Here is a 144,179-nt window from a genome sequence, read left to right as displayed (position 1 = left end):
CTTTTTAAAGGCTTTTCACATGAAGGAAACAATTGTGTCAGTGTTGTTCACCATCACTGAATAGCAATAAGGGAAGTTTCCCTCATACTCACAGAGACCAACTTACATTGGCTTACCGTATTTTTCGCACCATAGGACGCACTTTTTCCCTCCTAAAAAGCAAGGGAAAATGTGTGTGCGTCCTATGGAGCGAATGCAGGCTTTCGCTGAAGCCTGGAGAGTGAGAGGGGTCGGTGCGCACCGACCCCTCTCGCTCTCCAGGCTTCAGGAAGCTATCCGCTAGCCATGGGAGACCCAGCTCTCCCACGGCTAGCGGAGCGCTGCATTAATCCCGAAGCTTGGGGCGCGCGGAGCTCAGCGCGCCCCAAGCTTCTGGGTGCCGGCAAGGTCTCGCTAGCCCTGGGAGAGCCCCGCGACGTCGCGCGGCTCTCCCAGGGCTAGCGAAGCGCCGCGCTAATCCCGAAGCTTGGGGCGCGCGGAGCTCAGCGCGCCCCAAGCTTCTGGGTCCCGGCAAGGTCTCGCTAGCCCTGGGAGAGCCCCGCGACGTCGCGGGGCTCTCCCAGGGCTAGCGAAGCGCCGCGCTAGTCCCGAAGCTTGGGGCGCGCGGAGCTCAGCGCGCCCCAAGCTTCTGGGTGCCGGCAAGGTCTCGCTAGCCCTGGGAGAGCCCCGCGACGTCGCGGGGCTCTCCCAGGGCTAGCGAAGCGCCGCGCTAATCCCGAAGCTTGGGGCGCGCGGAGCTCAGCGCGCCCCAAGCTTCTGGGTGCCGGCAAGGTCTCGCTAGCCCTGGGAGAGCCCCGCGATGTTGCGTGGCTCTCCCAGGGCTAGCGAAGCGCCGCGCTAATCCCGAAGCTTGGGGCTTCGGGATTAGCGCTCCGCTAGCCGTGTCTAGGCTGCGGATAGCAGCCTGCTTCCCGGAGCGCCGGGCGCCCTGAAAGCAGAGCTCCAGGCGCTTCGGGAACACATCCGCAGCGTGGGGAGCCTTGCAGGAATTCCCCACAGGGCTCCCCACGCTGCGGATAGCAGCCTGCTGCCTGGCGGGTGGGGCGCCCTGAAGCAGAGCACCCCTCGCGCCAGGCATACATCCGCAGAGTGGGGAGCCTTGCAGGAGTTCCCCACAAGGCTCCCCACGCTGCGGATAGCAGCCTGCTGCCTGGCGGGTGGGGTGCCCTGAAGCAGAGCTCCCCGCCCGCCGGACAGACATCGGCCAGCCCCACAAGCTTGGGGGACAGCAGGGAGGCGCAGCGCCACTATCCCGCTGTTCCTCGACCTGGTTCGGTTTCCCTGACCTGCTTTTGGGGGGGAAATAAAGGGGAATTTTTTTTCCTTTATTTCCCCCCAAAAAAACTAGGTGCGTCCTATGGTCCGGTGCGTCCAATCGTGCGAAAAATACGGTATTTAGCCATTTTATTCCAGTCCTTCTCCTCCATCACAATATGCAGATCTTCCTCCCAGGCGCTTTTCGATCCTAATAGTGGACCAGTCTGTATCTCCAGTAATATTTTTTAGAACACAGAGACAACTCCCATATCCTCACTACCCCTACCATAACCACAATTTGCCCAAAAATTGTCAATGGACTGCATGGGATTTGGCATTTTGGTCAATAAGGAACATAAGGTTACAGAACTCTGGACAACCTAATCATTATACAAGATGCAGATTTCCTCTTTTTCATATCTCCAGGTACAAATTCATTTAATATGAACATCCCCTTTATTTTTTATTCGTGTACTTGTTTTATCTATCTTCTTCTGTTCGAATGAAATAGAATTGTTTAAGAAGGGAACTAGGTAGTCTGAGTTTCCTGAAAATGATTCAGTTTAAAGGTACAGCATAATTCATGTATAGTATGTGTTGTGGAGCCTGTTCCTCCTAATGTGTTTAAGAAGAGTTGTCACTACATTAATGCACCCCCTTCCTCTCAAGCTCTCACCTCCTGGAATTGACAAGATAAAAGTCTTGTGATGGCTTTTCTATACCAAAAGGAAACATGGGAATAGAAACTAATTTTCCTCTAAAGATAAAGTTGAATAAGACAACTTTTGAGTACTTATAACATATCATAAAAAAAATCCTGACTAGTGCCAATTGTTATATTTTGATGGCAGATGCCAGTGCATTTTATGTTATCGGCCCCCAAACTGAACAGAGTAGGTTATACATTGAAAAAGAAACTGATATGACATTTTAAAAGCCAGCACAGTGTGTAGTTGGTTAAGGATTTAATCCTATGGTCCTTGGGAGGGTAGCTCAGGGCCAGAGGCTCTGATTTCAGAGAGAGATCCGATGTCGGAGCCTGCCACTCTTGCCACCTCCTCCGTTGTCACTGCCCAGCAGTGACACTGCCCAGTTCTGTTGGTAGAGCCAAATAAGGGTCATGTTGCAATGTGGTTTCGATGCAAACCAAGGACAGTCCCCAGGAACATCCTTAAACCTTGGGGGGTGGGGATTAGACATGTTTCTGAAACAGGATGAATTTTAAAGAAATGAATGAATGAAGTTAAGGGAGGAGTGCAAGTGTGTTCCTTTGCCTTCACTTCCATCCTGCTGGCTCCAGCTTTTTCCTTACACACACCTAAGGACTGCAGACTAAGTGAATTAAGCCCTCATTATGTCTTCTACTCATCTTTTCTCATAAACACACAGAAGTCTATACACCCAAGTATGAACAATGTGCAGCCCTGTTCACCGCATCTTATTTTAATCATTTGTTTTAGGCTGGCTTTCATGTGGGGTCCAGATCTTCCATGTGTGTGATTAGCCATCACAGCAAAACACACACAAAATGTTAATTACTGAATACTGCTATTCTGTTTCAAAACTGAATAGCTTCTAAACATAAACTTTCACTCACTTTTGAATGGAGTAGATCTCATATTCTGCAGCAAACAAGCTTTCTGCCTGCCTTCTGAGCGGTTAACCTAGAAGCATATCAGCATTGTAAGAGAGATGCAAGAAGAAATCCACTGGTGAAGCCCAAGTTTTCCATAAGAGTTTATGAGAACAAAAAAGCACCTCCTTGTCCCAATTATAGAGAAAAAGAAAATTATAACAAGCCAAAGGTGAGGTTTGTAATTGAACACAGAAATATATGCTTTAATTTTAAATTCTCAATGTTATTGCACCTAAAGTCAAAGGTTTAACACATAAAACCAAAACAAAAGCATTTAATGTGCTGCTGTGAAAGTTTTAAAACGAACAGTACTCGATGTTTCTCCCCCTATAAAGGTATTTCTCGATTTTATGTCTACATTTTAGCATTTTAATGTCCCATTGATTTTGATCTATGCAGCATGCAAAAGCAAAGTAGTATATCTTACAAATTCTCTTGCATCAAACTTTAAAATGCTTTACATACTAAAATGAGGGCAAATGAAGACAAGTACTATTTTGACGTGTGCTATCTCAAAGTTTTATATCTCTGCCAAAACAGTATGCATTCTTTCTGTACAAAGCTGCAGCTGAATCATGCACTTAAATGCTTTACTTTCGACAGTAATTCCCATAGGTATGATTGCATATAGTCATCGGCAATTTCAGTTTTAGGAACATCAATCCTGTATTACTCCCCTGAGGTCTGGATGATTGCTGCCTAGTTTCATGACGTAGTAGGAAAACAAGGGAAGTCTGCACAGTCAAAGGTTACCTCTAAATATAAGGAACAGCCAACACTGAGGTCAAAAAGTTTCCCCAAAATTCCAGAGAAGTACTCAGGGTCAAGTCTGCTCCCATGAAAACAAAAGCATGGCACCTTAAAAAGTAAGCTTGCGGTAGCACAAGTGGAAGGCAGCTTGTACAACCCCTTTTCTCTTTTGCTCCTCTCTGCACCCCTGAAAAATGTTTTTTAGGGACTGGGAGGCCTCCTGAACTATAGGGCCTGCATCATATTGGGCTGCTATGGGAGAGGGGAATCTCCCAAACGTGGGCAGAGAGATCTTGTGTCAGTTAGCTGTACACATACAAGAAACACATCACTAGCTTCATTTAGTGCACCTTCCTCTTTCACAAACAACTGAGCGACCCTGATGGTCAGCAGAAGTTACTGGATGTTCATACTGTCCTTCACAACATAGTATTTATAAATAAAAATAGCAGAGCAGAAGCGATACTCCTCAACATACTTCCTGAAATCCTAAAAAATGGGATGAAGTAAGTCCTAGTGAACATCAAATTACCAAGTAGACTTGTTTACCTTTAAGGGTAGATCCTCCCAAGGCAAATATGTGCATAACAATTACACTATTGATATTGTTAATATAGATTTTGGGCTTCTAGGAAATTATGGCATCAGAGAACAGCAATGATGAGAAAGCCAGGCTGCAAGGGTTGGTCATTCCCTCCACCCAATCTAAAGCCCTTCCCAAGGCAAAAACTGGGTTGAAATGCTTAAGGCTGTTCCTTAATGATAATTCTCTGAAGACAAGCCAAGTTTTGTAGTCAACTTGAGATGTTCATGATAATCTTACAGTGCACTTCTACAGACATGTCTACCTAGAAGTCAGTCTCATTAAGCTCAATGGGACTTACTTCGATGAAGGCTGGCATGACTGCAGTCTTAGCTGCAAAGACTGTTCCAAATGTTGGCAGGGCACAGGGCAACAACTTTTCATTTTAAAAATTAGTTTGCCTACTGTCTGAACAGGCTGCATGTGAACCACAAAGTAAGCACTCAATTTACAATGCAAAAATGGTAATATGAAGCCAGATAAAAGTATGCCAAGAGAGTTTAAACCTGTAATCAGCCATTACATTTAAGACAAGAGTCAAATAGGAATATGAGTTTGATTTTCTGCTCTTGACTAGTCATACAATTGTAAATATATCTTTTCCAACCACAACTGCAGACTGGGTAAAATGACAGATGTTCTTATGACTCTTAGGACTGCACTGGACCAGTGCTAAAAAGAGAGCTTGAGGACCAAGCTGGAAGTCAGAAACAGAGGACTGGTATTAGTCAAGCATGTTTATGCAACTTCACAAATTGTTTATTCAGTCGGAACAAATTATCAGTATGCCATTAAATTATGTAAATATGCAACTCAGTTGTAACAAAAATCTAAGATTGCATCCTACACCTACAAAGTAACATTTATAGGAAAAAGTCAGTAGCAAAAGAGCATATACAATAAAAACTGCATGTGAAACATTTATGTTTTTTCTAGCCAAAGGAAACAAAACCAAGACATTGTCATAGAAGTCTTCATTGCAAAAAAAAAACCCTGAAATGCATAATAAATTTATCAGAACAAAGCAATTCTTATACAAAATACATTTCCTATTTAGTTTCCCTTTATAAAAAGGCACTTTTGTTTATAGCTAAAATTGATTAATACTCTTGTTAAGCCTCTCTTTATAACCAATGTATTTCAAGTTTTCCATAAAAACCCTTTGATATAAACATTATTAGTGCATATTTTTGTATTAATCAGTTAACTATTGCCTTTTCTATTTTAAAATAAGGTTCTTTAGTGCTGGAAAAAACACTGAGTTTACACATACTACTTAAGTGTCAGACATATGACATCAGTGTGCCATAGCACAATAAAAAAAAATTCAACTCATTTTCCTTGCATGAACACGGACTTTTTAGAAGTGGGCTTGCAATCTTTTATTTTCCTCACGTAATCTCTCAATTTCAGCTACTAAGCCGTCGTTTACAGAATATCTTTCAAGTAAGGCATGCATTTCATTCTAGAGGGGAAAAGAACAGAACATTGCATTACTAGAGAAACAGATTTCCAAACCCGACTATGCATTTTTATATAGAATACTAATGTTGGAATCAAGGTGGTCAGAAGATATTGGCCCCAGTTCACATGCCATAGCAAGCCACAGGCTGAAATAAACTCTGGTTTACTGTGATTGAGCAGTATGCTCATATACGCTACTCAAATGCACCCACCTTGTTCCTCCCCCCCCCCCTTGCAAAACCACACAGAGTGGCTGGCTTAGCATTACATGTGAACAAGTGCTCATGGGTTCTCTCTCTCCAAACTACAAGAAGGAACATTCTCTGGTTTGTGTCTCACATTGGCAAAGGGTGGGTGCAACTGAGCAGTGTACATGGTAAACAATCATTTTTCACACTATGGCTTATTGTGACATCCAAACTGGGCCACTGTAATTTTTCCACAGAAAGATATCCACCCATCCATCCCCTTTGAAAATTTGAAGACAATCACCGAGAATGTAGGAAGTCTGTCTCAAGCACTACTTTCTCAGCAAAGCAATCTAGTTTCCCTTCCACCCCAAATATGTGATATTACACTCATCAGACAGTACTATTCTGTGCCCAGCTTTTAAGAAAGAACAGATTGCGAGTTAGTTTGCAGTGTCACTTAGCAAAAATTATAGTATTCCAAACCTAGCAAACCGAGGTTCTCAATAATCTCATTGCTCTTTCTAGGATCTTAAAATGAACAAGCAATCCAGAGTAGGGTTTTCAGCTGAAATGCTTTTAAAACACCTGCACATTTCTGTATATATTTTATACATACCAGCTGCACATGAAATTGTTTGATCATCTCCACTTGCAAATTCACAATGTCACGATGGCAGGCTTCCCTGAAGGAACAAATACCATGCACCTTCAATTCCTGTTCGCAAGTTTACCCATTTCTCTTTGGTTCTTAAATTAAAGGTGATTTTCAGGACAAGACTAAACATCTAAATTCAACGATAATGCATATCTTTATTGGAGCCCACAAGAACTAAGATGACATTAGGGAAAGCATAGCACCTTCGCAGCAATTAATTTCCAGTACAGTGGTACCACGGGTTAAGAACTTAATTCGTTCTGGAGGTCCTTTCTTAACCTGAAACTGTTCTTAACCTGAGGTATCGCTTTAGCTAGTGGGGCCTCCTGCTGCCGCTGCACCTCCACTGCGCCATTTCTGTTCTCATCCTGAAGTAAAGTTCTTAACCAAAGGTACTACTTCCGGGTTAGCGGAGCCTGTAACCTGAAGCGTCTGTAACCGAAGGTACCACTGTACTGGGTTCTTAATGAGTCATAGGGTCACAGAATTATAGAGTTCAAAGTGACCCCAAGGGTCATCTAATCATCTAAGGTTAAGGGCACAATTGAAATATCTGATATTTTATTATTTTTGATGCAGCAGCTATGGTTTGCTGCAGCAGAGAGGGCCATACTGGACTCAGTGCCACAGCCTGCCAGTAGCTAGACTGGCTTAATAGCCAGTAGATTCTTGAGTAGCTCAGCTCCACTCCCACCCTGCCTCGAAACACCCCATTTCAGAGATATGCACCAGCTGCCAGTAGTAACTTCCATCCACCCACAAATTACAAGGGAGCACACGGAACCTCCATGGTTAGGCAGAGGGGCACCATCAACTTAAATGCCTTCCAGCATAACAGATCAAGGGTTTTGGATTACCACTCAGTAATGCCATAGACTCTTTTTTCTGTAAAAAGGTAAAGGACCCCTGACAATTACGTCCAGTCACAAACGACGCTGGGGTTACGGCGCTCATCTTGCTTTACAGGCCAAGGGAGCCGGCGTTTGTATGCAGATAGTTTTTCTGGGTCATGTGGCCAGCATGACTAAGCCGCTTCTGGTGCAACGGAACACCAAAACCAGAGCAGCACACAGAAATGCCGTTTACCTTTCTGCCGGAGAGGTAACTATCTATCTACTTGCACTTTTTAGCGTGTTTTTGAACTGCTAGGTTGGCAGGAGCTGGGACCGAGAGTCGTGGGGATTCAAACCGCTGACCTTCTGATCGGCAAGCCCAAGAGGCTCAGTGGTTTAGACCACAGCGCCACCTGCATCCCTTTCTGTTTGCTATAGACTATGGTAAATGGAAGAGAGACAAACTTTGGAAGTCAAGGACAAAGTACTAGAACCCCCTCCTCCCTCTGCTTTTTTTTACAAGTCACTCCTTCTAGCCAAGAGGCAATGGCCAGTTTCACAACACCAGGTGCAAGCAGAATGCTCTGCTATAAGCAAAGGCTAAACAAGGCTAGTAATAAGAACAAAAAAGGAGAAATCTGATGACAACCCAAGTAGTATTAGTCAACCAATACTGAAAATGTACTATTTCAGATTCCAGGAAATGAAACACACTGAGTGTTTTTTGCCATAAAATTTATTTTATTATAAATTGGGAAAATGTAATTGCTCCAGATGCACATTGGAACAGATTCCAACAAACATTCTTCATTTACAATAAAAGCTTCATGATATGTGCCTACAGATGCACCTGTAAACTGTTGCTCTGGGGCAGATTGTATTTACTCAAGATGAAGAGAATCTAAACCATTTTCTGGCTGTTTAAAATGTGCAAGAGCAGCACACTCCAGGGGCTTTGTGAATTAACTTACCAACTTCTTGAATTAATTCATACAGAAGTTTGATTATGTCCTGATTGAGTTGTACTACAATAACACACTGAAATGTGGTGGGGTTTTTTGCTCATAAACAAGTAACAAGGCTAAGAAAAGATACAGTGATGTCATAGAACGTCACAATGACAAGAGAAGCACTTAAGACACAATCCAGAGCTAACCCCACTGCTTTCTTAAAACCACTCAAAGACAATTAGCTTTCCTGGGGCAGAAAGAATGCTGAAGTGTATATTTGGTAGGTATATTAAACTGATCTATTTCTGATTTGATGCTGAAATGCCAGCCAATTTTATAGCACCCTGCTAACCTTTTCTTTTTTAAGTCTGAGTTGCAGAGGCCCACGAGACCCAACAGACTATGAAGAATGAAGCCAGTAATTTGGAGCATTCATATTCACCACAGGGTTGTTGTCAAAACAGCATATTTGAGGCAGGCTTGCAATGCAGCCCAGAGTTAATACTGCAGGTCAGAGGAAGGGAGAGGCTGGTTCAGAGTCTGCCAAAATTCTCCCATACCTCTCAGGTTGCAGCAAAGGTCACCTTATCCTCTCAAATCTCATCCCTGGCCAAATCTAGTACTTGACTGCATGAAGCTCATGCTCTACTGACTTGCATGGGAACTGGACACACATTTAAATATTCATAAATAAAGACGATGTTCCTTAAGACAGACCCAAGCTAGAGCTGAGATTAGTGTCTTTGATGTATCTTCTGTTTCTTCACACACACACCCTCAGCCACAAGTAACCCACACACTCCAGAGATACACTGCAACATCTTGTTGTCGGGCTCCGCTAAAGTTATTATTTTGCTCAGGCTTTATAAACTGATAACTATAGTCAAAGTGTCGATACAACTCAACTTACCTGAAGTTATCCAGAGTTTCTTGTATCATATTCTGAATGAAATGAATTTGAACGGATGATAAAGGTGCATTCAATCTGCTGCTCCCAAGAGTGTCTGCTATTTTTTCCGATAGCGAATTGGCAACTCCAGCAGTAACCGAAGAAGTTATCTTTGAAGCTATGCAAAGTAAAGTATGAGCATTTCATTTTAACTTGGGGCAAGAAAAGGGGACCCAAAAAGATACAGACAACTACTATATAAACAGGCAAGACAGGCGCACCACAGCACACAAGTTAAATTATTTCTAATCACCACCTATATTTATGAAATGAAAATGTAAATTCTTGACTGTTCATAAGTGCTGGGATTTAAGAATTTAAAAGCAGGCGCATGACTGGAAATGTGATTGAAGTGCTGGAGTGATTGAAGACCATTCCCGGGAAAATTACGCAAACTAATTGGCAGAGTACACCATGCGCACAAAGACAGAAACATTAGATTATGCTACATTTTTATTCAGTAGTACATCATAAATTTTATATATAAAAAAATATTTAGAGACTGTTGCACTCCCATTACATTCACCCAGGATGCCATTAGCCAGTTGATTATGTTCCATAACAGAAAGGTGAGATTTAGACCTACTTGCTGAGGTAGGACCGTTCACTGGCGATTCATAGGTCAGTTGTGCCTGAAGGTTCTTAATAAGCCTCTCTCGGGGATCAGGACTCCTGATTATGTTGGCCAACGGGGAGGTATTCATATTTGTAAACTCAGAGCTGGAGGAACTCAACTTTGTACAGAAGGGGAAAAATAAATGTGAAAGCCAACACAGCCCCACAAATATAAACATTTCTTGCCTGATAAGTAGTACACTCAGTCATGTGCTGGGCCCTTTGGGACAATCAAAATCAGCACTATCTAGCAACAACAAAAGATGGGAGAAAGCTTATTATCTCAATCCACCCCAAGCTGCAGCTTCTAGGAGTCACAGGGGAGAGCTAAGTGCAGAGTGGAGACCAAAGGTAGATAAACTACCCCAGAAGAAGCATGACGTGTCCCCTGCCAGAAGCACTATCCCTCTCCTAACACCCCAAAACTGAAAGGGGTGGATTTGCATGCATTACGGTGCTCCTAATCTCATGACTATGATTAGGAAGCAAACAGCCCAGGCCTAGAAGGCACCACTATCCAACATGTGCATGTTTCTACGCAGCAAAAAGCAGAAACAGCAAACAAAAATGCAAGGCGGACAGCTCAAGTCACAGGCAATTAGAATTACAGCATTACCTGCTTGAAATGTTCTCTGGACTCTTGTCTTCCATGATTAGTTTTCTGAGCCTCAACATCTGGATTCTCATCATCCTCTTTGATAGGAGAGCCAACAAATATATTAAGTGGACTAGAATGCATTACTTGTGGGCCAGATCCTACTGGATTTTTTCTTACAGGCAATGCAGTGCTGAACTGGGAGAGAAAATCCAGACTGGAAAGGTAAGGTTGAAAATCCATACCTAGAATGAAAAGCAAAGTCACACACTTGTGTATTTTTTATTATTTTATTCATTTCATTTCCATACCACTTTATATTTTAAAGGATTATAGATTTGTACTGTTTGAACCAAGAAGGTTTCCTGAACACAGGTTTAGCATGCACAGTGTAGCAAATATTACACCCCACGCCCCAGTTTGTTTTTACTTACCTTCATTTATTGCTACTTATTCTCATTTCCTGTAGCATTAAACCAATTTAGTGTCAGGCTGGACCCTCAAGAGATACTAAAAATGTACTAGAGTAAGTGCTTACCATCACTCTTTCCGGGAACATCTTCACTTGTTTTACAAACTGCAACATCTATAGGACAAAGCAATAAATACTGACTGTAAAAAGGGAGGGAAATCCTATACAGGTAGAATCTGAGTAACAGCTCTACCTGATCTTTTGTTCAAACAGTACTGCTTAAGTTTTTAATACAGTAGGCATGGTTCGGGGATTATGACTGACCACTATCTAAAGAGGCACCTTCTTAATTTGGCTATAATATTTTATTTTATTTTATTTTATTTTAATAGCATATGCTCTATATAGGATGGGCATGACTGCAAGCATTAAGGGTCTTAACTGCGGGATGTAATAGGATGGAGTCCTTTCCAGCACATGTGTCGATACACTCTTTTTCCAATGTCAACTTACCATCTCGAAGTGGAGAGAACAAGTCACCTAAACTATTTCTCCCCAAATCATCAGCTGGATTAGAAGTATTCCCATGATCAATTTCTTTGGAAGGAATTACATCCAAACTGCAGCTGCGTGGGAATCCTAGAAGAGGAACACATCCATTTTCCTGAATAAGAGAGTCATTTTAAATGACAAATTAAGCTTTCTTCACAAAATCTATTAGACACCAGCACTTTCTAGTTCCATAAGCAACATAAATGTTTATGCATAGAAGAGTCCTACAGGAAGAACAAGGCAAGTTCAATATAGTTCAGCCGGGGTATTTAAGCACCCTAAAAGAAGCTTTAAAAAGGCAGAAGGCTGTCAATAAATTAAGTGGAAACAAGTCCCATAGGAACCAATAGAATTTGGTTCTGAGGGAAGATGTCAAGGATTTGGAAGGAAGTAAAAGCTACTGCCATTATCAATAAGCCTCTGACAACAGGTCTAGCAAACACACTAAGGTACAACAAAACCTGTTGTCTTATCACATTAACTGTGTGGACAATAAAATTACTCAGCAGCACCCTATCCTCCAAAACTGCGATAAGAGGATTCCGCCTTAAGCTTTAATGCTAGCATTACCTAGCAATAAAGATAGCTTTACTTCAATTTGGCACCCAAAGTGCTTGACAGAACTCCCACTCACATTTCCACAAGGAGGTGAACAGGTATGAACTCCATTCATCAAGACAGATTAAGCTGTCAGCTTGAGCTTAGTGAGAAAGCATCACGCTTAATTGAATGTTTTATATGTACCGAAAAGGATCACAACATACAGATATTTTTTAATGTTTTTATAAAATAGTTAAGATCTAGAATCACGTTCTTCATCTTTATTTCAGTCACTTGTGCAGTGGTCTGGAAAAAAAATTAAGTCAACTGCTAGCAACGATGAATGAACACTTGGCTTGAGCTTTCCAAGTCTGTATTCTGGGTGCCCTTTGGGATGAACTCTGCCAAGAGAAGGCTAGGAAGAGTATAACCCTGGTCCTCTTGGCCCCCTCAGTGGCTTTCAGTGTTATCAACAATGGCGTCCTTCTGAATAAGCTGTCTGGTTCAGTGTTGGAGATACTGTCTCACAGTGGTTCTACTGATACCTGGATAGCTGATTCCAAAAAGGGGTGCTAGAGGGGGCAGGATATTGCTGTACCCATTGCCAATTATGCTATGGGCTCCACGGGGATATTTTATCCCCATGCTATTTAACATCTACAGTAAATGACTCAAATAGATAATCCAGAGGTGAGGACTGAGGCATCACCAACAGGTGTACAACATGCAGTTTTCTCTTTCCTTTTCAACTAATCCAGGTGAGGCAGTGGGTGTGCTGAGCCAATACCTGGGTATGGGAATGGAGCCAGGTTGCTTAGATGATCTTCTCCAACCATATATGCCTGCCTGGACCCTAAGAGACCCTTCTCTGAATGCACCCCACCAAATGAGAGGAAGTGGGTGGCTACTGTAAGTATCTTAAATAAAGGAGAGTAATAGTATGACTGGCGCCCCAGTTGCGGAATATTCTCTACATAGGTGGTGGTAATAAATAATAATAATAATAATAATAATAATAATAATAATAATAATAGTATTATTTATACCCCGCCCATCTGGCTGAGTTTCCCCAGCCACTCTAGGCGGCTACCAACAGAACATTAAACACAGAATAAAACTTCAAACATTAACAACTTCCATAAACAGGGCTGCCTTCAGATGTCTTCTAAAAGTCAGATAGTTGTTTATTTCCTTGACATCTGGTGGGAAGGCACTCCACAGGGCGGGTGCCACTACCAACAAGGCCCTCTGCCTAGTTCCCTGTAACTTCACTTCTCGCACTGAGGGAACCGCCAGAAGGCCCTCGGCGCTGGACCTCAGGTCACAGTGTTGAGCTTCTTTTTGGCACCAGGTGAAGACCTTATTTTCTCAGTACTTTGGTCTGCAACATTTTGGGCCTGGGGGCACTTTTTAGAGATCTAGAACACTATTGTGGATACTTCAAAATGCCTTTTTCACAGAAGAAAAATTGGCAGTGTTTAAAATCTCCCCACTCCAACCCCAAAACAAACAAAACAAACCAAAAGAGCAGGTGCCATGATCCAAACAACCCTACCCCCCAAAAAAAAATTAAACATTTGGAGGAGCAGGAGGCCTTTGCAGGCACCAAACAGGGTGGCTGAATGTACCAACATATACCACACTGGGGAGCTCAGCTTTAGACTTTTGGTGCTCCTGTTTTCTCTGTTGCTGGATTTATTCCAATATTATTATAACCTGGTTTTAATTTTCTCTACATTGCATTTTTATATTTTAAGAATTTGTTTTTTCAAAATGTATACCACCCAATAAATACTATAAGTCAAGAAATAAAATAAAGGATCAATTAAGCAATTATTAAAATGGCAACAATTGGTATTTTCGTATTTCCCTCCTTCATGGTTCTCACAAGTGCTGGCATTTTTTTACCAGATTTATCCTGAATGGCATCAGCTCCTTTAACTTCAGCTGTTGGCAAGGATGGGGACAGGAACGTGGCAGGCATGTTAGGAGTAACGTTTTTGATCATGCCAGCATTCTGAATCCCTCCAGTATTGCTTGTTGTTTTGACATCAGATCTTTTGCAGGCCTGCTTAGTTAAGGATGACTTAAGGCTAGACTGAAACAGAAATAAGTTAGTCAGAAGTGCTTTACTCTGCAGGGAAAAAGGACAGTCAAGTACTAAGTTACAACTTTCTTCTAATGCTGCTTCCCAAAAATAGCAGACACCATTTATAATACAGTCATACCTCTACTTACGTATCCCACTGGATACGTAAACTTTGGGTTGCGAACGCTGCAAACCCAGAAGTGTATATGTCCGGGTTTCACCATGAGCGCATGCGCATAAGCAGCACCTCCGGATATGGACTTTTCAGGTTGCGGACGGACCCCCGGAACAAATTAAGTTCATAGCTGGAGGGTCCACCGTATTGGGAGCCAGGGGGAATAGAGCACTCAAATAGATGTGTGTTAAGTACACAGAGCCATCAAGCTTTGAAAAAAGGGTCAGTTGTATACAATTCTAACTACAATTACAATGGAAAAGTGATACAGGGCTTAGCACAAACATGCCATCTTGTGTGCTTTGGCATATATTGATCATAATTTGCCACATTTTATTTCCGTTTTAACCTACACTTATACACTAAAAGCACAAGACATTTACCCTTGAAAAGCTGTTAGAGCACTGTAGTGTTATGCATTTCACAGAGGTTTTGTGAGCACTGACTGATTTCACAGGTGCAGACAGTTTTCTTAGGTCATAATGATATATCTTTCCACGAGAAGATCCAACCACCAAGGAAGTTCCTTCAGGCATGAATTCTACTGCAGTTAGAGGAGATTCTGCTACTAAAGTCTTCAGCTGCCTTTTTTGTGACGAAGAAACATGTTGAACACCCAAGAAGGGGGGGGGGGAGAAAGCACAGCCACAATTTTATTTACAGTTTCCAAAATAATAGTTCTTTTTCATTAACTCTTCACTTAGCTGTTGGCCAGGTTAGACTAAAAGGTAGTGTCTGGCCCAATATTACTCAGTGGGCTTCACTGCCAAGCTAAGACTTAAACCCAAAGCCAACACTATTATACCACACTGTAGTTTTAGTTCTGCTTATCTCCCAAGTATTGTAGTTTTATGTATTGTATTAAGTTAATACAATACATAAAACTACATTCTTCAAGCAGATACACACATTCCCAGCTGCTAATGGATATCCCCTTTCCTCAAAAATGACAAGAATTCAAGTGTGTAGGTAGGAAGGAAACTGCCAGTGTCAAACAGCTCCCTGTGGGCTGTCCCCCTTTCAAGTGTCCTCTTGTTCTTTGGAGGACTCAGGGCTCCCTCTGCTTTCGATGCCCAACTCTGGCAGGCCAAGGAAGGCAGAAGGAATACCCACAATGAGTACATCCAGCCCAATGAAGAATTCTCAAGATATTGAGAGCTTGCTCCCTATTTTGCAAACTTTGGTTGGTCCTACTAAAGGTATTGCTCAACAGTGGGTTTTGGCATTTTCCCTGTGGCTCATATATTGGCTCTGCAGATGCAATAAAGAGACTTTTGCAAACTAAAACCATTAAAATGTCAAAATGTCTCAATTTTAGACACCTCTCATGAAACGTGTGTGTACAAAATAAGAAAGCTTTCAAGTCAAGCAGAAGGACTCCATCAGCTTTAATATTCCTACAAGCAATTCAGTAACTAAGACAACCACACACAAATTGCTTTCCACCATTAAGAAACACACTCCAGATATTACTTTCACAAAACCAAACCTTGTGGCATGTTAAAAGTTCCACACCTAACCATTTTTGTGAAGAAATGCTAAATGTTCCAGTTGCCCCAGTCAATTAAAAGGAGACCAAATCAAGCCTCAGTAGACTGGCTTTATTTTTATTTGTTTGTTGATCAGCAGCGCTTCACAAAATATATAATAGTATGCCATAAATTCCTTTTTATACCACTGAAAAACACACAGAATTCTGTCAATAGATAATATTCTAACAAAGGTATACATACTTTTTACTGGTGGTGTCATAGAGAATGATTCTTTTATCCAGACCTACAGTTACAAATAGCAGCTCACTGATGGGAGAAAAGCAGATTTCATAGGCCGGAGCTTTATGAGCACTTTCAAAGTTATGATATGGGGCTTGACTATTGACATCCCACAGAGTTACAGCCCCACTGTCGGAAACGCTACCCAATAATGCTTTCTTAAAGGTAGAATATTTCAAGTGCCGAATGGGCTGAAAAAGAAAGAAAACACATTTGCATATGTTAAAAGTGATGGCATGCTTTGCCAATGCATATATTTAAACTACAGCACGTGTACATTTTTTAAAAAACCTCTTTGCTAATTAGTTGGCAAGAGGCTGCACCACTGGAATCCTAGTACTAGCCTTACCTTCAAATGCAGCAGTATCATCACTTACTTACAGAACTTTTAGGTCTTTGCCATCCTTAATACCCAGTTACCATAGGTGAAATCTGGCAATAAAGCCTAATCTATTGGGGGAGCAGGGAATTGGAGGGGGAAAACAGCACACCCCTGCTGCTCCTTTTGTGGTACAGTGGCAGTTTCAGCACATTATAACAAAACAGCGAGTGACTGCTTTGCAGCAGGAGCAGTCATAAAAATATATATAAAAATGGGGTGAGCACAAAAGTATTCATGAAAAAATCAGCCCCCAATTCTGATTCAACTCTATGAAGTGCTCATGCAGTGCAGCTCCCCACCACAAAAGAGATTGAATTTGACATGGTATCTAGTAGTGAGAAACAGAAAAAGTAACACCTAGAAACCCTTTAAGTGAGCATCAGCACTGATACATCTTTATTACAAGAACAGCCATTTCAGATGTTTAGTCAGCAAGTCTGCCATCTAGGCCTCACTGGAGTGACATGCAATTAAAATTTAACAACTTTTCCAAGCTCGGCATTTTTGCAGTAACAATAGAAACTTGAATCCTGACAAAGTGCCAAGCTTTTTAAGTCTCAACCATTAAGAGTTTTCAAGAGTGGAGCTGTGATTCAACAAGATACTTTAGACCTGAAATTGATGGAATAATGGGCTTTAAGTTGAGTGCATTCTTTGTTACTGTTAAGACTTTAAATAACTGTCCTAATTTCAACTCCATGACAATCTACTTTCAAAAACAATCATTATGGGTTCCTTAATGTATTAGGCTTTTAGCATGCTCTGAATATACATTTTAAAACAATGCAACACGAAAAAGGCACAGGCATATAGGCAATAATAAGAAAACTTTTATTTGCCTTTCCTCACTCCTCTCCCACAAGCCCCTTTGACGTGGTCTTTGCAGCTAGGAAAATATGTATCTTTGAAGAATCTGCTGCAGCTTCTCTCCATCCCCATGAAAGACTAACAAAGAAACATGTACCAACCAAGCCAGGTGATGACTATCAGGTATTTAAACTTCCAAAATAGATGTGAGAAAAAGAAAATGCCTGTTTAAGAAGTCTGTTTAAACAATATTTAGAACATGCCCTCTCTCTTGGATTAGGGGCAAGAGGAAAGCACCCAGGTTGCAGGAAAAAATTAAGCCACCCACTTGATGTCTCTTCCCAAACCCACTGCTTCCATTTGCCTCTCTCTTCCTTTTGTCCCGCATGACAGTTAAGTAAAATAACTCACTCAGGAAAAGAAATGTATAAATAGGTGGTAGTCAGAAAGAAATGAGATATTTTAATGCTTCTAACATTATCCCATACAAATAAAGGATTGCATTGTTTTCATTAGTGCTATATGGTTTATGTAATAGGCAATATTTAAACCCTGTTTTGATATTCTACCATAAACCTATCCGACTTCACTGTAAATTACATTGCTCCCTATATTTTACATTAATATTCCTCAAGGTTTAAAGAGCAACCCAATCTTTCCTCAGCAGCATGTAGTGTAAAGCTACAAATGGCAAAGTAAATAGCAGGGAATAACAGTCAATGCAACTCAGCTGTAAGATTTTCAGCATCTTATCACTGCAGCTCAGATCCTCCTCCTCCACCACCACCACCACCCTGCTTTCATTGCTTTGGTCTTTAACCCACAGCACGTTGTCCATCAATAACTGTCAGAGAGAGTTTCCCAAATAAGCCACACATAAAGCACAGCTATGACAACTTTATTAGCTCTGCAACGAGGTGGCTTTTTAAAAAAGAGCAAACTGACTATTAAGAAGAAGTTTGCATCAATATAACTGATGGATGATAACAATGAATCAAAAACAGAGCTTTTGAAAACTTGGCTTTTGCTTCCAATGAATACAGTGCTACCATTTGCAACCCTCAGTATGTGTGACACTTAACTTGTCTAACCTGCTAGAAATTCTAATAAGAAAACCCAAGCACATTCATTAAAAAAAAATTTGTTATAGCTTTTCAACATCAGCACTGAAATGTGGCTATGAACAAGCTGTGCCAGCAATAAAACTATTCAAGGAGACAGCAAGGAGAAATGCAACCAGGCCCATGTTCACATTAATAGTTAGAGTTTTAAAATCTCAGATATTAACACTGCTATAAGCTGTTCTGAACCAATGGGAAAGAACAGGATATAAGTAAATTTATTTACTTATTTATTTTAAAAATCAAGAATAGGAGTACAGTGGTGCCCCGCAAGACGAATGCCTCACAAGACGAAAAACCCGCTAGACGAAAGGGTTTTCCGTTTTTGAGTTGCTTCGCAAGACGAATTTCCCAATGGCTTGCTTCGCAAGACAAAAACGTCTTGCGAGCCTTGCGATTTTTTTCGCTCCCCCCCCCCCTTTTCTAAGCCGCTAAGCCGCTAATAGCCTTTTAGCCGCTAAGCCGCTAAGCCTTTAATAGCCGCTAAGCCACTAAACCGCTAATAGCGCTAATCCGCTAATAGGGTTGCTTCACAAGACGAAAAAACCGCTAGACGAAGAGACTCACGGAACGGATTAATTTCGTCTTGCGAGGCACCACTGTAAAGGTTTCACCCTTAAAGTCCTATTTCCTTGCAAGGACTTGCAAGTCTATCCCGACTCCGATAACCCATTTTGCCATGACACATAAGTTCAATCAGATGTGCAGAAGATGATCAAGAGGTTGTGCCACATAAAAAGACCCAGTTCCACAGCAAGCTACTGTGTAGCATGGACAAAGGTGCTATGTCAGGGATAGAGGAACTGCTTGTACAGTATACTGCAGAACTGGAAGGTTGGGGGGTGGGGTTGTGCAGCTCAAGTTCAATACACAAGTTTAGCATGGGCTTCCTGAAATGCCAACAGCCAAATGCTATGCATTGTTACTCGGGGGGGGGGGGTTCACTGTATTCAACGTGACTTACTACCAGGTAAGGGTGCATAGGATTGCAGCCCAAGTATGGAAGTTATTGGGGGTGCAGAACAATTACCTGGTGGAGAGACAATTAATTATAAATCTAATTGCAAATGGTTAGACCCAACCATCACTTGTATGACACACTGCAGCTGAACCATTGGAACCACATTCCACAGACACTTTACCTGACTGCTGCCAAAGCCAAATGGAGTGCTGGATAAATTCGTAGTAAGACTATGCAGGATAATTTCACCACTCATAGACCCCGAAGCAATATAGCAATCATTCCAATTAAATGTTACAGAAGTTATTTCATCTCTGTGATCCTAAAGAAGATAAGAAAATGCAAATATTAGCCAGTTGCAATTGGTTTTCTTGTTTTTACAAAAGGTAGTTATCCTTTTAACCTCTCTTGTTCTGTCAGATTTAAAGTAATAAAAGTATTCAAGCCACACGGCATAATCCAGCTTTGTCTCTCTCACACTTTTAGGGCTTCACAAAGCAGCAGCTGACAATGGACCCAGCTAACTTCCATGTGTTTGGTTATATTCTATTCCAGAAGCCTATCAGTTAAAAAGTTCATATTTAGATTTGTAACTGGCTCAATCTCCAAAGGTTGGTATCAAAAATTAAAAGACCCAGCAGGACTAAGACCCTGACCTGCACATCTAAGGGGGAAAGGCACAACTTTGAACAATGGGAAGATGGGCTAATCCCACAAATGAATCCTCCACATCAAGAATTGAATTGTTTCAATTGATTTTAATCTAGCATTTCTATATTGTTGCCACCTGCCCTGGGACCCTCTGCTGCGGGTCAGGTATGAAATCCAACAGACTGACAACTCTGGCAATGAAAAGCCAGCACATCAGGCAAGCCTAGCCTAATCTAATGTTCCTCCTAACATGCAACTCCTTCACATGGTAGAGTATTCAAACTTGCAATAGCTAAACAGTTTGAGGCCACTATCTGAAGGATCACCTTCTCCCATATGATCAAGCCAAAAATCACCCAGAGATCTAATCTACCATCTGCCTACCCCTGTTCTACAGTGATAGAAGTAGTGTTTTTAATAATAATGTATCCGTAGAAGACATTCATTCATATAGAGTTCATGTATTCAAATGTTTCCCGGATTCAGTATATACAAAATGCTATTCCAATATAGCACAGTTACATCAACTGTTTCTCCAACACATACAATTTTTGTTCAGCTATTTACCTAAGAACTGTCAGTCTTCCAGATAATCCTACATTTGCATACATATAAATGTCAAAGCATTATGTTTTCAGATAAAAGCTAGTTATTTAAGAGGAGCTTTATTGCCATTTGGCAACTATAAAGCTAGAAATCCTAAAATTAGCATTGAAACTAAATTCCATAATTATGGTGGCATAGGTATACAGGGATTATCAACAGATTAAAAGGATTAACTGATTAAAAAAACAGAAAACTGTAGAAAAACACATTCAGGTTTGTTAACCGGTACGAAGCCAGAGTTCCCCATTTCAAACACAACAGAAGACTGGCTTAATACAAGCAAGGAGCTTCGCACTGAAGGCAGCACACAACACGAGGGGCAAGAGAAGTGGAGGGAGTGGAGTGCTCAGCCCCGACACTCATTGCCAACTTCACATAAAAATGGTTTCTGAAGACTCAAATAATCATTCAGAGATACAATGTAATAAAATGACAGCTTGAAAATATTCCTTATATAGCAACACAGTCCACAAAGCCTGCTGCTAGCACAGACACCTATGGTGATAGGAATTAAAAATTTGAGTTGAAATTTGGGCTTTAAAGATCAGAACCCAAAGCTAGAGGGTTTGTTTTGAGGGGGGGGGTATTTTTTCAGAGTCATATTTAATAGACAAATAGATAAAACAGGAAGTGTTTTGTCTTACCTTAAGAGCTCGGTGAAGTTTTCTGAACTTTAAATCCCATATGTTAACAGTGCTATCCGCACCTCCACTTGCAATATACATTGAATTAGAACTCAAACTTATACAGGTTTGTTTTGCCTGGTTAGGGAGGGAATAAAAAGGGGGAAACATAGTATCATTTAGGGGCCCTTGCAGTAAAGTAGGATTTGTTGTTGTTGTTGTTGTTGTTGTTGTTGTTGTTGTTGTTGGTGTTGTTGTTGTTACATGTGTATAGTTCTACTCATGGAATCCCTAACCAAACCCAGAGAAAGGTACAGTATTGAGGAAGCGATTTCACCAATTCATCTTTTCCCCTGCAGTCTCCAAAAAATCAGTCCAGAATGTTGCGAGACCCTCTGGAAGAATGTGGAAGTGGGCATGACAATGGGAATCTAGAAAAACCACTTCCCATTTCCTCCAGCAGAAGCCTCTGCCTCCCATTCAAGAAATGGGCACTCTGTATTCAACCTGAGTTGGCAATCAAGGTCCATTAAAACCAATATTCTTATCTGGCTGTTTAATTTGGCAGGGTTCTAAAGTATGTGAGGAGGCTTTGAATGTCGGGCAGGGTCTCCAATTCAGACATTCTGTGATGGGGATGAAACAGAGGCAGCGAGGCCAGTGAGTACAGACCCACTCTTCCCTCTGTGGGATTCATATTATGTTCAGGATTGAGTGCCTCAATGAAGTTTTGTTGTGCAAGTCAATGAAATATAGAGCACTCTATAGCCCTGTTTCTTGTTGCCCCTTATGTGATTGATACTACTGAAGGGTACAGCAGGGCCATGCCTTCTAGACTCCCTTACTGTGACTCCTTCCTATCACCCAGCCTTGCTGACCTCCATGCGCTGGAGGGAAATGCCTGAAGCTGTGAGCCTGCAATACATGAAAAGGTGCCCTGTGCAATTCAGAACCCTGAATATGTGGCAGAGCAAGTGGCTGGGGGTGACCCAACTCTCCCCATGACTGTTGATCATGTGAATATTAATCAAGAGGTAAAAGGGCAAATACTCTTCATCAAATACAGGTAGAGAAAATGAAATTAGGGGAAAGTGGAAAAGAGGAATTCACCCTGTTTAGCTTGCATGTAATTTGCAAACAGCATGCTCCAAAAGCTAACATACATAAAAAACAGATTCTACAATATTCCTTTTATGATTTTCTTTATCCCCAAGGGTGAGCAAGTATTGGCAAGATGTTGGAACACGGACTTAAGCATCGTGAGAATTAATATGCAGTTACTTGTCTGCTTGCTCATTTAAGAATGTATGCTACTTTGGGGTGGAAGGGCGTGGGGAATTTGGTGCGGCCAGTCAAAGAAGCGGCAGGTTGCTTGCCTGAGGTAGTATATATCGACTCTTAGCCAATACTAAACAGTGTTGAGGCATCACTCACTCACTCCCTCCTTCCTCTGCACATTTCAAACTGTCTTCCAAGTTTTTCACATTGATACAAAGCTCCTTGGATTGAAAGCCCATGTTTGCATATAGGCACCTTTTAAAAACTTTTGTATAAAACTGAGATCATTGTACATGTGACAAAAAAGATCACAACTAACATAACGATCTGAAGAACACTGGTGAGAGTGTTGATTGCTTATTTAAAGCTTAGAGAGAGCATTTTATCAGTCTAAGGCCCTATGTCACCACAAACCAGAGGGCAGGAATGTTCTGTTGTTAATAATGGGCCGAGAACAGAAATTTATGTTCAGCAATGTATCAAAAGATCTCTCTCAAGACTCGCAGCCATGTTCATTAATGCATGTCTGGGTTTCATTAAAGTAGCTGCAATACAGCTAACAAAAGCCAATCAATACAAATACATTTTATGCACACCATATCACCTTATTCAGACACAACACTAAACAGTGATTTAACTTTATGAGAAACAGGTACAATGAGCCTCTTGTAATCCCTCTCTGGTACAGCTGTGTGGAATTTAGTATCTTTCACTTCCATTTTAGATTGACTGCAACTATCCATGATGTCCAAAGCCAGACAAACTGTGGCTAAGCTATAAGGCTGGCTTGTTTCAACTAAGCATAAGTGAGATTAGCCACAATTTGTTTAGGTTCAGCAGACAAGTTAAAAGGAAATTAATATGAAACACAAAAATCCTCCTCTTCGTCATGCTGGAAAAGAGCCTAGGGGGAACTCAAGAGCCAATGTTCACTGCAGCTCCTCCGTATAATGCTAAAGCAGGCATAGGCAAACTCGGCCCTCCAGATGTTTTGGGACTACAATTCCCACCATCCCTGACCACTGGTCCTGTTAGCTAGGGATGATGGGAGTTGTAGTTCCAAAACACCTGGAGGGCTGAGTTTGCCTATGCCTGCGCTAAAGCATGGTTTAGAACAGGAGTGCTGTCTTGTGGTCCTCTGGATTACAACTTCCATCATCTCTCACCATTGGCAATGATGGCTCAGGCTGCTGAGAATTGGGAGTGCAACAACATCTGGAGAGTCACAGATTAGTCACCCCTGCTTTAGAGTTGCATCCAAACAAAGCCAGCCTCTGTGGTACTCACTCAAAGTTGTTAGCAAGCTATATTCTTTTTAGAATGGCAAATAAAATTCTCTCACTTCCAATTTCTTCCCAGTTTCCAGCCCAGCCCCAGTGAATACCTGAAATACTATTTTCCCTTTTTATTAATTTCCAGATTTTGTTCAGACAACATGTAACCCGCTTGCAAGTTAGCAATGTGAACTTATAAAATTGCACTGCAATTTGGTCAATGAACATATACGCTCAGCAGCCTACAAGGGGAGTAAAATGACATGTACCAAAGTCAGTTAGACTTTGGAAATCAGGAAGTCAGATGGAACAAAATGCAAGGCACAGTGAACTCAGTAAACAACAGAGTTGAGCATCCTTTTAACCCCATTAGTTTTAACACTGTACTTGTGGGGTTAGCATTCCAAATTGAAGCATACACAGAGGAATGTCAACTTTACTCAATTTTAAATTTGAGTAGCTCATTATAATACTGTATACAAATTACATGCACAAATGCTCTGGCCGAGGACTGTGTCATGTACGTTTGGTACAACTCCTTGGCTCGCACAAGTGTCAATTAAAGCCACAGAGGCAGTAGGCAATATGGCTTGTTTTTCAACTGGAAGCATTCTCCATTAAGACAATGGGACCTTTTGAAGTATTTTTTTTTCAGGATCACCCTGTGCTCCAGATATATACTTATGTATAACTACGTACATTTTTTTAAAAATCTGTTATTTTGAAAGAGGGAATAGATGAAGTCACTGTAAATCCTATCTGTGTCTATTCTGTCAATCCCATTGTGTTCAATGGGGTTTACTCCAAGGTAAAGGTGCACTTATCTGCTGAACACAATGGGACTTGCTTCCAAGTAAACATGCGAAAAGTCACACTCTATGGCTCCGAAGAAACAAGTCTGTTTTACTTACCCCTTCAGCTAGCTCAAAGAGTGGAACTGGTTTACCTTTACCATTTGAAATCACTATTTTATCACCAGCAGCAGAAGCAGTGACCAGAAAATTATCTGAATCAGGTGTCATGGAACATAGCACAAAGTTTATATAGTAGCTGAAAAGGGGAAAGTATTAATCCAAGCCCCTTAAACAACATATGCTAGCATAAAATTCAAAACAGAAAACTGTTGATTCAAGTGTCTTTGTTAGTTTTTATATACTATGCAGTTTTGTTTAATGAAGAAAAGAAAGCAGATATGGGAAAATATTCCAGTTTTGAGAGGATTTGTCCTTTCAAGAGATTAACTCCATGTTGCATCCATTTAACACAAGTTTATGATTTAAAAAATACTCCTCCAACAGAGAAGTGCAACTTATTCCATGTCCAGTTTGTTCTACTTGCCCACAAATTCTATCCCCATTTCAAAGCAGTATTTGCTGCTAGTATTTTTGTGATAAAAAAAATGTGTTTGCAAAAAGTAGTGATCCAATGCATTCTAAAGTTAGCTGTGTTAATGCTAAGCAGTGGAACTGCCAACCACAGATTGGGCATCTGATATCTCCAGATCTTCAGCCCAAGATATTAACACTCAACTGAGTACACTTTCCACAAAATTACATCAAGACATTAAGCCAGAACCTGAACAGCAGCCTGTTGATGTAGAGAATGTTTATTTCTAACACCTCCCCCTTCACTTACATCCACCCACTTCAAACAAACACTAGACAAGTGCAATAAAACCAAAGCAGATAAATACCCCTAAGTTTCAGTATCACACTGACTGCCACTGTTGAAGTCAGGATGGAATTCCTCCATATAAAACTTGCCAGCTGAAATCTGTACAGGGCTGTGGTATTGTTGTTTTTTGCTTCTCTGTTTATTACAAGCCATCATCTGCTTGAGCTAACAGGTGTGCTTTAGAATACTCCCTTGCCCACAAAGAAGTGATATGGGCTCCTTTACTTACACCTGCCCCATTCTGCAGCAACACAAATTGCATTATAAACAGTTAAACTGCTTAAGATTTTCAGGTATTACCAATCCTTTATTTTAAACAATTGTCGCAAACAATGTGTCAAGGTGGCTTCTCAATGAAAGGTACGGCCTTTAGAAAAGAACAAAAACCTTCTATATTCCTACGATCTTCTGCAGCCCACTACTTCAGGTGTGTACAAGGTAACTTTCATCTCTTAACATTTAGCTGTCACTTTTAAGCAAAACAGAAAACGTCTAAGGAGATTTCCTTACTTAGCGCCATACTACATTAGTACATTGCTTTCCATGCGCTGAAGCTTGTCTAACTCAACACAGGATGACAAGCTGCTGTACCGTTGATCCTGAACAGCCAACAAGATCTACTTAATGGCTCAGACATCCCGAAGTAACTAAAGCCTTCAGCAATTAGAGGAACAGATGAATTCAAAGCAGCTTCTGCTGTGCTGAATGGCACCTACACACTGCAGGGCGGGGGGAGAAGCAAGAAGATCAAAGTCATTGGGTGACAGCTCTGGAAAAGCACAAGACTCCCTGACACAGAACACAGACTTATCAAAAATGGTATGTACTAGTGTCCCTTCTCAATGATACTATTTATTCTGGGAGATTTTCCTTTGTATGACAGTTGTCAACTCAAGGAAAATTCAAGACCTAGAAAAATTAACACTTCAGTTATCATTATTGGTTTTCTTACATGCCTTTCACTATACGGTCCCAGGTCAAGATACAACAGTTTTAAAATACAGTATTGACATAAGTTACACCAAATTACAATCAAGAGGGTATTTTTTACTGAATTCTTTTTCAGTAGAAATTACACTGCTAAATTTACTGCAACATCCAAAACCTACCTTCTTACAAACAGAAACATGTTGTGAATGAATAAGAAAGTGAAGCATTATCCAAGCAAACCATTCTTGTGCTTGCCTGTATATAGCCCCATCTGCACTATCCCCTGACATCATTCTAATGATAAACATGGCAGGTAAGGCTCCATCAAACATCCAAGCAAGCATCTTCTAAGATGCACCCAATCAAATGTGCATGGTCAGAAAGATGCCTATGATACAGAAAAGAATGGAGTAGCTGGTATGAAAACTCACTATCCCTACCTAGGAAGCAGGGGACATTTAGCTACAATGAACTACTGGAATCAGGTATTTTGTATGAACATTACTAAGAGCTGGTTCACACATGCAAGTGAAATCACTTGATTTCTTATCATTTGGGGTAACTTTTAGCTGAACTAAGCTTTTGTTTCTATTAGATGTATATCCTCATCTGGTAAATAGGTTCAGAACGGCTTACAGCATTTTCTAAATGTCAACAGCTCTGTTCCCAAAGGGCTCACAATCTAAAGAAATCTAACGGTTTGGAGGATAAAAGAGGTCAAATAAAATATAAATGACACTGTAGGCATAGCATATATTTTCTAAAAAGCAAACAGAACCATAAATAACCAATCCAATAAACCACCCAGAAAACAGTACTTTTTTGCAGTCTCCTGCCAAATGCCTAATCAATGAAATGATACTGCATTAAGTAAACTGGCTAATGCATAGACTTCAGCCCCAGTTCCTCTGGGGCTCTGCCCAGGAGGGAAATGATTCCTCACTCTGTTCTTGGTTAAAGAAAATAAAAAGAATTCCTTAGGGTTAAGACATGACAGCCAGTGTGGTGTGGTGGTTATAGGGTGTTGGACTATGACCTGGAGACTCAGGTTCAAATCCCCACTCAGCCATGAAGCTCACTGGGTGACCTTAGGCCAGTCACTGCCTCTCAGCCTAACCCACCTCACAGGGTTGTTGTGGGGATTAAACAAGGAAGTGGAGAACAACGTACACCACCTTGAGCTCCGGGGGCGGGGGGGGGGGGGGGGCGGGGAGTGGATAAAAATTCAAAAAAAAAATAAAGGTAATCCAAGCACCAAAGTGTTTCAAGCAATGAGGCAATATAAAAATGTGGTGGCTTGTATACTGTATACTTGTATACTGGTGGCTCATATACATATTGTGATCATGCAACAGTGGGACAGCACTATGGGCACAATGACATGCCCATAAATGAAGCACCACACATGCTCATCTATACTTGGAATGCTATAAAACCACAATAAGAAACTGCATTTGCAAAAATGGAACATCATCCAACTAAAATAAGGGGGGAGCCTCTGGAGATATGCAGCTTCACTTGCACATAAAAAGGTAAAGGACCCCTGACCATTAAGTGCAGTCGCAGACGACTCTGGGTTGCGGTGGGGCCCTCATATTACAGAGCATGGCCATATCTAGCACATCTGGAGAAAAAGCCCTGGCACTGCTTATTTCCTCATCTTATATCCCTCCTGGAAAGAAGAAACAAATATGCATACTGCCTCAAGAACAAAGACTGTGTAAGGACACTGCATGTTGTTGTTTAGTTGTTTAGTCGTTTAGTCGTGTCCGATCTTCGTGACCCCATGGACCAGAGCACGCCAGGCACTTCTGTCTTCCACTGCCTCCCGCAGTTTGGTCAAACTCATGCTGGTAGCTTCGAAGACACTATCCAACCATCTCGTCCTCTGTCGCCCCCTTCTCCTTGTGCCCTCCATCTTTCCCAACATCAGGGTCTTTTCCAGGGAGTCTTCTCTTCTCATGAGGTGGCCAAAGTATTGGAGCCTCAGCTTCACGATCTGTCCTTCCAGTGAGCACTCAGGGCTGATTTCCTTAAGAATGGAGAGGTTTGATCTTCTTGCAGTCCATGGGACTCTCAAGAGTCTCCTCCAGTACCATGATTCAAAAGCATCAGTTCTTCGGCGATCAGCCTTCTTTATGGTCCAGCTCTCACTTCCATACATCGCTACTGGGAAAACCATAGCTTTTACTATACGGACCTTTGTTGGCAAGGTGATGTCTCTACTTTTTAAGATGCTGTCTAGGTTTGTCTTTGCTTTTCTCCCAGGAAGCACTGCATAATCCTCCTTATTAGAGAAGTCAGGGATTGAACCTGGGACCTTCTGTACACAAAGCACATGTTCTACCACAGTCTTTCCCTTGAACAGTAGAGAAACAATGCAGCACTAATGGCAGCTGCTTCTAGGGGTTGAGAATGAGAATATGTACAGATATATAACCGTTCCTCCTCTGTGTCCTGGAGGAGAGGCATGAAGAGGAACACAAGGGGAGGTATTTATAGCCATCTGTATCCAAGAGAAATCACAAGCAGGAAGACAGTTTAAACCAGGGGTCAGCAACCTAAGGCCCATGGGCCAGAAGCGGCCTGCGGAGGTCATTTTACTGGCCCCCGAGCCGCCCCTGCCCACTCTCATGCTGCACAAAACTGGCGCCGCACGCCGCAGGGACTCGCTTCCACGGCGCCAAAAATCGCATCTGTGCACATCACGTCTGCACAGACGCAGAAAAACGCAGGCGGGCATGCAATCCGGCCCACAGAAGGATCTCCGCGGGACCAATCCGTCCCAGGCAAGATAAACCTTGCTGACCCCTGGTTTAAACTAAGCTGTTTTTGAACCAAATTGCCAAGGCAGTCTGTAAGAAGTAAACGAGGTATATTCAAATGGAACATACACCTTTGAAATGCATTCCATATCCATACTCTGATAAATTCAGCTTTTGCTCTTGAGCACATTTGTTCTCACATATGCTTGTTCACTCTCTCCGGAGGCCAGGGGTATTTGGAATTTTAAAGAACAGAGCTGACTTATTATTCATATTCTTTCAGTTGTTACAGCACAGATGCTATTTAACGGATGATAGTTTATGAATGTGGATGCCCAAAATCCATGTAGATGCTGCTACTATAGGTCATTAATTATATCAATTAAATCTCATTAGCACTGCAAATGTATCTGTGGCTTGTTTGTTTGTATTAAAGCACAGCTCACTGGCCCCAGAGACAAAACTAAAAATTGCCACCAAACAATGAGTGCTATAGCTCTAGATGTTGTGCCTCATGAAGTGGCAAAGGATACTGTTGCTGCCCCAGCATACAGAGCTAACTGGGTGTGATGAAGAATGGGGACTGAACTGTTCCACTACAGTTATGGATGAAGCGTCCCATATTTTAACATCATCATCTCCCGATGAAGCAAATCGGATGCTTTCCTGCATGGCTGCACCTAGAAGCAGAAAGAAGAAAATGCAGGTGAGATTGGTCATACCTATTAAAAATTATTCTAAATGACAAAATATTCTTTGTTATAATTGGCAGAAGTGTAAAGCTAGGCATGTTAATACAATAAGTTATGGAAAACATTTGAAGCCCAGACATTTCCTGTTGGGCAGCCTTATGTTCACAGCTAATTGTTTGAAAATGATCAGATCAATTATGAAAATAAACACCTGTTTCGAAGTTCCATGTGAGGCAAAATATAAAGTCAAAAGCAATTAAAATCATATGTTGGGATGCATTCTGAATTCATTCTGAATTATGAACATTCCAGGATTTATTTACTCAAGTATTTATTATTATTTACAGCATTTATACCCACCTTTCAGGCAAACAGACTCTCAGAGCAGCTTACAAAATCAGTTCTAAGGCAGGCCCTGCCCTCAGTCATACAATCTAAAAAGACACAACACATGAGGAAAAAGGAATGGGAGAGAGGAGAGAAGAGAAGAGCAAGCTCTTAAATATTACCATCCTAAAAGCTACAGCCAAGGTCAATGCTAGTTCTGGCTGCCTTATTTATTTCGTTTCTATACTCCTCTTTACCACCAATGACCTTGGATGGTTTACATTAAAAAAACTGCAAAACACAACATTAGAAATTAAGAAGAACTAAAATCCGTACCAGAATGTGTAGGAACGGCAGTTACCAAAAACAAGTGCACCCAAAAGCCTTGATGAAGAGGTATGTCTTCATCTGGCAGTGAACTCTATTCAAAAATGTAGGTGCCCTGCTACATTTATGATAGAAGAGTTCCATAGCTACGGTACCACTATAGAAACAGACCTGTCACAAGCAACAGCCCAATGTAGCACAGCTACTGTAGGATATATACTGAAGGGAATCTTATGTGGATCTTCTTTCCTGTATCAATCTAATTTCCAGACTTAAATCTGTGTTTCAGTAAAAACAAAGAATTGCCAGTTTCCAACAATTATTATTCAGGACAAGCCTGGAAAAAAATATGTTGGCAAATCACATTTGAATTCTGATGCCTGTCCCACTAAATTGTAAGGCAGCAGACAAGTTCAGAAAGAAAATCCACAAATTATCTGCTCCCCATGCACCTTATTATAGAATTTCTACCCGCTTGTATTGATTAAAAAGATTCAAAGGAGCTTACAAATAACTTTTTTAATTGCATCAATACATAGTAAAAACAACCCAACATTTACTAAAACCAGTATATAGTAAGAATAAGAACTTCAGTTGAAAAGCATTAAACTTCTGTTGACATCCACCTTACATCAGGTGATAGTGGGTCCCAAGGCACCAGTTGAAGACCAACAGCCTAGAGTTTATACAGAGGGGTAGGAGCATTTATGAAGTTGCTAAAGAATTGCTACTTACCACCAGTTAACAGATAAAGTGAAATTGGTGTGTGGGTGTGGGTGTACACATTCATTATGAGACTACAAATGCCCCTCCATTCACAAATGTGATTTTTGTGTAACAAAAAAATTGGATGGAGGAACACTTATGCTGCTGATGGGGGACAAACTGCAATGAACCTGCTTCCAACCTGCCTGCCTAGCTAGTTGCTCACTCAGGGTCAGGCATTCAGTGGCGGTAACCTAGTTTATTCATTTGCCATAAGCAGGAGGGGAGAGTGAAGTTGCACTCAGGCCCTGCTTTCAGGTTCCCATAAGCATCTGGACCGCCACTGTGACAACAAGTTGCTGAAGTAGACAGGCCTTGGCCCTGATTCACCAGGGCTTTTTCTTATGCTAAGAAACAATTTGATTGATATCCTATGCCCTTTTAAAATGTGTTGAGGAGGTTATGGGGTTGTTGTTTAAACTATTTTGATTATGTACTTTGTGGTTTTATATTCCGATTTCATCCTGAGACCTGCGGGTACATATAGGGCAGTATACACCGGCTTTGTAAGAGACACTGTGGCAGTTCAAGAGCCGCTTCTGGTTACAGTGATACCTCGGGTTAAGTACTTGATTCGTTCTGGAGGTCTGTTCTTAACCTGAAATTGTTCTTAACCTGATGCACCATTTTAGCTAATGGGGCCTCCTGCTGCCGCCGCGCCGCCAGAACACGATTTCTGTTCTCATCCTGAAGCAAAGTTCTTAACCCGAGGTACAATTTCTGGGTTAGCGGAGTCTGCAACCTGAAGCGTATGTAACCTGAAGCGTATGTAACCCGAGGTACCACTGTAGTTCCAAGGGGAGCAACCTGGGGCAAAGGAGAAGGGGGGCAGGAGGAGGATGAGGGCCGAGACATCCCCACCCGGTGGCTCCCACCTCTCACTGAGGGCGGATAAAGCTGTTCCAGGTGGGGCAACCAGTTCAAAGGACAAAGGGCCCCTACGCCCCTCAGGGCAAAACAAGCGCCCAATCCCAGCCAATCAGGGGCCTCTGTGTCCCAACAGGTGTCAAATCGCCACCGAGGACCAGAGGGAGAACTCCGCCAGCTGTCAGGTAACCCGCCAGGGACCGCCCCCTCCCCCCAAACCCCCACAATAACAGACACCCCCCCCCCGCCTCCCCTTCCTCACCTCCCCGCTTGGCCGGGACGCCCCGCGTTAAGTCTTCTTTCTACCCCATGCGACTCATTTCCCCGGTCGCTGGGCAGAAGAAGAGCCCCAAACTTTCGAAGCAGCAGCCGCCGCTTTCGGTTTCTTTATCTCGTGAGGCAAAAGGGGGCCACTAAAAGCGCAGCTTCCGCGCTCCTTACAACTTAGCGACCCGTCCCAACATCCACCGCGGGGCTGGGCTCGCTACCCCCCCCCGCGCCGGTCAGCGAATTTCCTTTACGGCAGCCGAGGGAGGACAAAAGAGAGAAGGAGCCGCGTTCGCGTTCCCTGGTTGAAGGGGAGAGGAGGGAGGGGAGAGAGGAAGAAGTGGGCGGGGCTTCCATTCAAACCGAACCGTCGGCCAACGAAGTTTGTGAGGTCACGCGGCGGAGTGCTTCTGTTGTCGTCGTTTCGTCCCGCTGGTTTGAAAAGCGGCGTTGGTGTGACCAGGAGGGTGGCTCGGCCTGGGCTGCTCCCTGGAGACTTCGTGCAAAGCAGCTGGGCTGCTTGGTTGTGCTCTTCTGACGCGCTAACAGGAGAATGCCAAAAATTCATGCCAGATGAGGTTCACACTTTATAATCGTTTCATGTCGGTGAAAAGATCCATCATGATGATGAGAGTTAACTGAATTTGTATTGCGCGTCCGGTGCTTTGTTGTCAGGGCCCGGGATGTCCTCAGACTCAGTCAAGAACTGTCTTGAAAGCTTATGGAACAGTCAAAGGTGTCTGTACTTGGCTATGAATGGTGTTTTTTTACTTTATTTTGACAAGGCTTTAAAAAAAAACAAGGCTGGATTATTTATTCCCATAATATGGCATGGTGCAGCATATTAAATTTTCTCAAAAATAATGGTGCCTGAAAGGGGGGGGGTATCAAATGTGATTTATATATGTGCAACAAAAATGATTGAGCATAGTGATGGACGCCAACATTAAAAGATAAGACAAATTCATGAAGGATTGGGTTATTCATAGCTACTAGCCAGTACACTTCTGAGTACCAGTTGCTAGGAATCGCAGGTGACTAGAGGGCTGTTGTTGCATTCAGGTCCTGCTTCTGAACTTCCCACAGCCATCTGGGTGGTCACTGAGAACAGAATGCTGGACTAGGTGGGATCAAGAGCAGGGTTTTTTTCTCCATCCTCCTTTACAATGACTTCTATTTAGGTGTAAGAATTTGCTGCAGAATCCAAAACTACATCTGCTGAAAAACAGATTAACCTTATGTTTTGTAATGTGTGAATGGATGTTGTGCTGATCCTTGTCCTAAGCCATCTGGAACTAGGAATTTTACTGTGCCATCCTTGTAAGTCACATGGAGTTCAACAGATCTTACCCTTAGGTAAGTTAGTATATGGTTGCAGCCTTTGATAGCTTCGTTCCCACATGGTCAAGCCTACAGCACTGAAGTTGAAGGCATCTCTCCCAGCCTATCTTTGGCCAGCCTGCCCCAGAGGAGAAGGATCTCTCTTTTTATTCTCCCTGCTTCTTCCCAGCACACCTTGCTAAAGACACTATTTTCCTGTCACCTCACACCCAATTATCCTGGCAACCTTCCAAATCCCCAATCTCTGTTCACAAGTTGGGGTTGGGGTTGGGGTGGGGAAGGACAGTTCTGTTGCATTGCCAATGATCTTCAGTGGCCCTTTATTGTTTCTTAATCATAGAATTGTAGAGTTGGAAGGGACCCCAAGGGTTATTGAGTCCAATCTACTGCAATGCAGCAATCCTGCCCACAGCTATCCCTGGGTGGGCTCAAAACACCAACCTTCTGGTTGGTTAACAGCCAGATGCACTGACCCATTGGGCCCCAGCTTGGCCATGTCATTTTGCATAGGCTGGCTTAGGAATTCCTCTGCAGCTTGTATTTCTCCCTTCGCCTAGACCAAAGTATGCAAGTGTGCTGTGAGCTGGGTGGGCAGCATATGAATTTAGCTGTGATGATGGAATTCCTCATAAACTAAAAAGAAAAAAAATCTTGGTGGCAGAGGAATTGGGGGAAAGGTATTCAGGAGGCCTGTTTGCCACTTGTCTGGCAGGTCATTTGTGCATCTATATCCAGACATGAATTGACTCACTTTGTGATTTCCAACTGAGCTTGTCAATTATTTTCTGCAGCCCTAATTTATAAGATATTTCTCTAGTTCAATTTGAAAAATTCATCAGACATGAAATTTAACAAATCATGAATTATAATTAATAAAACATGAAAATATATTTTGAAAATCTATTTAGTTTCAGACATACAATTTATTTTATTGAATTGTTGCATAAGAACTTGCTTTTCTCCAACTTCCTTATAGTAGTAATTTTTTCAGTGTATCCTTCTAGAACTTGAAACAAATTCTTAATCTCAGATGTTTGCTATGATGTTTGCTTCAGTTGCTATGGTTACAGCAGTATCAAAATCTCATCCTTACTATTTTTCAGCTGTGTTAAGAGGTGTTGAAAATTCTTACTTTATTAGAAATATCTTAAAAGCATAAACTATTTAAAAATGTGGCAAGTGTCATATTAAATGTTTATTTTAATTGCCATGACAGGTACCATGCGGATTGTTGTGCGAAGACAGTGATTCTAAAACAGATTTTAATTTAATTACTAATATATCCTTTAATCTGGGTTTCAAACTGTGTTACTCATTTTAATTAAGATGCCTACTATGCCTCAAGCAGAACTTCAAAGTGCTTTAAAAATGAGCTTGTGCCTTTTTGCTTATGATACATAAACATCTCTTGGAAAATCCTTCTCAAAAAGGGGAGTGGGTCTTTATTCTGCTGTGCTTTTTATCTTTGAACCAAATATGCAATGCTTTTCTTCTCTTTTGCTGGAGGTATTCTTGAAGAGCACCAGAAAAAGGATGAGGGAATTTCATTCATCTTTTAACTAAAGAGTGAGAGAGAGAATTAAGCCCCTTGCTACTTGTTCTTAGGTATTTGGGTTGATAGTTCACTATCTATTCATCTATTCTGAATCTTCCAATATTCAGCTTCACTGGATGAAGGTTCTAGTATGTATTATGAGAAAAGGAGATGTGGGATTGAGGGAGTCCTTATACATTCTTACCACCCTCCCCAACAGCTGTGCTGAGTGTATATAGGCTGGATATGTCATTTTCTTCCCTATGCAGCCACTGCTGCAGTAACTTCAGTAAGGATGGGAAACTCCAGTCCATGGACTTTATCTGGCCTACTAAACTTCTTAACCCAGCTCCGGGCACTCTCCTAAGCCATGCTCCCCACTAGGTCACACCCCCTCACATGTCTCATTCTGCAGCGAGTTGGCCATGAAGGAACAGATTTCTTCCTACTTCACCAGTTAACTCTGTTACTTCCCTGCACACCAGAAGACAAGGTGAGAAAGGGGGAAAGAGTGTGTGTGTTTAGAGAGAGAGCTGTGAGTGTGTTTTCGCCTTGCCCACTTCAAGCATGCATCTCCTGATCACTTTCACATGAGGGAATTTAGTACTTTGGGGGAAAGTTCCCTACTCCAGCAAGCCTGCATGCCAAGAGAAAGGACTGTGGAGACCATTTACACATTTCTAACTTGCAAAATAAATACTATCAAAAGTGAAAAGCTAAAATACAATCATGATTTTTAAATAATTTTTAATATCTTTGTATTCAGTATTTTTAAACATTAGCAATACAATGGAACCACGGGTATTTGAAAGCAAGTAAAGCATTTAGGACTAGCATGTTGGTTAGTTTAGACTTTAATTGATAGTTGGATGTATTACTGAATTACAAGGGGGAGGGGAGTTGATAGATACACCTGGACCAAACCCCAATAGCCAGAGCACAGCTCGGACATAGCACAATAAAAAGCTTGCATTATATCAGTAGTGCCCGAACATTCATGAATAACAACCAACTGCTGTTCAGCATGGAAGCCTGCAAAATTTGAAAAGCAACAACCTCTACTGAAAGGCAGACATTCACTGGAAAAATGTCTTCAAATCCCAGAAGCTCAAGTAAGAAAATCATTTCTGGTTCAATAATATCACTTCTAAGCAGTTAAGACGAATGTAAAAACCTACATTTAACTTACTAGGTAGCTTTAAGAGAAGAAATACTAACTGTTCCAACTATGGAGAGGATATAAAGCCTGGAAAAATACAGAAGCAAAAAAAAAAATCTTAATTTTCTATTAGAACAACAAAAATGAAACAGAAATCAGTTTGTGGAGTATAAAGTTTAAAATATTTTAAACCAAAAAGTTTACATAGTAAATTAAATCTGAACATAGAAAACTACTACTTAGAAGTCAAAAAGAACAACACCAAATGTATGTTTATTACAACAGCCTCAAATATTTTATCGATTCCAGAGAAGAATAGAGACCAATTCTTTGTCTCATGGAATAGGGAATTTACAACTGGCTTCAGTATGACAGCATATTACTCTATAAACTGTCAACTCTGCATAGGTTGAATGAATAACAAAGTTACTCCCCAATGTTTACTCAAGCGAGCAAAGACACTATCCAGTTGAAAACATTTCCAGCAATTATCACACACCCATTAGCTGGCTCAAATAATTTCCTTAAATTCTTTATTGATGGTAAAGTGATGTCAAATGGGATCTGCAAAAGAGAAAGCACAAACATGGAAAAAACAAAAAATCTTAATAGAATTAAGCAGAAATCCTATATAAACTTCAGTTAGAACAAGTCACAATGAATTTAATTCATTCTGAGGAATGAGAGGAGACAAGTGCATTTTTTCCAGGGGGTACTCAAGGGTACATAGTACCAGCATCTCTTTTTGCTGTTATTAAAAAGTGTGGCACTTACTGTAACAACTTCATGGTGAGTACCATTTTTCAAGAAAAAAAAGCACTGAGAGGGACTAATAGTGTGACCTGAGGCATGCTGAGAAGCCATTAAGGACTTGTGCCTGCTCTATGCTCCGACCATACATGTCCAATGGGGCCCCTATCCTGATTGGGGTCTGAGGCAGTAGTTTCTCTCATATATTGAGCCCTTCTAGTCTCTTTGGATAAGTCGTGCTGTTGCGGGGACTTGCGGTTTTTACTGGAGGCTCTCCTCCATTGTGGAGTCCAAATGGTGCCATTTAGATGAGGCTTTGTGGCCAGTGGGGTGAAAAGGCACAAAGGAGGCTGAAGGAGGCATGAAATCCACCATTGAGAGCATTGTGCCACGTACATGCAAAGTGTGATGCAATACACTGACTCTCAGGTGAGCCGGAGGGATAAAAAATGGCCAAGGGTGGTAGCTGTTCAAGAGGAAGAAAAAGTGAAGCAATCTGAGGCAGCATGTGCCTTAGCAGTAGAGAAAGGGCTTCCCTGCAATCTCCCACCCCAGTGCAGAAAACAAAAGTGATAAAAGCTTGCCACCAAGTCTTTCCCGGCTATCTACTTCCCACCTAGGGAAGGCTCTGAATTTTAGCAGGAAAAGATGAAGAGAGAAAGAAATGAGAAAGGGCTCATGGACCAACAGAGCAGAGGCAGCAAGTAACAAGGGGGGGGGGGGACAAGGTAAGAAGGGACAAGACAATGTAACTATATAAAAAGACCTGAGGAGAGAGCAAAGAATGGGAGCAAATGGTGATCTGGCTGCACCGAACAAAGGCAGAAGCAAACTGAATTTGAATGTGACCATATGTATTCATAAAAACTGATACCAGTGGAAAACATTATGTGGAAGATGTTTGCATTTGGAAAAAAAGTTTTTTAAAAGAAATCCGAACAACATACCTCTGTGAGTGGTGGTGGCTCATGCGGGTCAACAGACAACAAGGCTCTTATTTCAGAGAAACACTGTTTGACCATTTCCTAATTGTAGCAAAGTGGGGGAATATAAATATTATTATATTGTATGCATTTAATCTATTATATTTGGTAGATTCTTATTTTTTATATACTGTAGTTATGTACAAAACACAGTCACCATCATGCAATGCTAATGTTGAAAACCACTGGGTTTATCTGTTGTCCTGTTGAATAGTTGAAAAAAACCTCAAGGACATTTTAAGTATTCAACAGGAGCAGAAGAAAAACCTAGACGGGGAAGCAAACTTTCTTCTTTTCAAGCAGAATAACAGGAACAAACCAGGAGAGGCCTGGCAGGGCCCATCTTTGGCTATAAATGGTGCTCCTCACCATGCTGAGTAAATTCATTTTCAGCTGAAGAGCAAAAGTCTGTGATTATTCTCTGCTTCCCAAACTGAACTGGCAGGCAAACTGCAAACCTCATGCTCCACTGCCATCAATTCATGCCAGGGAGCATGGTATAGTTGCTCTCCCAAACAGTAACCCCACAGAAACAGTTTAAAAGGCCACAGAGGGTTTAATTAGGTAAAGGCCCAATAGTGCTGTTGTGCTCAGGCCCTGCTTGCGGGATTCCTATGGGCATACAATAGGTATTGTAAGACCAGGATGTTGGACTACATGAGTCACTGGCCAGATCCAAATTATGGCAAAATGCAAGTTAGACTGTGAAATCCAAATGTTGCTATGGAATCATCAACTTATATTTAAAGGATTGTACATATAATCTGGCAACTCAGTCCCAAATATTTGCATGGACATAGTTGACTGGAACACAGTCTGAAGAGCCTATGGTTACACTGCTTCAGCGTCAAATCACCAGCCAAAGTCTTAGTGCATCCTATTCAGATACAGTACTAGGATTATTTAGTTATGGGTGAAAATATGTGTGACACTCCATAAAAAATCAAAACGGTCCTTTAAAAGCAGTGCTATCTGCCATTTAGACCACCTACACTATATGATTGGTTGAAATATTTGTTATCCAAGCTACTCAAAAAACAGCTTTTCAATAATGAAAGCAGTGACTTGTTGTCTGTGCTGTCACAATATCCATCAGGTAAAATGCCACCACATGCATCATTAATCATTTATTAAAATAGATATTGAAGAAAAAGTGTCACATGATAAATGTCTCCTACTTTGAAAATAAATGTCTACTTTTTCCTTGGCATTCATCATGCAGCAACTGTACTGGCAACACTTCACTCCACTGATGTTATCGCAAACAGATCACAAATTTCTAGACTTGTCTCTCTTGTGTTTTTTTAAAACAAAACTGAATATGGTTTTGCTAACAAAAAGTCTAAGAATTATGGCTGACAAAAAAAGGAAAAACCATTTCCCATAAGCTCCTGCGGAGGGAAAGGGTCGTGGAGAAGTCTAGTTGCACCAGGAACTGATCTGACAATGGCAGATTGTTTGGCTCTGCCTATGAGTTCCAGTGGGAGGTGCTATCCCAATAATGTCTAGAGGATTAGCATTCTGTAAAGGTAAATTCTGCCTCACTAACCTTTTAAGTGTTCTTTTACCATTTCAACACAACAAGCATGCAGACAGGAGTGATCTGGTAGGCACTGTATGCTTGGCTTTTCAAAGCACCCACAGAGCTACAATTCCCAGCATCCTTAACTACTACAGTACCCAGGATTCGCTGGGGGAAGCCATGTGCTTAAAATATTTGGTGTGGATGTGTCCAAAGTATATCACCAAAGGCTTCTAATGAAATAAGGATCCATCGGATAAGAAAATGAGTAGAAGTTCCAGTAGGAGGCACCATCCCAAAGGATGTGGAATGCCCTCTGGAAGACAGTCAGAATGTCCCCTCCCCACATCACAGTTCTTATCCAGATCAGGGAGCAGACAGATGCTTTTTATAAAGAAAAAATATGGGTAATCCAAAGCATGTGAGGCAGGCATGCCTTTAATGTGACATGTAATTTTACTCTGAATAGGGCAAGCATCTTAGGAGCAACCTCTTTTGAAGTAGTTTTCAGCAACTACGTTGCTTTCTAACAATCATTAGTTTAGCTGCCTTTGTCAGAAAGAATTGTTGTTGTTGTTTAGTCATAATGGTCTCTTAAAACATAGTGCTCGCATCAGGGTTACTCCCAAGTATGGGGGAATTTGGAAACGTAGCATATTGCCTGTATTATATGTTTTAGCAATTCCCCTACAGAAAAGGAAGAAGCAAATGGAAGGTGGTTAAAATGTATGGTAGGAAAGGTTAATTCTGCCTTGTAGTGAATGGAAGTTATTGCAATTGCCATGTGCAGTTACTCTTCATAACTTCACAGCATCACAAAATACAAATAAATGCCACACTCATTGATTGTTGTAGGAGTGCTTCCTGAATTATCAATTTTTATATACCCTGGTTTTTTCATCAAGTGGCACCTTTGCCACAGTTTTCGCTGAACTTGAATGTGTCTCTGTTTCACTTTCTAATTGAGAAGTCTTCACAGTTTGCATTAACATTTCAATTTGTAGCTTAAGATCAGACAGCTTTTCACGTACAGCAATAACACTAAAAAAAAAGAAAAAAATGTTAACACAATACAATTGCACTATCAATACAGTGGTACCTCAGGTTAAGAACTTAATTCGTTCTGGAGGTCCATTCTTAACCTGAAACTGTTCTTAACCTGAGGTACCACTTTAGCTAATGGGGCCTCCCGCTGCCACCGCCACATGATTTCTGTTCTCATCCTGAAGCAAAGTTCTTAACCCGAGGTACTATTTCTGGGTTAGCAGAGTCTGAAACCTGAAGCGTCTGTAACCCGAAGTACCACTGTACTGTATACATACAAAGTAAAATATACTTCCTTGGGTAATAAAAATAAATTCTTTACTAAGATGGTTTTCTTTGCTTCCCTTTATGCATAATTATAGCAGTGTTTTTGTATGGCACTGGTTGACAGAAATGGGGAGGGAGGGAGAGAGAGAGATGGTGACAAACAATCCAGAAGGCATGGACTGGGCCTCTTGCTCACTGAACTTCTCAAAAGGAGAATAAAAGAGGAAGGGGAAGGTTTTGGAGGAGAATAAGTGGAAGGCAATATTTTAACACAAACTACCCAGAGCATGCACAAAAACATGTTCTTTCGCATACAATATAACATGCAGCAAAATTAATACATTAAGTTACCTGTTCAGTGGGATCCACAAATAACCACAATACACATTGGCTGAATTGAAAGACTTGATGTTGGTAATTTTGACTGCTTTTGTATTATAAGCATAGACAAACAAAACCTACACAAAGGAAGGAAAGATATATAATAGAAATAGAAATTGATTAGATGTTTATTATCCTTGTAGAAATGCCATTTAAATTAGTCCATAGATGGACATACTATATGTTTGTAAGCTAAAAACTAAAGAAAATGTATTTGTAGAATTGGTACCTAATTCTCCACCCAGCAGATGGCTTTGCTAAATTAATCAGTGTTTGATTTAATTAGAAAGGAAGGCAGCATCAGGCACAACCCACAGCCTTACTTTACTCTTTACTTTACTCCATGTAAGGAGTTCATGCTTTATGTTCAAAGAGAGCACCAATTCTGTAATCTTACCATAGTTTCCCCTTCTTTCAATGACCTTTCCAAAGATGGAAGGTACCACTGCACACAGAGTTCCCTGATGGGAGTACTGGTTGCCTTGTTGTCTGAATGAATGTCCATCTCAGAGCTACAAGCAAGGCTGGCAGGTAATTTCCATGATGTTTGTCTTTTTGGTAACAGCGCTCCTGAGAGTGACTAAAATTATAATAATTAAGCATGAGTTTATCTTTGTTCAAGTCCCGCCCCCAATATAAAACTTATTTGAAAAACCATACACATTTGTTTACTCAGAAGACGCCAAGCAAAAATTCCACAATATGTCTGATTTCTGAAGAGCTTTCCTCATGGCAGGTAAATGAATGGGCCTGTTCTGAGTATCACTAATGTTGGTAATCACTCATGGTTTTTATTATTCTGTATTATTTTGATTGTAAGACGCCTTTAATATTTCGTAGGAAGGGGCCATAAATACAGAAAGTAAATGCTTAAAAATACATTTTAAGTACTATTAACAAATTACCTTTCCAAGCACGGTCATACTGTAGCAAGGTTTTTCAAAACCATACAGCTGTTTCGGAGGTTCTTGAAGGCAGCAGCCAGAATATATAAGCAGATAGATTTTTAAGAATGAATGCAATTCTGCTAAGCGCAGGGTAACTGTTGTGTCAAACACTGAAGTGAACAGCACATCTTCTTTAGCAAATAGGCCTGCACCTGCTTTTGGAACAGCTGTGACGAGAAGATAATTCATGACTATTTCTACTCCAATTCATAATACACACACATTATAAACACTAAACAAACGAATCATGATCTTATTATTCATAGTATCATTTTTATCTCTCTGCAATAATCATTTCTCCACTCTGCATCATTTTCTTTCTTAAGCTGTGGACCAAATGATGTCAAACAAGCAAGCCATTGTTCGTTTCTGTATGTCTCAAAAATCCATACTATTATATGCAGAAACCACCACCGCTACTACTATTCATTGTTTTCTGAACCAGGACATTTCAGATATCACTAGTTCGTACTAACTCCAGTGAACAAGTTTGTCATATAGACCTATTACGAAATTAATATGGTTACCGGCAGGCTAGGCACCAGGCTTTCTGGGACCTTTAATCAGGGAACTGTTCCACACTCCAGGCATTTTAAGAATATTCACGTTTGGGGTGGGACCAGGCCTACTTTTTCTTATAGGAACATAAGAAGCTGCCTTACCCTGATTGAGACCATTGGTCCACCTAGTTCAGTAGTGTCTACATCAGGGGTAGACCAAGATGCCCCTCCCACCATTATACTGAATAATATTCAAGACACAGATGTAGGGTGACAGTCAATACTAAGGTAAAAGCAATTGTATACTCATTGGAATAATAGCATTACTTATATAGCTACATATTGCATTGTATTGTAAGTGTCTTTTTCTTTCACTTTATTATTCCATTGAAAATTTTCAATAAAATATAATTTTTTAAAAAATACTATGATAAAAGCAATACGGAAATAATTCCAGAGAAACAGTTGCACAGCACACTAAGACAATAGTCTTTCTAAAAAGAGATACTTCCTACCAAGCATGGGGCTCAAGTTCAAGTGTCTGGTTAAGTAAGTATTGTAGCGAATTACATGGACCCAGGGTATCTTCAATTTGCACTGAACGTCTTCAAGAGGAGCGCTTTCAGCTCCATCACTTTCTGCTTTATCTTCATGTGGCAAAGTCATCACAGGAACTTTGTAGCAAACATCATATCCTTCTGGAAAGCAAAATACATGTTTCACAATTCCAGCTCTCAATAATACACACAAAAAACCTGACATCAATTAGTTGCTGTTTTTTAAATTCCACATTGTGCACAGTTTAGCATAAAATAAATTGAAACCAACTGTAAGACAATGGAGCCCCATCAAGACATTTCTAGTTATTGTGGGTTTACTGTTGATTATGACTTAATTAATAACAGTGCAATCAGGGTGCATGGAACAAAGAATCCTCTAAGTACTTCAACACAATAATATATGGGGGGGGATCTGGTTTCCTGTCACATTTTAACACCATGATCAATATCTATTTCAAAGTCAAATACCAATTTTAAGTGGTGAAATATTTGGTCTTAGTAGCCTTTTATAACAATCCCATATTTTAAACCAGTTGAAAATTGGAAAATTTCTCATTTGCTTTGTTTTATTTATATTATCAACCCATTGTACTTTAGATCAAACTTTCTGAAGTTTGATGATCCATTAATTACTACAGTGTGATAGCACTCCTAAACCAAAGAGGGATTTGTATGGGCCAGTTTATTACCTGTAGGAATGCATCAAAACGTGGTGAAACCCCTAATTTATTTTCTTCCATTGGCTAATGACCCTGAGAACTTTTTGCTTTCCCTTGTAATAAGCAATTTGGTAATCTATGTTTCAGCTGATTACTTTAATCCACTCTGCACATGTCTTGGAACAGACACTTGTTTGATCATGCTCTCTCTGTGTCAAACTCTGCTCAGCTGTGTGTTCATTTCAACCCCTATACTGCAATTGTTTTATTCCTCCTCCTAACTGCAGCTGAAACCAGAAATAGAGCTAAAAGGTGCTAATTTATGAATTGATCAATCACAGATTAGGGCACAGGATGCTGTGCCAAAAGAGGCTCAAAAGCACTCAGCAGTAGCTGGTGCATACTATCTTTAGCTAGGCACTGGTTTACACATTACACACCTTGACACTTCACTGCCACATAGTACTCTATACCTCACAACCTGAGATACGGGTGGTCAGCTTATTGACTATCGCTTGGCTTAACAGTACCATGTTACCACATAGCATGCACACAGGAAACAAACCCGTTCTGGGACATTGTCTCCCATATTACTATCTAGCCTGCCTCCTCTGCTTGGTCCCCGATTCAACGGAGGGGGCAAGTTGGATAGACATTTTGCAGCAGCCTGGTGTGATGCCTGTGTGCTCATCTACAGGGAGAGAGAAAAACAGTTCTGCTAATTTGGCATCCCCCAGGTGGGATTGGGCAAATGACTGAGGTAGGCGGAGACCTCCAGGTATCCCACCTGAGGGAAGGCAAGGCCAAGCCTATGCTGTTGGAGCCGCTCCAGATCTAGGGGCTGCACGCGTCCACGCAAAGGGCGCCCCCCGTTTTAAGCGGGGAGCGGTCATTGTATGATAACTCGTACTTAATGTCTTATGGAGCATGGTGATCCCTTTTTGTGCAGGTGGTATATATGAAAGTAGATATTTTAAAAATACACATGCCAAATTTGCCATCTTCGTATGGCTTTTTTCAGTCACTCAGTAACATACATTCTGTCGAACAACACAAGGCTAACAGACAAATACCAGACAAAAAGTCCTTGTAGGAAGAACTGAGGTCCAGCAGAGCAAATTCCGGCATGTTTTCTTGAGCTCTCTGTCTCATGTGATACAATTTAACAGGCTTCTTTCCAATTAATTGCTGTGAAGTCAGAATAGCTTCACTGACCTAGAATCAAGATGTATTTGATCAGATTTAACTCATTGTAATATGTAGTAGCTTTAAAACTGTAAATCAGAAAATTAGCAGTAAAAATAAATACACAATATATATATATATATAATATAAATGGCTGTAGAAATGTTCTGTGTTATTTTGACTTATGCTGTATCACTGTCGCTGATAATTTAATTATTATACAAGCAATTTCGAATCAGACCTATCTACCTACATTGCACAGGTGCCAAACTACATGATAGACAGATGTGCATACATATAAGGCACTTAACCAAAAGCAAGCAATGCAACAGTAGGGTGATTTTGTTCCTCCTTTACTGCCTTTAACCTCCTAGGTGCATTTGCACAAGAATAAAACCTCTCAGTCTAGGCCCATACAGTGTATTAATCTGCTAACGACCATTTCCATTACCGCCAGAGTCTTATGACATTCTAGGTATGGGAAATAACTGCTTCTAGGTTCCCTGTTATTTTCATGAATAAATTGATTTTTATATGCACTTTACCTTAGTATGTGCGTTTTTCTACTCACTGCTTGGCTGGAGAACTGCATTTCAAAATTCAGAAAAGTGCAAATTTGGGGGAATCACTATGAGTTAAGGAGATCCACCTTTAAACTGAACTCGGTCACATTTATCCTCCCTCCCAGGGAGTCATGGGATACTTAAAAATCACTCATTTATAATTACAATTTGAAACCAGCATTAATGGTCATATTACTGAAATTAATTGTTGCTCTTGCTCAAGTTTTTGCCATTTCCCAAAAATACAAAAGATATTGACTAATATTGAAAGAACAGAGGATTATACTGAAAATTGTTAAGTGTTGCCATCATCACCCTATCGTTCTTCCTTCCTATAATGTAAACTGTAGAATGTTTGGTTTTTTCCTCTGTAGGTCAAATTAATAATTATTAAAGAACTATAAGTAAGATTATAAAAATAAGCCCCAAACCTGTGCAGCAGCTCGTATTGCAATCCAGGCCTGCACCCTGTACATTTCCAGGGCTGTAATTTCTTCCGAACTAACACGATGTCTGCTGACAGCCTAAATTTAACACAAGTTCAAATTTAGTTTTTTTTTGGGGGGGGGGGAATCAATATATTATGGGAAAGCATTTTTAAACAACACAATATACTGTAAAAACTTCTGGAACGTCATGAAGAAAAAATAATTCTTATTTCTTTATGGTGCTATCCTATGCATGTTGACTCCAAAGTAAACCCCCAATGAGTGCAATGGGAATTACTCCCAGGCAAGTGGATATAAAATCTTAAACTGCAGTCTCTCTATCTTGACCGAAATAGCTATTCTGATGGCTTGTTTTGGAGGTATAAACTTGGTACAGCAGCCACATGAAAAGAGGACAGAACTCTGCATCATTAGTAATTGTGAAGAAGAGGGAATTTCTGTTTGCATGAAAAGCTACACCTCCTGGCATTTCCTCTAATACACTTGGCCCCTTAAAATTTGTGCATTAAAAAAAAGACAAGCAGGTAGAGTAAATGGTTCCCATATATAATATGATAAAACTACAACACTTCTAAATTTTGTGCATAGCTACAGAGAATCAAAGCTGAAACATTTGACTTAGTTGCTTAATTCATGGGAAATTACTGGGGGTCCAAAACAGGAGAGGTCCTTCAGCGTTCAGGAATTTAAACAGTCTTTCATTGTTTTTGAGACTGCTTTTTACCACAATTTTACACATAATAAGGAAACAGTTGTTATAATAAAGGACTAGTATAACTACACAAGCACTTCATTGGGGTTTGGATGTAGTGATTCAATAGATCTGATTGCTAAACTCCACAAGACAAACAAGAGATTGCAGGGGTCAACATAGCTGTCATAGTTCATTGGGAATAAATGTTTGACAAATTCATGCAAAAGAAAAATCTTGATCTATCCCCACTTACCTGGGAACAAGCCTCATTAAATTCAATAAGACTTACTTTGATATGGTTAGAGCACTGTCAGTGGCCATGTTCAGGCATTTTTTTGTGATCTAAAGCTACTGTATGCACATGCCTTTAGTCGAAGACAAATGGTACATACCCTTGGTTTAAATGTTCTTCCCTTCAGTGAACCAGAAGTTGGAGATTCCTCCTTGTTTGTAATTAAATAAAAATATAGCAATGCTACCTCCATGTATGATTTTCTAATCAATCTGCAAAGCAAACAAACAAGCCCACGAAGCTTGTAACATAACTTTACACAAATCATTATAGAAACAAAGTGGCTAGGTTGTGCTCTGGCAACAAGCAAATAGAAGCTGGGGCATTACATTTTGCATGTCACCACAATGCAGGGGAAGCACCCAGACAATGCACTTCAATGTATCCACACAACACTAAATGCAATCTTAAATTGGATTTTTTCCCCCTTTACTGCATTATCAGTGGATTAAGAAAATCCAAATTAAATGGAGGGCAAGTGAGGACTGCCTCCTGGATGAGGACAGTGGCACATGGATGACACAAACAAACAAACATGCACACCTGTGATGCGTGAAATCCACTTTAAGCCTCTGTGTGAAAACACCCTTACATCCAAGAAACCTTGCATTCCATTTAGTTCCTGAATAAACCTTCCTTAGGATTTGCACATAGCATGCTGAGCACTTTAAGATGTACCCATGCTATGTTGGGAAATTGTCTGTGTGTTTGGTGGGAAACCCAGACATTCAGATCATTAACCAACAATTTTTTTAAAAAAATGCCTCTCTGAGACCACAGCTCAGCCACGCACATAAGGGCTCCAGATGTGCATCAGAGCTGGTGGATAAGAACACAATTTACAAGTTGTACTGTAGAAAAAGGGCATCTGTCCTAGGCATCCTTACTTGGGGGTAAGTACTGAAACCACTTTGAGGGGGTTTTCCTACAATCAAGTGGTATATAAATTTTGTAAAATAAATAAGAGGCCTGGCTTCTAAGTAAGGGGGGCAGGATATCTGTTAGCCTTTATTTTACTAGAAAAGGAAAATAAAAACACCAATTCAAAACACACAGGTAAAAGAATTTGAACAGCTGCTTACCCAAAATTTTGGTAACTACCAAGACTTAACTTTATGGCATCCAGCAAACTCTCAACAGCTACTGTTGATTTATTAACACCCATACAATCAATTTGTCGTTCTATCTTCCCTAAATAGAAAAAAAGAGACACACAAATTAGTTTGACAAGCTAATGCAGAAAATGCTCAATAGCAATGTTTTGCAACCAGGCGGCATATGAAGATATCAGGGGGGCCTGTTTTTTTTTCTTTAAAAAAAGCACAATATAATGCCCTCTGAGGCCCCTATGTACAATGTACACAACACAGGTATAGGAATACTGTGGGGATATGAGCTGCATATTACCTTTCCGAAAAAGAAGTTCTGCTTCCAGATCAAACTCTCGTCTCACTGAAGCAGCACATAGGTCCAGTGCTGTTTCTGTATGCCGGAGGGCTTTTACCCACTGGAACTCAGATTGTGGTTTAGACATGCAAGATAATTCTAGAGTCAATGTATGTGCTAGAAATCAAGAAACAGAAATCAAGAAATACTTGCAAGAAAGTGTTACCCAATGAAGAACAAAAATCAAATATTGTGAAAAATAAAAGACATTCCCTTTTCTTTTTTAAAAAACTAAGAGCCAAAAAATTATGTCCGAGTAGCTGACAACAAAAATTAAACATGCTGTGAATGTCACTATATATCTCAATATTTTGAGATATCTCACATTAGCACTCAATTGACTGCAGATATATTTATAGTTCTATATGTGAGCATATGCAAGGCAGCTGAAAAAGGCAAGTTATAGTAAGTGCAAATATTTAGATGACAACAAACCAATAAACCTTACTACAATTTCTCATTTGAAGAGCAGTAATCCTAGACATCCTAGACCAGGCTTCCTCAACCTCGGCCTTCCAGATGTTTTGAGACTACAATTCCCATGATCCCTGACCACTGGGCCTGCTAGCTAGGGATCGTGGGAGTTGTAGGCCAAAAACATCTGGAGGGCCAAGGTTGAGGAAGCCTGTCCTAGACTAAACTGTGACAGCCAACAAAAACAGAACTGTATATATTCCTAACCTAGTCTCATTATTTGAGTATAGCCAACAATAACTATAGTTTAAACTGTTGCTTTACAATTTCTATTTTTAGTATCTTTCCATTACAGATTCCAGCAAAAAATATTTATGTATTTAAAGTTGTAATTAACATAACTGAAATATATTGTAGTACCTGGATATCAGATGTGCTTTATAAATAATAAAATGTTTTGTAGGACACTTAAATTTCCTTACCAATTCTCAGTTTGACTTTTGCCAGTAATCTGATATGTGGCAGGTATATGTTTTTCAAAGGCTCCAGTAGAGTTATCAGTGTAGGATCAGCTGTAGGTTTTTCAAGTAATTGTCCCAAAATATATAACTGTTGAAAAGTGTGATTTAGTAATGAAAATTTGCTAATCCGATTACTCTTATACAAACAGATCCCTGCAATTGTCACTGCTATTAGGTCTTTTGAATTCAGAGATTTCAGAGTTATTAAGGATTGTGCTGCTGGAACAAATGCTCCATTCATGTCAGGAATGGGTGTCGGGAGCAGGTCAGCAGTAACTCACATAGCATCAGAGAAATTAACTCTTTATTCAAAGAAAAAGACAGCTAAAGGAGGCCAGGCCTAGTGAACACAGCAACTCTCCCCAGTAGATCGTGCCCCAAAGAGGCAGTTGTGAGGACTGAAGGTCTCCACCTTCCCACAGTTCCCTAAGTCTCCTCCTCCAACATGTTCTTCCCAAGCAATCTGAGACTTCATCATCTTGCCTTTCTTTGCTCCACCCTCTTCATACTTCTTCTGGTTCTGGGAGACCAGGTGGGAGGGGAGCTGGAGACCCCCGGCGTCTTCAGCAGCCTGCCTCATCTCTGCCTTCTGGCCCCCCCTCCTCTCCAGCCCCCACTTCTGCCTCTGATTCTAGACTGCTCTCTGCCACAGACTCTTCCTGCTCACTAAACCCTGTTACCTCTTCAGCTTCTGCCACCTCCTCCTCCCAGTCTGCTCCCTCTTCCCCCTCTGACCATTCATTGCCATCCCACCACCAGTCCCCTGGCTCTGAGTCTTCTGCCCTTGGGGATTCCACAGCTGGCGCCCCCCACTACTCTACGGCATCCAGTCAGTCTATGACAGTTCATTGCAAGCTAGTAAAGGAATACAGATTTAAGTCAGGGTGGAGAATCCTATGCGACAAACTGGACAATGATGTGAAATGAAGATTGTTGGGACCTCACAGGGCTTGCAAAGAGTCCTGGCTGGTGCTTTGAAGTGTTGCTGATCAGCAAGCTTGATGTCACCACCCGTCAGTTGATAGTGACTTCATGCCTGCTTTCCCACTGGAAGCTCAGTGACACAGCCAATCCAACAGGCTTGAACTCACTGCCTATCAGCTGATGAGCAATGACTGCAAGCCTGCATTCTGAAGGGAACAGCTGGGATCCAAAAATGTTGACAAATTTAAACTAGCATTAAATCATGAGAATGCACTCACCTGTTGGACAACAATTGTGTGTGCCATAATTAATACATCCATTTGATCAGTTTTAGACGTGTGATTATCTGAATCCTCCCCTGCTTGTGTTTTCATTATGTCAGTCAGCAGAAGCATACTCTGCACTAGTGTTAAAGAAGCTGGTGGAGAAATCAGAGTCTTTTCTTCAAGTAACCTGATTACATTCTATAAAAACATAACAGAATACATTCATGTGCAGTTACAGTCTAGCGGAGTGTTTCTCAAATGTTTCTCAAAAGGTGGAGGAAACACAAACCAAGCAGATGCAGAAAAATTAAATGAAAATCTAGGATGTCAAGGAAAGACAAGCTGGGAAGTCTTCATATGATGGGACGTGACTAGAGATGCTCTATGGTTGTAATAGGTACCTACTATTCTATTAGATGTTGTAAAAGGTAAAGGGACCCCTGACCATTAGGTCCAGTCGTGACCGACTCGGGTTGCAGCGCTCATCTCGCTTTATTGGCCGAGGGAGCCGGCGTACAGCTTCCGGGTCATGTGGCCAGCATGACTAAGCCGCTTCTGGCAAACCAGAGCAGCGCATGGAAACGTCGTTTACCTTCCCGCCGGAGTGGTACCTATTTATCTACTTGCACTTTGACGTGCTTTCAAACTGCTAGGTTGGCAGGAGCAGGGACCGAGCAATGGGAGCTCACCCTGTTGCAGGGATTCGAACCACCAACCTTCTGATCGGCAAGTCCTGGGCTCTGTGGTTTAACCCACAGCGCCACCCGTGTCCCTATTAGATGTTGTACTAGATGTTTAAAAGAGGTGATAAGAAAAACTAGAATGACACAGCAAAGGAAACAAATGCATGGAATGGAAAAATGCAAAAAATAAAATAAAAAATTCTATGGATCTCACTTAGTCATGTTTATTACTTTCAATGGGTCTATTCTGAATAACAATTAGTTGGACACCACACTTTATATTAAGACACTTAGCTAAAATAAATCAATGAATTGTGTCAGAATTAATGCTTTTTACACCAATTTTACTGGGAAAGAGTTCATAAATCAGTTTTGAGTCCAAACCTGTAAACAACACTTAATGTCAGCCACTGGTTTTCCTTCTTGCAGGCCAAGCATAACAGCTTGCATTGTAATTTCAGCAAGTGTCTCAACATCATTGAATTCCTCCGCTTCCATTTGTACCTCACCAATCAGACTTGAGCACTCCTTCAATTCATTTTCTCAAATAAGCAGAAATGCACCTCCATCAGTACACACATTATTTTCCCAAACAGCAGCACATACAATTTTCAATTATTGTAATACTGACAAATGATAATGGAACATTTAATATGTTAATAATATAACATTTCAAGCATGCATATTAGCATCTATTGTTTTTTTACTCAAAGATATTGACAAACATGATCAAGATCCTGTGAGTATTGGATTGCCTTCACTATAGTGATTTAGTGCAGATGTAGTGCTGCCTGATTTCCTAACCATGAATGTACTAAAAGGAAGGCCACATCTGTTTTTAGTAATGCAGCTTTATATACAGTGCTTGCAAGATGCAGCTGGAGTTGAGTGCTACCTAAGTAGGAAAAGCCTTTTTGAACGATGCAATAATCACAGTAAAAGTGTTAGGGTGAGTAGGACAAAACATCTTGGTGAATTATGTTCAGGAATGCAGTTAATTCTCCATGAGTCAGCAGACAATTCATCCCGCAGAATGCAGCTGCAGGCATCCTGTGACTCTCTTATCTGTGTTACTGGGCAGATTTGGCAAGTAACTGTGTATAAAAGGGCTCAGGTTACAGCATGCTAAGTGGGTTGCGGTAGGAGATTGCAGAAATTGTTGAAGGCTATCTGGTGGAACTGTAGATTCGAGTGAAGAATTTGTGACGAGATTCTCTTTTCTGTGGTTAGCTGAACCACTTGACTGAGTTTCCACAGAGCATACACCCAACACCCCAACAAATTACCGTATTTTTCGCACGATTGGACGCACCGGACCATAGGACGCACCTAGTTTTTTGGGGGGGAAATAAAGGAAAAAATTTTCCCCTTTATTTCCCCCCCCCCCAAAAGCAGGCCAGGGAAACCGAACCAGGTCGAGGAACAGCGGGATAGTGGCGCTGCGCCTCCCTGCTGTCCCCCAAGCTTGTGGGGCTGGCCGATGTCTGCCTGGCGCGAGGGGCGCTCTGCTTCAGGGCGCCCCACCCGCCAGGCAGCAGGCTGCTATCCGCAGCGTGGGGAGCCCTGTGGGGAACTCCTGCAAGCCTCCCCACTCTGCAGATGTATGCCTGGCGCGAGGGGCGCTCTGCTTCAGGGCGCCCCACCCGCCAGGCAGCAGGCTGCTATCCGCAGCGTGGGGAGCCCTGTGGGGAACTCCTGCAAGCCTCCCCACGCTGCGGATGTGTTCCCGAAGCGCCTGGAGCTCTGCTTTCAGGGCGCCGGGCGCTCCGGGCGCTCCGGGAAGCAGGCTGCTATCCGCAGCCTAGACACGGCTAGCGGAGCGCTAATCCCGAAGCCCCAAGCTTCGGGATTAGCGCGGCGCTTCGCTAGCCCTGGGAGAGCCACGCAACGTCGCGGGGCTCTCCCAGGGCTAGCGAGACCTTGCCGGCACCCAGAAGCTTGGGGCGCGCTGAGCTCTGCGCGCCCCAAGCTTCGGGATTAGCGCGGCGCTCCGCTAGCCGTGGCTAGCGGATAGCTTCCTGAAGTCTGGAGAGCGAAAGCCTGCATTCGCTCCATAGGACGCACACACATTTTCCCTTGCTTTTTAGGAGGGAAAAAGTGCGTCCTATGGTGCGAAAAATACGGTAACAGTAGTTTTAAGGTCAAATACTACCTTTCATAGTTTCAATGCCTCGTGCCTGTGCTGTCATCGCAGTCACTAATGCCAAACGACATCTCAGCCATATATGTATATTCATATGTTTTCGTGCTGTTACATTGTGAAGCAGATTGGAATCTTCAACATAAATTATATCACCATTTATCTAAAAGACATGGGAAAAATAAACTAACTGGGTGCATTGCTCAATTCTTCTGTTGTAGAATAATTTATCATTAATGTACAGAAAAATGTAAAGTAATCTAGTACATATATTGAGTTATTTATGAAAACAATTGTTCTGCTTCTAGTTAAATGGGTTACAATACACAATAGACATGTATTAATCTAAAAGGATCACATATGCTTTCCAGAGTTGGCTATAACTTTAAGGCACTTTTATTTTTTTAGCTCTGTGTGCCTTATCATCATAAACTTGTCAAGATATTTTGACACATACCTCTATTTTTCTCTCTGGTTTTTTAATTGAATCAAGTGATTTCTTGAAAATTGTTGCATCTTGAAGAAGTTTTATTGCAGAAAAGGCCAAAGCAGCACTGTGATAAGCAAGCATATCATTAAACATTTAAGAAGTTTAAGTATTTCTTATTTTAAAGCAATAGTTCTGGTACCCACATCAGCTGCCATCAATTTAGTTTGTATTCATGGGGAAACATAGTATAAACCACAGGAGTTTTTAACAGAAATAGCTAACATTTTGCTGCTTTGTTGTTTGCCACCCTGGGTTCTTTAGGGGGAAGCCTGAGAGAAATTTAATAAAATAAATTTTTAAAGTTGAATTTGATAGCATTTTGGTCACTGTTCACAATCAGTACATCAACAATTGGTTCATCATCACCAGATCCTGAGTGCTACTATAGATTAAGTGCAGGATCATTGCCCCTCAGGTCAGTTCCATGACCAACTGTTCTAGGGCATAGTCATATAGTGTGCTTTTTTGTCATGACTGGAACGTATTCTGGAGATGTCTCCTGGCTCCTGGACCATGACGGTACCAACACCTAGGTCAGTAATGCTTTAACTCAATGTGACTGTGTGGCAGCATCTTGTTACCTCCTGAATCCACCCCTTCTCCACCCAGCCATTAGCGAGGCACATGGATACCAAACTGCCCACTTATCAGCACAGATTATAACCAGCAAAGTATGTGTGTGGGCCAATGGTCTCAACTTTTCTTGAAAGCAAGCATTTCCAGACCACTGTCCCATTTTGGATAAAGTCAGCTTTTCTTTAAAAAAAAATAAATGTTAACATAATGGCACTGTTTTTCCACTAGAATTTTTTTTGAAAGAAGTGGAAATAACAAATGTGCTGCTGAAAACTGGATTATTTTTTTTACCTGAATGCTGTTTGAAGTCTTTGCTGAGCAATAGCTGCAAGCTGAAGCTTAGCTTCAATGACAGTCTCCAATTCTGAAGCTGAACACTCATAAAGCAATGTGCCATATTTATTTTGTATGATTTCGAGAACTGAATTAATCCTTTCTTCAGCTTCTGCCAATAAAATCCCCTAAAATAATAGATCACCATTACTGAACAGTTTACAAAGAACTAATAAGAAGTTCATGAAAAATCTTACTGCCTACTCTACATTGGAATCCACAATTTTGGAATGCTTCTGATACAACATTTAGGATATATATTTGAATCCTAGACATTCATTAAAATGCTTGAATATTATTAACAGTTGTACTGACTAGTTATACATTTGATTCTTTAAACACAATTGTCCTATACTTTGCACACATTTGTAGGCCACAGTAGCCAATGCTGACAGACAGGGTGTAAATAATTATTTCTTACTTTGTATTTTATCTTTAGTAGGTTATAATTGAATACATATCACAAAAATGCATGAGATCTATCATCAGATATTAAGTTCTAGTCACCAGCTCCCAGTCCATTGCCTGGGAGCCAGTTTTGGTTGTGGTTTTATATGGGACTTTGTCTTGAAGAAGTGGAATGAAATAAAAATATATTTCAGCCTTGATCTACATTAATTCAGAGTATACTGAAGATCTGCCAGCTGAGGGGCTATAGCAGAGGTGAGGAACTGAATTCGACCAGAGGGTGAGTGGTGTTGCTAAGTGTGTTCCTGATTCTTTCTCTGCAGCCCAAACTCATTGTTAGTTTGTTTTTTTTAATTTGGCACCTTTTCCTGCCACACTACAGAGTGACAGAAAAAGGAACCTAATTCTCAAAGTGCCAACATTCGGCTGCAAAAAAATCAGGAGCACACTTAAGAGTGTGTTCCCAATTCTATCTTTGAAGACATGGCTTGAATTTCTTGCAAAGGGCCAACACCTCTCTGCCTAAAGCTCTAACATATACCCTTACCTCAGAACTAGCCCACATTTAGGGGTGCCAAGACGTGACTAGCAGGCAACTGACTTACCAGGCAGCTCCAAAGCTGCAGGAGAAGCCAGACCCAACACCCAGCACCCCTCCCAAGGGAAGCACCACCCAATACCAGTCCATGTAACATGGACAGAAATCCTCTGCCATGCCCACCAACTGAGAAACTGGAGCACTGGCCAAAGTATGTGTAAATTTGCTCCTGAGCAGTGCAATTATGGATATATATGTTCACATTTAAAACAACACTGTTACCTTTAGCACAGCCATATTTAAGATATCTTTGTTTTTTTCAAGTTCCAAAATCATAAAACTTCTGTCTCGCTTTTCGGGTCCAGGCACAAAACCTTTGCAAAGAATAAAATACACTGTCAAATTTGAGGCAATTAAACAGAACAAAGTAGCACAGAAAGCAGCCGGGTGCTCACCTGTGAGTTGTTCTTTTTGTGTTATCTCCTGTGCAACTCTAGAATGTATGGGCTATTATTAGTGCCATGTAATTTGCTGGTTGACAGTTGGTTTCTTTCAAAAAAATAGGGAGAAGAGGACTGAAATCCGATGGATTATTTTAGGCCTTTCAAATCTAAAATGAGTTCCCCACCCACATCCCACATTTATTTGTGAAGCAGAAATACTATCAAATGGATTTCACTCTGTTGAGTGTCTGATACTTGTTCTGAAGCATTAAAATATGTTTTGTCCAATTCCCTGGAAGGTGGGAGGCTACTCCCTTTGGTATTGCAAAGAACTTGTTAATATAACCTCTGGAGATTTATGACCCTGAGGTAAATGGATCCAAGCCTATATTTTTTTGTGAATTTAGTCATTGTTCTTCCTAGCAGAGACAGGAGATGTCATCTAAAAGGTTATTCGTTTTAAGGGTGATCAGAGTCACACAGTTCACCCTTCTTCATGGAAGAATCAGAAATCACAACACTTGATAAGCTGGCCCAGGTTATTTTAAGTGGAGCTGAACACTTCTGATGGATTCTGATGCAGAAGACAGAAGAACTGGAGGGAAACTGCTTTTCCTCTTTGTTCTGGGTTGTGTTGGGTAGAAAGGCAGTAGACCACTCTTAGAGGTGTTTTTTCTTAATTCCTATAGGTATGGGCTTAAAGCCCGTACATTCTGCCAGCATTACAGGAGATAACATGTAGAAGAATTCAAATAAAGTTGAAACTTTAATTATAAAAACTTTAAAATGGTAAAAATTATGACCAGCCAAAGATAAGCACATTTAGGTCCTTTTATAGACTTTAACAGTACATGCACTTTTTAAACAAAGTATTTTCTAGTAAGAAGAAATATTATACTAAGCAAGGTAATAAAATCATTACACAGACATTATAAGCTTTATAAACCTTAAATGAGTGAAAATAAAATTCAGAGAGAGAGAGTGCACGCGTTGTTATTTGCCCGTACCTTTCTGGAAAGCATCAGTGTTTCTGCCTGCCTTTCTTAAGATTTCACTGTCCATACAATACACTGTTCTTGTCACTTTTTCAGGAACACAGTTTAATGTTGTAGAGAGGCAAATAATAAGATGCATTTTGACCAACATTAAGTTATCCATGATTCTTGGTTCACATTCTTCAGCCCAGGCTGAATGTACAGGCCTGTTAAATACATCTTCTAATGCCTTTGAAATAAAAAGGAAATTCCATAAAAATATACGGACATGCTTCATTTTTTCTAAAACTTAATTTCATGGCAACCTTACTCAGAAGCAAAATTTAAACCTAACAAAGTCATACAAAAAATCAAATCAAAACTGCAACTACTACTGAACCAAACTACATTATGGTGACTCCCAGGTGTTGAAGTGCGAGTAGTGCTACTATAATGTACTATACAGATATCAACATTGTTAATTATGTAACTCACCTGTAGGGACATAACTACGCACTAGTGACAAACTGAACGTCCACAATATTAAAGTGACATTTAGCCAGTCACTTGACAAATTCTAAACTTGGTATCTCCCTCTTGAATTATACTGAGGATTCTTAAACTGCAACAATCTTATAATCAACCCCCTAACTGTAATCTGGTGTGGTATGCCTTCCAATTCAGAAGTTGTCAGTGGAAACTTGCAACATGTGGTGCAACTTGCAACATGTGGTGCAACATTGCGGTGTACAAGGAGAAAGATGCAAACCCAGAAGCCTCTGTGGTGATGCACGTTACCCACTGAATCAAATGCAGAACCTCATAGTGATAGCAGCATGAAAAGTTGCACTCATGACCTACACAAAATGACAGTACTCTCTAGCGTTTTGTGTAGCAATACAGAAATCTCTGAAGTATCCTCTTAACCAACCAAGGTAGCAGTAGACTGGCAGGTAGCCTGAGTGTAAAGATGCCCAGAAAGAAGGCAGCACCTCTTCTCAGATTTCAAATCCAGCTTGACTGTGCCATTCTGCTACATTGTATATGATTCTAGGATGCCCTCTCATTTAGCACTGGAAAGATTCAAGGTGCACAGGTATGTGAGAGTGGTGATGCCATTCCAAGGAGGGTTCACTCCCAGACAGCTTGGCCAGGATATATCCAACTCCCTGGGCTAAATAAGTTGTCTTCAATAGCTTAGGCTGCAATCCTAACCATGTCTACTCAAAGGTTAAGTCCCACTGAATTCAATGGGGCTTACTCCCAGGTAAGTGGAGGAGCTAGGATTGCAGATTTAGAGCATAAAAGCTCTGCAGGATCAGGTCTATCTAAGACAGTGTTCTTTGTTCACTATGTCTTTGGGAAACCCACAAGCACAGCACCACTCTCCCAATCATGATCTCCAGCAACTGTTATTTAGAACAGTGTTTCCCAACCGGTGTTCCGCGGCACACTAGTGTGCCGCGAGGCGTTGCCTGGTGTGCCGTGGGAGGGAGGCGGGCGAGTCGGGCGGCGAGAGGCGGGGCGGCGGCGGCGAGGATCCGCGTCGAGCCGGGGGCGGCTCCGCGGTGGTGGTGCCGAGGTTTCTCTCTCCATTCTCCCCTCACACACACACACAGGAAATAACACAGGATCAGCTGGCCAATGGGGCGGCGGCGGGGCAGCGCGCGCAAAAGGGAGGAGCGCGAGACAGCGGACGAGGAGGAGGCCGGCATGTCCGGGCAGCAGCAGCAACAACAGCAGCAGCAACTCCCGGCGACGGCTCCTCAAGCCCCGGGCAACCCTACTCCCTCACCGGCCTCGGCCGCCCTCCTGCTCCACCCGCCGCCGCCCCCTCCTCCGCCCGCTATCGCCGCCACCACCACAACAGCCGCCGCCGCCTCAGCTGGGCCCATGCCTGCCGGGAGCGGCGGCGGCAGCAGCAGCAGCAGCGCCCCGGCGCCCTTCCCTCCCGGCGTGACGCTGCGCGCTGACGTCACAGGGCTGTAATGGTGGTGTGCCTCAAGATTTTTTTCATCAAACAAGTGTGCCTTTGCCCAAAAAAGGTTGGGAAACACTGATTTAGAAGTATGTCAATTGATACTAGAGGCAATATAGCCATCACGACTAGAAGCTATACTACCTTGCGCTCCATGAATTTGCCTAGACCCCCTTTATTGCTGGCCTTTAGACTTCAGTTAAACGTATTCATTCCCCAGTGTTAGACTTCAATATTTATAACAGTTGTGCTTTAGATTTATTGTCTTCATGATATTTTGAAGTGTTTTGTAATGGTGCTTCATCCTGACTGGGACAAAGAGTGGCACAGAAATTGAATAAATAAATACACCATCCAAGTTGGTGGCAATCACTACATCTTGTGTTAGAACGTATTTTCCTTTCCATATTATCTGCTGAAGGAACAAAGGAAAAAACTGAATGTGCACCAATTCAAGTTGAGTCTCAGTCCGGTGAATGAATCAGATACACAACCAACTTCTTACCTGTAGATTTGTATTTGTCAGGAGTGGTTGTGATGAATCAAAACTTGCAGAGACCTATATATATAAATATGAAGGCAACAGAGGAATCAAAGGGAACACAAAAAACACCGCAAAGGAAAAGCAGAAGGAAAAGTAGAAAATACTTTCTTTAAGTACAAGCTAGACATCTAACAAAAAGGGGAGAGCAGGGACGTGACGAGGACATTCCCCATCCCATTGGTTCCAGCATCCCACGATGTAAATTGGAGAGCTAACTAACTACTGAAAATCTAGGGGTTCTGTACTAATTCTAGTCAATGCATTCTAATGGAGGGGGGGGGGGTTTGAGATGAGCAATTGCTGTAATTCCAATAAATCTATTGTTCTATTGTCTCTTCCTAGGATTTCCTGTTTTCCATTTTGTTTATTCTGCTTAATTAAAAGTTAAAGGACTATAATCCTAGTGAGCAATGACTAAACTGATTTGTCTTACTATTTGTCTGTGTGGCAACCATTCTTTAACAGGAGGTTTACTGGTAACTAGATTACAAGTGCTGATCTTTACAAGAAAGTATTAGGAGTTCAGGATGTCTCCTCCATGCCTTTCAGGACATGCTTGCGATAAGACTAGTATCAGGGTCAAGAAAGATCATAATGGGGATCTATTTCATATTAAGTTATGCCAACCTTTACTCATTACATGATGTACGGTAATAAACCATAGAAAAAGTACAGACTGACACACACCTATTCACAACTATGCTTAGCAATCACAATCATTATTTCTTTTGTGTTAGCTCTCCAACTGATTGTCACTATGGCAGATCCCTGGTTAAGGTTAAATAACCCTTTCATCCAGGGTGTGAAACTATTTTTAAAAGCTGGAAGAATCAAAAGCAAGCGAGACCAAGCCCTCCCCTAGAAAGGGAATCCTGGCAAGTCCTTTCTAAAAGACCCTGCAAAGAACTCACAGTGAACCTTAAGAGTAAGGGAGAATGTATTTACTGACATATTAGGCTATGTTATCAAGTTTTTTAAAATTTACCGGGAGTCTTGGAACAAGCTTATAGATTGCAGGTAGCTTCCAGGGGACTTTCTCTCCACGGTTGAGAATGCATAGTTCATTGAAGGCATCAGAGTAAAATCCTAAATCTGTAAGTACTTTGATCTTTTTAAAGAAAAGGTTAGTATTACACTAAATGTCCACAATAGTGACAGCTCTACATACAAAGATTTATACACAACCAAATCAGCTTTTGTGAGGGAAATGCTATAGCTTCCAGTGGGTTTACAGAGCCAGTACTGCAATTCATTTTGTGAATTGCAGGGTTTGGATCTTAAATTTGTTATTGATGATGCAGTTCTTTTTCAACGTTGCATGTCCCCAGCTCTCAGAAGGAGATGATGCTAGCTCCTTAACTGCATCAAGCTGTCCCTTCCATGTGATCTTGGGATTCCTATGTTACTGGAGACGTATGGGAAGAAGTCACACCACTCAGGTAGCATAAAAAAGGAAAAGACCATTTGGGTTTTTTCCTGTTTGAAGATAAAAAGTTGTTTCATTTCACCGAAAAACAGCTCATTTCCTCCAATTAGTTATAAATTATTATTCTCCAATGAAATAAATTCAGCAGTAGATAATAATTTAGTAACCAATTTACATTAAGCAATCATTGAAAAACTGAATGTGTTGCTTAACTGTTATATTGTTACATTACCTTGAGAATCCTTCCTTCAATACTTTTAGCTGCATTGCGACAAATTTCAGAAACCAAGTATTGATACAATGTGAATAGTGGCAAAATCTGCAAAGACACCAGAGAATTCTATTAATATTTATTCATAGTTCATAAAACCTAATTGTATATAGCCAAAGGCTTTTGTAAGAGTTTTCAATCCATACATTGTAGCTTATTCATAGTTATTAATTTATAGATCTGATTGTCAGTTTTTTTAACCTTGTCTTCCATACAAAATATGTACAGTTCAAAAACATAAATCGCAATGTTAAAATCTGATTTAAAAATTCAAAAACATCATTAATTAAATGGGGACAGTGGAGCCAGCAGAAAGTACATACTGGGAGGTCCTGCATATGAGGGTTCCCTACCCCTACCCCGTGCCAGTCAGTAGCTTTTGTCTATGTGTAATTTTGCATAAGTGTGCTGCCTCTGGAACAGAACCCTCATGTGAGATGCAATCATACTGTACTTCCAAGTAAACATTCATAGGATTAGGTATTCAACTAAACAAGCTTCATAACCTTATACACTGGCTTCATGCTCCATGAGTAGTATAAAAGTGAAACTACAGACCAAATCCATAACCCATTTCAACATTTAAAATAATTGCAAATGTCTTATATATACTTTATGAGAACTTACTATTAGATTCTGCTTGTTACAATGCAATTCATATATAACGTAAGTCAGGCTTCCAACAACTGTTGCGACATCAGCTCTGTAGTAATCCGTGAACAGATCAATGCCAGGAATTAATACATCTGTTTCATATTGTGCAAAGTCACAATCTGCTTTAGGATGTGGTAGTGAAACTCTAAAGAGGGACTGAAAATTATACAGTTATTAAAATCTTCCAAAGCTGTACAAAAGTTTATACCCATTAAAACCACATTAATTAACGTGTAGTGCTTCATATTAAAAAATTAAGATGTTAATACAGAATAAACATTTGTTTTATTGAGCCTAGAATAAGTGGGATCATTACATTGCACAAGTACTGCATGGCCACATACAGGAATCTCTCTTGCTTATTAATTAAAGTTTTCATTTACTCTTACTATCTAGATCTGAAACCAGACATAAGTCTTAAGTGGCCAGTTGACTAGAACAAGAGTTCTCGAATGTTCTGCCTCCAGGAGTCATTTGAGAGGGCTCAGGGATACTGTGGTCCACTGGTCATAGGTGTGGAGCCACTCTCAAAATGAGTGGAAGTGTTAGACATAATCAACTGGCAGTGGCTGAAATAATGTCCAGCTGAAAGATGGAAATTACAAATTGTTAGATTATTCCCTGCAGTGATTTCCTTGTAGCAGGCAGTTCTATCATTCATCTTTCCTTAAGCTTAGTGCATACGTTGGCTCTGGGGTTATCGTGGCTCATCCTTCCCATTTTAAGCAGAATTTACCAAACCAGAGACACTTTCCTTTCTTTCCCTCCCTCCAACATTACATGCTACAGCCAACTCCTGCTCCCCAACATGCCTATGCAAGCAACAGCACTTTCATGGAACTGATGCTGATGCTGATGCTGGTGTCAGCCCAATCCAAAGGCTACAGCAGGGTAGGGTAGGTGAGTCAGGAGATACTAGGCTAGCTACAGTGTTGAAAGCCACCTGAAAGTGGACTGAGGCCTACTTGGTGGTCCTTGCTTGGCTACAACTACCACCTTGAATCAAACAGTCTGGCTGGGATTTTCACTTCTGTCAAGCCTTTTCATAGTTTATTTGGGGTTAATGCAGCTCAAGACACATCTTCATCATACTGAAACAGAACAATAGCAGACACAATATATGGCCTCTAGCTTCTGCAAAAGGGATAGTTTGTATATTTTGTGGGTGGGAGCAGGCCTCCCAAATTTCCTTTCTTCTTAGAAACAAAGGCAGACAGAAGCAGCAGTCAGTTTCATCTAGCCAAAGCCCTTTTGGAGCATCCTTCAATCCCCACAGTTGGAATTCCTAGCTCAGCTGCTCTCCTTCATGGATCTCAGTAGTCTTGACTTGGTTTATTTTAAGTTGCTGATCATCCAAGCAAGTCAGAAATCTGCCTATGAGCTTTCTAGATTTCAGGCCCTTCCTTGCTTCCTAGATTACCAGCAGTTTTCTTTCCTTCACTACCAGATGTTTCAGAACCCTATTTTTGGTGGATTAACCCACTAAAGAGATTGTTCTGCAAACCAAGCTAGTGAGAGGCTTTCACACACTATCACAGGCATTATTGCCAGAACCATTATCTACTTATTGAGAGTGAAAATCTCAAAAACAACTTTTATCAGTTGTTAGACAAGATACAAATTAAAACATATTGATTACCTTGAAGAGAATGGCGGATAAAATGCAAGCTTTGGTTCTTAATTTCACATCATACAACAATATGTACCTATGTGCAGGAGCAAAAGGGGGGGAAAGAACACTGTGACTGCTTTAATGTAACCAAAATTTTGAACTTATTTCTACCTGAAAACAAAACCCTTCATGTTTACGTATTATAGCAGACAATGATATAATGATCAGCAAGTACATTTTTCTACTTATATGCTTTGTGTATGATAAGTAAGATCTCTGAATGCATCACACATATATTTAAGGGGAACATTTGACTCATAATAGACTTGCAGTTATGCCTCAGATTCATGTTAAGGGTAGAAGAACTGGGGTAAAGAGGGATCACTGAGAAAGGGTGCTGCAGCATATCTGGGCTTCCTGGCAGCAGAGTCACTGCCACTTACTTGAAGGGAGGGGGAAAGGGGGTGAGGTGATGGGGAGGTCAGGCTTATTTGAGCATATTGCCAGAGCCAATCCAGCACTTCTGCTGATGCTCTCCTGGAGTGTGTGCAGAGCATATACCTCCTCCCTCCCTTCCTGCCCTCTAGGTAAATGTTCTGGTATTTTTATCCCACCCTTACTTTCAGGGTGGTGCACGGGAGTATAATTTGTGTGGCTATATGTTTCAACTTGTTATTTTATATTAAATATTTTATATTTTTCTGGAAATACATATTAAATTCAAATGATAATAAAAAACCGACATGAAATTACAGGCAACTCCTGCTTTAGGCACATGCAAATGATACACGATCATGCACACAAGCATGGCGTCAAACCTGGAAGCAGCCCCCAAATGTCATAAAAACATTAAGAAAAGGGGAGGGGTGGGGCGGAGCTGGGCAAAGCGGGCTTATGCAGGTTTCACCAACATGTGTGGGGGTCTGGAATGGAACCCCTATACAAAATGAAGATTGCCTCTACAAGGTAACTTGGATAAAGATGCAGTATGAATACAAACTTAGACAGCATGTTTGAATGATTTATTTATCAGTATTTCTGATAGGCACTTTTTAAAAAAGAACTTCATTAACAATAAGAAGTATTCTATCCTTTATTATATACGCATGAATTATTCTAGGATCAGTGGATGAGAAGGTTTCATTATATACTCACTGAGCTATTTTAGCTGCTAAGATTGCTCCTTGTAAGCAACCCCAAATTCCACCCCGAGAAACAAATTTCTCACAGTAACCTTGAGAGCTATTTGCCAAGTTGCCAGTGGCATTCTCTGACAAGCCATCTAACTCGTGCCAGTGATTAAGTGCATCAACTATTTTCAGGACTCCATCAAGGCCTTGACACCAGCATTTGAAAGCAGCTCTGAAAAACATTTAAAAATATCCAATGTTTCACTGACATTTATTAAAATGCAAGATAATGAAAATATTTTATTTGGCATCACACCCTCAAACGCAGATGTAACAGGTTAATGAAATGCAGTGCAAACTGCAAAAACTGGAAAATCAAACACAAGAGGCATATTTTTTTCCAGTCACTCTTCCTATACCTTGGTCTGCAACTTAACAAAAAAAAAAAAGAAATCTAAGGAGGGACACGGACGGACACGGACAGACACACACACACACACACACTATCCACCTAGTGGTGCAGCAATAATAAAACTGCTGGTATGTTTGCAAAGCTAAGCAGGGTCTGGTATGGTTTGAAATTGGATGGGTACCACATGTTGAGATTGTGCAATGCAGAAGATTGAACTAGATGGCCCTCAAGGTCCCTGCCAACTCCATGATGTCTGTGTTTTTTAAGTGAAATGGCCAGGAAACCCAGGCACATAAATGCCCCACATCAATCAGAGGTGTCATTGCCTCCCAGAAATAGTAAAATTGGCGTGTGAATACATGATTCCCCTCTCTTTTTCAGAAACAGTGGGACAATCTACACAGGGATGCTGAAAAGCAGTTGCTTCCCAGGTAGGAACTAAGGAAACCTACGCAAATTCCCAGCTGCCTGATGAGTAGTTTTCCATTTCCTAGCGAAAGGTCAGCAGCGTGGGTTGATGGCTCCACCTAGTGATCCAAAGGCAGGCAGCAGCTTTTTGGGAGTCAGGACTTCCAACAGGCATTCAGGTCATGGACTCGCCAAGCTTGACAGCCGGAAGTGTAAGGGCAGAAAGAAAACATACCACCTCCCAATGTCAATGTGACTTGTGCTAATAACAAGAATCCTGCCGCCAACCCAACTAGGGCAGGGTCTGCTGACCTTTCATTAGGAAATGGAAAAGTACACTTCAAGCAGGTGCAACTGTATCCCCCCCCAAAAAAAAATTTCCAGTGAAAGATCAGCAGAGTGGGATGCTAACCTTCCTAAGGTGTGAGTGCTGGTGCAAGAGGTTGTGGAGGAAGGACCTGCTGCAGGACCACCTGCCAAATGCCGAATCCAAAGCATCCTGGCGGTAATGCCTGGTGAAGGTACTGGGTGCTGCCTGGCAGAGGGTGGGAGATTAAAAAACAGCTACCGAGTGAAGGGAACCAGAGGGAAATGTGCCCATGGGGAAGGAGGACTATTACTAATTCCCTACGACAGAAGATGAAAGGTTTAGAAGAAATTCAGAGGGAAGTACAGTGGTGCCTCGCAAGACGAAATTAATTCGTTCCGCGAGTTTTGTCGTCTTGCGAAGCACGGTGTCGGGAAAGTTTTGGAAAAGCTTCAAAAATCACCAAAGTCTTTAAAAACCTCAAAAAAGGCTACCACACCGCATTCTATGAGTTGCTCCTCGAAGTCAAGTCGCAACTGTATTAACGGTGTTAAGAAAAAGGAAACAAACTTGCAAGACGTTTCCGTCTTGCGAAGCAAGCCCATACGGAAAATCGTCTTGCGAAGCAGCTCAAAAAACCAAAAACCCTTTCGTCTAGCGAGTTTTCCGTCTTGCGAGGTACCACTGTAACTGAAAGATGAGCAAGAGCGATAATGACTGGCTGCACTTCAACCAAAGGCAGGAGCAGAACTGGATGCATGCTGGCAATCCTGCCTCCCCAAAGGTTGCTGCCTGCCTTCTGGCCACTCTGCTGACCTTCCACTGGAAATGGGGAAATGTTAAAACTAAAACCAAATGCACATTAAGACCTAAATTAAAGTAGGGACACTTTCCTTCCAAGCTAACTTTTGTGTTTTGTTTTTTCAGTTCATGCAATCACATTTTATTTAGTTATTGTAAAAAAAACAACCCTGTTTATCACAATTTCATTTAAAAATATCAAAGCTGTTTATACCAATTAAAATCACATAAAAATAAAAACCGATCACTAGCTGACTTATTATGTAAAATGTTTTTCTTATTTTCCTCTGAAATACCCACTTGACTCAAGCAACCACATGTGCAGTTGCAGGTTGGGATTGAAGTACCTGCTCCAGGTGCTTCCTGTCAGAAGGTGGAAAGAACGGCTGTAAAGCCCTTTACCACTCTTAACAAGGGATTCCCACAAAATTTATGATGCAAACGCAAGCAAAGCATATGTCAGTAACACTGGCACACACTTAAACATACAACCTTGTCTCAATCAAAACTATAGTATCTGCAGGCCCCTAGACTTCAGTTAGCAGCCTTTAGCTATGTTTTAGCTAATTATGCATTAAAACTGAAAATTTAAGGACAGTTTCATTTTATATCTGTTGCACTATAGATACCTTTTGTTTCCTGTATAAAAGTGAATATTTCCAAGTTCACTGAAAGCCTGCACCATGAGGTCTTGCTGATCATTTTTTTGAAGAGCCTCTGTTTTTCATTGGTTGAAGGAGAATTTTAAAAAATAAAAACAGAAATATTAATACACACTTAATATATTTATGTAAATCAACTTATATGAATTCAGAAATAAAACATTATCCTAAATAATATTATTCATTTATTTCACTTAGGAATCCCCATAAAAATCCCAAAGCCATTTAACAATAAATCAGGGGATGGGGAGCTAACTCAGCCAAAGATCTTTTCTACAGTAGAAAAAAACATATGGGTACAGAAGAAACTTTCATGGGATAGACTATATGCCACCAAAATTTGTGGACACGTACTTGTAAGTATATATCTGTACATATATATTTGTAAGGGAGGGAAAACAAATTATAATCTTACCAAGAGTTTGCTCATATGAAGAGATGACTACTGACAGTTTTGACCGGGGAATGGAGTTGCCTTGAACCAAACTAATGCTAGTAAAATTTTCATTAGAAAAATCAGGTGGTTCTGGCTGATATGTGAACTCAGCCCCCATCATAAATTCCACTTTTCCATGTGAAGATGCCTTCCATCTTGTGTCTACTCTTCCACACTCTAGATTAGAAAAGTGATTAATATACTGAATATACTCTATCCAAAAGATTTTGATTCTGGTGGCAATTAATTGTAGAAAAAGATTAATTTCAAAGGTAATGCTCTGTAATTCCAGGAAAAAAATGCTTATTTACACTTCCTAGCCAACACAAAGATTGGCTGCAAATACTGAATCTGTATAAATTCTACAAACACAGAATTAAAATTAATTTGCCAAAGATATTCACATTTAAGGCTGGTGCAGATGTAAGAGAACAATGGTCCTCAACTAAGATAACCATTGAGTAATACCCCTCCCCACCTTCTCACTATATAGAAGGATCTGGCAACTTCTGTTTCAGTGTATCTGAAGAAGTGTGCATGCACACGAAAGCTCATACCAAGAACTAACTTAGTTGGTCTTTAAGGTGCTACTGGAAGGAATTTTTTTTTGTTAAGATAACCATGTAGTGGTTATATCACCAAACTCATAACTTCTCATATGAATATAAAAAGCATCTGCATTAATAATTACCTACTTTTTCACACTAAGCTTTCCAGTATTTGACTTCTTAAAGTAGATCAATTGTACACACAATCTTGTTGTTAACCAACAGATGTTATAGCAATTACTCACCTTGTGTGTGAGCAAGAAATAATGCAAGCAATTTCCTGCTATATTTAATAGATCTACTGTGGTATTTTGCTTTTTCCAGGCTTTCACTGAAACACTGCAGTGCATCTGACACATCCAGAGGAACAGAAACCAGTGCTCTTCCTTGATCCGCATCTTAATTGAAGCAATAAATACATTAAAACCTAAATATGGATCTTTCCTTTCTTATACAGCAAAGGTTTTAAATGCTTCAACGATTTTGTTTCACATTTGACAACGTCGGTCTAAAACAGACAACAAACACAATTTGCTTTAACACTGGTGAAAGGGTACAACTTACCATATTTTTTGCTCTATAAGACTCACTTTTTCCCTCCTAAAAAGTAAGGGGAAATGTGTGGGCGTCTTATGGAGCGAATGCAGGCTGCGCAGCTATCCCAGAAGCCAGAACAGCAAGAGGGATTGCTGCTTTCACTGCACAGCGATCCCTCTTGCTGTTATGGCTTCTGAGATTCAGAATATTTTTTTTTCTTGTTTTCCTCCTCCAAAAACTAGGTGCGTCTTGTGGTCTGGTGCGTCTTATAGAGTGAAAAATACAGGTATTTCCTCGAATCCGAAGAGAGGTATGTCAGGCCTTGGCCCAACTCCAAGACAGGTCACAGCTGAAGAGTCTTATTCAAGTACAGGCAGGCCAAAGACCAAAGGTGTCATGCTGACATGATTGAAGGCTAAAATTTGTAGATCAAGCATAAAATAGGGACAAGGAGTTTGTGACACAGTTTGCATATAGCGCTATGCCCAACCATGGCTTGGTGTGAATGAGATTCTGAAATAAATGATCATAGCTGCAGCACTCCTCTCCCAGTCCTGCTGATGCTACACATACAGGGCTCAGCCATGGTTTGTCTTAGCTTAATGGCTAAACCCAATTTAATGGTATGTCTTTCTCAGACAAATTTCAAGCAGTTAACCCTAGAACAGTGGTCTGCAACCTTTAAGACAAAAAGAGCCACTTGGACCCGTTTCCAAAGAAAAAAACAACTGGGAGCCGCAAAACCATTGCGACATTTAAAACAAATATAACACTGTGGGAAGGTGACGTCGGGACGGTGCGTGACTGACACATGCACCGCCCCCATGCGACAGTCACAGCCAGTACAGCGCCCGCCACAGTGGGGAGTGTCGGGGCACACAATGCGCCTCCTCTCCTCGCTAGTATCCGCCCCGGAGCGGCGGCAAAGGTGTAAAAGAGCCACATGCAGCTCCGGAGCCACGAGTTGCAGACCCCTGCCCTAGAACAATCCTTGGTTCCAGCTGATGGTTTGTCTGGAGTGAGGAAAACAACAAGCCTGGGTTTGGACATAACACCAAGCCAGGCCATGGCTTAGTCATGGGTAGCATGGCAGCAGAAGGACCAGGAAAGGAGCAAAGTGACTGCCATAGTTTAGCTTAGTAATAATGTGAATGGGCATTGTGTGGTTATTCAATGCGATGAGTTGTACAGATTGAGGACCTAAGTCTGGATCAACATTTGCGTGTCAAGACTCCAAGGCCTCCCCTTTATGTTGAATAATAACACGTGGACACCATATCTTAGGTTAATGGGCAAAATTTAAGCCACAACTTTACTGGTTACAGAATGTGAGTGGTATTGGCTTAGGCACTGGAACTGAACCGACTATATCTGACTCCTGCCCGCCTGCAGGAAGTCTCACAAGGCTTAACCACCAGTAGGGGGAGCTTGTTGATGCACATCAACTGGAAGCTCCCCCTAGAGTCACCGGAAGGTCGTGCCATGGCCCTAGCCTCCACCCGGGCTTCGGACAGGAACCACGACCACCAGATTCCTTTAACAGAATACCCTTTAGTATGGAGGGGCAGGCGATGGCCACACCTCCCCCCCCAAACAAGGTTTTACGAATACCTAACCGCCACTCAAGCCGGAACAAGAGGGCGATCCCCTTACCGCGCTGCGGTTTAAAAGGGGTAAACCACACCCCACAGGCGACTGGATTGGCCGGCCGGGGGCCATGACGTGGGGCTTCACCAACCCCCGCTGCATGTGAAGGCCACATGATCCGACCACAACACCATCCCACTTGGAAGTGGAACTGCTTTACAGAACACCACCAAGGCCCCTTGGTATCCTTCCTAGCACTACAGTACAAAAAAGATCCAGCTAGTAACCCCATTGGCAAACCAGCTGTCCCAGAGGTTTAGCAAGGGAGGAGCCAGGGCTTCTTGCCTGAATCCCCAGTTTAGGTCCCTTGGCATCTATCAAGACCAATCCCAGCTCCACCATATTAATAGTAACTTGTGCCTCTACACCACTTGTTTTCCTCCTCATCAGCAAATAAAACCATATCATTCAAAAAGTTAACTAGGGTGAGGTGAAGGGCTCCTTTTAAATTGGATCAGCAAGAGCTGCAGCAAAATGCACAAATTCTAATTCAGAAGGGAAAAGAACGGAAGTAGACTCATCTGCCTCTTCAATGAAAGGTCCCTGCAGCTCCATCAAAAAATCAAGATCCAGTATCACAGGAAAACAGAACAGAATATGGTAAATATCCTCTTTCTCACAGAAATGGATGGCTGCATGTGACTGAGGCATGGCCTATTTAGACATAGTATAAAAATATTGCCATAGTACTCCAAAAGGACATGAACAGAAAACCTTCTGAAGATAAAAAGGACTTATATATCAGTATGTGCTCTGACCTTTACTATCAAATCCATCCTCATCAGTTGTTTCATTACATTTGGCAGCAGCATGCAGCTTTATCGCAACAAAGTCTCTACAGCGCACCTAAGAGAAAAATGTTTTCCACACTGTAACATCTATTGGCAATGTTTTCAAAATAATGTGACTAAACTCAGATTTTTATGTCAATATTTGGTTACCTAAAACTTGATTTCTGAAAATTCCTTGCAGAGAAATAATTTAGATGTGCAAACAATCAAAACTAATGTTCACCATCTTTAACTGATATGCTTCAAAATGAGGGTCTGTGCACTAGTACCCATTGTGGTGCCCTTGAAATGGTGTTCGCTCTCCCATCAACATTGACCGTGATGGCTTAGGCTGATGGGAATTTCTGTCCAAAAGCATCTAGAGGTCACCAGGTTGGATACTATTGCTACAGAACAATGTAAGATTACCCAGGCCTTTGGCTAACTAAATAAACTATTACCTTTTAAACTGTGTGTGTTGGGGAGGAGGAGATTTGTTTTTTGCTATGTTATGCATTTTTGTGTTTTTATATTGTAAACTAAGGGACGCAGGTGGCGCTGGGGTTAAACCACAGCGCCTAGGGCTTGCTGATCAGCAGGTCTGCAGAATCCCTGTGACAGGGTGAGCTCCCGTCGCTCGGTCCCTGCTCCTGCCAACCTAGCAGTTTGAAAGCACGAAGTGCAAGTAGATAAATAGGTACCAGTCCGGCGGGAAGGTAAACAGTGTTTCCATGCACTGCTCTGGTTCGCCAGAAGTGGCTTAGTCATGCTGGCCACATGACCCAGAAGCTGTATGCCGGCTCCCTCGGCCAGTAAAGCGAGATGAACGACACAACCCCAGAGTCATCCGGGACAGGACCTAATGGTCAGGGGTCCCTTTACCTTTTATATTGTAAACAACCCTGTGGTCTTCAGATGATAGAAAATTATTTCCTACCTATCCTCCACCATAAAGTCACATATCTTTGCCCTGGTCTTCCACACCTGAGATGCATATATTGGGGACCCATTGTATTTTTGGTGACGGTGTTTTTTTGTTTTTTAATGTTGTACAGTATTTTAAATTGTTGCAGACCCCCACTCCCTCCTGGAACTTTAGAATGAAGGGGCATGTGGAAATGTTGTCTGCCTCCAAGTTATTCACATGTAGGACTCAAAGTAAGCACATCTAAAACATTTCACCTTGCGTCCAGTATCAGTAACAAGATATTTGAATTTAGGGTGTGCGCTAGTAAAGTCACGGACTTGTGCTCTTTCCTGTAGTTGTCTCTGAGCATATACCACCAGTGGAATCAATTGCTCTGTATATCTCTCACTAGAAAAATCAGATAGATTTCAGAATTAAAAACTGCTAACGTTTTATTTCTTTTTAAAAAAAAACACAACATTTTTCCCTTCAAAAAGAGCACATATGTTACTTACTGTGTAATTGTGTTGAACTGCATGGCTATGTATACTAGTGATTCCCACTTCTTCAAAAAAAACAGAAGCTCAATAGTTCGCAGAACCAAATTACGTACTCCTTGCAAATCAACAACACAGATATCATCAAATGGATATTCAAATGAAAAGTTAGAACCGCCTTCATCTTGAGCTATGCCGCCTACACAACTTGGAACACAGAAATCTCCTTCAGCTTCAACAATCTATAAATTCAAAACGGAGAGTAGTAAAGCAAGGATTCCAAATACTGTAGCTTTTATCAAGTCCCAGTTTCAGATATTCAGGCCACACACTTCAGGTGCTGGGTTCTTTTGTGGTTCATGAATGTTCTGCAAATGAGCCAGGCTTTTCTTATCCTCAAAAATCTATTCAACTAGCCTTTCTGGATATGGAACATCAGAGGTGGTCAATGCGGTATCCTCCAGATGTTCTTGGGCTGCAACTCCCATCAGCCCTAGCCAGTGTGGCCAGCGGTCAGGGATGGGACTTGTAGCCCAACAACATCTGGAGGGCACAACATTGAATACTCCTGTGCTTGTTTCCCCAATGCTGCACAGCTGCACCATTTGTTTGTTTCTTCGTTTTGTTTATAGCCACCCCTCCTCCAAAAGGCACTCTGGGCAGCAAAATACAAGAGATAAAACATTTTTAAAATCTTGTATTCTGTTGTCTGATGTAGAGAAGTATATATCCTTTAGAATATCCAATTTTATTACTGAGGCTCTACAAATTCATTTAACAAAATTTGAAGGAAGTATGGGAAATGATTTATCCCATAAAAAGGTTGGGGAGTAGAAATGTAAACCACTATTAGTAGCAGCATTGTTGTTGTTATTTTTATGCATGTAATGGCTGTTTGCTAAAACTGAACTGAATCTTAATACCAATTCCAATGCAGCTGTAGACTGGGAAAGACCTCAACTCAACAGTCTTGTTTAAGGAGGGAGTCTTCAGCAGATGCCAAAAACACAACACAGACACCACCAAACTGATATTCAAGGAAATTCTGAAGGGTAGTTGACACAACACTAATGGCCTGATTTCTACATTGTGCAGAACTGACCTCCTGATAAGATGTGTGCAGAAGGTCCTCACCTGCAGAGAACAGCAATCAATTTGACATATAAGGGGTGAGATGATCTTTCAGGATTTATACTTACACAAGTACACGCACCATTTATTACGGTGGACGATGAAGTCTTTGGATTTGGAGTGGGCTATTCCTCTCCCACCTAATAAATCTACTATTCGGGTAAGACCTATCCTTCTTTTTAATATCCCAAACCACATTGTTTCCAATTCATCGTAATACAACACTCAGAAATTTTATATCATTTTAGAAAACAGAAGTTGAAAAATACCAATGTGTGATTTGAATTATGTGCTTGTTCTTTTTTTTATTTTGTATTTTTGTTTTGTGAATTGCTCTGGCATCTGCGGATAAATGTTGGTATACAAATAATAATAATAATAATAATAATAATAATAATAATAATAATAATAATAATAATAATAAAAAACATGTGATGACCACAATTTGATTAAAGCAAGCAAGTCTAACCCACAGTCCAAGCCACAGGAAGTGACCCATCAACCCCTTTAGCTCTATCTTCCAATCTGATTGGAAGATAAAGCATTTTCCTTGCTCTTTAGAGAGTGATCTGTCTGCTCTTTAGAGATAAAGAAGAAGCAGAAATATATTTTATCTGCAATCCTGATGCTAAGCGCCACAGTGCTAAGATTGGAAATAAAGTCCTTAGCCTGCTCTTTAAAAGGCAGCATTTCTACCTCTGGAATAAACAGAATGACCTCTGCAGCATTTTCAGCCACGCCCACCACAGCGCTGGAATGAGAGTGCTGAAAATGGTGTGGGTGTGGGTGTGGGTGTGTGTGTGTAGGTGTCTTTATGCATGAGTGTATTACAAGTAGTGATTTCATGTCTGGTGAGTTTGTGCAATGTATGTGTATACTGCTTGTATGGTGAATGTGCAAATGTGGCAAGTATGAGTGAGTGATCTTTATGTATGTATGTGCAATATGTGTATGCACACATATAAGCCAACCACATCAACCACTGGGATGCAGACCTCAAAGGGGTGGCTATGCAACAATGTGCCCCCCCCCCCAAAAAAAAGATTAGCTAGTCCTGTTTAATGTTTGTGTTTTTAGAAGCCATGTTGTAATATAAATTGTACAATGGATAGTAGCTGAAAGGTTTAAATAAGCCAAGAACAAGAACAAAGAAGAAATTTCTTTAGTAAAAATACATTTTTTTGCTGCTTGTAAATCAGAACCGAAGCTGAATACAATATGCAGACAACCTCAATAAAATATATTTACCTTAACAGAATCAGTAGCCTGCAGATCAACCACCATATCAAGCAACATATCTGATGCCATGTAATATGGCAGCCAAATGGTGTCATGAAACAACTCCTTGGTAATAGGAAATGGTGCATGGAAAGATTGTGAATGTCTAATAATTGACTGCGCTTCCTGAGTATAGGTCCAAAGGTCTCGGCACACGTTCTGAAGCAACGTCCAGTGGCCACCACGGTAGGCTAAAACCTGGATGGTAAAGTGTCAGATACAAGTCTGATGAGCGGAGCATGGAGATTTCTCAGTGGTGTCAGCATTAAAGCACAAACCATTGTTTTCAGTTACAAAAAGCTTCAATTGCACAATCCCACTGAATGGAGTGAAACTTACTTTCAAGCTAGAGATTGGACCGTGGCTCTGTATTTCCCACAACAGCTATATTGATATGTTACCTACAATTACGACTGAAAGTGCCCCTGGGATGTTGTCTGGGGGGGGGGGGGTCACAGAATACTGGGGAACTCCCACTGCATGGAGTGGGTGGTCTGCCAACAGAGGGTAAGGTGTGCTGTGGAGATCACCCCTTAACTCTCGGTGGAAGTTCTGCTGTGATGTGCTTTGTGGACAATAAGGTCAAAAAGAGGGCATTCAAGGGGCATACTGAGAAGGCTTTGAATGCACTGAATCCATAACCCTTTTTCCCTCTAGCATGTCTCCAGAATAGAGGGTGGGGAGAGACTCTGGCAGTCCTGGAGCTGCTAATAGTTATTTTCTTTCCTACTGGAAACAATAGGGGATTTAAAAAAAGAAAAGAAAAACCAGTAAAAAAGCCCATTTTCCGCCCTAGCTGGTGCAAACCAAGCAGGGCTTCAGTGGTGCTTCCTCCTCCCACCCCTGCCCTCCACGGGACTGTCATGTATAACTAGTTTATAATTCTGTAATGGCTTCTATGCAAACACTTTTACAAAAAATTATGTATCATAACATATATTCTCGAATACCCCACTAAGAAAGAGTACAGACAAATTTATGCTCTGAATTTGCCAGAATCGACACTACAATTCCTCCCTGAAATTCTACCTATAAATTTCTGAATCTCTGAATTTCAGAATTAGAATATCAACACAAATATTTTGCCCTATCTCTACATATCACTACCATTCATTATCATATTACCATATTTTTCCATGTATTGGACGAGGTTTTTTTAATCAAAAATCATGTCAAAAAACTGGGGTCATCCAATACATGGATAGTGGCATGGGGGGGAGCGGCGCATCGCTGGCGGGAGCGCAGCTTCCCCTGATGCCACAGAAAGTGGGGAGTGACCGGGGGGGGGGGTTCCTGCCCACAGCTGCATGGGGAGGAGAAGCTGCGTGCCGCCAGCCAGCTCGTTGGTGGGAGCGCCACTTGCCCCAATGCAGGTGCGCGTGCAAACGATCTAGGGAGTGTTTCCTGCCCACAGCTGTAGGGGGGAGAGGCTCAACAACTCTGGGCCATCTCCCCTCATTTTCTTAAAACTGAGTCCCCAAAAATGGGGGGGGTCCTTATACATTGGGGTGTCTGATAGACGGAAAAATACGGTAACTACTTCTTCATTCTTACTTTTCAATAGAAAAAAGGATACAAACTTCCCTCTATAGCATGCAGACTATCCCACTGAATTCTCAGGCAGCTGAGAACACAAAAATATCCAATTCATACACAGGAAAATAACTGAGAGGAGGGAAGTTGGCTATTGCTGGAAAGGATTGTCAGAAAATAAAAGGAAATAAATAGAGAGAGCAAAGGGGTGCATGTTACCCTTCTATAGCCAAGCAGCCAGACAGTGATTAAAACTACAGCTTTCTGATAATCTTTGTCAGCCATTTCAAGATATATTCACAAAACCTATTCATATTTTACTGGTGTTTTTCCACTTGTACATTCCCTAGCTATAATTTCTAACATATTTCCATGCTGCTGATCTAATGCATGTGAAGTGGTGACATTCATTATGAATGCGGCTTCACTTTGTGCAACATAATCATTACAGAAATGAGGTTCTGAGCCTACATGGTATTAGGCTGTGCTCAGTAGAACAGCATGTGCTTAGGGAGCTGGACAAGTCCCTTCTAAGTAGAGGTTTGGGCTTTATAGCACTGTGTTCTGTGCTCCCTGAGGGGGCCATTCAGAAAACACAGCACAATCCAATATAAGATTGCATTTACCATATTATTTATGGATGCATTCATTTAGTTAAAGCAAAAGGCAACAAAGTTCTACCTACTGCAAAATAATTCTGGTGTTGCCTTTTAAAAGGTTTTAGTAAATACAATAAGAGAAACCAAGAAAAAGAATTCTTCTGATTCCTATTTTAGAAAGTATGCACCAGGTAGTACTTCCAGCTAGGAAAAAGCTCCTGCTGGTCTGAAAGCTGGCATCTAGGCAACAGGCTACCCAGAAACTCATTACTGGCCTTCCACTTCCTCTAGCGTGAAAATGCTTGGGAGTGTTCTCTGTGCTTGCTAAAGAGCTTCTTGCTGTCTTTCTGACTTCTTCCAGAGATATGTGGGATACGTCCCAATGCTACAAGCCCCCCCCCCCCGATTAAAGATGGTGGCCACTATCTGGACAGCACTGCCACCTAGGACCACTGTTATTGTTTGCACATCACGGAAAAATGTTCATTGTATGTCAAAATTGTGTTTCCCCTGCTAGAATATGAAAAGGAGGTTTGGGTATTCATGGCTGTTTTCACCGAAGTATTTGAGGAAGGATCAAATGGTTTTTGAAGTTATAGTGGGACTCCCTCACTGTTTCAGCAATAAGATGGATTAAGAAGCAAAGAGGTGACAAAAGTGAGTGAATGACAGATGGGCTGCTGCCAAGCTTTCTCAGACTCCTGCTTTAAAGGGTTAGGAAGACCTAGATGATCTGAGCCCTTTCTGCTAGACTACCCTACTGAGATCTGGAATAGAAAAGGAAGTTAATAGAAGTACAAGAAACAAATGTTTGTATCACCGATTGAAACTGGTAGAGACATTTTAATACAATAACATAAACACATTAATTCAAGAAGAACATTACCGCCGCTCTTCTAAAATGTAGAAAGATTTTAACAAAATGCTCCAGCAAAGATGAATAAGATTGCGCTTTTTCACGTTCTTTTACGGTAACATATCCCTGAGGTAGTCCCTGAGGTCGTGGGGTGTCTTTTTCATCCGGCTTAATGTTGTGATCGGAAAAATATAATGGATCTAAAAACAAACAATATTTGAGTTAAATTGAGGACACATTTTCAAAGACATCAGAATGAGTAATAATAGTTTCCAGATCTGTTAATAAGATGGGCTGCAGGGGCTCAACGGTCTTTTGCCAGTACCTTAACCCTTAAGTAGGCCCCAATCCCTACTCCTGAGAAGACCATGTTTAGACATTGCCTGGAGGCTCCCCACCTGTGTTAAAAGAAACACGATGGGGTCCTCTTAACTGTATGCCTGATGGAACGGAAGGAGAACAGCTACAGGGCCTCAACCTTAATGAAAAATGGGGAAACATGGAGCCTCCTTCTTCCACAGGAAAGACATAGGAGCTCTGGACCCAAGTCTGTGGAGACCAACAGCCCATAAGCCAGTAACCCCAAAAGAGGAGGCCTACATAAGCACTGTACCTACTGTTGAGAGCAACCTGGGGCATGGTGGAAACTGGCTTGCAAAGCCATTGGTTCATCTAGGTCAGTGCTGTTTAGTGACTGGCAGCAACTCTCCAGCACTTTGGGTAGGAATCTCTCCCAGCCCTGCCTGGAGATACCAAATACTGAACCTGAGACCTTCTGCATCTAAAGCAGATGCTCTTCCACTGAGCTACAGACCTCTCTCTATTTACACACTGTGAGAAGTAATCTTTCTAGTCCATAGATATATTGACTGGTTGATACTAAAGGAACAGTTGCAGTTTTATTGTAAATATACAAGAAAGAAACATGCTCGAGAACCTTCTGAAATGTATATAAATAAACATTACAAAGGATTTGATTTTAATCAGCACATCTATAATTCAATGAATCACACAAGTTTGGAATGAGTAGACTCTATCATGGCCTTGGATCAGGACTCATTGTGGGGACTGAGACCTCTGGCAACTGGAATGCTGTGAAGAGATAGATTCACTTCCCAGTCCATGCCGTGTGAGCCTGCAGGCACCAGGGACCACATCCCTTCATCTGAGAAGACATCTCTGATGCCAGACACAGATGGCTAAACCAGAGATTCCTTGGGAGGAAAGATCCCCACAACTAAAAATCCCATTACCCTAAAGGAGTTAGCAGCTACAGAAAGCGACATCTGCCCTCAGCTTGGACATCTGGCCTCAACTGCAAAAGGTCTGCCTCATGCCTTCTCTGGTGGGCACTCCCATGATCATGACAGACTCTGTATCTTTCTGAGATCATATCCGCCCCCCCCCCCCCAAGCTGAGTGTTAAATGTTGTGGGGCTCAGAATGATAGCGCTGAGGGCCAGGTGTCAGTTCCTCTGATGAGGCCATCTAGTAAGAGAAAGGAACTGAAGATGTATCAAGACAGTTAGCAGAACCCTCTAGATGACTATGGAGAAACTGCCATTTCCCCCCTTTCTCCTATATAGCGTTCTGGTCCACTGATGCTCTTTATTTAGTCTTGTCCACTATATCACCAAGGAAAGCAAGTTGATGGCTTTTTTTACTGTATTTTTTTATAACATGTCCTGACATCCTTGTATGCTCTTCAGCTTGTCCTGTTCCGCAATGCCTTATATATGCTCCTTTATGCATTGACAACTTCTATTTTTGAATCCTCATCTATCCAAAGACTTGGCAATCACCTGATCTCATCCTCATCTGATGCCTGAAACTTAAGCTTAGAACCTGACACAGAAATGGAACACCTGACAATATAGTTATCCCTTAGATGGAACTTCTGCAAAAGTGATCGGTTAGTGAAGTATTTGTTGGGAAATCCTTATGCCTCAGATCACGGAACCGCTCAACATCTGTTAGACATTTGGCCAATATGTAGTAACCCACCTGAATCTGAGGCAGAAGATGACAGCTGGGAAAGATCAGTGGGATCCGTTGTGGCATCAGTTTCAGGGGTGAGACAATTACTGTGGTCAAGTAGGCTTGAGCTGGAAACAGCATCTGAAGAAGCACTTTGTAAAGTGGGGTCAGAAGCAGGCATGGAAGGACCAGAATCGAAGACAGGGGAGGTGGAATCAAGTGTGTCTGAGCAAAGAAGAGCAAGGAAGTCTTGACTTGCTATGAGCTGTTGGCTGCAGAATATTCAGGGCTGGTATTTTTGAGATTCCAGAATTGGGTAAGTACCCCTAGCTTATCAAAAGGCCAAGCTACAAGTCCATCTGAAAAAACGGTGACCATATTTCCTACCATATTTCACAGCTGCTCTGGTGGCTGAATGGCTGAGTTCACTGTTCTTGCACTGAATGACTGGGCTTCTGATTCCCTAGCTTGCGCCTGACAAGTGATGCAAGAGGAAGACAGGGCTGCATCTGCTGCAGTGGACGTCAGCAGATGTGGAAAGGCTATTCGAGCCTATGAAATGCAACAAGGAGGCACTGGAATTGTGTTTTCCTTTTGCCATTACACCAGGCAGCCCTGGAAACCCTCATAAAAGAAAGGCAGGACTGGAGCAGCAAACAATGAAATCGAGAAAGCTCATTTAAACTAAAGATAGTATTGATAGGCTTGTTTAAAAGCTATCAATTGTCAGGATGAATAATTGTGTTCTGATCTAAACCCTATTCCTTTCAGAGAAAGATTTTGAAGAGGTTGAATTATTTTAAACATATGCTCATAACTGACTACATAACTACATGCTTATGCAATAAACAAACAGATCAATACTAGATCAATTCTCTGGAATCAATTGCAGTGTTTTTCGTTCTGTATTTTATGGCTGTTTTGAAGAATTCATCAGCCATTTTGTCAAGTTAGCCACAAGAAATATTCTGACTCTTGCTAAGCCTCCAAATCAATCAGTCTCCAAATAGCAGATAAACTGATGCTTGCAATCCATTAGGTTCCATTTTCCACCACCAACCCAATTTGATAACAAAATGCACTGAATCACCAAATCAAAAGTTAGCAAAATAATACGGAGAGACACCCTTTTATTTTGTTTGCCTCTGTCTTCACATTACGCCTAAACTGGACAAAATACGGAAGTGTTGTTCTCAACAGTGTGAACTAGAAATACAAAAAGAATAACCACATATGAACATGCAACAGAATAAGAAAGATATAAGGATTACATGAATAACAGACTAAACAATGTGAAGATTTGTGCTTTCCAATTTTGTTCTATTAAGCACACTTAAGATTTCCTCTGGCGGTACTGTATTCAAGCTTGGAGCACTGCAGTTGAGGAAGCAACTAACAGGAGGAAATGGGCATGCTTTGGCTGGGGGGGGGGGATCAAGTGAGAGAGAGAATGGTAAGCATGCAGACCATTTTCAAATACTTATAAGAATGTCAGAAAGAAGAGGGAACATTACTCACCAGTCCCCTAAGGATAGACAATGTGATTAAAATGACATGTCTTAAGACCAGTCATTGAGAAAAATCTAAACCTAAACAGCAAAGGAACAAGCTCCTTAAAGAGGCTATACAAACCCTTCTTTGTATGCATCGTTTTTTTAGGATTGCTTTAGATTAGGAATCGAGTTTGACCTACTGGGTCCATTTCCACTCTGATTAAATACCTATGTCATAAAAGGACTATCCCATGGTCCATTGGTATCTCTAGACCATGTCTGGGACAGACAGTCAGAATCAGACAGACAGGCAGAATTAAGATAGAAACTTGGGACAGATGGGCTGGATAGAACTTCAGTAAGAATTGCAAGGCAGGCAATCAAAATAGGATCAATAACTTAAATCCTAGAAGCAGCAGCAATAGCATTGAAGTCAAGAAAGCAGACATTATTAGAAACACTAGGCATATTTGGAGCAAGAGTCCCAAGAACAGATATAGAACTAATAGTGGTATGTGATGCACGTCAAACTACAAGGCATCAGAACAGCGTGGATGAAGGCTTAGAGGAGGAAGTCAGGGGTGCACAATATAAAGTACTGGCTAAGACAGACAAAACAGACACAGGGGAAGGAATACATGTGAAGCTCATGCAAAACTAACTATGCCAATTGGTCAGCAGCAAGATGAAATGTCTGTGAATTTTGAAAAGCCAGGACTTGGGTGCACAACAATGCAGAAGATATTTCACCATGCAATCAAACTAAGCCCGCCCACCATCAGCATCTGAATTCACTTCAGTAACATTACGTACTAATAATTCATTAGTTTTGCCACTGGCTCAATGCTTGCAATCAAGAGAATCAACAGCTAACCCCAATAATAGTGGCTGTTGGCATAACCCGAAATAAATTTCTCCTGGAGAATATTTCATCAGATAGGTAGCTACTGCCATCTGTCACCCACAGGCAGAAAATGCAGAGTTCAGGAAGCAGGTTGCCTCACTGCATGCAGAGACCACAGTCCATTTTGTCTCAAAGATTGCTCCAACAAGAGCACGGTGACAGACAAATAAAAATAAGAATATAAGAAAGTGCAAAATAGTACAAATAGGCAAAAATACACAAGAACTACTTCTCTGACACATAAAAGGAACTGAACAATTTTGACATTTTGAAAAGCTAAAAACAAATAACACTGCAAGAAAAAAGAACATTGCAATAAAATAAATAAAAATCAGAAAGCCGATCTATCCACATAAAAGAGGATGGGCTCTGACCTTAGGAGAAATTTCTTACACATAAGGCCAACAGCCCCTGAAAGACAGTTTATCAGATGAGAATATAGGAAACTAACAACCCTTGACACACAGAAACTCAAACCTGCCAATAAGAAGAAGAGAAGGAAGAAGACCAAAAGCTGACAGAAAAAATACCCAAACATGTTCAAAATCACTCAGAAACTCACTAAGGATAACAACAAGCAGGAAAGAACAGGGAAGCACAAAATAGTTCAAAAAATGAGAGTAATAATGAGGGAGAAGAAATAGAACTGCCTAGAAGGGTGGCAGGAAATAGGTGGGGGGAGTGTCTGCCTACAGCAAGGCAACCACCTCCCTCAACACTGCATTTCCTGCCCCTGGGTGACAGATGACAGTATCTACCCATCTGCTGGACTACACTCTAGGGAGAATGTTGTTTTAAATTCATTCTATAAGAAATACAAATTCAAAACAAATCCATTATGAAATCAAATAGTTACTATTATATGTCCTAATTGTTTGGACAAGAACAGGAGAGAAGGTTGATGGATTTTAATATGTAAGATTACAATTATCTTGTTATTGTGTATTTTTAATTTAATTACCATTTTTTTTACGGATTTTTCCTGATATTGTTCTCTTAAAAAACGGAAGTTGAAAAGTCTTCAGTTGCTCCTCTGTTGTTGCTGCCACCACTATAGTGCCTGAATTGATTAATGAGAATGCGTCTGGGTCTAGTTCATGATAACTGCAAAACAAAACATTTCATTATTTAAGAAGAGCAAGCAAGAGATATCAAATACATAAAAACTAACAATATTGCAACTTTATTATTCTGCAAATACTTTTGAAGTCTTCTTTTTATATTTACAGCACTATGCTGAATGTTTCAGTTAATTCCTGCTTTCATGTGACCTTTCCCACCCAGTGTGGATTTTCTGGTGAAGCCGTGCGCCATGGGCCACGGGCCTTCTTGGTAGCTGCTCCTAGACTCTGCAACACCCTTCCTTGAGAAACTAGACTGGCTCCCTTTGTTGTCCTTCTACCAGACTTTCTTGTTCCAACAGGCTTTTGGGAACTGACAGCTGTGCTGTTTTTATTATAATTGTTTTTATGGTTTTAATACATTTTATATATGCAATGAGTTTTAATTCTATCAATTTTTAATTATTGGTTTTCCTATCTGTAAACCATATTGAATCCCATAAGGGATAAAGATGGGGTATAAATATAATTATTATAACAACAACGAGGTGATATTAGTTATCTCTCAAGACAGGTTTTATTGATTTTACTCTTATTTTCTCATTCACCATGGGGACACCAAATATGGGGAAAGGCAAAACAGGAATTGAATAACTAAAATAAAAAATAAGAGTTTAAACTATAAATATAGCTGCAGGTTGGAACCAAGGTGCAAAAGTTAAGAAATCAAAGCTCAAAGCTCAAAACTCAGTTTCTATTCCAGTTGATAAAATGGGGAAACAATCACTTCCATTATGCTCTGCTCCTTGGAAGTGGGGCAGACGAACACATAAACACTAAGACTCAGCTGGGGAAACAATCACTCCTTGGAAGTGGGGCAGACGAACATATACACACTAAGACTCAGCTGGGGAAACAGCAAGAGCAAATCTTCAGTGGAATTATTTCAGAGTAACCCTGTCTGGCCATTCATATCAATGGATGAAGAGTTGCGAAAGTCGTATCAAGCACTAGAACTTGGCACATGAAGAAGAAAGCGCTGCCTAGTAAGTATGTTTGAAAAAGAATTCTGATGGCTTGAAGCACATTTCTTTTGCTCCTTTCAGATCTTTTTAAGTTCATAATAATTCTGAGAAAAGAGAAAGCAGGAGAGATGCATTACCAAAAAGTAATCAATAGGGAATAACTCCATTAATAGGCCAATAACTTTGGTTTCTTCTGTAAGTCATGGTAACATACAAGGGGAAAGCATCAGCAGTGGTTTTCTAAGACGCCACAAGAGCAGGAGTTGCAAGATCAGTCTTCTGAACTGTACACTTCTTCCACTGAAGTATAACAGTTGTTGTTTATGGAAAATACAGAATACAGCAGGACATTTCTGAAGGAGGTAAAAGAGGCTTCTAGGGCATTGTTAGATCATGCCATTATAAATCATCACATTTATCCATTTTTACCTGTTCAGATTTTTCAAAGAATCAACATCAATGGCATATAACTCTTCTATCCGTTTTTTAAACAAATTGAAGTGGGCAATTGCCAGGTAAATGTTCAGCTGAGATCGCCACGGCAACTCTTCAACATATACCCGCCGCCATCTCTTTCGTTTCAAGAAGACGTTAGAACGCAAATTCAGCTTTTGTGTCAGCACTTGCATAGCTACTCTTCGTGATTCTTCTTTTTCTCGCCTAAATAAAAACCATAGTAAGACTGATTTATATTATGGGGGGGGGGGGGCCTGTGTTGCCCAAAATAAACAATTCATAATAATTCCAACAGAATGGCTGTAGGAGGAAAGAAAAAAAATTCTGAAACTGTAAAAACAGCCACATCTTGTCCTTGTTTGCATGTAATGATAAGCCAAACCAAAACTTAGCACAAAAGAGCAAACATGGACTTTGAGAGTGATCACAGCCACCTCCTTCTTCTCTGGTTGTTCTCTGCTACTGCACTGAGCTAAGCCATGATTTGATTTAATGTGTCATCCAAACCTAGACTCTTTTTTTAGCTCTCTCCAGGCAAACCACAAGATGTAGCCAAGCCTTGTTCTATGATTTATAGATCGTGGTTTGTCTGGGGAGCTAAATCACAAGCCTGGATTCAGACAACACACTAAAGCACAGTGCAGCAGCAGCAGAATGACTGGGGAAGAAGCCCCCACATTTGCTTGTTCCTGCTAAGCCATGGTTTGGCTTGGCGTTACATGAACAAGACCTTGCTTTGTTGAAATCTGGAGGAGAATTCAATAGCTACACTGGTCTATGCTGAAGCTGAAGTAACAAATTAGAAATTTATTAAACCAACAAACAAACCAACAATGATAGGGTGGATGGGGTGTTAGTGGCTGAGTCCCCAGTTAGGGTGCAACAGGATCCATTTTGGATTTCTTGCATAAATTCTAGTTCTTTCCTGATTTGGAGGGGAAATAGCTCAACTTAATCTGAGCCAGTCCAATTCAAGCCTAGTTAGTATTAAAGAAAAATGTTTTCCAATGTCCGTTTCTAATCTCTTTAATGTGATAGGCCATATCCAGAAATAACAGACATAACTGAAATCCAGATAAATCTTATTTAGAGCACATAAAACAGCTGAATTACCTTTGCCAGTCAGATGATTTGCCCACACCATGGTGTTTAGTGGGATATTTAGGTAGTTTTTTTTCCTTGGAAATCTTGGCTTTTGTTTTTTTCTTGGATGTTGGCGACCCTGACGTCTGAATGAAAATAGTAAGAGCTATCATTTCGGTGCATTATACCATGAACCTATAACGTCTTTATCTAATGTCTGCTAGAATTTGTATCTAACATATGCTAGAATTAAGCAACAAAACATAGCAGAGTAAGCTATTATTATTAACAACAACAACAACAACAACAATAAACAACATACCGTAATAGTTCTTGAAAGGTGAGTGGTGCCCTGTATTTCCAAAATGGAATTGGATACACAGCAGCACCCTTTCATGAAAGCAAACAAACCTCGTCTTGTTTTGGGAGCCAACCAAAATTTGTTCTCCAGTGGGAGAAGACAAGTTCTTTTGACATTACAGTAAGCTCAATACCCAGTACAATTGGGGAAAAGGGAGAGGGCAGTCCCTGCATACCTCCACAGCTGTATTTGTGGTTAGTTTCAGTTTATTTCAGTACTACAGTGGTACCTCAGGTTAAGTACTTAATTCGTGCCGGAGGTCCATACTTAACCTGAAACTGTTCTTAACCTGAAGCACCACTTTAGCTAATGGGGCCTCCTGCTGCCACTGCGCCGCCAGAGCACGATTTCTGTTCTCATCCTGAAGCAAAGTTCTTAACCCGAGGTACTATTTCTGGGTTAGCAGAGTCTGTAACCTGAAGCGTATGTAACCTGAAGCGTATGTAACCTGAGGTACCACTGTATTACGTTGTTGCCATACCTGGAAATAATCTGATGTTCTATGCAAGTTTAAATAGGGCTGACATCATATTATGATTCTGAATGTATGAAAAGCCTTGCAGCATATTCATTGAACTATTACTATCTTGTTATAACGTGATTATTATTAAAGACAAATTCAATACAATTTATTTGGAAGGCTCATTTTAAAAGGACAGTGGTACCACGGGTTACAGACTCTTCAGCTTACAGATTCTGCTAACCCAGAAATAGTACCTCAGGTTAAGAACTTTGCTTCAGGAAGAGAACAGAAATCGCTTGGCGGTCGCGCAGCGGCAGTGGGAGGCCCCATTAGCTAAAGTGGTGTCTCAGGTTATGAACAGTTTCAGGTTAAGAATGGACCTCCGGAACGAATGTACCACTGTACAGGTACCACTGTACAGGTTTAAGAGATATATAGATTGTTCTCACTAATATATCATCAATTAGGCAAGTTAGAGCTTTGGTTTACATATTTTATTAAGAAACAAAAAAATGAATGGATGGATGGTCGTTATATTACCAGTTATGTTCTATTATGTAAAAAAGAAACATTAATTTTCCACACAATTTATTAACTGACTTTCCCAAGTAACGACCTATAAATTAAGTCAATTATGACATGAAAGCCATTATCCCTATTCTCTTATAGGTAAAGGTAAAGGGACCTCTGACCATTAGGTCCAGTCGTGACCAACTCTGGGGTTGCGGCGCTCATCTCGCTTTATTGGCCGAGGGAGCTGGCGTACAGCTTCCGGGTCATATGGCCAGCATGACTCAGCCGCTTCTGACGAACCAGAGCAGCGCACAGAAACGCCGTTTACCTTCCCGCCGGAGCAGTACCTATTTATCTACTTGCACTTAGAGGTGCTTTCAAACTGCTAGGTTGGCAGGAGCAGGGACCGAGTGACGGGAGCTCACCCCATCACGGGGATTCGAACCGCCGACCTTCTGATCGGCAAGTCCTAGGCTCTGTGGTTTAACCCACAGCGCCCACTCAGCTATTAAGGAGAATCCTTGGAATTTCTACTACAGTGCCATAGCTTACACTAATTTAATATCAGCTCCTGATCAGCAATATTGAAATTTTAAAGAACATAGCAATATTTCAGAATCATATATCTGTGTTTTAGGGCATGTCCAAAATATATGAACACTATATTTACATATATAAACATCTATGTTTTCCTCTAGACAAAGGCTATTATTAATGCATTTTAATCACATCAGCTAAGTCTAAGTGAGTTAATATTATACAACTTACTGTTCCACGACCTTTTTTTCCTTTTTTAGTAACTCGCTTGATACCTAAAAGGAATCTGTTCCGTCTGTAAACAAGGAAATTAAAGTTACTGTGAGGAGACACAACCAGCAGTATGTACATGCTCTGTCCTCAATGGAGGGGTTCTGCTGGAGAAGAGAGAGGGAGGCTCAACACATGACTGACTTTCAAGGTAAAAGGCCAGAGGACACTGTAGCATACCAGACTTGTGAGCCAACCTTGAAGAGAGGACAAGGTAAGTGGAATGGCGTTAACTCCATAAACAGAGGACAGAATTCTGATGAGCTTCTGTAACTAGAAAGGAACAGACAAGCTATAACAATTGGTGAGTGTGAGTGCCCTATGATGAAAAGAGTCCTGAGCTTTTTCCTGGAGTTCTGAAGGACTTGCCAGAATCCTTGAGTGAATGGTGGAGGGTTTGGGAGCTCTGAAGGTATGCTGATCCCAAACAAAACTCTTATATTGAAGGAAAAGCAGTGAGTAATTTCACAATTATTATATGCAAGAGTGTTTCGGTGGAGCTCTTCAACCTGGGAAGGTAGCCCGTCTAGGAGAAGGAAAACTCTGACCCTAAATTTCTGCTGCCTTGTGGGATATCTTTGGAAGAAGAAAGGGCTAAGGAGTTAACCCTACCCAAATCTGGAGTGGAGTCCCAAAGATAGTTGGCTGGTGGAATTGTCTTCTGGCAATTCCTACAGCCAAGCTAGTGCCAAACTTTTTGCTCTGCTTTTCTTTGGATCAAATCCTCAGGGTCAAGAGGGAGGTCTTGTCATCTGGGCAACCCAGGACCTCCATCCACACTGCCCAGCCTTACACTCTGCAGAGATCACTTCAGTGCTGCTAATGCAGCAGTTTGACTCCACCCATGGAGGCGCACTCCATTATTTCTCAAGACATACAGATACCAATAACAAAGCCCACATGACCTACCAGATGTCTTCAGTGAAATGTTCAGAGATGAAATAATTTCAGTTATTTGCTCTTAAATTTGTACACCTACTTTTTAAGGTAGTCTAGTACATCATCAGTCCATTCTAGTATTCGTGAAAATCTCTCTTCAGTTATGGCTTTGTACACAAGCTTAACAAAATATTCAAGGAAGCGAGGACTCTTCTTGAATTTCATCACTGCGTATTTATAAAATAATCATAGTTAATATCTTCCATTTAGCATTGCTTCAGCTTTTTTTTAGAGGATTCCACAAACATACTCATTAGAAAGTTGTACAAAAATAGAATTAACCCTTCTGACTCCTAGTTTATGACACTCCCTCTCACAATGATAAGAGGAGTTGGACAGAATGATAGCAAGAGCAATGAGTTTAGTTGAGGACAAACTCAACTGATCTTTTCCACGACTTAATGCCTTTCTTAGGTTGATAATCTTGTCTCTTATATTGTCAAGACTCACAGCCCCACATGGCAAGATCAACCACTGGCTTCACTGATGGGTGAATGTGAGGGTCCTCTGGGGAATGGCTAAATAAAGCTCTCAGATTGCGATATTCCATAGCTTTGCTACCATATGAAGTACAGTCCTTGCTTCTTCAGAGTGGTAATGGTTCCTTGGGGTCAGACTAGGCCAAGGAATTTGATGGCTCTTGTGTTTAGCCCTCTAACCTGGATAGTACACAGCACTGGAGTGCAGTGCTGATTGAGGTAAACCATGACTGCCTCTCTAAGCTCCTGGACCAGGAGAGAAGGCACACCAGATTGTGTGCCAAGAACATGACTATTGGAGCAAGGGTGCCATATTGTTGGGCTGGCAGCTGCTGAGCTCAGAGGTGCTAGCCATGCCTCACTAAAGTGGAAGCTCAGGAGCAGCCTGCAAGGGCCTGGGGCCCTGTGTAATTCCTTCCCACCCCCACCCCCACCCCCACCCCCAGGTTAGTTCATTGGATCAGAACTAACAAAATGGAAGAAAATTATTTTGATACTTGAAGGCAAGTCAGCAAAATGGATTGACATGAATTCCACAATCAGCCACCCTAAAGTAAGTATCTGAGGACAGCCCTTTCTCTGTTCTGGGGTTTTCCTCAGAGCAGGCAGGGAAGGGAGTGGAGAGGGAGAAGCTCTCCTTGCACAAAATGGATGACTTTGTTGATATCTTTCAAGATACCAGTTAAAATACTAAATGAAAAACAAAACAGTATGCTTTTAAAATGGTTACCTTCCTTATGAGCATTCTTCGTTTGCCAATTTGAAACAACAGGATACAAGAGCAAAACATCTTCGTCTCCTGTCAGATCCAGTCCTAGATGGAAACAATCCAACAATGGCATAAAAAATACATAAAGGTTATATACGCTGAGCACAAACTACCCAATGTTAAGCACTTTCAGAGCTACTGTTTTCAATGGTAGAAACCCCACTGAAATCCAACAAACTTAACATACTAGATTTGGAGCTAAATTATGCACATTGTTATTATTTATTAAATTTCTATTACCACCCTTCATCTGAGGATCACAGGGAGTTTTACAATATAAAAACACAGAAATACATAACATAGTAACAAACAAAAACAATACCCCCCCACACACACAGAGACACACAGTTTAAAAGGTCATAGACTGTTTAATTAGCCAAAGGCCTGTGTAATACTCAGACATCTCTTCCATTGCCCTGTAGCAGTAGTACCCAACCTGGGTGACCTAGATGCTTCTGAACTACATCAGCCTAAGCTATCAAGGTCAATGCTGATGGGAGCAGCAGAAAACAACCTTTCTCCCTCCTCTATCTATATGACATCCTTTTATATATTTGAACATGGCTATCATATCACCCCTTAACCTCCTCTTCTCCAGGCTAAACATGCCCAGCTCCCTTAGCCGTTCCTCATAAGGCATCGTTTCCAGGCCTTTGACCATTTTGGTTTATCCGAAAATGATTTGGCGGGGTGGGGTGAGGAATGACAATATTTTGCTGCACTCTGCTGATACGTTAGTGGCACTGTCATTACTAAGTTGGTATTTCATGTAACTTGCTAAAAATATACTATTCCAAAACAGGAGTTGTGAAGGATCCAGAAGCCATTCTCCAAATTACCACAACCTTGTGGGTCACCTAGAATGGAGCAGATGTAATGTTCTCTAGTCTCAATCCCACCTCCGACTCAGAAAATTTGGAGGGAGAGGATAAGGCTTAACCTGACTCCTGAGACTCATAAGCCACCTCCACCATGCATTCCTCACTGCCCCTATGCAACAGGAGTCAGCAAATGTAAATCTGGCAATAGCCCTTTTAGAAATCACAAACAGATCCTCAGAGGGGCTTAATTAACAGCAGGGCCTGACAAGCCAGCTCTCAGAAAACTTCAACAAGCTAGAGAGAGGCAGCTCTTACTCGATGAGTTCTTACCAGCAGTCGCCACAGCAAGCAGCCCTGACAGACTTTCCCTCTGTGTTTCTGCATACTGTGTTGCAAGCCTGCACAGCCTATCAAATGTGACTCTGCTTTATCTAAGTTGATTCTGGTCTTTTGGACGTGACCCCATCCTTCCAGGAAGGGTGTCCTCACTCTCCACCACAGCCTTCCCTAGGAGCCATGAGCCCAACTATGATAGGACAGCAGATTCCTAAAATCTTTTCTCAAGTTAGCACTTTGATTGCAGGGAAACTGCATTATCAGGAGCACACAAACTGCAAATGCCATGCTGTGTATTTTTATATAGTTTCTGTCTATTGTATTTATGACTCATCGCTTCATTAAAAGAGTGCCAGTCGCAACATGAAAATAAAAATGCAAAAAAATACATATATCACTTCTATAGGCTGAGAACCTTTTCTACTGAAATACAAACATATAGGAAATACCTAAGCTGTTTTGCAGCAACTTTGAGTTTTGAGAGCCTTTTCAAATGTCACGACTAGTATGTTTTTGAAGAAATCAGTTACCATAATGCAGCTGAAAATGTATTCTGATAAAATCAGAATAAAGGATTATAAAAAACAATTATGTCTGCTGAGTGACAGATTTATATTTAAAGGTAATACCAACAGTGGATTAATACAGAAATTAGATTAATATTGATTTTACATTATCTCTCTTTCATATTCAAAAAAGGAAACAAAAAAACCCATAGTCAATATTTAAGACATGCAATATAAAAGGCTTAGTAGAGATTGCATAAGATTAAAAAATTATACACATTTAAAAATCTACCTGGTTTTGTCAGTTTGAGCATGTTGGTTTCCAGAGCTTCTAAGTTCTCATTTACTTTTTCAGCCATAGCTATTTGGCCCTTCGTCCTTCTGGAAGGAGTCTATAACAATCAGTTAATAAATTATTATTTTCCCTTTATACTGCACTCGACTAAGCTGAAGCACCATCACAACTGTAAATACAGGATTAATTGTGAAATAAACAAATAGCTAATATTTCTCACTTTCTTTTGAAAAGAGATGACATTTCATTTGCATCCGATTTACAAACACGAGCCTGTGGTTCATCCATACAAGAGTGGCTGTTTTAGTGGAGCATTGCTGCACTACTGACCTCCTGACAATGGTGTTGCTCCTGTTAATTCAGACAGTGGAGGGCAGCAGCCAGCTTGAGCTGCACTGCGGCACTATCCTGGTACCATCATGTAAAAAACACAAAAGCCCCAGAAGGTTGCCAAATTCTAATTTAAGCTATAGCTAGTCTTCAAACCACTGAGTTTTGTTAATTTGGACCTAAAGAGTTTGTGACCAATCAAGCTGAACAACCTCCACCAATGGTAAGCCTTTGATAAAACTTTCTGGTTTTCCTGTTTGCTTCAACTGCAGAAATGTGACGGTCAAACACATGGCATGTCATAATACATAGCTACTGGGCTGTGTTCGTATTGGTGGGTTTCAACCCACCAATTAATCTCTTCGAACAAAATAACCCAATTAATCCCTTCCCAACGAAGCCATTGATTGGATACTAATATCCAAAACGAGGAAATGGAAAGTATGGGCAGTTACCTCTTCTTCTATTATTTCATCCCCTGTTTCTGCAGTTACAGCCGACTGAGATGTTCCCTGTGAACAATCCAGCAACCTTTTCCCATAGTTAACAACAACTATTGCTAATTCATATTCTTTCCATGAGCGCAGCACCTATTGAATATATATATGTATTTATTTCCATGTGATAAAGGTAAAGGTATGATAGCCACAAGTTAAACAACAGAATCCTGTAAAAACAGAATACTCTAACAACTTAAAAACTAATGCTTGGATCCAAAGAAGCTTGTTGGTGGGTGCAAAGTGCGATAAAAGCCCCCTTGCATGAATAAAAGCAACCTCACACTCCCCTGAATCCACGCTCATGAAATATATTACAGCACCATTTTTGTAGGTTATAGCCTATTTTATCATCAGCATCTGGGGTGTGTGTGTGTGTACTTCTGTGTGTGCCTCATCCACATGAGGTCTGGAAGGTGGCAACACGAGAATGGGCCTTCTCTGTAGTGGCTCCCTGTTTGTGGAATGCTCTCCCCAGGGAGGTTCGTCTGGTGCCTTCATTATATACATTTTAGGTAGCAGGCAAAAATGTTCCTCTTCAACCAGGCCTTTGGTTGATTAATATTCTACAGCCTTTTAAATGAGTCTGTGGGAAGGGGGATTTATTGTTTTGCTGTTTTGTTTTACTTATTTTCATGTTTTTATCCTGTATTTTATTATGTTAAAGTGGTATATAAATCTAAATAAATATACATACATACATACATACATACATACATACATACATACATATTTTTTAGATGAAGAGAAAATGGAGACAATATGGTGGTTGGAACAGGGAAGCCATGGGGAAGACGGGAGTCTGAAAGGAAAAAATATGGGGTGGGGGGGAAACGGGACTTCTGACTACACAAAACTGAGGGAGACAAAAAGGTCTTAAACTAGAAATGAATAAGATAGAGGAAATAGGTAGGGGGGAAATGTTTAAATGCCTGAGGAGACAGAGCTGTAATGGTGAATGAGCCTTTCATCTAAGGTAGGAAAGCAAATTGCGTGTTGGGAATTCTACTTCTCTAAACGTTGCTTTTCCTGCCTTTGAGCACATGGTGGCACCAAACCCTCACTGATGCCTTCCAAAAATTGAACCACAATTTTTGTGTGTGCAAGAAACCCCAAAATTGTTTACAGTAAATTCAGTCCATCATGTTGATTAAGGGCCTTGTTGACAACTTGTTGATCGAGGACAGTGAAGGATTCTGCTTCTATTAAAAATGCCTTGTTCATTCTAGCACAATTAATCCTTCTCTAGTGCAATCCTATTAAGTTTAAGGAAATATCCAAATCTTGCAGAAGCATCTAAGAATCTCGAGAGAGTTGTCAAGCACTGACATTGGCCTGTTCACAAATAACACTAGCAAATGTTTGTGTTAGCCATGGTTTCGTTAATAAACCAAATAATAAATTCTAGAAGCGACAAATACCTTTACTGTGAAATAACAAGAGCAAGCGATCATGTGCTGGAGGCTTTCATAGCATGCTGTTGATCTTTTTTGAAAAGTAGACAACGGCATTTCTTGAAGAACAGTAAGATACTTAATGATAATCTGAAAATACAGGGATGGCCATTTAACAACACAGTAGTAGAATACTGTATGACTGATGAGTCAAAATGAACTCCCCAGGGATGCTGAGTTGGCCCTGTGCCAGTTTTGATGCCTCTTATAATGTTCCCACAAAGGTGTGCATCATCATGAATTCCCACGAGGGCCAGTGCTGGACTCAGGCAGAAAAGAACCTGGCACGGTGTTGTGCCGCCTCTACAACACATACACACCCAGGGCCTGTCCCAGCCCTGTGTATGGTGCATTGCAAAGGCTGCAGCATGCTTTCTCTGTTGCTGCCATTTAAATGAAAGCTAAGTTCAACTCCCATCCACGGTGGCCACTTGCCATGTAAAGTCACCCAAAATCTAATGCCCTGACCCAAAGATCTGTGGAATCAATGCATTTCATACAATTATGGGAAAGGACATTGCATTTTGGGTAAGTTAAAATAGTGTCTGGCCACCACAGATGGGAACTGATCTTAGCTTCCATTCAAAAGCCACGCTTAACTGGTTGAGGACTCACATTGGCCCTGGTTTCTCCACCTTAGCTTAATTTTCATCTCTTGTTCAATTTTAAGACAAAAATACCTGTTAGGAATGATCTTTGCTCATCTTTCTTGATTCTTAACCATCTTGGCTTCTAATAATTGTTAATGTGGAAGCATTAACATTGCTAGCTACCAACAAGTTTCCCAAGGATTATGATGTCTATTAATTGCTATTTACCATTACATTATTATTCATTATTTTTCTTGGATCCTGTCCTTACTCTTCAGAGAGATCCCAGAGCAGCTAACAATCACAATGAATCCAAAGCGGCAGTAAAGCCAGTTTTTAAAGCATGGATAACATCACTATCAGTGGCAAAATGGTAATAAATATCATCAGTTTTAAATATGTTCTGAAGGCCTGCAGGAACAAATAGGATTTTAATCAATGCCTGAACAAAACTACAGTGGTACCCCGCAAGACGAATGCCTCGCAAGACGGAAAACCCGCAAGACGAAAGGGTTTTCTGTTTCGGAGGCGCTTCGCAAGACGAATTTCCCTATGGGCTTGCTTCGCAAGACGAAAGCCCATAGGGAAATCTCCGGGGACCTGTTTTAAATTGCTGGTGGTCGGGAGCAAAGACTTTCGCCCACAGCCGGCCTTCAGAAGAGGTCCTGGACCTCTTCTGAAGGCCGGCGGGGGGCAAAAGTCTTTGCTCCCCCCCGCCTGCCTTCCCGGGACAGCGGAGACTTCTCCGCTGCCCCGGGCGATCTTAAAATGCTGGCGGGCGGGAGCGAAGCGTTCGCTGCCGACCCCCAGCATTTTAAAATCTCCCCGGGACAGCAGAGAAGTCCCGCCCCGCTCCAGATGGCCGCGCAAAGCTGCCTGCAGTCGCGGGACTGCAGGCAGATCTGCGCCACCATCCCGAGCGGGGCACTAAGTCCCGCCCCGCTCGGGATGGCGGCGCAGAGCTGTCTGCCGTCCCGGGATCAGCGCAGCTCTGCGCGGCCATCGGGAGCCGGGGGCGAAGCCCGCCCCGCTCCAGATGGCCGCGCAAAGCTGCCTGCAGTCGCGGGATTGCAGGCAGATCTGCGCCACGATCCCGAGCGGGGTGCTAAGTCCCGCCCCGCTCGGGATGGCGGCGCAGAGCTGTCTGCCGTCCCTGGATCAGCGCAGCTCTGCGCGGCCATCGGGAGCCGGGGGCGAAGCCCGCCCCGCTCCAGATGGCCGCGCAAAGCTGCCTGCAGTCGCGGGATTGCAGGCAGATCTGCGCCACCATCCCGAGCGGGGTGCTAAGTCCCGCCCCGCTCTGGATGCCAGCGCAGAGCTGTCTGCCGTCCCGGGACTGCAGGCAGATCTGTGCCGCCATCCCGAGCGGGGCGCTAAGTCCCGCCCCGCTCTGGATGCCAGCGCAGAGCTGTCTGCCGTCCCGGGACTGCAGGCAGATCTGTGCCGCCATCCCGAGCGGGGCGCTAAGTCCCGCCCCGCTCTGGATGCCAGCGCAGAGCTGTCTGCCGTCCCGGGACTGCAGGCAGATCTGTGCCGCCATCCCGAGCGGGGCGCTAAGTCCCGCCCCGCTCTGGATGCCAGCGCAGAGCTGTCTGCCGTCCCGGGACTGCAGGCAGATCTGTGCCGCCATCCCGAGCGGGGCGCTAAGTCCCGCCCCGCTCTGGATGCCGGCGCAGAGCTGTCTGCCGTCCTGGGACTGCAGGCAGATCTGTGCCGCCATCCCGAGCGGGGTGCTAAGTCCCGCCCCGCTCTGGATGGCGGTGCAGATCTGCCTGCCGTCCCGGGATCAGCGAAGCCTTCGCTGCCGACCCCCAGCATTTTAAAATCTCCCCGTGTCCCGGTGAGATTTTAAAATGCTGGGGGTCGGCAGCGAAGCCCTTGTTCCCCCCCAGCCCCCCCCCCAGCCTTCAGAAGCCCTTGTTCCCCCCCCCCCAGCCTTCAGAAGAGGTCGGGGGAGAGACTGTCCCCGGACCTGGTCTGAAGGCGGTTTCCCTTGGAACGCATTAATTGATTTTCAATGCATTCCTATGGGAAACCGTGCATCGCAAGACGAAAAACTCGCAAGAAGAAAAAACTTGCGGAACGAATTAATTTCGTCTTGCAAGGCACCACTGTAATGTGGGTATGTTAAGATGAACATTATGCAGCCTAATATTTATAAAGTCCTTTTACCTGAATGACTGGTTTTGAAGGAATCCTGTGATAGATCAGGGGAGCTAAAAGACCATAACAATGAACAACTGACTGTAGTGCATAATTTACATCATTTAACCAGTTGCTGAGTTCAAGTGCCACTAGCATTCGCCCACATTCAGCTATTCTAGCAACCTGAGAGAAAAAATATACATTTACATCACATGCAAAATAAAAAGACATTTTTTTCAAATATCAAAAGTACAGCAAAAGGTACAGAATCACTAATTTTCAGGTATTTCTGATAAGCCAATCTATAAATGTGGTATTCTTCATAAATTCCAGAAAAGGGTTTGGGTTTTTTTGTCATATGGTAATTGTTTAGAGGCAATTTTTATCACATCTGCAAATGAAAGCAAAGTTAGTAGTGCACCCAAACTGTAATATGGAAAATTTTAATAATATGTCTACCATCTACAGTGGTGCCTCGCAAGACGAAAAGAATCCGTTCTGCGATTCTCTTCGTCTAGCGTTTTTTTCGTCTTGCGAAGCAACCCCATTAGCGGCTAAGCGGATTAGCGCTATTAGCGGTTTAGCGGCTATTAAAGGCTTAGCGGCTTAGCTGCTAAAAGGCTATTAGCGGCTTAGCGGCTTAGAAAAAGGGGGGGAAAGCGGGGGGGGGGAAATCGCAAGACTAGCAAGACGTTTCGTCTTGCGAAGCAAGCCCATAGGGAAAATCGTCTTGCGAAGCAACTCAGAAACGGAAAACCCTTTCGTCTAGCGGGTTTTCCGTCTTGCGAGGCATTCGTCTTGCGGGGCACCACTGTATTTGGTGGAAATACAGTGCTACAAGTTTAGCTTCTGACCCTGCTGCTATTATTTAAAGCAATGGTAGATAATATAACTCTAGAAACCACAATATTGCTTTTGTTGCTAGTACACAGGTCTCTAACTGTAAGGTGTTGTGAGAAGAAGCATACAGTTCAGTAGCTTTCTTATGCGTAATTCCTTGCATTTCGCACCCTTCCATCCATTCCCTACTGCTCTGCCTCATATAATGGCCATGAGTTAGCAGGGCAAACCATTACCAAAATATCAATTTCTTACAGGTCAAATAACAAGAACAGACTTAAGAAATTATTTGGTAGAACATCACAAATCGGAAGCAGAGCTGGAACACAAGGAATGCCAGGCTTAGAATACAAGGGCTGGACAGAAGGATGGAGGCAAGTACCGTATTTTTTGCTCAATAAGACTCCCTTTTTTCCTTCCTAAAAAAAGGGGGAAATGTGTGTGCGTCTTATGGAGTGAATGCAGGCTGCACAGCTATCCCAGAAGCCAGAACATCAAGAGGGATCGCTGCTTTTGCTGTGCAGCTATCCTTCTTGTTTTCAGGCTTCTGAGAGTCAGAGTATTTTTTTTTTTCTTGTTTTCCTCCTCCAAAAACTAGGTGCGTCCTATGGTCTAGTGTGTCTTATAGAACAAAAAATACGGTAATTGACTGAGACGTGTAAAGAAGCAGCTTTTGCTACAACAAAAGTCCTATTATTTTAAAAGGCAACTATTAATGTGACAGCAGACACGTGTGAAAATTCAACTCAACCCTAGATTTGCATAGGGAAGCGAGTGTTAAAACTTGACACATAAAAAGAACGACGTCAGTCTCAAGGACACCGCATTAATGTGACACCACACGTACTTGTCTACTGTATCTTAGATCGTTGAAACAAACAGAATCACAGAAGAGATTTCCTTCAACCACTGTGATGTCATTGATGATAAAAATGCTCCTGATGAACAAGTATAGAAGGTTTGGAGACGCCCGAGATAGAGCTTCAGGAATTAATCTACAAAATACATAAAAAGCAAAGCACATAAAATATGTGAATTAACATGACATAGCAATGAAGATAAATAAGAGATAAAGTAGCTGTGATACTTTACACAAAAAGGCTCCACTAGTTCTGGTAAACCATTTGTTGGCACCCGAGTATTCTCCAGGCCTGCTCCCTCCCACAGCCCTATCATCACCTTGGGCGGATGCACCTGGTCCCAGCTCCCGCTGGGTGCTAGCTAGCTAGCTGGGTCAAGGCAGGTAAAAGGGGAGCCATGAGTAGTGGGTCACCACTGTTCAGTAGGCTGACTCCAGCAGGGGAACCATGCGGGGTACGTGGGGCCAAGAGTTTGAACTCCTGGGATGTGTTTGGGGTAGGCAGCCTCAAACGTGAAGGCAGCTGCAGGGGTGTGTATCAAGCACATCCTCTATATCCTATCACCTTCTAGCAGCAAGAATCAGGAAGATGGATAAACAGCTTGTAGACAGCTTCTCTATTTTAAAAAATATATAGGCCCATTAATAATCTGAAAACAAGTTTTGCTGATTACCTGTTCTGAGGTACAATCAGAGTGCTGCTTACAGAAATAACTGTGACATCAGGAATAAGAGGTTCGAAGACAAAATAGTCCCAGAGCGGTAGAAATGCCTTCTTAGATAATGCATAGTTTTCAACCTGAAAAGCAGACTAAGGGGAAATAATAAAATGAGCAAAGCCTATGAGCAGTAACACACACTTTCCCCCCTTTCTTCTCCTCTCATTTTTGTTTTAGTTTGCTTCTTTGTTGTTAAAGTTGCATTTTTTGTATTGATATAAACTAAAAACCAAAGCTCAATAAAATACTTATATAACAGATCATTTTTTCATATACCTCTTCTATTAATATTTGAAGTAACATTAATGAGTACTAAAGCTGTTAAATTTATTAGTAAAAGCTATCATTAATTTTCGGGCTACATGTAAATGAAAGCAACATTCTTCAGAACAGAAGGTGGACTTCCAAAGTAGCATAAAACAGCAACAGGGAGAGCACACACCATTTTGCATGTCTTACTGATCCCTTAGTGAGTACATTGCTGTATGGATGCTGCTGAAAGGAAGGACTGGGCTTGTGGCAAAGTAAGTGAGGCCACAAATCTCAGAGAGCTCTAAGTCAAAGAACTCAAGTTGGGTTTGTAGTCTGTAGGACTCAGGGGTGGGATCGGGGTGGATCGTACAATTGAATGTAGAAAATGAAAAGGAGGAGGATCAGAATAAGATGTGTTACAAGGGATGTAGAAGCTTGGCAGGTGGATCCTTGAAGATCTTTGTGTTCAGGAGACCTGAAGTTTTGATGAATACATCATTTCATGAACAGAAATACTGGTATATGGTCTAAAACAGGGGTCGGCAATGTGTGGCCCATGGGCCAGATGCTGCCCACAAAGACCATTTTACTGGCCCATGAGCCACCTCCGAACTGAGCCACCCGCTTGGCAAGTCCCTGCGCGCTGCACTAAACCGGTGCAGCGCGGCGCAGGGACTCGCCAAGCGGCGCTGGAAATCACACCTGCACACACACGGATACCGGAAATTGCTTCTAAGCAGGTGCGAATTTTGGTGCCTGGACATGCGCAAAAGCGATTTCTGGAGTTGCGCTGCACCACCCTGGCCCACAGACAATCTCCGCGGGAGCGATTCAGCCCATGGCCGGTAAGCCTTGTTGACTCCTGGTCTAAAACTTCAAACATATGGCTGAGGATTCTTTATGAGTTCTGTGTTTGCAACTGGAACATTCAGCAGTTTTTCCCTGCAGCAGGTTTCATCCAGTTTGCTCACACAAGACTCGCCCCCCCCATCAAAAAACAAAAAATAACGGCAAGCAAAAGGCATATAATCTTAGAGTAAATGCACACTCAGTCTGAAAATGATTTAACAACTTTATCTGAGCAAAGTGCACATAATATGCATAGTGGTTTCTGCATAAGGTTTGGTCCACACACAAAAATTCATTTAAACATCCTTTTTCTTCCTCCACAATGAAAAATCTCTGCCTGCCTGCCTGTTACCTGATGTCTCAAAGATGTCTGGTGATGCATTTTTGCAGGCACACTGAACTTTGCAAGACCTGATGACCAGCTGATCAATGAGACTTGCAAACTGCTGTGCACAGCTCTTTGCAAATGGTCGGCATGAACACAAAGCCTCTTCTTTACTTGCCCCACACCTGATGTCATGTATGGTGCCCAGTATAAAGTATGCATGCATGACTTAGCCAAAAGTCTCAAGGGTAAAATGAGAAAGCCTGGCAGGCCAAATTAGATACATGGGATGGACATTCCCCACAACTGCTTTAAGAAAATAATAGTGCCCTCCAATACTGGTACAGCCTGGGACTCCAAAGGAATCCAAGAACTATGAAGCAAAATTTTGTTTTCACACATATGCATATATACAAGTGGGCATAGAATCTCAAACCTAGAGGTTTCATTATCTGTGGAATTTGGACAACTGCATGCCAGTAAAGAACTCTGATATTCCAGTTAGAAGTGTAAAACCAGATTTCCCCAACCTTCTTCCCCCACATCCTGGCACTTCCCTTCTTCACCTATTTGTAGCAACTTCAGAGAACAACTTTTCCCTTGGAGGTCAGATAGACTTCTCCCAAAATCTCTGGAGCCTTCCTTCATCTGCTACCTGCTCCTCTTCTCCAAATAAAGCCCTTTTTGTCCTTAGAAGAAAGGAAAGGGCCAGGGCAGCAATTGTACAAGGGCAGAATTGCATATGTCTAGCATCTCTGAATGTTCAGAGAACCACACCAAGTGCTTATGAGCAATCAATATTAAAGTTCAAAGCCTGCAATTCATTTTGGAAATGAGCACAAACCCATCTTTAGTTTGGGCAGTCTATTTCTTGTTTACTCAAGTCATCTTGCCTTATCTCAGCTAAGTACTACAAATCTAATGTGTGATCTTAGCCAGTGACTAGCAGTGAATGACGTGTTCACAGGGGCATTGTCAATAAACATCCCCCATTTCCTTTTTTTATACAAAAGGGCACTTATTCAAGAACAACTTGTGCGGACAAGAAAAGCATACCTCAACAGACCCCAATATAAGCTTTAAGAAACTTAACTTTCACATGTCCGTAGCTATCACCATTATTGAGTAGGAAATTATTGAGAACAGAGGAGATTGTGTCTGAGGGATTTCTTAGTTTTCTTTTAATGCCCCAAGGGGGGGGGGGAATTGTTTTGTGTGTTATTACGTATCATTAGTTACTGTTTTTATTCCCAAAATAGCAAGGAGAGAGATGAGATGATAGCAATATTCTAAAGGAAAAGGATGGTTAAAAAAACCACAACCAAATATGAATTGCTTCATTAATAATATATTCTACCTGAATCAGGTATGCTCGGACAGCAGCAGCAGAAAGAGGAGGGTATGCAAGAATTGGCTTAGTTGTTTCTCCAATGCTATCACTGATAAGATTTCCATCTGAGTCATATGCCGCAACTGCAAATATGTAACTCTGGTTGGGCTCTAAGTCTTCTACTTCCAAGATGCAAGTTTCATCAAATGGTACCTTAAAATAAAGAATAACTTCATTGGGGTCAAAAAAGAAATAGCACTATGGTAATGGACAGCAGTATAAACAACGATAGCAGCAGCTTTGGTACCATACACTTTGGCACAGTTATGGGAGGTGGGCTTTAAAAGCTCGTCATAAATTCCCTAAAAAGATGTGTGCGATTTACACATTGTAACCAAAGAACTTTGCTATTACCAAGACTAAAAATGCCACTAAAACCTGGATGATTTCTAAGTGACAGCTCCCCTTCATTTGCTTTTCTACGGGATATTTGCCAACTTCCTCACTGTGTCATGAACTGGCAAGGGATGGGGAAGGAAGCACACATGGGGTGATGGAGGATGGCGAGGGGATGGTGGTCAATGCACATTAACCAGAGCAGCAGGACCCATCACCAGAGCCAGAGAGGCCCCTGACTCCATGAACACAGTGGGCTCTGAGGCATAGGGAGGGGCAGGAGGGGCGCTCTAGGAGGCTGAGGCAGGCAAGGGCAGACAGGCAAGCTCCCTAGCTGGCCAAGTGCGGCTCACTAGCTCTGGAAGTGTGTGATTCCTCAGCTGGAGAAGACAGAATATATAAGGGCCATGTGCCTCATCAAGGCCAGATGTTGCAATCAGCATGCAGGAAAAGGGAAGCAGAGCTGAGATGATGTGTCTGTTCAACTGCCCATGTTGATGGACCTTGGCTTGGATGCTCCTGGGCCTCTATGGGGCTGTGCTTCAGGTGTGACTCTGGACTGCATTCTGATCGCTGGACTTCAGACTTGGCTACTTGGATTGACTCTGGACTGCGTTTCCTGACCTTTGGACTTTGGACCAGGTAGGCCAGGGGTTCAGAACACATTGCTATTCTCAGGTCTTTTACACTACAACAGAAATCAGAAAAAGTTCACCTATCAGGCATATCATGCTTTAAACTTCAAAGAACAAAGTTCAAAGCATGAAAAGAAGATGCCTGTTATATATGCCTGTTCTTCTGATCAGTAGGTGAACCACTAAAATTCTATTAGAGAGAAGGAAAATGTTCCTTAGGGTTTCCAGTGCCTATAAAGCACTCAGGATTCAGATTATGAACCACATCAGCAACCATCACATTGTAACACCTACATGCTACTGATTTCCTGCCATTAATACTCAATACAATACAAACACCTTCAAATCAGGAACATTATGGCCTAGCACATTTTTTTATTCTGCCCAGGGAGACCTAAAAATCCATCACTAATTACTACTTGCATCAGTGTTATTTGCCAGTTCCTCACTGAGCCCTGTCAGGTTAATATTGGTGGAAACACCTGTCTGTATATCCATCATTGTGTTAAACCTGTAAATATGCTGGTACCTGACAGAACAATCCTAACGAAACAACTGGTCCTGCGGGATAGGGTTAGGATAAATTGGAGGTGCCATCTCTGCCAGGAGTAAAGCTCTGCCACAAAAGAGGCCCCCTCTGAAAGTGAAGGTGTTTGAGAAGCTACCACTAGCAGTGTTCCTATCAACGGTAGCAAGCTTAGGGCCTCAAAATAGGTGAGAGGCAGGAATGGACCAGATCCAGACACAGATCCACTGGATTCAAATCCTAGTTCACCCTGACAGGAGCCTAATTTGAGCCCCCCATCTGGACTAAAAAAAAAGTCTACCACCTTCCACCCTGGCTGCTGTAAGACAGTCCTGCTGCCCCCTTAGAATTATTTTTTCTTTGTTATAATAATTATACAGGGAGGGGGCAGTGCCTTATTTAAACTCAATGTTACTGGCCTCTTTTTACAGTTTATGCTTGGTGTAGGAAGCAGATTTGGGCGAGACCCTGGCGTGACCCATTTAGAGTAAGTAGTCAGGAAGACAAACTCACAGAGGGCCACGATTATAGAAGACCTTACCACTTCTGCCGTATTCTTAAGGCTGTAATTATTCAACCGGACTTTTGGGTTACATCCTTCTGCTACACGTCCAAAAATACAGTACCATGCAATCTTTAAAAAGAAAATGAGAGTTGCAATATGTACATCAGTAGAACATCAAAGGAAAAATGTTTAGGACTGCCCTATAATACCTGGCAGTTAAACAGTAAGTTGCTGGGAAAATAGTTTCCAAATCACTATGGGGTTCTAATTATGGTGCTACTTAATTTTGCAAAGTTCACAAAAGGAAAATTTCCCATTCCCTCCTTCCCCCTGCAGCTACCTGTGAATAATTACTTTAAATTAAGTTGGTTGTTAAATGTACATGTTAAATTTATTAGGGGTGCTCCCTGACAGGTGTTTATTGTAGAATAAGTGTTCCTCATGCACCCAAATTCTGAGTTTTCACACGACATCACTGACATCCAAACACCAACCTGATTTCCCACCACCACTCTGCATTTGCTCTTTCTTCAATTATTTCAATAAGATGTAAAAAATAAACTTGCTGCAAACCATCCATTTGTCAGATCTGAACAATATTAAACCCCTATCTAGAAGCACCCTAAATTGCATTTAATGTTAAAACAATAATATAGCCACTGTATTTTATTATATAATTTGTAGTTTATGAATGCTTTAAAGTCCCCTTTTGTCTGGCTCAGGGGTCTGCAACCTGCGGCTCCGGAGCCGCATGTGGCTCTTTTACACCTTTGCCGCGGCTCCGGGGCTGATACTAGCGAGGGGAGGAGGCGCATTGTGTGCCCCGACACTCCCCACTGTGGCGGGCGCTGTACTGGCTGTGATGTCGCATGGGGGCGGTGCGTGCGTTAGTTTTGCGGCTCCCAGGGGTTTTTTTGTTCGGAAATGGGTCCAAGTGGCTCTTTTTGTCTTAAAGGTTGCAGACCCCTGGTCTGGCTGAAAGTGCCCTTCTGAGTTCACTCCCCACCAGTGAAAACCCCTTCTAAAAAGCACTGGATTATATTTGTTACCTCCCTAGGAAACAAATTCTGCAGCATACAGGTGCTAATACAATATACTGTACATTTAAATACTGGCTTCTTCAAATACTGAAGTCATAGAAGCCCACAGAACTAAAATATGTGTGAGACATACAACATAGTGCTACTTGTAAAACAAAATATAGCAATTTCAATGAAATACTCAATCATTTTCAATTTAAACAGGTATGCTATAGTTCACGTACTGAGCAGTATTGACTTTCTGTCTAAATATTTTATGTATTTTAATGGAACTTAGAATGTCAAACAATATAATCATGAATTTATTTTCTAAAATGTGGTTCTAGAGTGATGAACTGTCTGGTTTACTATCTACAATTTTAAAAACCTTTTTAAAAAACTTTATGAAAAAGGACAAATGTGACTATATTGTGCCACCTAGTGATGAATGCTCTGATCTGCATAAAGCATTGTGCAGAAACAACTGCGCCATAGCAGGATGTACACAGAGCACAAATTTATCTTTCTGTCGATACTTAAATACGTGCATAAAATATTTTACATTTAAGATATGTCAGTGAATTATCTCACTGATGGATGAACACCTTGCATGCTCACACTGAATATTGAACATAAAATTATATTTAAAAAGAAGTGGGGAAAGGTACTTGCATTCCTTATAATCAAGCAAAATATAATTCTGTGTAAAAAGTATGTGTATCCCATTGACTCATGGCAGTATCCAAGTACTTCTGCTAGCAATGGAACTCCACCTTTGCCCCACTTTCCTCTCCCTGCACTCCTCCTAAATCTGTTACGGAGTTTCCCCAGACCCTCCAGAGCAGGGATGAGAAAAGAGGGAGGGAGTTCTGTTGTGCAAATGAAATCTTTGTAGTACTAGAACTACTGTGATGGATGCCATCCATGAGTTAGAGTCCAACATGGCATGAGCAGACTTTTACTTGCGCAACGGGACTTCATGTGCTTCTCCCTCCTCCAGTCCCCAAATCACTCTGAAGCAACCATTCAGGGTAGATTTTGATGGCAGATGGGGAACTATAGTGAGGAGGAGAAGGGGAAGTCCCATTGCATGAACAGATTCCATTCCACTTGCACATAGAGTTGGATACATTCAACCCTTGGCCATATTCATGGCACAACAAACTGGCCAAATGTTGTTTAGTGTATATATGTGGGTGTGAGTGTGCTAAGAGGTATTACCTTAACATCTGAAGCAAACGGTGCTGGTTTAAAAGCCATGGAATTGTGTGATCTGGACAGCAATATAGGAGGAGGTGGAACTTTGCTTTTCACGCTACTTGCAGGTTGCAAGAAAGCAGAACGTATTGCATTTTGTTCAGCTTCTGCTTTCTGTATTAGAGTAAGCGCTTCCTAAGATTTAAAAAGGCTCAAGAATGTTATTTGGCTTACATATACTGTATTTCAGATGCAAACAGAAAGAGTAAATATAAAGAACAGCTGATTCATAGGGCAGAGAATAAGAACAGTAAGGAATACAACATTTTTAGTGTGTGCCTGGAGAAGCATTTTTTCACACAATTTATGTGACATTTATGCAAAGAGCGGACACATTCTGTACCCCACCCAGTGATCTATCACTGTTTCTGGTTTGTTATTAAAGTTTGTTCCTTGTTTACCAAAATTTCATTACAGAGGTCCCTGCCATTGCCCCTCTTTCCAGACTTTGTCCTGCCCCTTCTCTTTTATCATTTCCCACCCTAGCTATGAATTTGCACTACAGGGTTTGTAGCTATAGCTTTGGAAAGAGAAAGTACACATCTATGGAAAATGCATCAAGATCAGGACTGAGACAGAACTGAAATGAAGAGCAGTGGCCTAAACAAACCCTTATACTTGGATCTAGGAAATCTAAGTGGTTTAACACAAATTCATTGGACAGTCTTCCGCTAGTTACAACCCCTGATTTAGTTCTCTATTTAAATAAATAATAATGAGCTATCAGAGTTGGGGTGAGAACTATCACTCCAGGGTGAGGGTCTGCTGGGAGCGATGGCACTTTCATGCCTCAAGCAACAGGAGGAACAGTTCCCACTTGGGGGTGCCTAATGGAGAAGAACCATTCCAGTAGGAATGTTAAGATTCCCATAGGTTCCAAGTACAGTACATGAAAATCTTAACCAAACTCTTCACTAAAGTAATATTTCTATACATTTATATATAAATAAATTTATTATCTCCAACTGAAGACAGCATGATGTAATAGACCTCCAACTGTTATTTGTCTTGTTGTTTATAAACCCAAAAGTGGGTTCCAGGGAAGAAATGCCTGGTAGGAATGTGTCCTTGACCTGTGATAAAGCTTACTGATTGCCTGGTGGAGGGTGAGTTGGTGGGCTGGTAAGGTGAAACCTCTTATTTTTGTGTGGTTAGAATATAGCCTACTGTACATTCTTCTACAGGGGACGTGGGTGGCGCTGTGGGTAAAAGCCTCAGCACCTAGGGCTTGCCGATCGAAAGGTCGGCGGTTCGAATCCCCGCGGCAGGGTGCGCTCCCGTTGTTCGGTCCCAGCGCCTGCCAACCTAGCAGTTCGAAAGCACCCCTGGGTGCAAGTAGATAAATAGGGACCGCTTACAAGTGGGAAGGTAAACGGTGTTTCCGTGTGCGGCTCTGGCTCGCCAGAGCAGCGATGTCACGCTGGCCACGTGACCCGGAAGTGTCTCCGGACAGTGCTGGCCCCCGGCCTCTTAAGTGAGATGGGCGCACAACCCTAGAGTCTGTCAAGACTGGCCTGTACAGGCAGGGGTACCTTTACCTTTACCTTTTTACATTCTTCTACCCATGTCCCTGGAAGGTTTCCCAAACGGGAATACAGCCTCCAGGCTGAAAGAGGTTCCTGACCCCCAACCTAAATCTTTTATTTCCCACTACCTGAATCATTGTTAATGCTTAATAGAAATAGAATTACACTTAGATATATGAGAAGTGATTTCCTAAAAACTCACAATTAAAAAAAGAAAAAGACCTGCCAGGTTTGCTGCTATTGTTAATTTTAACATTTATATTGCCAACGATTTCCTCAGAGTCTTCAACATACAATTATGCCAACAGCAAACTAATATAAGGATGCATAATAATGGGACTTCCGTTAATTGCACGGTAATTTATATTACCTCAAGCAGCTGTTTTGGGGAAGAACTGACTGCCCCTACTGGCATCAGTGTAGCCTTCTGCATCAAATAGAGAGCTCTGGACAATTTATTCTTCTTTATTTTATTTGTTACATCTTGTTCTGTGAAGCAATTGTTTAAAGTAAAATAGTAAATCAGGCAAAGCACAGTGTTTCCATAATCTAATTTTACAAGTACATATTAATGTACATTACCTGTTAAATGTTTGAACTGGTGTAAATTCTTTGCAGTGGCCTTTGATTTGATATTTTTACCACCAATCTGAATGCCTACAAAGAAGTAAGCATTAGTTTATATCAAATGTCATTTGCTTAAAACAACGTAATACATTAGATTCTATATGAGTCCTGTATTTATCATCCCACCGTGGCATTAGGATTACTTTTCTGTTTCGTTTCATTTGACTCTTCAGATTGTATAAAACTAGAGTGTACACTGAAGTATGCAAAATTGCATCCCTTTTATGAAGCCTGGGTGGCTTCACACACTGCTGGGCACACACAGTTGCTGCAGATACAGCTGCTACTCAAAAGATGCAGGTGTAGCATTGCAACACATGCTGTGGATATCACCTTTCTGCACCTGAGTGCAAGCACCAGGAGTCCTGAGTGGACAGGTGGGCCCCACTGCATTTGCATATAGATGTTTCAAGATGCATGTATATTATCCACAGTTTGCAAGTTTGTTAATTTCAAATCTGAGATGAATAGAAAAGGTTTATTTAGGCCCAATATTTGGATTTTTCCTGGTTTAGAATGAGGGTGCCAGATGCTTGCAGCATAACAGAACTCGAAACTCAAAAGCTACTCGTGGAAGAACAAGACAGACAGAATGCAAAATGAATGCCTTCCCTGTATTGAAAGTGGATGCTTAGGATGCTTCACAATGATCTTCAAATGATTTTTTTCCTTCACTTATACTTAACACTAAAACATTTAAATCAGGGGTTCAATAAATATGTTTTTAAAAAACAGAAACAAAACTAACATTAAGTAATCTGGCTCAATAGCCCAGCTTCATCCACTGTCCCTCAGGAAAACTCAAGAAGATGAAGGAAAGGTGTAGAAACAAGCAAAGTGGTACACTTTCTTTCCCTGTGACCCTGGTGCCCCTCCTAGCTTTTTAAAGGGCAGTACTACTGCAGTAGGTTTCTAATGGTCCCTCTGTATTCTGTCTTGGTGGCAGCTAATCTTCCAAGTCTTTTTGACAGACATTTCCAACCCAAGAGGATGGATCTGTTGATTGGTGAATTGCTCCAGCTTGCTGAATTGCTCCTTCTCCCCGCTACTGGGCAGCCTTCATCTCCTTTCAAAGGTGATCATATCCCACCATATGGCAACAACTCCTTTTCCAACCCTTGTGCCAGAGAAAACCAGCCTCAGCTTTCACTTTGGGGTCACGCAAGGGCCCAAATGAGCCATGCAACACAGGCTTGGGAAACCAGCAGATCAATCTCCAGTTCCCAGCCACACAATAGATAAACACTCCAGTGCTGGGATACTGGGGAGTGTAATGAAATTTATTTGAAAATTTAATGTAAAAAAATAGTGTTTACAAAATGGTATGGTATTCATCAATACTAATACATATGCACTTTTGAGAAGGCACTTCTGCAACCATGTTACATGTACCATAAGAGGAATAGATAACCTAGCTGGGTAGAAAAATCTCTTATTTTTAGCAAGAAGCCCTGCACTTTGAATATGTATTTTACATACAGTATAGGTACTACGTTGGACAACAGTCATCCACATCCACCAAAATAGCCAGGAAATCACTGAGCTTTAAAATATATATATAATGGGCAATATTTTACATCATATTACCATAAAGCCGTACTGGTCTTCCTCTGCGAAAATCTTTTACTAAAACATGGCATCTGTCAGTTTTACTTAATCTTACCTTGTGGCAAGTTAAGAAGTTTAACAGCCACTCGATGCTGAGCCTGAATAAGTTCAATGTGTAAATCCATAATAAAATTGTTTCCTATTACGGATTTTTCATTGATGTCATATGCTGACCATTTGTTCCAATTCTGATAGAAAGGAATTAAACAAAATTCAGTTTTAAACATTTTAGGGGGTATTTTTCAGTGTTACTGGTGACGATTCTTAAAAAATTCCTTTTTGGGCTTCCATTAAACAACCCTCACAAAGGGCAATAATAATCACAAATAAATAAAGAACAGATGGGACAGAGCATGGAAATAAACATTACACACAGAGACACACACAATTATTTCTCTTATTAAAAAGATGCTTTTAAAAAAAGGCATTAGAGAAAAATACCGTAATGATCTGTTCTAATAAATTTCATTACCACTTCATTCATCTTAACTTTCATCATCTTACATATCATTCATTCTTTACGTTCCCATGCTACAATGCAGAACAAGAAAGAATTACTTATTATCTCCATTATAAGTATTATTATTTTTTGCCAAAAATGCTTGTTTCAGGAATTTTGAGTGGTGGATGTCTGAAATGTCTTAAAATTATGTATACACTATACACTTGCTCTACTTGAGGAAAGCACAAACCCATTTAACAGACATATGCAGTTAATACATGTGAAAGCCTTCTAATTTTTGTATAGTGTGCAAAAGTTGTATTTGCACCTACAGAAATAGATATCTCATGCAAAATTATTGAATGTTTGGTTAAACATTTAGAGACAGAATCAACTAACCTGCTGCTCTGGGGGAAGCCAATGCAATGGCTCTCCCTAGTTCAACAGGACTTCTCTACTCTCCTTTCCCCAAATCTGCTTTGGAGGGTGAGAACCCTTATACAGTCAAACCTCGGTTGTCGAACGTAATCTGTTCCGGAAGAACGTTCGACTTCCGAAACGTTTGACAACCGAAGTGTGGCTTCTGATTGGTTGCAAGAGCACTCAAGCGGAAGCTGTGTCGGACATTCTGGTCCAAAAAATGTTCAAAAGCTGAAGTATCTACTTCTGGGGTATTGGTGTTCGGAAGCCAAAATGTACGATAACGGAGGTGTTCGGGAACTGAGGTTTGACTGTAACAGTACACACAAGGAGAGGAAGAGGGAGATTGTTCTGCCTGGTAAGTGGAAAGGCTTACATGGATGGAATGATAGTCATAGTGAGAAACTCAATTCTACCCTATTAAGCTAGGTTGTATACAACTCTGACACAACTCCTGAAGAGACACTTGAATAGGTGAAACAATGGAGTGGGGATCAGTTATTTAAAAATCCCCACCCAGTTATTTAGAAAGTTATTAAAAAATCCCTACCCAGACAAATCCCTATGGATGTGTGTGTGAGAGAGAAAGAGATGCGCTTGGGAGATAGAAGCATGTTTGTGCTGTGAGAGAGAAGTGTTATATATGTTTGTGTTGTCTATTTGGCCACTGCCATGGGCAACAGTAGCAGCTGTTCCTCTTAGCAGTCAAGCTCCCATTATTTTCCCCAGAATGACACATAGAGGAGGAAGATATGAGAAATATGGCACTGCAGACAGACAAGCAAAAAAAATAAATAATGGATGAAATAATTTCAGTAGAATGGAAAAGCTCCACTGAAAATTGTTAAGAGAATTGGTGGATAAGAAAAAAAAATGAGAGATATATAGATCAGATGCTTAAGCAGTTTAGGGGTGAGAGAAAGAAAATGGGATGAGAAGGTGGAAAGAAAGAGTGGGAAAGGGGGTGCTCTCAATGAGCCAAGCAAATCTGAGCATTGTGGTTCACATCAGTTGAAGCTCATACCTTTTTGCAGCAGTTATCAAGCACCGATGTACCATCAGGTAAAAGAGTAATTAGGCGAGCTCGATTCATTGCATTAATTGCTCTGTCCAGGTACTCATAAGCCAAATGCAACTGTTCTGATGGAGATTTCTAAAAGGAGTCGACACATTAGATTAATAAAAATGAAAATTGGAAAGCTACTGATGTTGGTTCTAAGACAAATTTAAGAACTAGAAATAAAAAGGAGAGAAGCAAAATGAAATCTTTTGGGGTCCATATGAACAATTTGCTCACCAGCTAAAAGCTAGTAGATAATTGCTAAGATTATTCAAATTGCATGCACAAGATTATTCCTGCCCCAACAATCATGCAAACAATTCCCAACTTGCTAACCATTATTTCTAGTTTTGGCTTCTTTTATCCTCATTATTTGGTTCTGGTTAAATGTGGGTCTATATACACAGCAAAGGTCAATGCAACACATACGTAGGATGTGTTGATACTAATTAAGGAACTGTGAGTTTGTAAAGATGGAGAAACTCATGCCCTGCTCCCACACTCACCCGAGAGTAGCTTGGAGAAAACCTGAGCTTGATATATATCTGTGTGTGTGTGTGTGTGTGTGTCGCACTTTCCTATCGGTTTTCCTTACCTGTTACCTCTATTCAAAATTATGTATATTAAGCAGTGGCATATCTTAGTCTAGTAGAAAAGGAAACTATACCTGTATTAATGAAGGCACCTCTTCAACACAGTATTCCAAAACCAATGCAGCATCATTTTTTTCTATTGGCACTAAAGAGGCAGAGAAATCAAGTTAGAAAGGGACACTGTAGTAGATATATTAACCAAAGACTCCAGCAGTGAAGTCTTCTAGTTTGTTACCTTGTTTCTACAACGGCAAATATTTATCATGCATTGACAAAGTAGCTAAATATATTTTGTCCAGAATTTAGCAGCTGCACATAAATGTCATACGATTCAAATTTCAATTTAATGTACAGCACTTTTCACAGAGGCTAATGCTAAACAGACTGCAGTCCTAGCGAAATGCTTCCTAAATGATTCTGTAGTTTCATTTATCAGGTAACAGAAAATATTGTATTTCAAAACCATAGTTTTCCCACTAAAATATTCTCATTGGCATCCTTCTCTTTCAGAAGACAATGGAAGATGGCAAGATCCCCAAGGATGTGTTCTACGGGGAGCTGGCTTCAGGCACCAGGCCTGTTGGCAGACCAACTCATTAAAATTAACATTTTAAAGAATGAACAGTGCAATCAACTGCTTAAGAATCTCAGCCAAGTCCCCAGCACCAGCTCATCTTGAAATATGCCGACATGAAGGATTTTATACTGTGCAGCACCAGAGTTATTCTGGCAAAACTTTCTGCTAGGGTAATCCCAACACTGCTGCAACACCAGTATGATATAAACCTTTAAAGCCCTGCATAGAAGCACCAAATTTGAAAAAAGGAAAAGAAAAAAACCCTCATTTATGTAAAGCAGGGGTAGCAAACCTGTGGCTCGCCAAATATTGTTGGACTCCAGCTCCAATCAACCCCAGCCAACACAGTCTATGGTCAGGGATGATTTGGACTATAATCCAAAAACATCTGGAAGGCCACAGTTTAGCCACCTTGAGATAAAGAAAATATATGCAATTCTCTACACATATAACATTTAGGCTTCAGTCCTATACTCATTTACTTGGGAGTTAAGACCTGCTAACTACAATGGGTCTTACTTGTGAGTAGGCATGTCTAGAACAGCACTGATAGAAACGTAGTTATAAAAGTTATTTGCTCCTGGCAAGTTCAAAGTTAAGAAAGAAAAGCAAATGCTTTTTTTAAAAAAATTCCAATTTGATCGGTCCTATACATGTTTATGTTTCAGCATGCCTACCACTTCCTATAACTTTCTTACCCATTTCTATCCCTCAAAGGACTTTTTTTTATTTCAGTGTGTTGCAACCAAAATGTGGGAGGCTAATAACATTGCGGATTACTTAAGACACTTACTTTCTATAGCTCTTATCTTAAAATTTGTTGTACAATAAAACTTAATTATCTACAGGCAATGCTATCACAATTGTTATTCAATTCCTTTTATTATGTTCTTACAAAAAAGTACTACACATTTACAAGTTCCCCATACGTGTTTTAACTCCTACTATAGTCTCCCCACACTACCAACATCTCACATGAATAGTTCCACACATCATCTTTATCGCTGCTAATGTAAAACAACATCACTACATTACCGTAGTTTGCCTGCATTTTCTTAAACAATAACATCAACTGTATAATTCAGTCGCTCTAGAGTCTAAATATACAAGTTTTTACTGAAATTCACTTATACTCTCTTGAAAAACATTTTCCCATCTATTTTTAATATTGTTGTGAATAGCTTAGAGGTCATTAAGTATTTTATACAGTTTGGGTAAAAGCTCTTATTTGAGGAAAGGAAGAGTTCTACAAATGTAGTTCGTGATCAAAACATATCTGAGCTCCTATGTAATTCACAGAGGGCTAGGTTATCTTAAGGGCCCTGAAGTCAGCATAGGAAGCCTGCTCTTTTGTCTCTTTAGCAGATGAGTGTTAAGGAATCTTCTCCTTCAGGAAATCTAACAAGCTCCTTCCTTTCCCATAAGATGGTTACCAAAACCCTTTTTGTTCCAGGATGAAATTTCACAATTGCTTCCGTTGTTAGTTTAACGCAAGTGCGGTTTTGTGCTCTACGTATATTTTAGTGCTGTTTTAGTATTGACACATTTTATTTCCTATAAACCCCTTTGATAATTGGTTTTAAAAGTAGGATATAAATAAAAGTAAAATAAAATAATAAAAGCTAGCATTCAGGCTTCAAAGAATGACTGCTCAAAGAATGACTGCTCAATCTTCACTGCATTATGTGGCAATTGTGCATTGTCTAAACTGGGGGCAGGGGAGACGCAAGTTCATAGACAGAGTGCAGATATATCTGGCCTTAGGCTACATCTGTTTTTCCTACGCCACCCTGCTCCCGCAAAGCCCAGCTCCGTGTCCCCCACAAGTGCTTTTACTTGGCTGTAATGTATCCTTAATTGTAATAATACCTCTTGCTTGTCGGGAGGGAGGATGGAAAGACTGACGTACAGGAACTTCTAGTGTCTGCATGGCTCAATTGTAAGCTACTGTACAATGGCACATTTGTTGCCCTGGCTGCTTTTGTCTCTGGCCACACCCACTACTGGTAAGTGACCTCCAGGAGCTTGCCCATAGCAGAATGCAGCCTTGAGGACTGAAAAAACTTCAAGATTTTAAACTAAGCTCTGCAGAGAGCTGTCTGGAGTGCCAGTGAATCCTGAAATCCTCGCATCTCCTTGTCCTGCTTGCCTGGTTCTAACTTTTCCCTTAGGTCAGAACCACAGGCTGCTGAGGCCATCAGTAACAGAATGTTCCTAGCTACAACCAACCAATGTTTTCATAAAGACTATACCTGATGTGGTTCCACATTTGATTGTGAAGTCTGCCATAGTCTCCATCACTGATGTTAGCCGTAATGCAACTTCCGCCATTACCACAGTATTAGTATCTCCAAGATTAATGGCATGAATCACTTCATTAATTACATAAAGTATGTGGACCCACTAAGGAGGAAAAAATATTAAACCATTTTACATTTTTATTTAAAGTTATTTAAAAATTGTGAATGAAATGTGGCGAGCAACTGTGTGACATGGATATGGCAGGCTGCATTTCCTAGAATGAAGGACAGAGCCACAACACACTGAATTGTCCCATCTGTGAGGTGCAGAGTCCTAGATTTCCCCTTCAGACATAGATCCAATGCCCTGGACCTCATCTATGTTCTTTAAAGCCACCTGCCTATGGAGGACAGTATCACTGTCAAGCTAGACTGCCATAGTACCACTGACTTTTCCTCAGCCTGGAGGGATGGACTCAACTATCAGTAATGGCATGGAACAGTCACACTCTCCTGGGTCCCTGCTTCTCAAGCTGCTAGCAAACCTTTGCCTGTCATGCTACCGGTTGCTTCAAAAGCACTAAGTTGAAGCTCCTCCACATCTTATACCTTTTCCTCTCTTAGTTTTCAAGTTTCTGTGCCAGTCAAACTGACCTTTCATTTCTCTTATAGAAATTGCCCTGCATGTCAAGAGTATAGCTATTTATACTGAACAGGTAGAGTACTAATGAGCATGCATCATTACCAACACCACAGGAGCATTTGTAGATAGCTGGATGTGTGATACATAATTAACCTTAATCAACATGAGTTATGAGAAAGGTTTACCTTGGCTGTCTGGTATTTAAGAAGAGACTTTAAGAAATAGCTTCCGCTATTTTGGATCCTCAGAATTGCAATTTTGCACTTTTGCCACAAAAACATGGTTGCATCTGTCATCATTTCTCTGTCTGGCAGGAGAACCTAAGGAAAAGGTATTTTTCAAAGATTTCAACTACCTGGCTTTTGAGGGTGTGAAGTCACAAAATTTAAAAACCCAATAATGCATTTGCAGGATTGAACACTAGTATCTCATCCTTCTCTTCCCTCCCAGCAAGCCAAATGGGTCACTGCCTCCTCCTCAAGACTTCTCTTGCTTGGTGAACAAAGCCCTGCATAGCCAACTGCTTAAAAAGGGAGAAGATGGAGCGCTTTCTGCTCCTGCCACCATCTCATCCTCTGACCTGGAAAGAAATAGTGGCAATGTCTTTACGTTTTAGGTAACCACCCTTAGGGGACATCATTCCCCAACAGAAAGAAGGAAGGGAAAGTAGGTGGTACCAAAGGGGCAGACAGCCAGAGCTGAAGAGCAAAGGAATGGACCAACACACATTCGTTGGTATGCTACAGATATGTGCAAGCACACAAATGTGTAAAGAGGCTCAGTATTGTGAACAAGCTTGGAATTCTCTTTTTATATTTAGAATGGTAGCTGCCATTATTTTCTAACAAGCTCCCATTACATCCCAGTACTTCAGAACGACCCTGTGCTTCTGTTTGCAACATAGTGTTGTTGTTGTTGTTGTTTTGGAAAGTTTCCTTAAAGTGTTGCACGGGAAACTGTCTTATACCAAGTGAGATCATCAGTACATCCAGTTCAGCATCATCTGCTGAGATGAGAGCCAGTGTGGTGTAGTGGTTAAGAGCGGTAGTCTCGTAATCTGGGGAACCGGGTTTGCGTCTCCGCTCCTCCACATGCAGCTGCTGGGTGACCTTGGGCTAGTCACACTTCTTTGAAATCTCTCAGCCCCACTCACCTCACAGAGTGTTTGTTGTGGGGGAGGAAGGGAAAGGAGAATGTTAGCCGCTTTGAGACTCCTGAAGGGGAGTGAAAGGCGGGATATCAAATCCAAACTCTTCTTCTTCTTCTTTCAGAGATTCTCCAGGGTGTGACGCTTGGGACATTCCTAGCTCTACCGGGAGATGCCAAGGACTGAACTGCTTGCAAAGCACATGTTCTACTACAGCCCTTTCCTGTGTTACATTTCTGCTTAGTTGTTATGAAACTAAAAATATTGTTGCAGCTTTCTAAATCTGACATCCATTGTCTTTTATAAAAAATAAAAAATATTTTGCACAAGAAATTAATTTAACACACCAATTTCATGTAGTTCATACTTAACCTCAGTTTTACTATACCTTTTCAGGTGTACTGATGCAGGAATAAAGAGTTCTTGCCAATGTAAAAATTTCATCAGTAGTCTTTCCTGCTGGTACTCTTCCATCTACCATTGCAATTGATTTTGAAAAGAAAATTAAAAGCAGTCAATTCCGTAAAAGTATATTTAAATCCAAATTCTCAGTTGAAGCAAATGCAGGAAATTACATGACATACAAATGAAGCAATTTCCTACTGTTATACAGAATTTCTCTCTGAACATGGTCAATTATCTGGAAAATTTAAAGTTTAAGTTTAAAGTTTTGTCATTTAATAATGAGAAGTGCAGTATAAAAAAAGAAAATCAACAGGAAAATAGTATTTCATCCAAGATCCCAAACATCTACCTACTCTAAAAAGCTATCTCAAAATCTTGGTCAGGCTTTTTTATTTGTATGGAAAAGGAAGTAACAAATATCTCCAAATTTGTGGGACCAACAAATGAACTGCTTAAGATGTAGGGAGCAAAACAGATTTAAAGGTGATATGGGATGCGAGTAAAGCAGTAATGCGGTGTTTTTTTATACAGCAAAGCGCATTCCAAAGAAAGATAGGAGAGCAGAAAAAACAAGAAATTTTACAAGAAGTAAAAAGAGAAAGAATTAATAAATTTCCCTCAAAAAATAGATAGTGCAACAGGATAGCAAGATATTGCAAACGCATTATTCAATTATAATAAACCAGGAAATAGAGTGGAAAATTAAATATTTAAAACAGAAACAATTTTAACAGGCTAACAAGCCAGGAAAACTATTAGCTTGGCAAATAAAGAAGAAACAAGAAAAACCTGTATTAATAGAATAAATGTAGGAGGTAGAGTTGTGGAAAATCCAAAATAAGAGATTTACGAGTTTTTATACAGAACTATGGGACGCAGGTGGCGCTGCGGGTTAAACCACAGAGCCTAGGACTTGCAGTTCAAATCCCTGTGACGGTGTGAGCTACCGTTGCTGGGTCCCAGCTCCTGCCCACCTAGCAGTTCGAAAGCACGTCCAAGAGCAAGTAGATAAATAGGTACTGCTCCGGCGGGAAGGTAAACGGTGTTTCCATGTGCTGCTCTGGTTCGCCAGAAGCGGCTTAGTCATGCTGGCCACATGACCCGGAAGCTGTACGCTGGCCCCCTCAGCCAATAAAGCGAGATGAGCACCGCAACCCCAGAGTCAGCCACGACTGGACCTAATGGTCAGGGGTCCCTTTACCTTTACCTATACAGAACTATATCAAGCCAAACAAGCTAATTTAGAAGAAATTCGTAAATATTTAGAAGACAGAGAACTACCTAAGACACCAAAAGATAAAATGTCATTTCTGAATAGACCTGTCAAAATGATGGAATTACAGCAAGCAATTTTACAGGCAAAATTAGGAAAGGCACCCAGACCTTTCAGCAATATATTATAAAAAATTACAAGATTACCTAATACAACCTTTAAAAAGATATTATGAACTTTGAATACAGGAGAGCTACCAGAATCCTGAAGAGTGCATACATAACTTTGATTCATAAGCAAGATAGAGATCCAGAGCTAGCTTAGAACTATCAACCTATTTTGTTGTTGAATAACGATTATAAACTGTTTGCAGACATATTAGCTAATGGGTTGAAAACTGTATTAAAAGATTAAATCCATCAAGATCAGGCCATATTTTTGTCAGGAAGACAAATGAAAGATAATATCAAAAACATAACTGATGTAATAGAATATTTAGAAGAAAGAAATGAAAAACAAGAAGCTTTAATGTTTTTAGGTGCCGAGAAAGCACCTGACAATGTCAAATTTCCCTAAGTTTTAAAGTTCTTTCTCTTCTCATTATAGTCAATGGTACACCAGTACAAATATTTAACAGTTAATAACGTTAGTCACATTTTGGAAGGTACAGTGAATCATGTTTTATTACCAATATTTAGAAAAATATATAGGATGACTTTCACTTTCTCCTTATCCTGTATTATAACTTCTTGGTGTAATTATTAACTGAGCAGCTACTAACTGTGACACACCTTGAAATGTGATGGATTTTCTTCCTGTACCACGAAAAGTACTTGATTCTCTGATAACACCTCCATGCACACACAAGCCGTGTCTTGGTTTTCTTGCGGTTATTAGAGGCTGCATTACTAGAAGTATTTTGAGTTCTGATTCTGCTTTCTTCCATTTGGGGGCATTTTGATTCTATAAATATACGGAGAAATGAGAGATCTTGCTTGGCCTATGAATTCTAAGCACAACAAACTACTTTTAACATTGAGAAACTGAATTTACCTGAAGAAAGGAAAAAAACACTATAGCTGCGTGATCAAAGCTATCCCACTCCTCATAGCTGAAAGCCATCTTAAGAAATCTCAAGGCAGCATATGCAGATATACCACTCTTCCCTATAAGAGTAACACAAAAGGTGTAAGACTCCCACAATACTCGCAAACAGAAAGGAGAACACTAAACTTATTTATTTACTGATTTAACTACTTCTGCAAGTATGGGACCAATATGATTCCTTTGAATTCCTTTGCAGTAGGCCAATAGCTTTCTATGAAGACCTTGTCTGATTCAAACTTCTACTCAAAGAGGTAGCTGTGAAGAAAGGTTTCCATTTAAATCTCCCTAGCCCTTTAAGGGTCAAATTATTTACATAAAAGACGTATGTGTCTCTATTTTTTAAACACAAAGCAACTGAAAATGCAAGGGTTCAAACTGTAGAAGCCCTGCCCCCATTTCTTCACCCACCACCACATGGACTCCTCTCAGATTTTTCCCATTTAGCACAAATTTGTGATTTGGGCTTTTGCACTCAGAAGTCTTTACATTATTGGGAACCTTGCTACGTGAGGGGCCTTCTAAGTGTCCCTAGTACTAAGGGAGTGTGGCTGAACAGCTTGAACCCACTCTGCCCATGAGGAAAGCAAATCTTCCCTTGATATGAGATCCACTTAGCTCACTTTGTTACCACAAGCCTTTTGGTTGTCATTTAAGAATTTTTCTAGCATGCAGTAGGCCGTTCCCATAATGTGCATCACTTTTCACAGACACAAACTCCAGACGGCTGACAATGCTTATGCTGATCTGCTCACTGGACGCACGATCGAATGTAGCAAGAAATTTAAGGGTAGGATTCAACTAATCAGTCTTGCCAGTGGAAGTCAGTGCAAGGGCTCCCGGTTAGTACAATGGGGTTTCTCCCATGTCCTCCAAAATTGGGTCGACAGGAGGGGGTGGGAGAACCCCCAGAACAATATAGGGGGAAGGAGGAGATCACTCCATCAGACAAGCTAAAAAAAATGCAGTGACAGAACAATTGCCATAGCACTATGTTGAATTCCTCTCTAAGTGTCCCGCAGAGTGGTAATGTTAACTGGCCTTCCACCTCAAAGGGGTGTGAATGCAGGTAAACAAAAAAGCCTGTTGTAGAAAATACTACAATAGTCAGATTACCACTGGCAAATAATATCATTTTAACACATCCTATCCCCAAACCATCAAAGATGCAATCCTAACTCCCTGATATTCATATCTCAGTTTGGCTAGGTTACTATGATGTGCAAGTCCTTCTCGACTGTCCTCTGCCAGCAAATAGGAGCACCACTGGTGTGGGGTCTCCACCACAGCGGAGGTCGCAAGATCTGCCATGACAAGCAGGAGGTTACCAGAAGCAGCCACAGAAAGTCCTGAAAGATGGTGTTTCAGAGTGCAGTCTACAGGATCCCAAACCCCACAAATCCCCTGGTTCTGGCACAGCAAAAAAAGGACCTTCTGCAGCCCAGGCCAGCAGGAACTGCCATGGCTTTAAATGTGGTCTAAGATCTGCCACTTGGTATTGCTCTGTCAGGGTTACAAGAATAAAAACCATTAATTTACCTGCTAAGATCTGTTCCATAAGTGTTGATGTTCCAGTTATAACCATAGAAACAGGGATTAAGCTGCTTCGGGCAGCTACGCCACCACCTGCAATAAAACTATCTTGTTAGCCCTCATGTACTATTTTACAAGATGTTTTAATTATCATATAATTTTGAAATACATTTACTGTACATGTAAGTTTCCTAAAAGAGCAACCTAAAAGAGCAACATTTCAATATCTTTTGGTAATAAGAAGGCATGCTCAAATTGCTTATTACCTCCTTGAATATGGTTCAATAGTTATATAAGAATGGTCTCTACTACAGGGATAGCCAAAGAAGTACCCTCCAGATGTTGAACTAAAACTCCCATCATCCTTGGCCACTGTCCATACTGGCTTAACACTGATAAGAATTGTCCAAGAATATCCAGAGGGCACCACATTAGCTATCCCAACTCCACTCAATTCACTTGTTTTTCTTCATTTAACATACTATTTCTTTCCCACCTGCTGTCAGATTAGATCTCTCCCCACCAACCACCACCATCATCACAGCTGTTGGGGGTTATTGGATCTCAGAAAATACATCAAGAGAACAGTCATAGTTTAACATCATGCTGAAAGCTGAAGTCCAAAGAAAGCAAGAAATAGAAAGGTTCAAAATGTTAAAGTCTCCAACAGGAGAATAATTAAAATTAGATTGATCTTAGGAAAGTTCTAATCCAAATATCCATCTCTCGGTTCACATTCTTGCTTACTGTGGATTTTGGTAGCCCTACATATATTCATGTGATTTCTCCACTGCCTCACATATGGCTCAGTTTCTTGTGTTCATACTTCCACAGCTTTGAAAAAACTATTACTGTGTCTTATTTTTCTTCCACTCCGATACCAGTTTAAAGCAGAGCACTCTTCAGTCCTAGCGCAGTTTGAATTTTTAAGAAACAAACATTTTACTTTCTGATATAATGAGTAGAATTTCCACATGTTGACAATGATAATTACTTCCAATTTTTGAAAAGTAATAAAAGAATTACATTTGGTTTTCCTTGTTATAATTAGCCAATTCTCTACAGTTAATTTCATCCACTTACCATCAAGAATATCCACGCCTGCAAAAAACAACTCTGAAATGACATCACGAATTTCCATTTCATCAGGAATAGGAGGGCTAGGGATCAGTGTCCGCCTATTTCTATCAAACAGAGCTTCCAAGATGCCAAAAAAGATAGATGAATTGCAATCAAATATCTCCATCATCAGCCGTTCTGAGATTGTCCGAGGCCAAGGAAGCTAAATGAAACAAAAATAATCAAGGATCACATATTTAAAATAGCTGTCGTAAGTAAACAGCTCCATATAAAACCATGCTGGTAAGCTTTAAGTTAGACTGTGCACGGATAGGTAAAAAACCAGTGTGAAGTGTAAGTCTTAGCTGGAATTAAGGAAAGCTCTGTTTGTTTGTGTCATATTTAAATTATAAAAAGTAAATCTTTATGAAGCAGAATTTTTCTTTTTTAATAAAAGACATTTTAGGGAAGTGTGTCCATATGTCATGGACTGGCTGGATGCAGAGAAGCAACTGCCAGGGAACCGCCAGGGGAAGAAGGCTCCAAGCCAGTAGATTGATGGTGGGATGACAATGAAGAGGTGGTGTCAGCAGAATAGATGACAGGGTTTAGTGAACAGTTGATTGTCGGGGCTTCAAATGTACACAGGTCTCTTTATGCACTGACAATCAGCCGGTCATTGGTGCTTGCAGAGGGCCGTGTTGCCCTTTGAAGCACCTACAGCTGACAGTAAGGGTTTCAAAGTGCCTTGCAAAGGCTGTGTGGGCATTGCTGATCAGCAGATGCAAGGCAGGTGAATGCCTGGTGAGCCAAATGGAGAAGGTTGGTCCAATCAAGCGATATAAAAGGCCTTGGTTGAATTCTGAATCTTGTTGATACAAATTGGCTCCCTGGAGCTATCCAAGGTACTGCAACTCAAATCTGACCATACCTGCTACCCGCCTGGCTAAGTTACCCTCATGGGGTCCAGATCAGGACAGGGTGAAATGGCTAATACATACATGTTGTATATCTTTCATATTATTTTTCACTCTTGGACGAAAAAGCCCCTTTGGTCGTCTTCTGGGTTCAAATGCTGATCTTTTGAAGATCATTGCTGCCATCTGACCCCAAAGAGGAAAGAAAAAAAGCATAATTTTTTATGTTACATGTTCCACTTTCTTAAATACTATAAATCCCTATAAAATATGAATACCTTCACAGTTGCTTCTTTGAATTTTCTCTTTGTTTCTGTGCTTAGTGCTGGTGAACTCATATTTTCCATTTGCTTTAGTTCATCTATTTTAACCAAACCACGACGTGCAAATATCTGAAGCACAATAATATATACATATATATGTAAACTGGAGTGACTATTATTTTCCTGTTAATAAAGGCAGATGTGGGGATAGGAAGAAATGGCAATACTGTGTCCCCCATCTTGAACTAGAACTCCACTGACTGCTAGCATTCAGAATTCCAATGCCCATCCTAGAGTTACATTCCAAATAAGATAGAGAAGAAATCTGGGAAGCTTCATGTGGATCAGGAACAACCAACAACGGCAGTGCTTGGGATCCAGATAACCATTCTAGGTTTAGCTGCCCAAAATTCTGGATTCAGATTACTAAGAAAGTAAGTAGGCAGAGCAAAACACATTATGGAGAATGTTGGAGACAGAATGGCAGAAAGACTGAACAGAGTAGGCTAGAGGTAAATCAGATAGACAGACTAGAGAAGAAGTAGTTGGATTGCAGGGTCAAAAGTATCAGCTGGTCTACAATAGAAATATGTTTTATGCTGCAGAGATAAAATGTTCCTGTATGGCAGTCATAACTATACAGAGAAGGACCAGTATGTTGGTCACTTACTGAAATCAAAACTAACAATATCTTCAGTGCAAGAGATTGAGAAAAGGGAGAAAGTAAACTAAAAATTACAGAGGTAACCTGCCTATTTTATCCAAGCATAAGTCATTTGGGAAATTGCTAGGTTGTGCTCCCATCAAATCAAGATCAATGATCCCAACACCATATACTTATGGACTGTTTTGACTAAATTTGTCTTTCTGTTCAGACAAGGAACACAAAACAAAGGCAGCGCCCCTTATGCACACTTTAATATAGTCTCCCAAGAGCAGCTTATTTTTACACATATCCAATATATTTTTTATTATATTTAAAATATGAAGGAAAATCATTACCTCTCCATTTATGCCAGAATAGCAGTCATAATAACACTGGCAAACAGCGGCGTACAGTGTTGCTCTCCATGGCAAATAGTGTACAGCTAAAAGGGGAACCGATGATTCCATGCATACACAGGCCCATAATAAATATTCAAGCACCTATTGAAAGAGAAACTGATTATAAATTAAGCCATTAATGGGTGACATCCAGTGTTAGTTATATTCAAAGCAGATCCACTGAAGTCAACGTAATTTAAGCCAATTTATTTCAGTGGGTGTGTTCTGAATATGACTAACCCTGAATATCACTCAATGATATTAACACTGATTAGTATAAAATATTGCAGGGGTTGACAAATTTTGAAAGGTAACTACTATACTTCTTTCCCCACTTTCAGTTCAAGACTTTAGTGTGTCATAACTGATTAACGTTATGAGTAGGTGAGCTAGTAAAAATAATAACAACTTTTGCAGACTTATGTGCAAAACTGACTCCCCCCACCATACACATCTACCTTTCTTGCTTACTTTTTCTGGAGTGTACAACTGAGATGAACAAAACTTTGAAAGCCACATGATGATCTTATTGTATAAAAAATAGCCACTGGGTGGCACTACAGTTCAGTTTAAGGACAACTGAAAAATCTTCCTTATAATCAAGCAGTATGTAATTTTCATACTGCAGATTTCAGAATGAAATCTATCTATCTCTCTATCTCTCTATCTCTCTATCTCTCTATCTCTCTATCTCTCTATCTCTCTATCTCTCTATCTCTCTATCTCTCTATCTATCTATCATCTATCTATCTTCACTCTCACACCGTTTTGAAATCAAATAACATATTCATAATAAATCTGCCTGGTTAAATAAATAAAAGTATTCCCATTTTCATGCAAGTAAAATGTATAAAAATCAATACTAAGGGTTTTTTACTCAAACAGTACAAGACCACGTTTTAAAGTGTAGTACTGTATTTACAGATTGGCAGCAGCAGCAGCACAGCTCTTGAGTATTTATCTAAGATTCTTTAGAAAACAAATTTTGTGTCATTAGTTAAGTTTGTTGAAAATATGTACATCTTGCCTTTCTGTCTTGTTTCTGAGATACCCAAGGCAGCTAACACCATGGAAAAACCAAACACTATCACATGAGATAATAAACAGAAAAGCAAAAAAAGAGAAGCATGGCAGACAAAACAACTTTTAAAAGGCAACATGTTAACAATTCACAACCTAGTCATGGCAAAAGTCTACTGCCAATTCTTCATTCAGTACAGTATCTAAATGCTCTAAAGATGGGCCAGACAAAATATTCTAGGTGGACAGCTAGATTAATACAGAAAAGGACAGTAATTACCCTGGGGTCCCAAATCAATTTAGAGCAGCCTCTATTTGGCCCTTGGGATTCTCCCAAGGTTTTGTCCTCCACCTAGGCCACACCATCTTTTCCAAAGCCACACCCATCAATGGCTCTGCCCCCTACCCTCTTCTTTTCTGGCTGGAATGTATTCTTAAACAGTGTTAATGTATTTTGCTCATCTGGATGGAGAAGTGTGCATTTTGCATGGCTGGTATATAGTCTACTGTACAAACATTACAAATTGTTCCACCCACTTTTGCCTCTGGCCTTGACTACTACTAGCCTGTGACCCCAGAAGTCTGCTCAGAGAGTAATGCAACCTTTGGGCTGGGAAAAGTTTCCCACCTCTAATATACAGCATGAAAAGTAATAACTAACACTCTGAACTGAGCCTAAAGGTTAGGTGCCAGTGTAACTGGTACGTGCTCTAGTTGTGAAGGTATGCTGAAATTCTATGGGCAATGTCTATTGAAATCTCAAAAGCCAAAACCACTGAACGGACAATATCAGATTTAGCACTGCCAGTTTTCTATACTTTATTTATTTATTTATTTATTTATTTATTTATTCATTTATTCATTCATTCATTCAAGCTAAGAACATCCTTTAAAACGCACACGCGTGCGCACACACACACACACACACAATCATCACAAGTCAAACACAAGCTAAAATGTTACCAAAAACATGCAGAATAGTAATAATCTGAAAAATTAATATATCTTGACAGACACAGGAAAAGAGACAAATACTTCCAAATTTATCTTGCCATACCTTAGCAGATTGACCAATGGTCATTAAATGCCTACAAATGGTATACATATGGATTGTACCTGCAAGGACAAGTAAATTATTTTAAAAACATATATAGCAGTATGTGCATCTGTGTGCATGCTGATATATATTATGCTGAGCTTGTGGACTATCCTTACTCTCACCTCAACTTGGCTTTTCTTTATTCAACTTATTCAATATATATTCAATAAATTCAACTTATTTCAACTTATTCAATATAAATTGTAAGCTACATGTATATATGTATAAAACCTGCACAGTGAATACAGCAAATGGACATAAAAAATAACACCTATAGGTTGTATTGGCAAAGCTTATCTAGCAGGAAAAAATTCATATTAAATGGTTTCTAACTTCTTTGAAACTTACTTATGAAACCATGTCAACCATTTCATGACTCTAATAATCTCAAACATTTATATCCTAAACTTTGGGAACTGAATTCCCTTATATGAAAACAATACCCTCTGATATATTTTACAGTATATTATATATTATATTTTACATGCTTATAATTTTTTATTTAAAAAAACTTATCCATCTACATTAAAGCTATCAGCACTCAACTGCCTGCATAATAAATAATTTGCTTCACAGTGAAAATTCAACCCAAAATGTAAACAGAAACAGCAAAACTGAAATTCCCCATGAATTTTATATTATAGGGAGGTAGCTCTAAAATTAAACACTCTTTTAATCTTGACAGCTCTCCAACAGCATTTAGAAAGTAAAATTTGTGACGCACCATTGTAGACAAGCCAACACAAACGTTCATGTGGCAAAGTCATCTGCATGATCAGCTGCAATATGGACAAGAGTCTGAAACATGTCTTCATAGATTCCTGATTCAGTAGGTCCTCATCATTATCACACACCAATTTGTAAATGCAGATATTCCTCACTTGCAAAACATGGAACTAAAATGAATAATCAGAGATTGAAATGACGTAATTCTTCAAATCAAAATGTGAATTTAGCACCCCACCCCATAACTCACCCTTCAGCCACTTAGCCAGGGGACATATTTCCCCAGCTCTTTCACAACTGTGCCACTCAGCACATTCATTCCTAGGTCTTGTATGAAATTCCCACCCCATGCTTCATTGGCCCCTTCTTCACTAGCTTGTTTCCTTTGTGCTTTTTTCATCCAATCACTGCCTTTTAGCTAATTAACTACTTTCTACCATAGCACTTAGGGACACGGGTGGCGCTGTGGGTTAAACCACAGAGCCTAGAAATTGCGATCAGAAGGTCGGCGGTTCAAATCCCCGTGACGGAGTGAACTCCCGTTGCTCGGTCCCTGCTCCTGCCAACCTAGCAGTTCAAAAGCACATCAAAGTGCAAGTAGATAAATAGGTACCGCTCCGGCGGGAAGGTAAACGACGTTTCTGTGCGCTGCTCTGGTTCGCCATAAGCAGCTTGGTCATGCTGGCCACATGACCCGGAAGCTGTACGCCGGCTCCCTCGGCCAATAAAGCGAGATGAGCGCAGCAAACCCCAGAGTCGGTCACAACTGGACCTAATGGTCAGGGGTCCCTTTACCTTTACCATAGCACTTAATTTAAGCAATGGCTTCATGGCACAGTACTTAAATTTAAACAAGGACTCAATGAAACATCCTCAGAACTTCAGTCTCTAGGAAAGTGTTTTTCCACAACCAAACCAACATTCCACTTCCAGCACAGCAACTGTTCTGATAAGGTCCTTGCTTGTTTGTTTTCATGCATTTGCTACTCATTTGGTGTGAGGGATTCACACTTCTTGCCTAAAGCTAGTGCCTCTGAAGTGCAGCAGACGCAAACAGTGATTCATTTTCAGTACCTGTTAAAAACTTATTTATTCACTCAGGCCTTTGGCAGCCATGCATACTAATTTTTGTACTTGGAACGGTTTGAGGATTTGTCTGTATCATGTTTTATTTATTCTTATATTATTTATATATTTCATCTATTAAAGGTATTTTAATGGTTGTAAATTGCTTTAACATTCTTTGAATAAAAGGCAGTCTATAAATGATTCAAATAAATGTATTATTTCTGTCAATATAGTTATTCTTCTAGCCAAAGGCCATGACAAACCCAAAGCAACAGTACCAGTAAAACAATACAGATCATATCCATCCATGATATGAGTCAATATCCATGATATATGAGAGAGGTTACCAGAGACACCAACAAACTCAAATCCAGCTTGATTCATATTAAACCTCCAAATCATCACAACATTTTATAGAAATGTTATTGAACTACTTTTTCATGGGGTTTTTTTTTGTTTGCTTGTTGCAGCCAATGCATATGGGGCCACTCTGTGTGTTACGAAGCTATTAGTGTCACTTAAAAGAAACTAGACCATTTCAGCTGGAGTGTACCTGCCTGCTTGTGTGAACAAACGTTTCAGAAAGTGGTCTCTTGAGTGTCTATATAAGGAGCAGGCCAAGAGATAATGAGTAGTGTCTTCCACCTGAGGTTGACCACAAATATAAAGTCTGCCTACACATGGGACCTTGCTGCAGCAGTCATCCAAAACTGCAGTGGGAATCATTTGGAAACAGCTCAGTAAAGGTATTTGGTCAAATAGCTAGTTCTAAAATACTGTTGTCGAGTGGTAAAATTGCTGTTTCTAATTAGCTGCGTGTCCCTTCTGGAGTCTATCCATAAGTGCCAATCCCTTAGATGACACTTATTCATGGTCAAAGCTGATCTCAGTCCTGAAAAACAATAATAGTCCAAAACATCTTGACAATCTGCTTTCCAAAGTTGGTTATAATCCAATTCTATATAGCACAGAGCAGAAAAATATCCAATAGGCATAGTAGCAATTTTTAAAATTAACTGGGTGTAGTATTGTTAAATATATTATATTTTAACTGAGTGTCGGCCACCCACATTCTGTACGAAGAAGAACCATTTGTTTCAAAGTTTTTTAATAATACTAATAATAACTGCAACAGCAATAATCACCTTCACTCAATGACAAAACATTGTTGTTAGAGAGTGTTCAGAAAAGATGTTGTGAAACTGGAGTAGTGGACCTTTTTGCCCGGAAGGCCAGATCCTTATCCCCCTCACCGCCCCCCACATGGAAAGATGAATGGGGCAACATTATTATGACATCAGCTGATTGACAACCTGCTGGCTATCAGGTGCTTGAGAAATGCTGTGTAACAGGACTTTTTGGGCACTCCAGATTGTCAATGCCTACAATGCCCTGCCTTTATGATTTCAGGGGTAGAGCAAGTGGGTGTGGCTTGCCCAAAATAGCCTTGCTGGTCACCTAGGGAGGCTCAGCAAGCTAGATCAGGCCCATGGGCCAGAGGTTTCCCACCCGTTTTAAAAGTCTAAAAACTCGGGGAATTTCTCAGTACTGAAAATGCTAAGACACTTTTAGGATACTAAAAATGTTCCTTTCATCTAATAAAAAGAAGTGATACACAGAAACAATCTGTATTGGGCTTCAATTTACCATAAAGGCAAACAGTGTTTGTTGTAATTTCCTAAACTAGGATATTTGGTTACCAAGAGAGTACAAAATATCTTCCACCTGAAATCAGAGAACATCATGTTGGAGCACTTTAGACCTACATTTTAGAGCAGGGGGGAAAACTTGGGTTCATGTATCACATTATTCTACAGCAAACGGCTGGTTTCCAGTTATGAAGCTTCAAAGTGAAATCCTTAGTATCTGCTTTTACAACAGGAAGAATAAATAATATCCTAGGAGAGCTTAGATCCCAAATGTTTTTCAAAAACACTGGCAAACTCTTTTAACATATTTATTAGATGAAATCATAGAATGCCCAGAGGACTAAGAATATGAATAATCAGTTGTTTTTTAAAAGATGGTTATGCCGATCCTACAACGTATATGCTTGTTAATTTCATTAACATAGTTGCAAATGTAAGATTTGTCTCAATTCAGTAGACACTTTGCCCACAGCACACAGTCAGAATGTATGAAATGTATTTTTCATACATCCAAGTCTGTATAAGATTCTCCTATGAATGAGCAAAAACACCCAGACTAAAGAACTGTATTTCTCACACACAGGGTGATGTTGGATGCCACAGATTAAGAGACAGAGGTATCATTTGAGGGAGTATAAAGGTAAAGGGACCCCTGACCATTAAGTCCAGTCGTGACTGACTCTGGGGTTGCGGCGCTCATCTCGCTTTATTGGCCGAGGGAGCCGGTGTACAGCTTCCAGGTCATGTGGCCAGCATGACTAAGCCACTTCTGGCGAACCAGAGCAGAGCATGAAAAAACCATTGGAGCGGTACCTATTTATCTACCTATTTATCTACTTGAACTGCTAGGTTGGCAGAAGCAGGGACTGAGCAACGGGAGCAGCGGGGATTTGAACTGCCGACCTCCTGATCGGCAAGTCAATTGCCCTTCCATGATATAGCTGTATAGAGCTGGCTACATACTATGCCCAAAGCTGAAGCAGCGTGCTTCTAAATATTAGTCACTAAGGAATACTAGCAGAAGAGGGCTATAGCGCTCATGTCCTGGTTTTGAACTTCCTGTTGGCATCTGGGTGGCTACTGTGGGAAACAAGATACTGGACAAGACAGGTCTTTGGTGTGATCTAGAAGGGTTCTTCTGATGTTCTAATGGAAGAAGCTATGCATCTCCATTCATCTCTACATAAGGGCATACAAACATTTGAAGCCATTACGCAATTATGAAGAAAATGGAAATGGGGGAGGAAATTAAAGAAGATAGCTTATCTGTCCCATGTCTGGAACAGAAAATGATCTAGTTAATGTGACTTGTATTCACTGTTGTTGCTTTCAGATAGCAAATAATATTTAATCACCTTTCCCCCCGTATTATAACTGAAATGAATAGGGTGGGAAAACATAATGTCAACATAATTTATATAATAATTGAATACCATATTTACTCAAATCTAATTCTCAGCTTTTTTGGCCAAATTACGTTGCGAAAAGTAAGGCACACTTTAGATTTGATGGCACATTTACATTTGTCAGCAAATACTTTTTATGGTTTCAAGATTCTGAAAATTTAAGTGTGCATTAGATTCGAAGGCGCATTAGATTCGATGGTGCAAAGTTATACAAATTTGCCTTAACAAACAATGAGATGAATAACATCATTTTTGGCAGGGGGAAAACTGCAACAGAACAGAAACAACGCAGCATGTCATAAATACAGGACAAAATGGGAAATTATATCTTCTTACATCCCAACTACACATATAATTTCCTTAAACATGACTAATAATGTGCCATTATATTCAATAACTGCAAATTAAGAGGGCAATTAAAAAAACCACACACACCTCTAAATGCCGCTTGTTATTTTTTCCTACTCATAGCAATAAGCAAGCACCACAGGAAAAAAGTGTGCAAAAAATATATAGACAATTAGATGTAAGTAAAGTATGAATGTCTCTTTAAACACGATATGAGTTGTCATGTGAGAAGTGCCTTTAAGACAGCATGCTGCTGGAGGAAGAATGGGTGGTGTTTACTGAATATTTAATGAAACCTTGTTAATGCCAAATTATTATTAAAATATTATTAAAATATTAAATAGTATCACATTTATTTTAAATCTTCATTGTATATACTTACTGTACGCGCAGCAGTTGGATCTCTAAGTCCCTTTGGGAAAAAATCTGATTTAAATTGATGCACGTCTGATCCAATTTTGTTTAGATTTACACTACATATTTCCTGAAGATATCGCCCATAGCACTGTGTAAGTGCCAGCTTATATTCCTGGAAAACAAAAAACAAAACTGATTACACACACACAAAATGCATTCTTTTAATTTCCATAAAATTTCAAGTGACAAAACGTTAAGATTTTGGAATCCAGCTCCTATCAGCCCTACACAGACAATGTTCAGGGATGATGGTAATTCCACTCCAATAACATCTGAAGGGTCACAAGCTGTCCATCCTTCTTATAATACATTTACAATGCAATCCTATATATGTCTACTCAGAAGTAAGTTGCATCAAATTCAACAGGACATACTCCCAGGTGAGTACTGTATAAGACTACAGCATGGTAGAGGTGGAGAGACATGAGCTATCATGGGCAGATTGCACTTTACCAAATGCATGATGTATATTCTCAGATGGAAGGATACAAATGCAGATATAGGAGAGAAATTACTATAAATAATTCACATAGGGCATTACTTACCTTCATTTCCACAAGCTCATCACCAACTTTCACAAGTTTTTCATTGTAATACAAATCTGGGAATCGAGGCTTGTAGTTGTTCCAAATATTAAACAAAGTAGTTGCTCTAAACAAAAATAATCACTGAACGTTATGGACTGATTATTATTTGGTTTTTTTAATAAAGGCAGGAAACACACTGGCAGCAATACATACATAATGTTATTTGTATGTCGCCTTTCCACAGTTCAAACCATGCTCAAGGCAACTTACAACAGGAAAAATTACATAACTACAACTTAACAAAGGTAGTCATAAATAATAAATAAAACATCAAATAATACACAACAAAACTGAATGATTTCCATATAAATAAATCACAAGCTCCAAAATAAAGATACAAAAAACCCAACAGCAACTGCAACACACACACACACACACACAACAAAAAACACCCGCCCAGCCCAAGAGTTTTAACCCAACCCAACAGTCAGCAGCCTCAGCTTTTGTAGCTGGCGTCAGTCAGGGCCCTGCCCTTCCAGGCCAGGTCAGAAAAGGCACACAAGGCAGGGAGCAGGTCTTCCAGGAATCACAGTCCCTGTCTTAACATTATACCTGAAACAGGGATGACACAGCCAAATAATTGTCACCAAGCCAAGCACAAGCCACTACTATGGTTTGTTTGAAGCAAAATAAACCATGATCTCTGGTTCAGACATGGTGCTAAGTCAAGGATTGGGGTTGTGTCTATATTCCACATTGAAAGGAGGGAGCAAAGCAGGTTCAATCCTTGGTTTATCATATTGTGCAACCGGACCATTATGTTTGATATTCTCTTTAAATATTCCCTGAAACGCCCAGAATTGAAAGAGCAACCAAAATGATCCAGGGGCTATGAGGAGACTTACAAAAGTAGGGCTTTTTAATTCAGAGAATATGAAAGAGGTGTATAAAATTAGACTGGATCTATAAAAGGTGGATAGAAGTTTTTCTCCCACTAAAATACTAGAGCCAGCAGTCATTTAATGAAACTGAATGTTGAAAGATTCAGGACACATGAAAGGACATACTTCTTCACAAAGCGCATAGTTACATTAAGGAATTTGTTACCAAAAGATATAGCGATGGCCAGCAACTGAGAAAGCTTTAAAAAGGTAATCAGACAAATTCAAAGATGAGGCAATCAAAAGTTACAAGCCATGGTTATATTACCTCCTATATCTGAGACAGTATAATCATATAATAATTTATTATTTATACCCCGCCCATCTGGCTGGGTTTCCCCAGCCACTCTGGGCGGCTTCCAGCAGAATATTAAAATACAATGATTCATCAAATATTAAAAGCTTCCCTAAACAGGGCTGCCTTCAGATGTCTTCTAAAAGTCCGATAGTTGTTTATTTCTTTGACATCTGATGAGAGGGCATTCCATAGCGCAGACGCCACTACTGAGAAGGCCTGGGTGGTTCCCTGTAACATCACTACTCACAGTGAGGGAACCATCAGAAGGCCCTTGGCACTGGACCTCAGTGTCTGGGCAGAACAATGGGGGTGGAGACACTCCTTCAGGTATAATGGGCCGAGGCAGTTTAGGGATTTAAAGGTCAGCACCAGCACTTTGAATTGTGCCCGGAAACGTACTGGGAGCCAATATGGTATTTCAGGACCGGTGTTATATGGTCTCGACGGCCACTCCCAGTCACCAGTCTAGCTGCAGCATTCTGGATTAGTTGTAATTTCCAGCCACCTTCAAAGGTAGCCCCACGTAGAGCACATTGCAGTAGTCCAAGCGGGAGATAACCAGAGGATGCACCACTCTGGCAAGACAGTCCATGGGCAGGTAGGGTCTCAGCTTGTGTACCAGATGGAGCTGGTAGACAGCCGCCCTGGACACAGAATTAACCTGCGCCTCCATGGACAGCTGTGAGTCCAAAATGACTCCCAGGCTGTGCAGCTGGTCCTTCAGGGGCACAGTTACCCCATTCAGGACCAGGGAGTCCTCCACACCCACCTGCCCTCTGTCCCCCAGAAACAGTACTTTTGTCTTGTCAGGATTCAGCCTCAATCTGTTAGCCGCCATCCATACTCCAACCGCCACCAGACACTCACACAAGACCTTCACTGCCTTCACTGGATCCAATTTAAAAGAGAGGTAGAGCTGGGTATGCCTCTGAAAACCAGTTTCTAGGGATCATAAGCAGGAAAGCACTATGGAGCTTATTTCCTGCTTGCGAGCTTCCCATAGGTGTCAGGATGTCCACTGTGAGAACAGAATGCTGGACTAGATAGGCGTTTGCCTGATCCAGCAGAGACCTTCTTACGTTCTTAATAACTTTCTCCTTCCTATTACCCTCCTTGCATTAAAAAAAAATAATTTAAAAAATCTGGTAATTGTGCCTGTGCTCCCACTTTGCACCCCAAGGTTCATATGGTGGGCGAAAACTTCTTACTTTGCTAGCACAACTAAGGGTCAAAGAACTGCAGTGGGAGAAAAGCATTATTTCTGCTTTTCCCTAGCACTTATTTTTTCTAATAGCTGTCAGAAAATGGCATGGCTGCACCTAGTCCTTTTTAGTGCAAGGATAGTACAATGCTAAAGGGGAAGAACGATACGCAGTTGGATAATGGCTCCAACTTTGGATCTAGAGTCTTTATAAAGAGGTGAACATGTAACCAAGGCAGAGGGCCTTCTCAGCAGTGGTGCCCACCCTGCAGAACGCCCTCCCATCAGATGTCAAGGAAATGAACAACTATCTGACTTTTAGAAGACATCTGAAGGCAGCCCTGTTTAGGGAAGTTTTTAATGTTTGATGTTTTATCTTGTTTTTAATATTCTGTTGAGAGCTGCCCAGAGCAGCTGGGGAAACCCAGCCAGATGGGCGGGGTATACATAATAAATTGTTGTTGTTATTGTTATAATAATTAATTAAGCTACAGGTGTCAGCTACAACTGAGGCACCTGGTCACGAGGGCATGTGCCCAATGAGGGACAGAGTGCTTAGCCTCTCAGAGGAGTCCAGGCAATCCCCCTGCAACTCCTGAGAACTGATATACAGTTATGTGCAAGCAGATCGTGAGATATTTAACAGCAAAAAAAGAAGCACGGCGGAGAAAGAGAGCGCAGGAGAGAGAGGGAGCGGGACGAGAGGCGCGCCCTTCCCCGCCAGCCCCGTCCCCGGCCTCCGCTTTACCCCAGCCTGTGCAGCTCCTGCTGCCTGGAGCCCGAGGCCCCCGAGGCCTTCGCTTCCTGCTGGCGCCGAAAGTAGCCCAGGCAAGCGCTCAGGTCCTTCTCGAAGCTGTCCACCACCGGGTTCCCCGGTTCCACGGGCCCGTAGAAAATGGCGGGCTTGGGGGGAGGCAGAGGCGGGGAGCGGGCTCGGGGCCTGGGGGCCTCCATGGCGGGCCGGCCGTCCTCCCCGGCCTGCGCTTTCTTTCAGCCCCGAGAGGCGGCACGCGGGCGGTTGCTAGGAAACGGGGCAACAAGCGCCGGCGGAGCGGGGGAAGAGGAGGAGCTGGGGGAGGCGCGGGGGTTGCGCCAGGAGGGGCTCGGGCTCCTTTTGTCTCCCCGCGAGCTCCTGCGCTTCTCCTCTTCCTCCTCATTGCCGTAATTGTCTGTGGTGCGAGGGAAGCGCGAGTGACCCTGTTGACGGTGCTGTCGGAAGGAGCGCTTAGCCCTCGACATGATGCTCGGTTTCATAGGTTGCCTTTATTGACAAATGCGGACATTGGGATATGCATGCAATAAAATGTTACAGCATGTCTTCGACTCCTAACAGCAGCACCTCCGTTCGCAGGCTCCATGCCACCCCTCCTACCATTTTCGTGCCCCTTCCCTTTTCCCCTTCCCTTTTACTAAACATTCAGTAGCATGCTGAACATGCATAGTTCTCATTGGGGTTTATTGGGGGGGGGGTAGGTACAATTGCCCCGGTTTTTCTTTTTAAAAAGCGTTTGCACTTCTGCAAGCCTCGGAATTCCGAAAGTGCGATGCTAACCTCTCTCTCGTTCCTTAGTGGCCATGTTTGGGCTGGGATCCTTTTGACACTTAACTGCCCAAGATTGGTATTAGGGTGACAGAGAGAGTAGAGAGAGAGAACAGTGATATAAGAACCAAATGTAATAAATAATTTATTTTGTGCTTCTATCCTGTACTTTAACTTGTGAACTGCCCTGACATCTTCATATGAAGGGTGGTATATAAATATATAAGCTGTAGAATTGGGAGATTCACTGCTCAAAATGTTCCTGGCTGTTCAGTCTGCATAACTGGAGCAGAAATAGGTGGGGGGAACCCCGGAGGCATATTGTGTGTTTCTACTGCGGAATCAAAGCAAATCTAGACTCATATTGCTTGTGAACCATATGCAAACGCTTCTGATCTCCTTAGAGGAGTAGCATGGAAATGTGAACAGTAATAAGAAAACCAGTAAATAAAATGTCGTTTTACCAAACCACAGTAACCACGAGCGGCACTCACAGGTTACTCATAGGATCAGGGTTCACACCACGTGATTTTGGCAACACATGCACAAATCCAGTACTGTATGTGTTGTGCAACGAAGTGACCCAGTGTTATACTGAATTATCACTTATTCCCAGACCCCCAAAGTGGTGGAGATGCATGAACTGACTCAGCCCCAATCTTACCTGCTACTATTATACATTGTAGCCAAAGTCAGGAATAATGAATAAGAATAAGAATCCTACTTGAAACACATGCATCTTATACTCTATTTTAATCCATGTTAGAATTCATATGATTTCTGTGTTTTATTTTGTTTTTAACAGGTCTGTGATTGTATACTTTGCTTTGAACTGGCAATGTTTTAAATATTAACAAAGGCTTTCCCCCCGTTCGTTTACCTTGCTGAGTGTCCTCCCCACATCATTATTTCATTACATACCATCTTGGGTAACCCTGGTAGAAAGAGTCCAGAAATTTATAAAATTAATTATCAGATCATTAAGCATAGTAAGGGGAACCTAATGCTCAGAGCCATTATTCCTTACTGGATGTGATTGGTTCAAATTCCAGCAGAACCATAGAACACCGCAGAAGTAGGTTGAACAGATTTGATCAACAGTCATGCGCTGTTGCTTAAAAATGTAGTGCATGGTGTCCTTCAGATGTATTATACTTGAGTTCCCATTGCCCTTGATCATTGGGCATGCTCCCTGAGTCTGATGAGAGTTCCTTCCTTAGTACATTTATATCCAAGAAGCCGGCAAATATGTTCCTTCCCCCTCTATTTTATATTCATAACAACCCTGTACAGTAAGTTAGCTTGAGAGATAGGTTACCCAGTAAACTGCATGGCCAAAGGGCAGTTTGATTCTTGGTATTCCCAGTCCAACAGCATATTCACCACACCACAGTGGCTCTCCCTGGTTCTTGGAGTCCAACAACACCTGCAGGGGCACAAGTTCCCTATCCATTAAGTTTAACCTACCATCAGTCTCATTAAGCATGTCCTCATAACCCAGAGAATGAATTTGATGCACAGGAACCTGATGGCTAGGAACATATCTTTGGGACAGGAACCACAACAAATCCAAAGCTTCAGAATGTATTATGGCATAGTTTTCAGCTTCATTTATCTTTCACAACAGCTTATGAAAAGTGACTGAGCAAATCTGTGCAATAGTCATTGTAATGCACTTCACACAGCGTTCATGCACCTACTCACTTGATGTATACACTAAATGACATCCATTCAGTTCAGAGAAACAATTGCATATTCAAGGAAGAAATTAGGCCTCGAGCCTCTGCTTAGAATGTGTCTTGTCAGCCAAAGCTGCCAGTATAATATTTTCCAGTTATTTCTTTCAAGAAGCATTGACTGTGAAGGAACTTTTACTAAAAACATAATTTGAATTGTTTCAAGAAATTAGCATGTACTGTATTTTGATTAAAATATTTCTGATTAAAATAATTTCTGTCGTCTTTTCCCCTAAGACATTTGTATATATAATTTTGCATAGTTATATTATTTATTAAGGAATTTCTTAATTAATCCCCCATCCCCCAAAATGGTCAAAGCAGTTTGCAAAAAATAAGGTAATTTAAAAGCATAATGCATAATAAACCAACATATTAAAATTGTTCTTATAAATTACACAAGTATAATTAGAAATACAATTGAAATGACTTAGCTCATTAGCCACAGAAGGCCCAGCAAAAAAAAGGTGGGTTTTTACCTGGTGTCTGAACAAATACAATGTTGTGGGAGGGCTCATTACACAGATGTGAGGCCACCACCAGAAAGGCTCTTCCATGGGCCCAAACACTGTATAAGTCATTTAATTCAAGAACCACTGGGATTGCTTCTTCTGTTGATCTTGATACACAGGCAGGTCGGTATTTGTGCTCCAAGCCATTCAGAGCTTTCAATCTCAACTTTACCACCTTGAATTGGACCCAGAAGATAACTGGTAACCAGTTCAACTCTTTGAGAATAGCAGTTATATGTGATTGGACCGCTGCTCCCTGACCTCCACATTCTGCTAACTGCAACTTCTGTATGATCTTTATGGGCATTGCAGTAATCCATCCTAAAGGTTACCAGAGCATGGATAATTGTACCCAGCACATCTGTGTCCAGAAAAGATTGTGGATGGTGCAAAAATACTCAAGGAGCACAGCTTCATTAGCATCAGATTCATTTATGTTTGTGTACACATGGGGGATGTTGATGGGGGAGGGGAGTCCTTACCCTATGCAAAGGTTTCCACACCTGGCTTGAGATGAATTTAGGAACAGCTTAAGGACCCCAAATCAGTGTGAATATGGTTTGAGAAACAAGTTAATGATGCATATGTATTTTGGATAAAGCTGTGTGAGCATGGCTTAAGAACTGGAAATGCAAAGTGCACAGTAAACAGGAGCGTGAACACAGCCTTAGTCGTAATGTCTTCAGAAGCCACAGGTAATTTTAAATCTAATTTATTGGTTAATGTGTTCAGTTAATTGATTAATTGTTCAATTGTTGATGAGAACTCCAGCTGAAGATAATCAAAACGGAAATAAGATGTTTATCGTTAATTGCTCTTCTGAGTCATTATTTTCCCATTGTTTTTCTTATGTTATTGTCACTTTTCTGATAGAACTCTCATACTTCTCAACCACAGGAGAAGTTTGCTGGGGAGTAAATGTGTACTACAAACAAGCCCATCGTATCGCTTTGCAAGCAGCTCAGTAAGTGGACACAGAAGAAAGAAGGTATGAACATGTGAGGTAGGCTAGTACTGTGGGATGGGTTTTAATGGGTAGGAGAGGATATGTTGATTGCAATTTATCCCTCCAGGCACACACATGTGTGGGTCGAACAGAGTTTCAAAAACCCATCTTACCTGCAAAATTAAAAGCATAGGAATTAAGCTGTAAAGCCTTGTTTTGAGCGAGTCCAGCTATGAAGTAAGATGGCTCTCCTTTTCTTGTCCTGCTTAATAAGGAATCCAGCAACAACCTGGGAAGTAAGTTTAAAAATATAATTTACTTATAATCTTCCATTGGTTCACAGCAACAGGAGCAGGAAAACCTATGTAGGCAAAATACTTATATTTACAGCTTCTGGCATCTGAGCTGCAGCAAATACAAGGCCATAGCTGTCAACTTACAGATTTGAAAATAAGGGACCAGCAGCCTTGAAAATAGGGGACCAGCAGGGTAATTGATCAAAATTCTCTATAAAATGTCCATTCACTGGTGATGAGTGAATAGAGGTCTTGGTAGTTACCAGGGGTGGGGAACACGTAGCCCCCAAATTTTTTTGGACCAAAACTCCCATCCATAGCTGTCAACTTACAGATTTGAAAATAAGGGACCAGCAGCCTTGAAAATAAGGGACCAGCAGCCAAAATAAGGGACCTGCAGCCTCACCTGTTCCAGGCACTCCGGTCTTCCTGTCCTCCTGCAGTCTGGTCAAACATGCTGGTAGCTTCGAGAACACTGTCCAACCAACTTTGTAACCAGAGGTTCAACTGAATAGAATCTGAATCACATGCACCACAAGGCCTATGCAGCCTCAACTTAAGATGGCTCCCCGGCCTGGCTTTGCACTGCAAAGTTTGCAGCAGCACGTGCAACAAAATGGCATCCAGCATTCAAAAACCCCCGCAGCTTGCATTAACTAGCCACACACAAGGCATGCAAGCTCCACCCCCCAATCGTTCTTAGACTTCTTATTGGGTGAGCAACACAGCCAAGCAACACAGTTGGAGCCTCCCTCCTTCCTGGCCGGCAGGGAGGGAGGGAGAGGAGCTGCTTCATTTGAAATTTAAGGGACATCATTTAAGGGACATTTAAGGGACATCCATCAATAAGGGACAGCAGCGGGACATGGCACTGGAATAAGGGACTGTCCCTTCAAATAAGGGACACTTGACAGCTATGTACAAGGCACATCTGCTTCAAAACTCTGGTCAAAGGAAGACCAAGAGGAACAGGAAGTACTATATGCTCCTTCCTCTCCAGGAGAGCAGGGGAAATGACATCACACAGAGCCCTCTCTACCAACTGTATTTCTGTGGTCTGAATATCTGCCTATCATCAATATAGCTCTATGGTGCTAGCCCCTTCTCATGTTAACTAGCAAGAATATGCATTGGTTAGGTTTGGCTGCTAATCTTCCACAAGTACAACTTGTGAACTCCACCTCCATCATTCTGCCCGGACACTGAGGTCCAGCACCGAGGGCCTTCTGGCGGTTTCCTCGCTACGAGAAGCTAAGTTGCAGGGAACAAGGCAGAGGGCCTTCTCGGTAGTGGCACCCGCCCTGTGGAACGACCTCCCACCAGATGTCAAAGACAAAAATAACTACCAAACTTTTAGAAGACATCTGAAGGCAGCCCTGTTTAGGGAAGCTTTTAATGTTTAATAGGTTACTGTATTTTAGTGTTCTGTTGGAAGCCGCCCAGAGTGGCTGGAGAAACCCAGCCAGATGGGCGGGGTATAAATAATAAATTATTATTATTATTACTGCAAAGCTGAACACATTCCAACATCCATGTATTGTGGATCCCTAGGTACATTCACCTTCCTCCACATCGAATGTTTGTGGTTCTGTGCAATTGAGAAGTTGTTCAGGCTTTCTGTAAGTTGTATTGCATGGTTCTTTTGGGAAAGGACTATAGTTCAGTGGCAGAGCATCGGCTTTGCCTGCAAAAAGTTCCAGGTTCAATCCCTGGCATCATTAGGTAGGGCTGGGAGATCCTTAAGATCTGACATCCTTGAGAGTCACTGCCAGCAGTGGACTGTTTCGATGTAAACTTCCTATGCTCTTGCAACAGAAGAAAAAAAGCTGCCCAGAGTATAGCCTAGGTGTCAATGGAAAGTTCCGTCCCTAGGATGCACCCTGTAGCTTTTAAATAATGCAAAGGATTTATCGGAGATAATAATCTTTTTACCGTCTTTTGCTATCAGCAGGGCCGGTAGGGTGTCCTTGTGCTCTAAAGGTGTAGATGGCGTAATCAAGCCTTGACTTATTCGTTTATGAGCTGGTGGATGTAGCTCAGCATGCATATTGAAACCATATGATTCTATAAAAGGCATAAGTAGGAAGGCACGCAGCAGCTCCTAACAAAGGTAGATGAATGTGCAGGCAGCTTCCCACAGGAATGCTCACAAGCCTCTTTGGCAGCAGCAGGCAGCCAATTGCCTGTGGAACACGACATATAAGGCTGCAGAGAAAGATTGGGGATGGAGGAGTGGGCTGAGCTGTACTGCTCTTCAATCAGCCCCCCTAATATGACAGGGCTGAAAGCAAGCTTCAGAAAGGCCTGCTTCCCCTCCCTGCCACTTACATAGGATGACACAGATGGAAGCTCATCCTTGCTCTTTAACATCCCTTTCATATACAGCAAAAAGCGGGGAAACCCTCTGATGTTCAGCCTGTTGCTGTTCTTGCAGTTCAGCTGCCATGGAACACACTGATGCCACAATGTAAAACAGACATATGACTACCTATAGCAAGAATGGCCCTCCAGATGTTGCTGAAGTATAACTCCCATCACACCTGACCATTGCTGATGAGGGCTGGGGCTGATGGGAATTGGAGTCCAACAACATCTGGAAGGTCACACAGTCCCTGCCTCTGTCCTAGAAACGATCCCCTCTGACTTCTAAAGCACTTCCCCTATTCTCAGATGCTGGTTGTAGTTGCTAATCAATGAGGGAAAGGTACTCTGCACATGCTCAAACTCAAATGAACTCTGTTCTGAAGTGATACTTTGTATGTTTCAGAGCTGGGTGTTAGCACTTAAACATGATTCCGAGGCTACTATCTTAAATAAAGTCTTGATTCTAAATTAAGAGTTTCAGCAAGGTAAGTGCCAGCATATCCTTTTCCAGCATATCCTTGCAGACCAAAGAGACTAGGGCTGTATACACACCATAGTTTTAAAGTACATTCCTCCCTGCAAAG

The 144,179-nt window shown here is 41.2% G+C and overlaps 2 protein-coding genes across 7 annotated transcripts; both read right to left on the bottom strand.

The window, feature by feature from the left end:
- Nucleotides 1-4,963: 4,963 nt before the first annotated feature.
- NEDD1 (NEDD1 gamma-tubulin ring complex targeting factor) lies at nucleotides 4,964-32,558 on the bottom strand. The gene is made up of 16 exons (XM_028746186.2): nucleotides 32,331-32,558; nucleotides 30,143-30,216; nucleotides 29,624-29,770; nucleotides 24,633-24,727; nucleotides 21,191-21,307; nucleotides 19,471-19,611; nucleotides 15,980-16,209; nucleotides 14,630-14,831; nucleotides 13,891-14,080; nucleotides 11,404-11,529; nucleotides 11,017-11,064; nucleotides 10,500-10,723; nucleotides 9,855-10,002; nucleotides 9,230-9,386; nucleotides 6,498-6,564; nucleotides 4,964-5,691 (listed from the first exon to the last, which is right to left on the bottom strand). Exons 3-16 carry the CDS (start codon nucleotides 29,760-29,762, stop codon nucleotides 5,587-5,589), a joined length of 1,989 nt encoding a protein of 662 aa, XP_028602019.2. The 5' UTR covers nucleotides 29,763-29,770; nucleotides 30,143-30,216; nucleotides 32,331-32,558; the 3' UTR covers nucleotides 4,964-5,586.
- Nucleotides 32,559-35,940: 3,382 nt separating this feature from the next.
- Nucleotides 35,941-137,244, bottom strand: CFAP54 (cilia and flagella associated protein 54). 6 transcript variants are annotated; one of them, XM_077934824.1, is made up of 70 exons: nucleotides 136,950-137,244; nucleotides 133,780-133,885; nucleotides 133,200-133,346; nucleotides 128,345-128,516; nucleotides 127,579-127,637; nucleotides 125,460-125,603; nucleotides 124,473-124,586; nucleotides 124,279-124,380; nucleotides 123,302-123,500; nucleotides 122,225-122,311; nucleotides 120,635-120,747; nucleotides 120,373-120,544; nucleotides 118,352-118,437; nucleotides 117,002-117,136; nucleotides 116,186-116,336; nucleotides 113,431-113,501; nucleotides 112,728-112,856; nucleotides 110,897-111,029; nucleotides 109,189-109,263; nucleotides 108,977-109,095; nucleotides 107,045-107,215; nucleotides 104,841-104,933; nucleotides 102,770-102,955; nucleotides 99,942-100,078; nucleotides 99,256-99,403; nucleotides 97,596-97,751; nucleotides 94,801-94,923; nucleotides 93,338-93,472; nucleotides 92,550-92,649; nucleotides 90,556-90,639; nucleotides 89,387-89,513; nucleotides 88,369-88,432; nucleotides 86,294-86,409; nucleotides 85,154-85,384; nucleotides 83,600-83,742; nucleotides 80,269-80,466; nucleotides 78,296-78,465; nucleotides 75,248-75,475; nucleotides 72,887-73,110; nucleotides 72,647-72,779; nucleotides 71,453-71,540; nucleotides 68,756-68,908; nucleotides 67,942-68,139; nucleotides 67,494-67,581; nucleotides 64,962-65,168; nucleotides 63,834-63,900; nucleotides 62,168-62,350; nucleotides 61,502-61,588; nucleotides 60,829-60,951; nucleotides 59,805-59,858; nucleotides 57,355-57,571; nucleotides 56,187-56,278; nucleotides 54,917-55,086; nucleotides 54,017-54,113; nucleotides 53,572-53,722; nucleotides 51,804-51,961; nucleotides 50,749-50,934; nucleotides 49,508-49,634; nucleotides 48,573-48,728; nucleotides 48,248-48,356; nucleotides 47,266-47,377; nucleotides 46,162-46,254; nucleotides 45,056-45,197; nucleotides 43,279-43,461; nucleotides 42,222-42,430; nucleotides 41,714-41,896; nucleotides 41,287-41,393; nucleotides 40,512-40,665; nucleotides 38,067-38,144; nucleotides 35,941-36,933 (listed from the first exon to the last, which is right to left on the bottom strand). In XM_077934824.1, exons 1-70 carry the CDS (start codon nucleotides 137,153-137,155, stop codon nucleotides 36,814-36,816), a joined length of 9,579 nt encoding a protein of 3,192 aa, XP_077790950.1. In that variant the 5' UTR covers nucleotides 137,156-137,244; the 3' UTR covers nucleotides 35,941-36,813. The 6 variants fall into 6 exon arrangements, with proteins under 6 accessions (XP_077790950.1, XP_077790952.1, XP_077790951.1 ...); XM_077934826.1 differs by lacking the exon at nucleotides 80,269-80,466; XM_077934825.1 differs by lacking the exon at nucleotides 97,596-97,751.
- Between the last annotated feature and the right edge of the window lie 6,935 nt (nucleotides 137,245-144,179).

The sequence above is a fragment of the Podarcis muralis genome, chromosome 10, assembly GCF_964188315.1.
Source record: "Podarcis muralis chromosome 10, rPodMur119.hap1.1, whole genome shotgun sequence".
NCBI classification, from domain to species: Eukaryota; Metazoa; Chordata; class Lepidosauria; order Squamata; family Lacertidae; genus Podarcis; species Podarcis muralis.
This window is presented reverse-complemented; position numbering and strand designations above follow the sequence as displayed.

What these genes read in the sequence shown, in the direction of transcription:
- NEDD1 (XM_028746186.2), bottom strand. Translation starts at nt 29,762, where the DNA reads ATGCAGGAAAGCATCCGATTTGCTTCATCGGGAGATGATGATGTTAAA. An exon ending in GCTCTAACAGCTTTTCAAGG is followed by an intron (nt 14,081 to 14,629) that starts GTAAATGTCTTG and finishes TTTCTGTTTCAG; the next exon opens with TCTAGCCTTAAGTCATCCTT. An exon ending in TGCCATTCAGGATAAATCTG is followed by an intron (nt 11,530 to 13,890) that starts GTAAAAAAATGC and finishes TTCCTCTTCTAG; the next exon opens with GATTCCCACGCAGCTGCAGT.
- CFAP54 (XM_077934824.1), bottom strand. Translation starts at nt 137,155, where the DNA reads ATGGAGGCCCCCAGGCCCCGAGCCCGCTCCCCGCCTCTGCCTCCCCCC. An exon ending in GCATCAGTACACCTGAAAAG is followed by an intron (nt 117,137 to 118,351) that starts GTATAGTAAAAC and finishes CCTTTTCCTTAG; the next exon opens with GTTCTCCTGCCAGACAGAGA. An exon ending in CAAATGTGGAACCACATCAG is followed by an intron (nt 113,502 to 116,185) that starts GTATAGTCTTTA and finishes CTGCCTCTTTAG; the next exon opens with TGCCAATAGAAAAAAATGAT.